The sequence below is a fragment of the Brachionichthys hirsutus genome, chromosome 3 (genome assembly GCF_040956055.1).
Source record: "Brachionichthys hirsutus isolate HB-005 chromosome 3, CSIRO-AGI_Bhir_v1, whole genome shotgun sequence".
NCBI lineage: Eukaryota > Metazoa > Chordata > Actinopteri > Lophiiformes > Brachionichthyidae > Brachionichthys > Brachionichthys hirsutus.
The window spans coordinates 5,682,253-5,799,672 of record NC_090899.1 but is presented as its reverse complement, the minus strand read 5'-3'; the positions used below and the strand labels follow the sequence as shown (position 1 = coordinate 5,799,672).

At 43.0% G+C, this 117,420-nt stretch overlaps 12 protein-coding genes across 14 annotated transcripts; 3 read left to right on the top strand and 9 right to left on the bottom strand.

The window, feature by feature from the left end:
* Window positions 1-8,391: 8,391 nt before the first annotated feature.
* Window positions 8,392-11,309, bottom strand: rps27.2 (ribosomal protein S27, isoform 2). Its single transcript, XM_068755457.1, has 4 exons — window positions 11,269-11,309; window positions 10,721-10,829; window positions 10,060-10,170; window positions 8,392-9,351 (listed from the first exon to the last, which is right to left on the bottom strand). The coding sequence occupies exons 1-4, from the start codon at window positions 11,272-11,274 to the stop codon at window positions 9,323-9,325; spliced, it is 255 nt and encodes an 84-aa protein (XP_068611558.1). The 5' UTR covers window positions 11,275-11,309; the 3' UTR covers window positions 8,392-9,322.
* Window positions 11,310-29,264: 17,955 nt separating this feature from the next.
* Window positions 29,265-33,381, top strand: prpf31 (PRP31 pre-mRNA processing factor 31 homolog (yeast)). Its single transcript, XM_068759837.1, has 14 exons — window positions 29,265-29,403; window positions 29,975-30,190; window positions 30,269-30,329; window positions 30,470-30,553; window positions 30,651-30,748; window positions 30,908-31,014; window positions 31,152-31,321; window positions 31,431-31,588; window positions 31,684-31,773; window positions 31,995-32,122; window positions 32,283-32,355; window positions 32,729-32,857; window positions 32,968-33,066; window positions 33,150-33,381. The coding sequence occupies exons 2-14, from the start codon at window positions 29,975-29,977 to the stop codon at window positions 33,261-33,263; spliced, it is 1,527 nt and encodes a 508-aa protein (XP_068615938.1). The 5' UTR covers window positions 29,265-29,403; the 3' UTR covers window positions 33,264-33,381.
* Window positions 33,382-34,453: 1,072 nt separating this feature from the next.
* On the bottom strand, window positions 34,454-40,617 carry cnot3a (CCR4-NOT transcription complex, subunit 3a). Its single transcript, XM_068758998.1, has 17 exons — window positions 40,593-40,617; window positions 40,409-40,476; window positions 40,249-40,323; window positions 40,041-40,130; window positions 39,803-39,931; window positions 39,450-39,545; window positions 39,124-39,343; window positions 38,907-39,040; window positions 38,665-38,721; window positions 37,504-38,419; window positions 37,321-37,444; window positions 37,101-37,242; window positions 36,713-36,812; window positions 36,377-36,575; window positions 35,660-35,792; window positions 35,435-35,560; window positions 34,454-35,347 (listed from the first exon to the last, which is right to left on the bottom strand). Exons 1-17 carry the CDS (start codon window positions 40,615-40,617, stop codon window positions 35,249-35,251), a joined length of 2,733 nt encoding a protein of 910 aa, XP_068615099.1. The 3' UTR covers window positions 34,454-35,248.
* Window positions 40,618-41,782: 1,165 nt separating this feature from the next.
* tfpt (TCF3 (E2A) fusion partner) lies at window positions 41,783-44,444 on the bottom strand. Of its 2 annotated transcripts, none has more exons than XM_068760026.1 (7): window positions 44,416-44,444; window positions 43,930-44,031; window positions 43,641-43,763; window positions 43,232-43,302; window positions 43,081-43,150; window positions 42,516-42,674; window positions 41,783-42,350 (listed from the first exon to the last, which is right to left on the bottom strand). In XM_068760026.1, the coding sequence occupies exons 2-7, from the start codon at window positions 44,029-44,031 to the stop codon at window positions 42,276-42,278; spliced, it is 600 nt and encodes a 199-aa protein (XP_068616127.1). In that variant the 5' UTR covers window positions 44,416-44,444; the 3' UTR covers window positions 41,783-42,275. The 2 variants fall into 2 exon arrangements, with proteins under 2 accessions (XP_068616127.1, XP_068616120.1); XM_068760019.1 differs by having other exon boundaries at window positions 41,783-42,346.
* Window positions 44,445-44,568: 124 nt separating this feature from the next.
* On the top strand, window positions 44,569-45,663 carry ndufa3 (NADH:ubiquinone oxidoreductase subunit A3). The gene is made up of 4 exons (XM_068760036.1): window positions 44,569-44,602; window positions 44,851-44,925; window positions 45,271-45,348; window positions 45,475-45,663. Exons 1-4 carry the CDS (start codon window positions 44,596-44,598, stop codon window positions 45,564-45,566), a joined length of 252 nt encoding a protein of 83 aa, XP_068616137.1. The 5' UTR covers window positions 44,569-44,595; the 3' UTR covers window positions 45,567-45,663.
* A 1,883-nt stretch (window positions 45,664-47,546) lies between these two features.
* On the bottom strand, window positions 47,547-53,571 carry zgc:158689 (uncharacterized protein LOC791177 homolog). Its single transcript, XM_068756595.1, has 14 exons — window positions 53,524-53,571; window positions 53,303-53,378; window positions 53,110-53,196; window positions 52,512-52,573; window positions 52,024-52,095; window positions 51,691-51,828; window positions 50,819-50,971; window positions 50,428-50,604; window positions 49,687-50,324; window positions 49,354-49,563; window positions 48,957-49,019; window positions 48,068-48,236; window positions 47,895-47,938; window positions 47,547-47,619 (listed from the first exon to the last, which is right to left on the bottom strand). Exons 1-14 carry the CDS (start codon window positions 53,569-53,571, stop codon window positions 47,547-47,549), a joined length of 2,010 nt encoding a protein of 669 aa, XP_068612696.1.
* Window positions 53,572-61,059: 7,488 nt separating this feature from the next.
* si:dkey-283b15.2 (neuronal pentraxin-1) lies at window positions 61,060-63,866 on the top strand. Its single transcript, XM_068758079.1, is given in 6 exon segments — window positions 61,060-61,722; window positions 62,252-62,447; window positions 62,450-62,677; window positions 62,955-63,208; window positions 63,352-63,531; window positions 63,657-63,866. Coding segments are annotated over 6 exon segments (1,731 nt in total).
* Window positions 63,867-68,812: 4,946 nt separating this feature from the next.
* Window positions 68,813-82,605, bottom strand: cyth2 (cytohesin 2). Of its 2 annotated transcripts, none has more exons than XM_068760488.1 (12): window positions 82,123-82,605; window positions 72,046-72,196; window positions 71,648-71,714; window positions 71,450-71,568; window positions 71,284-71,364; window positions 71,092-71,204; window positions 70,809-70,957; window positions 70,605-70,716; window positions 69,864-69,940; window positions 69,532-69,603; window positions 69,106-69,260; window positions 68,813-68,900 (listed from the first exon to the last, which is right to left on the bottom strand). In XM_068760488.1, the coding sequence occupies exons 1-12, from the start codon at window positions 82,142-82,144 to the stop codon at window positions 68,813-68,815; spliced, it is 1,206 nt and encodes a 401-aa protein (XP_068616589.1). In that variant the 5' UTR covers window positions 82,145-82,605. The 2 variants fall into 2 exon arrangements, with proteins under 2 accessions (XP_068616589.1, XP_068616588.1); XM_068760487.1 differs by lacking the exon at window positions 82,123-82,605 and adding an exon at window positions 73,436-73,601.
* On the bottom strand, window positions 74,698-80,975 carry sphk2 (sphingosine kinase 2). Its single transcript, XM_068760485.1, has 7 exons — window positions 80,371-80,975; window positions 79,182-79,331; window positions 79,009-79,103; window positions 78,778-78,893; window positions 78,486-78,689; window positions 76,853-78,410; window positions 74,698-76,381 (listed from the first exon to the last, which is right to left on the bottom strand). Exons 1-7 carry the CDS (start codon window positions 80,825-80,827, stop codon window positions 76,319-76,321), a joined length of 2,643 nt encoding a protein of 880 aa, XP_068616586.1. The 5' UTR covers window positions 80,828-80,975; the 3' UTR covers window positions 74,698-76,318.
* A 1,252-nt stretch (window positions 82,606-83,857) lies between the features above and the next one.
* Window positions 83,858-87,103, bottom strand: rpl18 (ribosomal protein L18). The gene is made up of 7 exons (XM_068758872.1): window positions 87,066-87,103; window positions 86,365-86,451; window positions 86,022-86,129; window positions 85,777-85,875; window positions 85,510-85,633; window positions 84,839-84,908; window positions 83,858-83,990 (listed from the first exon to the last, which is right to left on the bottom strand). Exons 1-7 carry the CDS (start codon window positions 87,066-87,068, stop codon window positions 83,915-83,917), a joined length of 567 nt encoding a protein of 188 aa, XP_068614973.1. The 5' UTR covers window positions 87,069-87,103; the 3' UTR covers window positions 83,858-83,914.
* Window positions 87,104-87,828: 725 nt separating this feature from the next.
* Window positions 87,829-89,201, bottom strand: si:ch211-120k19.1 (uncharacterized protein LOC563199 homolog). The gene is made up of 4 exons (XM_068760569.1): window positions 88,880-89,201; window positions 88,212-88,282; window positions 88,073-88,102; window positions 87,829-87,948 (listed from the first exon to the last, which is right to left on the bottom strand). The coding sequence occupies exons 1-4, from the start codon at window positions 89,199-89,201 to the stop codon at window positions 87,829-87,831; spliced, it is 543 nt and encodes a 180-aa protein (XP_068616670.1).
* Window positions 89,202-97,109: 7,908 nt separating this feature from the next.
* myh14 (myosin, heavy chain 14, non-muscle) lies at window positions 97,110-115,350 on the bottom strand. The gene is made up of 44 exons (XM_068760562.1): window positions 115,186-115,350; window positions 113,559-113,765; window positions 112,918-113,074; window positions 111,907-111,934; window positions 111,115-111,229; window positions 110,596-110,643; window positions 109,476-109,568; window positions 109,297-109,360; window positions 108,927-109,025; window positions 108,623-108,766; window positions 108,306-108,520; window positions 108,061-108,213; window positions 107,660-107,833; window positions 107,227-107,400; window positions 107,015-107,129; window positions 106,719-106,787; window positions 106,019-106,221; window positions 105,779-105,900; window positions 105,538-105,607; window positions 105,297-105,457; window positions 104,918-105,026; window positions 104,270-104,401; window positions 103,971-104,177; window positions 103,719-103,856; window positions 103,439-103,562; window positions 103,011-103,182; window positions 102,703-102,915; window positions 102,384-102,528; window positions 102,090-102,296; window positions 101,874-101,978; window positions 101,571-101,723; window positions 101,229-101,477; window positions 101,013-101,126; window positions 100,821-100,919; window positions 100,529-100,741; window positions 100,266-100,427; window positions 100,046-100,174; window positions 99,864-99,952; window positions 99,653-99,776; window positions 99,358-99,566; window positions 98,811-98,919; window positions 98,155-98,327; window positions 97,941-97,964; window positions 97,110-97,308 (listed from the first exon to the last, which is right to left on the bottom strand). The coding sequence occupies exons 1-44, from the start codon at window positions 115,348-115,350 to the stop codon at window positions 97,110-97,112; spliced, it is 6,174 nt and encodes a 2,057-aa protein (XP_068616663.1).
* Window positions 115,351-117,420: the final 2,070 nt, after the last annotated feature.

Sequence of the window (117,420 nt, the reverse complement as noted above, 5' to 3'; positions counted from 1 at the left end):
CTGCTAACAGTTCAAATAGCAAACCAAACGTGATCCATCAATAACTAGAAAAGCACTCAGAGAGCGCAGACCTCCGACAGCCACCTCTGCCCCCCCCCCCCCCCCCCATATTGTGATTTACACCAAAAATAATATCTACTTTTAGATTCGTTAACCATGAAAACACATTCAGTAATTGGATTCACATTGATATCATTGTTAGTTTAGAAGGTATTCACAAAAAGCACACTTTCAGTAATGGTGGACGCTTGTTAGAAATCTCAATATCTAATATTGACTGTACAGAAGGCTGAAACGCAAGTGTACCCCCATTTTTAGAAAAATCTTGATAATATCCTCAATCCGGATCAGATCCGGATGAAATTCGGTGGTACAGAGAACCCCACCCTAAACGATTGTGATAGTTTCCATAAATATTGGTCATTAATCAACCGAGATACTGATGCACAAATTCTGAAGCTCCAATTACGGCAATGTTAATGAAAGATTCTAAGTGATCCGGATTCCAGTATCTCTTCTGATATCATCACCAGAATTGAATCATCTGCTCCTGGCAATATTCCCAACATTTCCTGAAAATGTCCTCAATATCTGTGTGTAACATTTTGAGTTATGTTGCCAAAAGACAAACAAACAGACATACATGACCTCCTTGGCAGAGGTTATAAAGGACCTGCAGAGGTGTGATGAAGTCAGATCGACACAGATGCTGTATTAACCATTGTTTCACATTCACCCTCTGGAAACCTTCTATAAATAGATTTCTGCATCAGTAATCGAGTTATCTTAAAAAATAACACCTGAGTGATCATAAGCTGGTGAATATTTCTCACAGCGCGCGGTTGTGTCTACGGCCCTCTATGAAGACCTTACTGCCAGTCTTTTTCAAACTTCCAAGCGCGCTGTTATCACAAATGTATCCTGCGTGGAGAAATTAGTTAAACTGCCGTTCAGACACCCACACGACACATGCACACCGATATACACACACCTCGACAACCAAAGTGCTCTCTCTTAAATGGACTTCAATAAGAGGCGGGGAACGCTGCTGTCACTGGAGACAAAAAGATAAGCAGGAGGTGTGTTGCAGATTATTTTGACGATAATTGTGAGGGAATAACTGTGAAAATCTGGGCATGGACTTGTTACAGCGCTGTACATGGACTGCTCTTCACTGCTTTAAAACAGAACAAGGTGGACTAGCACAAGGGAACACAAATAAACCTTATAAAGGATAAATGGCCATGACGGTGCGGATGTTACGAAATAAGTAAAACATAGGAAGAGGGACTAAGGAATATCTGAGAGGAATTCTCATGGCGTGACGAGAAAAACACAAAATTATCCTTGCAATGGATATAAACAACTGTCATATAGCGACACGCTGTGGCCGGAATACTGAATTACATACGCTTGGAATATTGTATAGTATGCAGACAACTAAAATTTGCTTTGTATTGCTTAGTCTTTTCTACCATTATGATTAAGCGCAGTTATAGCTGATATCTAATATTACTAAACTATAATATTCTCATTTGTCATGAAAATTACAATATATGTATTAACAATACGTTGATTAATTACAAATAAGGGAAGTGCCGTTTGAGGTTGAAATTATTTTGTAATTTTATTTTATCAGAGAGAATTAATAAAGTATATATCTATAACAACAGAGTGTCCATGTTTCATGTGTTTCTGTTGTCGCTGGGGTTTTTTATTATTATTTATTTTTTATTATTTGGTATGACTGTATTCAGGTTTACCGCTTTTAAGTCTTTGAAGCAATTTCATATTTTAATGCAGATAATGATGAACAACTGTCCAGCCTTTTCATTCAGGACAATATATTTTTTTATTGATAGGAAGTTGTGATTAGTGTAAATGTCAATCCTCCACTGTCAATACATTTGCAGGAAAACCTCCTGCAACCTTTTTCTGACACGCGAGTCGATGCAGGAACGGTGAACATAAATTTCAGACAGCAGCTGAACTTAACCCCAACACGAGTATTTGTGGGCATACAAGAATCTTCTCAGGATTTATCATGCATAAATACATTTATTTGAGCGTCAAATTAGCCACAGCAATCACACAACCCCGTCTTAAAAGAGGACATTGATTTTCATCTTTTTACAATCCAGCTGGCACACTGTGGACTCGGGCTGTTGTGCGTCTAGCCCAGGGTGGAAATACAACTGAGTAACAGAGGTGTGAATGCAAAGCAGTCAGAAACACTGCTCTACCCGGGGAGCAGCTCGTACCCAGAGGCAATGAGCTTGTTATCTGCGTTATTCACTGGTGGCCTCTTTTGCTTCCCGAGCATCCGTCATCTTTATCACGCAGGGAGCGCTGTCATTATTAAGCTTTATAATTGTAGGGCCAAGATAATGTCCATGCCCTAGTTTTTGTTTTTTTACAATCTCCTCTACCTTTCTTATCTGCTCTCAGTCTGGTTCTCAGTCTCTCCATATTTCAGGAGGACAACAAAGGACCGACCCGGTATAGAAATCAGAAAGTGTTTTTGATCATATTCCAGCAAGACTTGCAACAAACAAATGACAAGAATGTGACTGTGAGCATTTTATTAAGAAAAAAACAATACATTATTCTGTGAGTGGAAGGAACATACTTTTAAACATGACTAAATGCGTAAATGCATCGGTAAACAGAATCCATGCTGATATTTATTATAATACTCAGTGCTGTCCAAATTAATGTGTGTGTGCGTTATTTTTAACAAACGGCCTAAAAGAAATGAACTATTTATTTTTCTTTGGTTTATTCTTCTTCATTCCTGCTGACTCTTCACATGTGAGGTCGCCAGCTAAAGTGAAACAAAACCACCCACGCATTGATAATGATCTCATCGGTGGGAACCAGAACATGCCCACAGTGCCGGAGACAAGGGACTACCTAAGAACTGCCCGCGGCAATGCCGTCTGTTCTGTTTCACACAGAGCGCTGTGAAGCATGTTAGATGAAATAAACAATCCTAAAAAAGCCGGTTCAACTCATCCTTAACTGTCGTCATTGCTGTTCGTGTCTAATGTTAAAAGTTGACTTCTTAATTTTAACCAAAACATGTTTTCCCTAATATAACCAAGTAAATTATTCATCTTAAATCAAAAAGGATTTGGTAAGGCCTTTCAACTAAAACTATCCAAACTGTGTGAACAACAATAAATAAGTAATTGTAGTATAAGTCTAAAATATTAGTATTAGCATTAATATTAGTGGCAGCAAGAGTATCAGTGTTAGTATTAGTATCCTCAGTATTAGTATTTGTATTAGGCTCTGTTAAACAAACACACACTATTTGTTACTCTCCCATCCTTCTAATGACAGTAAATCCCTTCTGATGACTCGGCAGGGAGAGTTGAGATCTCTAAACCTCTCATTCCGAAGTCCTGTTGTTTCCCTGGTAACCAGAGCTACAGATCTACAAACACATACAGGTGTGTGTGTGTGTGTAGTACATCACTTATTGTCAACTCCTCCTTTCAACTAAATCTGTGTTTTTATCTAATGATGAACATAACAAGAAACTCAGGTTATGAAATGAAGCTTTCTGTTGTTGTTTTTTCATTGAATTTGTTACTTTTTCAAGTCTTTAATCGACTTGATAGCATCAATAGTCAGGTTTCCATTGGAGCAGCTTGGATAATGTGAAGACTGTGAGTGCGTTGGTAAAGCAGCTCACATTACAGGTTCTTTGCCTGTCTAATTGATCTATTCATGCTTCAGTTTGCCGTGCAGTCGGCATCCTCAGTACTCAAATCTTAATCTCTCTCTTGGCGCTGCAGCTCCTTGATTTTTTTTTCTTCTAATCTATGAGTGTTTGATGTATTTTTCTAAGAAGGTTGGCAAACATTCAACCAGAAATCTATAGAGTAAATGAACTGCACATGTATTTGCCCGGGCAGGCAGCGTAACGGTAGAAAGAATGATCATTCTCTGGATGAGCTGATGCAGTTAGTCGAGGGCCACTCGGGGCCCCCGGGGGCAGCCGGCTGCGGTTCGAGGGTCAATTTATTGTCCCTGAAAGATTGCTGGGAAGATGTTGTTATCCCCTGACCATGAAACAACCAGGGGATATGGTCAGTCCGTCCATCCATCAGTCCATAATCAGTGTTCGTGCAGAGAATGAGTTGATCAGCTGCACACTGTTGTGTGTTTGCAGCCTCTGTTGGTGGCTCAAGTCGCTGTGCGCTAAGAAAAAATGGATCTAATGCAAAATCCCCACAGAACTATTGTAAAATATCAGCTACATGGCAAGACGGGGCTTCCCAGACTCCCTTGAGGCTGAATCCAGGAGACGGCTCTGTGTGTATGGGAGAAAAGAGAAGGACTAATGGAGGACTGGTGGTTAATTGGCCCATTTTTCTGACTGTTCAGTTGAATCTGGCTGAACACGGAGACACAATGAGATTTTTAATGGCACCACAGGGGAGTTGTGCTTTGCTTTCTCCCCTGACAGGACTTAGATGGTTGCCTCTTCATCTGCTACCTGTAGGTCCAGTGCAGGCTACACTCAGCCGCGGTTCCTTTTCTGTCTGACAGGTGTGTGGGGGGGGGGGGGGGGGGCGTGTGGTTCTGGTACCGAGGTGGGGTCCTTTGTCAGAGTGTCGGGGATCATTGTATATGAGGCGTCACGCGTTGTGGCCTATGGTCGGATGTGAACAGACTAAAGGTGGGAGCCGTCAGCCAATTAGAGTCAAGGAACCGTTGTCAGCATGTTCCTCACCTGGCTCTCTTCATTAAAGTGAGACTCTGGTACTTGCATTATTCTAAGGATGGATTTTGTGCCCCCTCCTCTCCTTTTATTGCCTCCTCCATCGAGTCCAAATCCTGCCCTCAGTCTCCGAACCCCACAAGCACAGCAAGTTTCTTTATTCAGTTTGATTTCCTCTGCCCTCTTTTATCTTGCCTCCTTGCCACTAGCGCTTTAGCTTCAGCTCATCCAACATTTGCATATGCAGGTGCTGAAAGTTGGGTGAGCGCACACACGTGCACGCACACACACAGGGAGAAGCTTGCAGAGAATTTCATATTCATCAGAACTCTGCTTTTTTTCTTTTTTTTTTAACCCATCACCTCTCTCTACCGCTTCCACCCTTTGCCGGAAAAGTGGCGCCGGTTTCCACAGCAACGGCCTTGCGTCTGCGCGAAGCAGGAGTTTCCTCACACACCAGACTAGAAAGGATGCTGAGCAAGGGGAGTCGCAAAAACACCGACCCGCTCGCTCACATGCAAGCGTTTGTGGAACTGTTGATTAGCAATCAGCGTGGGTTTCACACGGTTTGTTTTTAATGAGCTCAAAGAAAGCTGTTGATTGGGTGATTCCAACAGGAATAGGCTGCAGTGTGTTACAACTTGAAAGTGCTCTCCGACAAAGACAAAGCGAGAATAGACTTAATGAATAAATTAACGGAGTTAAATGGATCTTGACATTTTTCTACGTGTGTGCGATTTAACCAAAGGCTCCCAGCAGCATCAGATTCAGGATGCATCCTTTATCAATTAGTGCTCATTTATTTGACTGTTTTGTGTACACCACCATTTGAAGCGTGCACGAGGGAGTGCACCAATCAAACTCGCTTCATCTCGGCGAGCTCACAGGTTATGAAAGCAGCCGAGTGGTGTCTGGCTAATGATTGCTCAGTTTACATCAGAGCATCACTCCTGTGGCAACTACTGTAGGGACACTTTACCCGTCACCACCTTTGGGAGGACGTGATGGACATGGTCCAAACAGCCTCGCTTACATCGTGTCTTCCCTGTTTTTTTTCTTCCTCCTTGTCGCTCTATCATTCACACGCAGCTTCGCTTAATGAGTTGATCAAATATTTTAGTTATCCTGTATTTCTCCAGAAAAGACGCCAGCAGAAATGATTGACCAGCAAGTCCATCCTCATCCTCCCCGTGTAGTTTCCTCCTCTATCTTCTCCCCAGTGACGTGTGGAAAGTCTGACAGTGTTTGACTAGAGGAGGGTGCGGATTACCGCCTCGGTTAGCCCTCAGCGGCTATGCAAACTGCTCTTCATCTCCATAAATGTCCTTTCACACACGGCACAGGGTGACACACTCGCAGCGCGGAGGCTATTTCAACTCCACGGCCAGAATAATTAATGCAGGAGATGATCAGGGACAGAGGAATGATTCATTTCACGTTGTGACCAGTTGACATGACTGATTGTTCTCACAGGGTCGCCAGGCTTTTAATACTGGAGGCCATTCAGGGGATGGCATCCATCACAGTGGCCGTCGCCGCTGTAGGTTGTGTGTGCAGAGCAGTGCTTCTTTCTGGTTCCTTGTGTGTGTGTGTGTGTGTGTGTGTGTGTGTGTTTTATGTATTCAAGCATATGTATGCAGACGTGTCCGTTTGCTTGAGCGTAGATCTCTGTGAGATGAGAGAAATGCAGAGAGCAGACCAGCGAGGAGCCTTTAATCCTTTCTGATGTAACCCAAAATATTTCATCATATTTATCTCCGTTCGCCTGGTTGATTTAAATATGTTTATGAATGGTTGATATGTTTTTACACTATTAGGATGATTATCCAACATATATTTGACGGATTAGTCAATTATCCAAAAATATATTGAAGTTGCTTTTACTTATGCCCTAGTTTGTTATTTACTTTCACAATTTAAGAGTTTAACTTTTCTAAACAAGTAATATAATCTTGCTGCTGACTCAGGTAATTTCACAATTACACCCCCCCTCAAATTCCCTTTATTTCTTGCATTCATCTTCTCTTTTTGCCGTCTGTCACTGTGTGACATTTATATTTGGTGAAGTGGTGAGTCAGTATTCGAATTCAAGTACAGCGTAAAACTTTACATCAGTAAGGATCTGCTCAGGTGTCATTGACACTTTTGATGCATTTATATAGACATTGAATGGGAAATTTTTCTCATGTGGGATTCCACCACCCCCATCTGGAAATAGGGGGGGGGGGGGGGCGCTTTGTGCAGTACAGATGCCAATCAGCCTTGTGCAGAGAAACCTGTGGACCTTGTCAGGGGTTTGGTTCTGACAGGGACTCAGACACCGTCTCTGCTCTGCGGGGGGTTCCATAGACATGGGCTCAGTAGTTAGTTAACTGGGCTCTTAATGTGTGATGTTTCTGTCCTTCACCATTACACACAGTTCTGTGACTGAACTAGAAGCCAACTTGTGTAATATTAATAACACATACACATTTCCTCACCCACACATGCGTAATCCTGTACATTCGTGTAATCTCTTCAATCGCTCCCAAACCTCCTTCTTCTTCTTTTTTTGATACCACTTTTCTATCCAACAACTTTCGATTTTCTGGATTTAAAGCTGAGATGAGGCAGCTCAGATCGATACTGTAAAAAACTCTTACGGCGATGTGTCTGAATGATTTTTCTGCCCTTTGCTCGCTCCACTCTCATCCTCCTCTCTGCTTTCCATTAACAGTGGGCCTGAAACAAATGATTCAGATTTTGAAAGCAGTATTTTGATGAGCAGAATTTGTCTGCAGGCCCAAGAGGATCCCTTTCTCATCAACAACCCCTGATGTCCCTGTCCCACATGGATGTCCCTGTCCCACATGCATTCAGACAAGTAACTTTGGCTTAGTACAAATGTGGATTGTTTTTACAGCCTTTGGATTGAGTCCTTTAGCATCTTCATGAGAGTGTCACTATAAAAATGGGTACATGTTGGTCTTTGCCTGCTACATTTGCGAAGAAACCTGTTCCTACTTGAGAATAAATTCCTTGTGTACATTTCTGTTCAAGTGGAGTCAGAAGCAAGACTGCACCCTCAGACGTTGTCCTCTTGCGCCCCCTGCCGACACTATAATATATTACAGTCAGCGATTGCATCACTGTACTCAATCCTTTACTCTACTCTTTCATTCCCTGATGGTGTACAGTTGCTGATCCTGTCTTTTCTCTCCGGGAGTGTTTCCCAGCTGCTCTCAGGTGTTCCAGAGATACCTACAAGCGCTGCTCACACAACGTACAAAGCCACAGGTACCCTAACCCTAAAGTACCCATGAACGAGAGAAAAAATGTATTACTTTCAGTGTGACCATTAATCTCTGCCTCTCATTCTAACATGCTCCACTCCTCGTGACTTCACATATTTTAATCTATTAGTTCATATTTTATATCAATCTGAACTTGTAAAGCAACCGCAGCCGATTACAATTAATACTGACCAGTTTGTATCCAACTTCATCTTCAACCAGTAAGAGACTTGGAGATTTTTAATAAAAAGGTGAAAATCATACAGCAGATATGTCTATTTTAGTAACCATTAATAATTTAAAGCCGAAAAATAACTGAGAAAATGCTGAAAAATATGAGACATTTATCCCGTTTTCTCTATTTAATAACCAGAACACACACAGCTCCCCACTTACCATTCATTTTATTTTGAAAGATGCATCCAACACAAAGCATTGCACAAGTATTCATTAACTTTACTGATTCGGTTTCTTTAATCAGTGCACAAACTCAATGCAGTTACAAGGATCCTTTAAATGGCCTGAGTGCCTTCAGGCTTTAATACAAGCTGTGATAAACAAAACAAATTATTTTCTCAGATTTAGATCATCTACCTTAAAACTTTTCCCCCCCACTCGTTCCACGGTCTTGTGATTTTTCTGCAATATTAGAATTCATCCCACATTTATGTTGACAGGAAGCTGCAAGCAGATGGAAGCGCTCATCGTGTCGTTTTCTGAACACATTTTTCCAAGCATGAAATAGAAGCAGAGTGAACGATTACATTTTTTCTTCAAATCAATCCTCCTTCAGACGGAGAAGCCACCCTCCACCCACACCACAGGAATCGCTGGACGATCAGTATGTATTTAGTTCATACAGCATGTCTAGTGTCCTGATTTAACTCCATCTTCGATGCAGTTCACGCAACATTAAATCCTGCAGAGAGCAGCTTCTGGAGATCTGCGCTTAATCATTGAGGCCGTAATGTAAGCAAATGCAAATCACTCACCTCAGAACTGCTCAGGCCGAACATCTACACATTATATCCTGCCTGCAAAATTTACCAGCTAATTGTCAGGGGTCGTGAACAGATGTGTGGCTTTTACACACATTTAAGACCCTTTGAGAAGAGAATCAGAACATGAGAAGCAGCCTAATTTTATTAAAAAGGAATTAATAATGGTTATGTGGCTCTCTGCTGCTGTTCTGTAGACAGACTTCTTAAATCACATGATTGCCTCTCTCCATCTTCGCCTTGCTGCATCCCACAGACGTGTTACTTGATGTCCATCAAGCGCCGTTCACTCTGAACTGTGTCAAACACATCCAGACAAACTAGTGCTGCTTCCTCCTGAACGAGCATCCTACAGAAAGACGGAGGTGAGAAGGATTAGTTTGTTTTAGCCAACATTTGCTGCTGCTGACCGCACATGTTGGAAGTTCCTTATAGAATAACGCAGTCAAATTTGATCTGGCTTTTGGTTGCAAATACTGGTCTTAATACTTTCTGATATTTAAAAAATATCACAAGTTGTGTAAATAGTGGCGTTTCTGAAAAGCCCAATGTCACTGAAGAATTAGTCCAAACAGCAAACACAACTTCAGTATTCAGGAAGATGTTTAGGAGCGAACACGTCAGAATACAACAGCAAAACGTGTGTGTGCTTGCAGCAAGCAGTGTAGAAATCAAGGAGTTTCTGTCACAGCTACAAGAGTCACTGTGCACCTCGGACGACACCCTGATCATGAAGAATACAATGAAAGGGCAACACAAAGGCAGACATAAAGCAGCACAGCCTGGCTACACGGCCGACAGAAGAGCTTCTCAGCAGAGGTGGACAATCTGATGAACCCATAGAGTAACTTTATTCATATTGATCTGGTCGCCACCAAAATGTTGATCTGTAATCTACATTAACAAAGGTGTTGGAACAAATGCCAAGCTGCAATATTAGAATTAAGGTGCAACTGGTAATTACGCTGGAAACGACAATAGAATATTAGACACACACTATGACTCTAAATACATTTGAAAGGTTTTTACATGGATATGTGAAGCATTGTGTTCCTACCTTCTGTGAGACGAGCTTTCCCTCCAGTAGGCTGACAGAGGACAGTCGAACAGCCGACACACAGCACTACAGTCTGAGCATGACTGAACACTGCGGTGATTTTATAGCAACCTGCAGGCCAAACACACACATCACCCAACCACACGTTTACCGAGGGCAGCGTAATAATCACCGAATATTCTGAAGTATCGTGTGTCCTTGCAGCTGCCTGTATTAATGAGCCACTTAAAGCTCACTGAATAGACAGTCACAAGTGTCAATGTATGCCTCATTAGACACCCTGGTCACAAAGGGAATTATGAAAGGGCAACACATAAAGGCAAATATTTGTCGCATGAGTAAAACGACCAGGATCGCATGTAACAAAAGCAAAATAGCGATGCTAGTTTTACATTTAATAATAAAACTATTGTTAATTCTAATTTGTCTGGAATCCAAAATGGCTTTATTGACAATACCAGCTCTGAGGCACCAATCAGAGGAACCAAATCATGAACGCCATTCTTGGGATAAATAAAATGCAGGGCCCTCAGTGCAATACATATTATACACAGCAGGGGCGTAAAACCGAAGATAAAATATACTTGTACTGCTTATATGTACTTGTTTTGTTATCTAAATAACTTGTGATTTGGTCAAGGTGCTCTGTAAACAAACGTACCTGGACATTTGACATCCATAAAGTAGGAATTAGGACACTGAACAAGTCTTTTTTTCTTGTGTCTCCTCCTTTCCTCCTCTGGGCTCGGGTGTAACAAATCCTTTGCGAGCTGAAATGCGAAATCAGCCGAATTATTCCCACTCCCAACCGCATCCGTTCGAAATTGTGAACATATTTATTTTATAAAAAATGAAAAAAACAATAATCGATACATACGCACACTTCCCAAAGTCAAAGAGCTCCAATGAAACGAATTAATCGTTTTGACAGAAATCATAATGGAAGATTTAAAAGAAAATAAGTTCGTGCCCTCAACAAAAATCAACATGTGACTGGCGACCAGAAAGAGCAGCGTGTAGTGATTTCAAGCGACGCACGTGTTTCGCCATATTGTATTTGAGTTCGTATCTTTAAATGAGCATATACCTAAAAAAAATCTAAAGGTAGATTGCATCAAAGATAAAACACAACTTTTTGTTGTCGTAAACATACGGTTGTAAGCATTTTTAAACAGTTATTTGGGGAAATAGTAACGTCGTGTTACTTACAGGCATCTCTGCTTGTCCGCACGCTCACCGGAAGTTCACATCCAAAAACAGATGACGTCCCGGAAGTCTTCAGCATCGGGAAAGGCCCGGAAAAGAGAAACAGCGCCATCTAGTGTCCACGAAGGCTGACTGTTCCTCCCCATGAAACGCCCCCTGAATACGACCCCTTTCATCGAAGTTTTTAAACACGGAGTCACCCGGTACTTTCATAAACGGAGATATATTAACTAGAAGAAATACTACATTCGTATTTTCTGGATATTGTTACGATGGACTGATCAGCAGGAAATAGTTTAGCTAACTTTAGATGTGTAACCGGATGGGATGTAATTAGGCAGGCAGGTGTGGGAGGGAGCACCTGTGGCCCATTTGCCACTGATTGGGGGGGGGGGGCGTATATAGGTGCTTCCCCTCCCTCGCTCCCCGGTTCCTGTCTTTGTGTTTTCCCCGTCGAAGGCAGGTTGGCCGTAGACTGTCACTGCCTTGTCCCTCCTTTTCTTTTGTTAGTTTTGTTTGTAGAGTGTTTTTAAGGAGGTTTTTAGAGTGTTAAGTAAATATTTTGAATTGTTGAATGCCGTGCTGGTTTTCGCTGCGAGCGGACCTGTGGGTGGGAAACCTGCTAAAGCGAGCTGGGAACCAAAGGAGCACAAAATAGATCTTTAGGTTGGAAGTCTTAAAGTGGCGTTGTTGGCAACATTTTGTTTAGCCCCATATGCCCAACGCCACAGATGGAAGCTACTTTATATACAACCCAATCCGAGGCACGGAGGCGCTGAGGGAGGTCAGAATTTACCGGGGACGAGGCAAAACAAGAAAAGAGCTCTAAATATTTTGAGACTGAAACCGATAAAAAAATTTTTAAAAAAAGTTATTCTGGATAAGGGACAACCCGACTTTAATGCTTTCTTTAATGAGGCGCAGCCGGAAGCAGAACTACAGGGTACGTCGGCGCACACAACAACGAACATGCCTACGTCATCACGTAACTGTAAACAGGCACGGACCAAAGACATTACGTATTCCACATGGTTTAATAGCCTTTATAAAAACACCAAAGTCACACGAACGAAACAAATGAGATACTCAGTTTATGTTTGACATTTACATTTTATTGAAAAGGGCATGTTCATGCCTATAAATACTAAATAGATACTTAAAAAGATAAAAATAAAAAAAATCGATATTTGATCGATAAAGCCAGAATCACACGCTCAGCCTCGTCTCCCGGTGGGAATATTACCACGGGATTATTATTTTCTACACTGGAACGTTATGATGATCAAGCCGGACCATGACAATACGCGCCTCGTGTGTGTGTGTGTGCGTGTGTGTGTGTGCGTGTGTGTGTGTGTGTGACGTAGGCAGGCAGAGGAGAATACAGATAACCCTCCAACGCAGAGACAGGAGGTGAACCACATAAATTAGTCTTCGTAGCGGGAGGAGGAGCGGGGCTGATGCTCCACGCAGATGCGTGTGCGTGTGCACGGCTGGTGGACGCGGGATGCACAATGGAACATCACGCACCGCGTTTAATTACGGATTAGAGCGCAGGGGGGGGGGGGAGGAGGAGGAGGAGATCCGAGGGGAGCACAACAAGGAAGGCAAGGAGACGCTCTTTATTATTGGGACAAGGGGGGAGACGGAGACAGCGCGCCGCGGCGGGGGGGCGGGAGCGAGGAGGACACCGACAGTCCGCAGCGGCGCTCGGATGCTGTTGACGCTCTGGACGCGGCGACGATGCGGCCACACGGCTGGGCGATGGTAGTGCTGGCGGCGATCGTGTCGTACTCCAGCCCGGAGAGAGCCCTCGGAGTCCCGCAGAGGGAAGGTGAGCGGAGGAGGAGGAGGTGTTGATGGAGGAGGAGGAGGAAGAGGGGTGTTCGATAACCTGACCGTGATGCTGGAGAAAGGAGGGGGGGGCGCAGTCATGAAAAGGCCTACATTGAAAGGAGGGGGGGTTTCAGACATATTATCAGTGCAGTACGAGGCAGATTCTGGGGTGGGGAGGGAACCAGAGGAACATATTGGTGCTCGATCTGAGGCCTCGTATCGATGACATTTAAAAACAGCATATGCTGCATCCTCCAGGGCGATGTCCTCAGTCTAGAAAGAGACACCCGGGATGATGCAGCCGACCCGCCAGTGCTGGCATCTTTGTTTTCTCAATCTGAGCATGGCTGCTTCCAGGCTCTGGCAGCGTGTTGATGTTTGTCATTGCATTGTGTTTGTGATCAGAGCTGCTGGAGGAGGCCCTCTGTGTTCCGTGCCTATTTATATGCAGTGTCTGTCTGGACATCTGTCTTATGGGAAAGATGAAAGAATAGCCCCCCCGCACACACAACTGGAGGCATCAGTTCAGTGTTTGTGCTTGCATGTTTTGGTTAAGCGCCACATCTAAAAGGTTTTTGTCCATTTTAAATTAATATTCATCTTTGTTTTTGCAGGTTTGATTAATTAAAAAATGACGTCCAGCGATTATCCGTATCTCTGTGTGTTAAATAGGATCAGATTCAATGGATTGTGTATAATATAATCCATCGGAGTCTGGTATAAGAGTTTCCCTTTATTAGCAACAGACTCCACCAGCCGGTCTGCACCCGGACACGAAGATGGTCACAGATGCTGAACAGATGCTGATTTGCTGGGGGGGGGGGGGTTAAACCGTGTTCTTCTGTCTTACAACATTTAGTAAATTTCTAAGTAAGAAAACAAGACAGAAGCAAAACAAAAACAGAAGTTATTAAAAGATGACGCTTACAGACCTCGAATATAGCAGAGGTCAGTATTAGTACTGAATGCAGTACTGTGCTTATTATTGAATATACCTTTAAATGTATGCGTGCAGTGTTTACAACTTTGATGACTTTATGAATGTGTATTAGGTGTATATATAAATATATGTATGTATTTCTGTAAGAGGCACACAGGGTCACTGGATCGAAATGACAATATAATTTATAATCTACTGGTTTAAAATAATGTATTATTCACATTGAAGTATTTTGTGTTAACAACAATTCAAACTGTTTATCGTGTTGAAAATATACTGTTGAAGGTTTGGAGAGTTTCGTTGGGGAGTAAATGAGTTTACATCGTGCGTTCTCACCGCCTAAGAGGCTGTTTTGCTTCCATAGCTGTAAAAGGGATACTAAACGGAATATCATATATTGCCAGTATTAATGTATTTAGTAATTCAGTGCATAAGTTGGACACCTGACTATTTCCCAGTTCTCATCGAATGATGTGATGTTTGAGGTAAACTGGCTGCGGTACTTTAATGAAACCGATCGATATACCTGACGGGTATTTAACCAGCCTGCCCTGCCCCTTTTCTTTTCTACAGATGGTTCACTTCCCACAATCAACAACGTTGAGGTACAAATATCAAATGTCCCTCCCTCTCTCACCTGAGTAGCAAACCTCCTTGATTTGAAGAGTTCTTTTCCAGTTTCCATCCCTTCCCGAGTACAGCGTCCTATTTACCTAAACGATAAGTCCAAGCTCCCCCCCCCCCTCCTGCTTCTTAACTGTGTTTCCTGAGTGGAATGCCATTTCTGATATCTCCCCTCTCCCATGTGCTCCCCCTTTGCCCCCCCCCCCGCCCCACTGGAATGGTATACTATGCTATCCCACTTTCAAACTTCCAGTCTCTTTTTTCTGTTACTGATTCAAGCAACTTTTTTTTTTTTTTTGGTCTTTGACTGAGTTTCTTTTCCTGCTCTTTCACTCCCAAATCCCTGATGCAATCTGTCCATTGGGGTCCTCCACTGTGCCCCAAACCCGCCACTAGAGAAAACGCTCCTGCGGTGCCCCCCCAGGACACCCATGTAACGCGATTTTACACTTTCCTGATTCAGTGAAGTCCCTCTTTTCCTTTGCACTGGGTCAAACCCAGCAGTGTCTCCCCCTGCTCTGCATTAATGCATTCACTTCTCCCCCCCCCCCAGCTTCCTCAGCTTCCCAATCCAGGGCTGCATTGCTCTCTCCTCCGCCCTACGTCGTCATCATCATCTCTTGCTTGGGACTCGTCTCTTTTGTTCTGCTGCTCCTGACCTGCCTGTGCTGTAAGAGAGGAGGCGTGGGGTTCAATGTAAGTGTTCAACATGTAAGAGATTTATCCACCTCTCTCTGGTTGCTCTGATTTTTTCTCACCCTTTGTTCGTGGACGTGTGGTTTTGAATGCAAATTTCACTTAATCAGCTGCACGGAAATGCAAGCAGGCATCAATAATTCCTATTTGACGAAGAGGAATAGAGTCAATCATTATCTCTCTGTCTGATCTTTGCAAAGCCTTCATTGACTGACCCAACAAAGTGTTTGTCCAGCTGAGAGGATTATTAGTTTAGAGTAGCTGATTTCTTTGTCCCTGATATATACTATAAACTATTATTACACAAGCAACTCAATGTTAGATTGTTATTCATACCCTATTCTGTGCCATTGTGGCTCAACCAGGAGTTTGACAATGCAGATGGGGAGGAGTGCTCTGGAGGCACCAGTCCCATCCAGGAGGACAGCCTGTCTTCGTGTCCCTCCCTCCCTGAGGTCTACACCTTGCCAGTCAGAGACAGGCCCAACTGCCCTTCCCTGCAGAATGGAGCAGGTAATACACCAGCATTAGTCTCCTGTTCCCCGGCTCTCATTTGGGGCTTTAACCCCCCCCCCCCCCCCCCCCCCCCAACGTGTCTGAAGTGCTGTCCTGCACTGAGCTCCCAGTCTGACGTGGTTCAGTTAAAGGTCTCAAACGGAGTGTTCAGCCAGCCTGAGTGGAAGCTATAACGGGAGAACATGGTTGCTCAGTCCTCCATACAAGGGGGAGCATCAGCACTGCTGTTCGGTTGTGAGATGTGTTGTCATTGTAATGTCTTCATTTTCACAGAGCCCAAGTCCCAGTGCTTCAAAAGGCACACATTAAACTACATTCAGGAGATAGGGAATGGCTGGTTTGGGAAGGTAACGCAAGCTTCTCCTTCCTTCAGATATCCTGATATTTCAATGTAAAACACGATACTCATTATCGTCCTGCCTGCTCAGCTCTATTCTATTTATTGCTGTTCGGTCTTGACTTAAAATAGTCCTTTTACTAGGTCTCCTTGTCCATCGCTCTCCCCCAGGTGATCCTGGCTGAAGTGCTGTGCGACTGCAGCTCCTCTCAGGCCGTGGTGAAGGAGCTGCGTGTCAGCGCCAGCCCTCTGGAGCAGAGGAAGTTCTTGGCTGAGTCTGAGCCTTACAGGTGGGGAAAACTGCTGCAACTCGGCTGCTCATTATGGGAACTTAATGTTCGATCCCGTTGCAGTTAATGCAAAAGCTAACCTGCACGCTTTCAGGGCTCTTTCAGCTCGTAACCTCCTCCATCGCGTATTGACACTAAAATTGTAATCGCATCATACAGAAATACAAAATCTGTCTAGACTTGCCGACTGTCCAAAAGGACTTCTTGTTTTGTGTGATTAATGTTTCCGGAGATAAATGATAATAAATCTTGCTCTTGATGATGAGATGATGATGATGATGAGTCTGCCTGTCTCTGTTTTCTCTCTCTCTCCCTTCAGGAGCCTTAAACATCCCAACATCCTTCAGTGTTTGGGAAAGTGCAGTGAGAGCATCCCCTGCCTCCTTGTTATGGAGTTCTGTCAACTAGTAAGTGAAAAACAACATCCATTTGAATCCAAAGTGGCCACATCATCATCATCATCATCATCACTGACTCTGACCAGTGAAGAGATCATTCTGCATCTTTTGAACTGTGTTGGGTGCTTGCTTTATTCTGAGAACAGCCATTATATTTCTCATTTGGAGTGTTTTTTCAATTTAGTTTTTTCCAAATTCCATTTCATTTTCATGCGGTTTTATCTTAATTTGAGCCTTGATTTAAATGTACTTTATGCGAGTAGCTCTGCATGAAATTATAAATGTTGCAATGACACTGAACTCTGTTTAGAATCTCTACTAAGCTGCAGTCCTTGTAGGCTTTTTTATCTGCTGTGATAAAGTAATTTTTCGTCTACTTTATTTTTTTAATTGACCTTCCTGAAAACAAAGCTCATTACCAATTCCCCTGCTGCTTTTGAGGCTCTGTGAAAGAACACACTGAGAATGGGATGCAGTCACTGTGGGAGGCCAATATATAATCTATGCATATGTGGCATTGAAGACGGTACGGTGGTGTAGTGGTTAGCGCTGTCGTCTCTGTGCGGAGCTTGCATGTTTGTTCTGATTTTAGGAGAAGGATGCAAACACTCGGCTCCCTCGCTTGTGGCCAGACTGCTATAAATGCCTGCGTTATTGTTGTGATGTAAAATAGGGAGACCTGAAGCGGTATCTGAGAGCACAGCGGAAGTCAGACGGGATGACTCCCGACCTGCCGACTCGGGACCTCTTGACGCTTCAGAGAATGGCTTTTGAGATCGCCTCCGGTCTGCTGCACCTTCATGAAAACAACTACATCCACAGGTCAGTCTGGACTCTCTCTATATGATCTGAGTCTTCCGAGGATTGTCGCATCGAGTGTGCCTTTCTGTTCAGACGGACTGATTTGATGTGAGTGTGTTCTACTCTCCAGCGATCTGGCTTTAAGAAACTGCCTGCTGACCTCTGACCTCACGGTTAGGATAGGCGACTACGGCCTTTCACACAACCATTACAAGGTACATGGTCTGTGCTTATTATTTCACATATGTGATTTGTTTTTATTGTTGTGTACTCCTATTCTTTAATTTTAGCAGCCGCTGTTTTCTCACTCTTGATATTCCTGAAAATGATTTATGGTTGTGCAGGAGGACTATTACCTGACTCCAGACAAGCTGTGGATCCCACTCCGATGGATCGCCCCTGAGCTCCTGGAAGAGTACAGAGGAGCTCTCATTGTTACCGACCAAACCAAAACCAGCAATGTGTGGTACGTTTTAATGTTTCCAGAGTTGCTTCTATTCATTGCTGTTGAAATATCAGCATTTCAGCAGGCAGTTCTTCTGGGCAATGCTATGATAATGCCCATTTATCCGGAATATGTCTCCCTTTATTATGAACCTTTCTGCATTTTTATGTTGAAGCTGCCACAGCAACAACATAGAAGTTATGTCTGAGAAATATCAGGAGGTGAATAAGGAGTGAAAGGGTCATTTAAAATGACCATTTTTATCATAATTTAGACCTATCTGTGATGGCTCGTCTCTCACCATCTATTCTTTTTACAGGTCCCTGGGGGTGATTATATGGGAGCTGTTTGAGTTCGGCTCTCAGCCCCACAGACACCTGAGTGACGAAGAAGTACTCACCTTTGTCATTAGGGAGAGGCAGATCACACTGGCCCAGCCACGACTCAAACTCTCCCATGCAGACTACTGGTCAGCTCTCATCCACTAAGTGCATTGTGCACAAATTAGGTTTATGTTAATGGGGGTAATAATGTCTCAATTGCGTCTCTCCAAACTTAGATCCTCCTCTGTTTGTGTCTTTTGCCACAGGTATGAGATCATGCAGTCTTGCTGGCTACCGCCGTCAAAACGCCCTTCTGTAGCAGAGGTATTCCTCCTCCTCTCCTCCCTCTTGGCAGCTGAGCGAGGAATGGGGAGGCGAAGTGTCGGGGAAGAAGATGAAGAGGATGAGGAATATCAGGAGGGGAGAGAAAGGAGAGGAGAAATTGAGGAGTCATTTGAAAGACGTTGGGATTTACTCCGTCCTCCTGCCTTCCAGACTGCAGGAAAGGAGCTGCAAAGGGAGAGAGACTACAGCAGGAAAGACAGAGAATACTCCTACCCCCTGCTGGACCCTGTGGGGAACTGTATCACCCCATCCTCCTCTGAACTTGATGACATTCTGACTGTCACTGAAACCAGCAAAGGTTTAAATTTTGAATATTTCTGGGAAAAGGCTCATGCCAGACGAGGCTACAAACCTCTTCCTCCTCCCCAGCCAATCCCAACTCTAAACAATAACCACAGACAATCCTTGGACACTCCAACAGTGGTCCCAGTGATAAGCGCACGGAGCCCGTCCCTCGCCAGTGAGTACTACATCAGATTAGAGGAACATACTCCCCAAGACAAGTCACCAACTCTTAAAGGGAAGGCCCATTCCTCTTTCTGTTCGGAGTTAATTTGCCCTGGAGACATGGAGCTGGTGGAAATTCGCAGTGGAATGCTGGGAAAAGAGCGAGTCCCTTTTTGTTCTTCTGACAAGTGTGGAAAAGGTGTCCAGACTGTCAAATCAAGTGAAGTCCAACTTCAGGTGCCAAACATAGGCGTGGCTGAGTTCAGAGACACTTCCAGCAGAGTGACTGACTTCTCAGTAGTGGATTTAGGGGATGATGATGATGAGGAAGAGGAGAAGAAAACGAGCAGTGAAGGAGATAAACAAACATCCACATCTTCTCAAGTCCCGACCCTTCCCCCTAAGCCTCGCTCTATCTCCTTGTCATCGGCCAACTACCCTCATTTGCGCCCACTCCCTGCCCCCCCACTCGGATATAGGGGATTGCCTCACTACAGCGTTACTGGAAAAATAGAGACAGATCCCCATCATATGAGCAGTTGCCCGCCTTCTACCTTTGAACACCTGGGGCTCCATCGGGCCCGGCAAACTCTACCGCCATCCCCATCCCTTTCCCCCTCACTGCCACCATCAAGCCATCCAATTTACCCCCAGCCTCCTCAAATGTGTCCTCCAACTCGCCCTCCTCACTCTAAATCCAATAGAAGCTGCCCTCCCTACAATACAACAGATATTTCAATGTACAGTAAGATACAGAGATCAAACAGAGACCCGCTGTCCTGTGACTCGTTTGAGAGAGAGAATGGCATCAGACGCCCGGAGTCCTTGCACAACTCCAAGGAGCCTTTTCATTCTCGTGCAAAAGACTTTGACTCCCCTGTTCGTCGGGAAAACCCACTGCGCCCTATTTATCGCAATTTACCCCGCCCTCAGCCCACAAGCATCCACGTTGACAGACAGTCTTCATCAAGTCCAACCTACTCAGATGAAGATGATTCTCCCTTCACGTCACCCGAGAGAACCAGTGGCTTGACGGCTATCGCTCATTCCAGCCTGTCTGAAGACGCAGACCCGGGGTGTGCAGAGCTCTTCTCCAGGGGAATGAAGAGGACTCAGTCACGTCTTGACACCATCCTCCCAAACATTTGGAGGGAAGATGCGGAACTTCAAGCAGAATGTGTGGCTGCTGCCAGGAAATCCCCCATGCATCTATTTCTCACTGAGATAGCAAGTGTGACAGAGTCTAGTGAGTCCAGGGCAGAGGCCTCATGGGAGGTAGAGAGGGAGGACTCAAAAGATGAGGAGACTTGGGGGGACTTTGTGCTGCCCAATAGAGGCATGCGACGTTCCCAGTCTCTGGTCACAGAGCTGGGGTCAGCCCAGTCATGGGGAGCAGAGAAATGCAACAAGACAGGACCTGAGGAAAACAATCCAGTCGCTAAAGAGTCATTCCAGAGGGATCTTTTTCTAACAGAAATCAACACCGGAAGGATGGACTCAGATATAGAAGGAGGATCAGAAAATGATCCAGTAAAATATCTCTATCCTGCAGGGTCCAGTTTGCAGCCTTCTGTCTGTACTACCGACCTTCCCTCTTACAACGAGGCAGACGAAGCCTTCTCAAAAGGTATACGGAGATCCCGTTCTCTTCTCTGTGAGCTCACCACCGGGAAGCAAGGCCCCGACCTGCAGCAGACTGGGAAAGAGCCCCGGAGAGCAGAAATGACCAGAGAGGAGTTCCTAAAGGAGATCCAATCAGCAGAGACCTTTCTGACTGAAATCATATCAAGACAAAGCACTTCTGCAAGCAAAAAGGAAGCAGATTCATCTTACTCGTCTACTCCATTGTCTCCTGAATATGAGTCCATATGCATTGACCCAAACTCTGCCCAGACCATCAGCTTTCAGTCAGATAACTCCATGCGAGCAAAAGGAAAAGATGACACCCAAACTGAGGCTATATATGCCCAAGTGACCAAGCGTGCTAAAAAGAGTGAGATAAAGATTTCCCTCAGACCTGAAATTCCAATTCTTCATATAGGGTCAAATAAACAATTTATTAAAGGGGATGACCATGGAAGTAATGCTGACCAGTGCAAATCTGATGACTTTGTGTTTTCAGAAATAATGCCCAAAAATGGTCTTCTGCACATCCAGAAAGAAACCGAGGAGTGTTCGGATGGTCCTGCCTTACCTGCCAGAGGGGATCTCCTGGAGTATCCTCCTCCTGAGCGCACAGAAGGTTTTACAGAATCCAAAAATGTGCTACTGTGTGACGGCAAATCACAATTTACACAAGACATGGATAATCAACAGAATGCTGTTATAGGAAATGGTGATTTAATGGAAGATGATTTACAGCCCAATGAGTCAGACGGAGGAGATCAAGCGTGTGGAGCGGCCGCTACGGTGTCTTGTCTTCCTGAGAAACCAACGCGCCACCGTGATGACGTTTCTGCAGGTGACGTGGAACGTGCCACGGAGGGGGATGATTTGGAGAATTCAAAAAATCTGGCCTTTGAAAAAGTCTTTGCTGAGAAGATAGGAGAGAATTTATTTCAACACGATAAAGCTGGTGAAGAAAACTGCTGTGCCGTTAGCCAAACCGTACCCACGCCCGGTGACATGCCAGCCACTCCAGACTGGGATCCATCCTTTAGCACCCCTACTGACTCAGTCCTGTCACCTATGACTTCCAACTCAGCTGACAGCATCACGCCAAGTGACTCGTGGATAGGTGGTGGAGGAGCGGGAGGCGGGGGGTGGCGAGCCCTGGGAAATGAAACGCCACATCGAGACTCTGCTTATTTCTCCGACAGTGACTGGGAAGGGGATGGCAACAACAGGAGGAATGGTGATGGACCTACCGCCTCCAGGCCAAGCAGTGGTCGAGGAGGGGATCGGGGGTTACTGACTGGGATAGAGGAAAAGACTGAAGAGGAGGGAGACGTGGTCGAAAAGAGCCCCTTGAAAAATTGTATTCAGATGTCATGTAACAATGTTGAAAGTGGAAAGAAGCCAGAGAAAGATACGTCAGAGGAAAGTGCTCGACATCAGGATGTCCCAGAAAACGCCAGCTCTCATTTAGACAAAGATATCATAAATAAAGGACTGGGGTCAGCGCAGAGAGAGGATTCTGGCATTTTCCCAAACGAGAGCAATAATTCAACTCCACTGTGTGATGATACTCGGGCCAAGGACTGTGTTGACTTCATTGATAAGTTGTTCCTGGAATTGAACGATGAGCTGCTGAAGGTGCACCCACATGGCAAAGAGCACCCGACAGACAGCTGCTTAACAGATGGCTTCATATCTCAGATGGCAGATCGCAGATACCAGAAGCCCGCAGCAAATGTTTCTGGCACCCCGTCAAAGGATAGCACAATATGGTTCAGCAAAAATGATTGCACAAGGGCTACAGAGCTGGACGTTGATGTTTCTTCCCTGAACTTCCTCAAATATGGACATGACACTGGGGGTGTTGTGTCACAATCACAGGTTGACAATAGAGAGTCAAGATTGGCTAAACTGTACAGTGTTCAATCCACCGATGCCACCATGAGCAACGAAGCCCTGCCAGCAGGCAAGCCGAGCGATGGAGGCGTGTCCGCCTCTGGTGCAGTAAGCGATCTGAAGTGTCCTCCGTGGGCTGAGACGGGCAATGAAAAGCACGAGAGATGTGAAGAGGGGTCAGTCCTCGATCACAATGAGCTCGGCCTGAGAAACCTACGCTGCTCAGATGACAGCGAGTCCAAGGTCAGTGCAGACACAGAGAACCAGCTGGCTGCTGCAGAGCTGAGTAACGCTGTGAAAGAAAAGTCACCTTCGAGAGGAGCGGCAACTTGGAAGGACTCTGTTAACAAAGTGGATGAAGACTCTCCTGAGGACCTGGAGGTGAAAGCAGAAGAATTACGTTCCGCACTGGAGGAGGTTGTAGAATGCGAAGGTTCTGGTGAGGTTGGGGGGGCGCTCGACTTCCACTGTTTTTCAAAGTCAAGAGACTTATGCCTGTGGCCTGATGAGAATGACCAGTGGGCCACTCCAGAAAAGAGGTACCGAAACACTGATCTAGGGTCTGAATTCTTCTCTGGGTTTGGTAACAAGGCCTGGGAAGTTGGGGAAAGGCTTATTGTGGGTCAGGCGTTTTGGAAGACTGAAGAAAATGATGAACTTGCCGGAAGCGAACTTCACCCCGCTGTCTTGGAGGGTTGTGAGGAACCCTGGAGCAATGAGTTACAAGGGTTGCCTGGCAACCTTGCCATTAAGGAAAAATGGGAGTCCCAAGATAGTGACTTCCAGAAGAATATCCAAGTAGTGGATATACAACAGGAGGAGAATATTGAAAACCTTGGAGACATGGGCAGCTTTGAAAAAGACATGAAAAGAGAAATCCAATGCACGGAAGTAGAAAACGTAGAAACTCCGGAGAAAGAAGCCCTGTTGCAAGGTGAGGTTTCATCATGCTCAGACACACTCAGAAAAGAGGTCAATATTATGCACCCCACAAAGACAGAGGAAAATCATAATTCCAATAGATGGCCTCAGAATCACCTCGACAATATTCAAAAAGAGGAATGGACATCAGCTGAGCATGTTGTCAAAGATAACGTAGAGACTGATTTCAGTCGCACTTTAGAATATACAGGGTCAAATATATCTATTTGCATTACGGAAGCTCATAATGTGGACTTCTCAGACCAGCAACATGTTGAATCGGGTGTAAATTCAGAAGCGGAAATGAGACCGTGGCTTTCTAGAGAAGACGAGAGAGTAAGCAGTTCGAACTCAGAGGAGGAATATCGGGATATTCCCCTTCCACCCAATCCCAGTATTTGTCCCGGTGAAGTTCAAATACAGGAAGAGAGAGACCCGTCATGTCCGAAGGTAGACAGTTTCAGCTCAATAGATTTCCCAAGTCCTCCACCAAGCATAGACCTTGATGTGCAAGATGATAAACTGGAGAGCTTAGATGACTCATTTCCGAGTCCACCGCCATCGGTTATAGAGGCAGAGGAATTTATTAGTCACATTAATCTAGAAGACTTTATTACTGGCACCGAGACAGAGACGTGTATTTCCCCAAGTCACATAGAAGCCTCAGAGCCAGCTCCTACTCAGAGTATAGGTATCTCAGCCAATCTGAATCTGCCCTCTGTGCATATCACACTGGCTGATGAGGACAACCTTACAGCCAGCACTGAAACGCAGGAAGAACATAATAACCTATCTCAGAATACATCTTCTAACCCACCTTCTGTGCATGGCCCCCTCAACAAGCTCCCAGAATTACTGATTTCTGAGTGGAAAGATTTGGATGAGGAGCCCCTGGAGGATTTTGAAAAACTGGAACAACTGTGCTGCATATCTGGGGATGAGGGAGATAATCTGGGTGCCCTTTTTTTGGGGAACCTTGACCTATTGGAGTCTTTGAAGAAAACGCCAAACCAGAAAGATGGCAATGCAGGCGACTGTGATACAAGTGAAGGGACGCATGACTCTTCCAGTCCTGAGAGGAGCAGGGGGGATTTGAAGGAGGATAGCGGGTCTGATCATTCTGATAAGACGGCAGAGACTGTACCACATGTGATTCTGGATACTCGTGATAAACAGTCACCTCAAGAAGAGCGGGATGATGAGCCGAGATCTACCGGCCAAACATCTGAAGGGAAAGACCAAGGATCTCTCTTGAAGATGACAACAAAGAATGGCCTGAAGATGCAGGTGGGATTCATCGCCGTCTGCTAAGAGTGTAAAGAGTTGCCCTTAGTGCGTTTATCCACGTCTCTTTGTTGGTTTGTGTTGTTGCTTCAGGTGTGTGAGGAGAGGCTGCAGTTCTCCCTCAGTGAAAACGTGCAAACAAACGTGCTTTGGGGGTCGACTGTTAAAGACACAGCGATGCTGCGGCCCTGGGGGGGGCAAGCTGCAGAGGACAGCGCCGAGCTGGCCACTGTGAAGGAACAAAACGAGGATGAAAGGTATCACGTCTGACTCAGAGTCACATCTCAGACTTAATTAAAGGGTCAATTCACTCATAAATTAAATTCCATACGTCCTACCATTTGGGGCAATGCAGCAGGAATGGCAGAAATGGATATCACATATCTTGAATCAAATTATGTGCGTGGTTAGTTATCACAAGGAACAAGTTAAAAGGGTTTTTGGTGGTTTTATACTTTATATTCATATTTAACGAACTGCTTTATTTTGTGTTTCCATGCAGCCACGAGGAGCAAGAAAGTTGCCCCAGCTTTGAGCCCCACGCGGCGACGGATGAAACTAAAGCCGAGCCACTCACTGTGATTGAGCAACCTGAGACCACAACCCACCAACCTGCTGCAAGCCAGGGAATGAAAGGTAACTCCATCTTAGACGTATTGCAAAATGTTAATTATGATAATAGATCAATTCAAATTCATATTGTGACATAATTTTTCTTTGACATAGCCCAGAAACCATTTTCCCATCATTGAGGTTCTTTGTAGGGATGGGGAATAAATACATAAATAGAGTTTGAGTTAATGTTGATTTTGGTTTGAATCAAGGAGTAGCTATAGAATGTTTAAAGAAAAAAAAAAAACATATTGATTAAATCTTATTGGAATATCCCATCTGGGATACTTGTAAGGTATTCCCTATACCTAACATCTCTACTTCCATTTTCACAGCAAAGCTTGCTCGTCTGTCTCTTGCCCTCCCTCCTCTTGCTCTGACTCTCCCACTCACCCCCACGAGTAAAGGAGGATTCGGGAATGGGGCAATTGGAAATCGGATTGGAAGACGGAGAGGGCTGTCCTTGGGAAGTGATCCTGACGACGACGAGGAGGATGAGCAGGAGGATGAAAGCTCTCGGAGGGTGATTGTTGTTACAGAAACAGATGTGGACAAGCGCATTGGGCTGAGGAGTCTGCTGAAATCACCCAAGGAGCCACTGGACAGAGAGAGGGACAGAGGAAGAAATGTCTCCTTTTTTGATGATGTCACGATCTATCTTTTTGATCAGGTCTCCCCTCCTCACATTCAAGGATTGAATAACAAACGAATAAATCCTGTGTTAGATATAAAAACTGACTGACTCTTTGTTTGATTGTGGCAGGAAACTCCAACCAATGAACTGAGTGATTCAGCACCCACTAGTCCGGCGCCAGCGTCTGTCAAGAGCAGCAAGTTGGATTTACGCGGTAAGATTATGAACACGTCACCCGCTAGCAAGCCACGTAAAAACAAGTAGATTCCCATTCAACTTTGTGCAGACATTTTTGGCCCCCAGCAGATGACAAATACTAAATCTGATTCCTCAAGCGCCACGGTGACATATTCCGATGCAGTGTTTTAGAGGGAAGTGTTTTCTTGCTGTATGACACATTGGAAACTGGGAATATACAAATTCCAACTGAGACAAAATCATCTGGGCGCGCAGTCTGTTTTTATTTTTTCCTTAGTAATTTGAGAATATAATCATGCTGTCCTCTTTTGTGATGCAACAGTAATATTACAAAGGGTATTTAAATTGATTTTAACAAAGTATTCTGTTGCATGAGACATGTTTGCATTCTTAATATAGTATTGAAAGATCTCCTTTAATTGATATTAACCCACTTTTCTGCTTGAGATTTACTGATATGAACATGGGTGCCTATCAATGTGGCAAATCTTGAACTAAAACTGTGTCTGCCCTTACTTTTTCAGTTTTGATGAATTTTACATTTCATTTAGCACCACAAATAAGTCGAACTTTAACATTCTACATGATGACTACTTAGCTGGAGCCTTTGCGGTGTATGGGCTCATGTTAGCATGCTAACATGCTAATTAAGATATGTCTCAGGCAAGTTTTACACCAGCAATGTTAGCGTTCTTAGTGTTGGTGTTTCATATCATGCCCTCTGTGGCATTTAGCTCACAGCACTGCTTTGTGAAAGTGCAGCTTAACAGACAATGTTTACAACCTGACAGGCACAAACTCATCCTCACGCAATGAGATATGAAACACATTCAGATCAAGCATCTTTTCTACACATAGACAGAGTTAATCTCCTACGATTGCCTGCCTCGATGCTGCGATTTGAGACTGAAAATGAGCCTGAGCTGTGTTTCCCAATGGTTTTTCATTTACTTGACTTTCTCTCTCCATCTTGTCAACTCATTTCACAGAGATCAGCATTTCCTTTGGGCTTTGCATGTAGAAATGCAGAAATTCCCAAATTAGATGCTTTCTTGGTGGTTCATAGCCTTTAGAGTTGTAATTTCAAAGCATTGAAAGAAGACTGTCCTCCCTTTGAGTTATTTTTAACTCAGGACTATCTTATATTGCTCCAGATTATATTTGTAGATATAGAATATTAGTTTATTTTCTGACTTGTCTGGTGTTATTTATTTTTTTAAACAGGGCAAAACATCAAGAGCAAAGACTCCAAAAGGAAAGAGGATTTATCAATCAAACCAAGGTCGACTGTGGGAGCCAATCCAGTGACATCATCACGTTTCACTGTGAGCCCTGCCAACGACCCCCACTTGGCGTGATGTTACACGTCATCGTGGGAACCTTTAAAGCTGAGCCTTCTTGGACTGGCCAGTGAATTAATCCCAACAAGCAGCCATTCACCCAGAGGCTATTTTTCTATTGAATAGGCAACTGAAAGAATGAAACTCCCGTTCTGAAAGCTGGACACATTCCAGGTTTTACCAGCAACAGGATTTTGTATTGACAGTGATCATTGTGCTCTCCGCCACTATTTGCAGAGTTTATTCATAGCCTTCGATGACAAAAGTCTTTAGAAAAGGCATCGTGTGCGAGGAGAAGAGGAGCCTGGAGCTTTGTAAAATCTGAAACGGATTTGACAGCTATGCAGTAGGAGTCTTGCTGTGAACCAGCTTACCTTCTCTTTTTCTGCTTCATTTTGTTGTATTATTCCCCAGATATGCTGGGAACGCACTTTTTGTCATCATTAATCTAAAGGATAGGATTCCCGCCTCTCTTTATTCAAGAAGTTTTTAATTGCAGTCAGTCGATTGTTCGTGTAGCCAGCAGTTTGGAAAATAACTCATTTGACTCATGTATTTTAGAAAGCTCATTCGCATTTGTACAAATATCATAAACCAGGTGTATACAGTACCATTTTAGAGATGTTTACTTTTAGATGTATTCTTAGACTGCACGAAAAATGATACAGGCTATGCTTCTTTACATTTTGAGTTCAAAATATATTTTTATTACATTATTACAATTAATTTATATATTTATTATGTTGTTTTATTTTTCAATGTAATACCAAATGTCATGCCGTATTTTATTTATTGACTTATTTATTTCTAATTTATAAATCAATGTATCTGGTTGCTTTCCTTCAGTTAACAAACAATGTTAACTTAGATTTAATTTGCTTAGACAGAATGCATTTAGGTTGAACTCCCTCTAATACATTCATAACAAAGAAATCAAAAATATTTTCCCATATTTATTGCTGAAAAAAAGTATTTTGTATAATTTCACTTATATATTCCAATCTGTATGGAATTATGTCCTGTAATGTGTCATTATTTTCCAATGTCTTTTGAATTTATAGCTGTCTCATTCTTCCACCTTGTTTGATGACAGTCAATGTAGCTTAGCATGAACTATCAAAGCTTTTCATCAGTAAATAACTCCATTTGTTTGTGTATCCATTAATTTATGCCATTTTCTACTACTAGCATTCCATCATGCAGTTGACATCCAACTAGTTCATTGGTTTAGTCTATTTAAATGTTGGTTTAAAACCTGTATCGTTTAAGAATGGTTTTCAGGGGATAATGTATAAACATGGGGAAATAAAAACTTCAAAATGTGAACCTCTTTACTGAACTGCTTCATGACGATGCGTGTTGTTGTTTTGTTTTATAATCACATCTTGTGGGTGTGTCATGTAAACTGTACACCAGTAGGCGGAGCCACAGCTCCGCTCGAGTCCTCCCATTTGCTGATGCCAGTTCCCAGAAGGCAGTGCGAACGTTGTTACGTCTTTAAACTGCGACAAACTGCGCGGAAGTCGAAGAAAGGCTGAGGAGGAAACATTGTACAAAGAATCTTTTACAAAGGAATTTGAAGCTTCTATTAAAATATATTTGTTTTTCTCTTGGTAAGGCGGCTGGAGTTTGAAGTTAGAGGTAAGTTGATGTCACGTATTGAGCGTTTAGTTACGTGACTGGCTGCGTCTATCCAACCTTTGCTAATGCTACCTAGATTAGCTAATGCACACTACGCTCCAAATTAAACCATTCTCAAATAAATGCGAATTCCGCTTTCAGTTGCCACATACTTTTTATCAAGTGTTGCGTTTATTAATATTGTTTGAGGTTGTGATCCGAGCAGTGATACTCGAGAATGTGTAGTGTTCATATGGATTTTAGTAAATTGTTTGGGTTAACATGTTTTGAGTAATCGTTTTGTAAAGTACCTTATTTAAATTATAATAAGAGTGGATGCTCATGACTCACACAGCGGATCAGCAAAGTTAAAAGATAATTATGTGTTTTAAAGCTGCAAAGAAAAATTTCCTTATGAACAGACAAAAAAGGAATTTGCCAGGTAAGTTCTAAAGTTATATGAGAAACATTAAGGCCATAACACAAGTATTTGTTACAATCTGTAATGGGTGAGATCTTCTTTGGATTCACGTTGGAATCCAATCAATCCAGTTACTTTGAATGTTCTCAAGCTGTCTGCTGCTGATTACAGATGTCTCTGGCGGATGAGCTCCTGGCAGACCTGGAGGAGGCTGGAGATGAGGGGGAGGATGGGCTGTATCTGGAGGGAGAGGATGAAGAGTGTGAAGGTGACGTGTTGCCAGGAAGGGTCGAGAGGGGGCTGGAAGACATCCCAGAGGAGATGGAGGTGGACTACAGTAAAGCTGAGAGTGTTGCATCCATTGCCAAGCTGCGCAACAGCAAACAGGTAAGTTATATCACGTCAGAGTTATGAAAGTTCATATTTATGGTAATGTTTCTGCATAATTTTAACCTTTGCCTATAGTTTTCTGAGATTATGGACAAAGTTTCGATGTATGTTGGACAGCAGCGCAAGATTACGGAGGGTGAGTACCATTTGCATGTTAAACATTGTATGTATTGCAATATCTTTTTAAATTTAAGATGTATTTCATAGGCTTTTATTTTAGTCTGATATTTATCAAGAATCTCCGATTTGGTAAAAATATTTTCTGTTTTCTTTCAGTCTCAGGTCCTGTTGAGGCTGACCCAGAATACAGACTGATCGTAGCAGCCAATAACCTCACAGTAGAGATCGACAATGAGCTCAGTGAGTTGGACGTCTTGACTTCAATTAGCAAGAAGAAAATAAACTGTTTAATGTGGTTCCCCTCTTTTATGGTCGATGTTGTTCTGCCTGGATTTAGATATCATTCACAAGTTTACTCGGGACAAGTACTCCAAGCGGTTCCCAGAGCTCGAGTCTCTGGTCCCGGACTCTCTCGATTACATCAGCACAGTCAAGGTGAGAGGAGGAGATTGTTCTGTGACTCCGAAGGACATCGCCATCTTTGTAGTTTAGCAGCTTGGCTTTGTGCTGTCGCTCGTGACGAAGGACTTCTTGTCTCCATGTTTTACAACTTGCTCCCTGTCTATTGACCACGTTCCATTGTTTCCTTTTCAGGAACTGGGAAATAATTTGGAGAAATGCAAGACCAATGAAACTCTGCAGCAGATTCTCACCAATGCCACGATAATGGTTGTCAGTGTCACGGCCTCGACCACACAGGGGTGAGTCGACGGCACCGGGGGGTTAATGATTCTGCTTTTTTGGTTTTATCGCTGGCGCTCGCACTCTCTGCTGAGGGGGACGATAACCTTTTAAACGTTTACCAGAATGTTGACTCGGTGTATGTTCATGTTTTTAGGTCACTGCTCAGTGAGGACGAACTGAGGCAACTGGAGGAGGCGTGTGACATGGCTCTAGAGCTGAACCAGTCCAAACACAGAATATATGAATATGTCGAGTCCAGAATGTCGTTCATTGCCCCAAATCTGTCCGTCATTGTTGGAGCATCAACAGCTGCCAAGATTATGGGTAAGAGATGACGGTGTTCAGTTGAAGCATGTTAAATGCAGAGAGACTCCCACTGGGGAATGTCCTTGCTGCTGCTCTTATCTCTTTCTGCGTTGTCTCTGGTTTTCAGGTATCGCAGGCGGCCTCACCAATCTGTCCAAGATGCCAGCCTGCAACCTCATGTTGCTCGGAGCTCAGAGAAGAACTCTGTCTGGTTTCAGCAGCACCTCCCTGCTGCCCCACACTGGCTTCATTTACCACTGCGATGTTGTGCAGTCACTACCACCGGTCAGTAAACGCATTCCCACAAACACACGTTTTTGCGTTCTAAACTCGGCACAGAGATCTTGTAAGCTATGCCTGCAATCCATTCTCGTCTTCAGGACCTCCGGAGGAAGGCGGCTCGTTTGGTGTCTGCGAAATGTACTTTGGCGAGCCGAGTGGACAGTTTCCACGAGAGTTCAGATGGCAAGGTGACCGTTCAAACGAAGCACATGAATAAATGTTGACTTTATGATTAAATGTGCAAAAGTACAAAGTCTCTAATATTTTCCTCTTCTCACTCGGAGGACAGATATTTTACATAAATGTTACAATAAGAATGCAACAATCTATACAGAATTTAATGTTTTAAATGTTAAACATTTAATTCATACTGAATTCTGAAGTCTTTTTTTTTTTTTTTTTACCCCAGGTTGGCTATGATCTGAAAGAAGAAATTGAGAGGAAGTTTGATAAATGGCAGGAGCCTCCGCCAGTGAAGCAAGTGAAACCACTGCCGGCTCCACTAGATGGGCAGAGGAAGAAGCGTGGAGGAAGAAGGTGCAGAGTGTTGGCTTCTCTACAGAGTTTTACTGGACATGCTACATGGAGATGCACCGTGTCGCAGAGCAAGCAGCTTGCGTAGCTGAATTTAGAATGCCAGCAGCTCCGTATGTGGAGCTTAACCAACACTGCTCTGTTTTTGTATTTTAATCTGAAGGTATCGAAAGATGAAGGAGCGTCTTGGGTTGACTGAGATCAGGAAACATGCCAACAGGATGACGTTTGCAGAGGCCAGTGGATATTTCTATCCTTCATATATCTGCATCAAAGCTTCTTTGATTCTCTCCGAGGCCATGAGACGTTCTTCTACCAAATGATCGCGTTCATAGTCCCTTCTGAAGCATCTAAATATAAACCTGCACAGGTTATATACTCTGAGTTCTGTGTTACTCACCTCAGTTCCTCTGGTTGGGCTGCTCTATCTACTCTGGGGACAATGGATAAAAATTGATGTTTTAAAACATTGCAGAGGGCTTATTGGGTTTAATCTAAAAATATTTAGCATTTTGGATTTTCTTGTCACACTGAGTAGTTTGAAATTGACGCATTGTTGAGGGGAAAATAATGAGACTGAAACGCTGACGTTGTGATGTCCTGCTGCAGATCGAAGACGATGCGTATCAGGAAGATCTGGGCTTCAGTCTGGGTCAACTGGGGAAGAGTGGAAGCGGGCGCGTCCGGCAGGCTCAGGTCAACGAAGCCTCGAAGGCCAGAATCTCCAAATCCCTCCAGGTGAGTTCTCTAATGGCTCATTTGTTTCTCCAGCATTAACTAAGAAATTCTTCTTTCCAGCCTTCTGAGTCTTTATGTATTTTTTTTTTTTTAATTCCTCTACACAACAGAGAACGCTGCAGAAGCAAAGCATGACATACGGCGGAAAGTCAACCGTCAGAGACCGCTCGTCAGGAACCAGCTCCAGTGTCGCGTTCACTCCTCTACAGGTAAATCAAAGTAAACGTCCTCTATGGAAGACATCGGAACATGAGTGTTTATTTTCCTTTACAATCGTTCTGCTCCTCTGCAGGGGCTGGAGATCGTGAACCCGCAGGCTGCAGAGAAGAAGGTGGCTGAAGCAAACCAGAAATACTTCTCTAACATGGCGGAGTTCCTCAAAGTCAAGAAGGAGGCGAAGATGTGACCTCTGACACCGTCCCACACATGGACAGTTGCATTTGACAATGCGGTGCCGGTACCTTTCCAAATTTATCTCAAACCTGTATTTTACCTTTTTTTATTTCGGTTGACACTTCAATAAAATGAGAACATTTCAAGAAGTCTTATCGTCCATTTTTCCGGATCAAAATGTTGACTTGGGTTGAAACCAGTTTGCTTCAGGCGTCTCGGTGACGTCCTGGTGAACACACAACCCGAACTGAGGCCGCCGTCTCGACGTCATGTGGTGGCGGCTTTAACAAAGATTCAATCTAAAATTAGAAAATCCATATTCCCCTGTAGGACTGACAGGACTGTACACCACACACACTGATGTGTAATTTCTTAAAAGTATTTATTGAAACTTTACAATCCTGTTATAACCCCGTTAACTTCTCCCATGCAGAACTGTGATAATAGTAAATACGTCTTGAAATTCACATTTTAGCAACTTAACTGACCTTTCTTAAAAGCCCCCAAAAAATAGAATCTAGAAAAGGCAAATCTGATCACTTTGCAGTTTTCCTCTTCATGCCCTTATTAGACCCCCCCCCCCCCTCCACACGCCCTCTCCCTCCCCAAGAAGCCTGAAAGTTTAGCACACACAAAGTTTAAAGAACAGATCTGAAGTTTTCATGGTTGTTCAAATGGAAAAATCTGATTCAGTGTTTCACTCCCAATTCAAACTACCAGGAAAAGCTGTGACCCGTCACACACCATAGAACCAGCTTGGACCTTATTGTTCTTCAGCAAAACACACACACAACCACAACAGATGAAATATTTTTTTTTACTCGTCCCATGAAGCAAATTTACCACCTGTATTTTAGAATGTATTTTCACTTCACATGTAAACATTTCATCAGTGCACATTCACTGTAAAGTGTTTCTACTCCAAATATCAGGTGGTAAATTAAACACAGTGGAATTTAGGGTGAAGTAACATCAATAGAATAATATAAAAGGTGGGAGTTTGACTCGGACCAAACTCGGGTTCGTCATCTAATACTATCTGTGTATATGAGACACTGGAGTGATCTGGATTCAGGTACATTCACCATGCTTAGTGTGACCTGCACCGAGGACGACAATTCCTCCAACATAAGAATCAAACAAGTAGATTAATATCTCAAACCCTAATTGTACTATTTATTTTACAAGTTTATTAGTTTGTCACAAACATGAATGTGCCATAATAATGCATTTTCATTGACAGGTTAACTTAAAAACATTTTATTTCGTAAAGAGAGGGAGTCAGAGACCAGTTCAATTGCATAGCAATTTAATCCATGTCCAATAAGGACTCTTTCCCCGTCACAAGGAGAGGCCCTGTGGTCACTCTCAATCAGCGTGTTAATTGACTGAGGCAATATCAATAAAACTATTGATAAACGCTCACTACCTCTAATAGTGACCATATTCAACAGGCATCGTTGGGTCTTAAGAGAAGCCAGTCCTACACACCATGACCATATGTCCGCTGTACCTCCCAATTCTGAACCACCAAATTACAGTAAATACAAGAAGGGCAGTTAATGCAAAAAAAAAATCAAATCCAAGTAGTTTTGTGTCAAGTCAAAGGCTTCCAGGCTCATGTTGGGGCAGAAGTTTGTTGAAACGGAAAATGAAAACAAAACATGAGAAACATGCATGGGGCCGGCTTTCCTAATGCCACATACTGAGTGTGCACACAGACAGGCACAAACGCAGATCTCCAATGACAGCCCTCCCGGCTCCTGCAGTGTGATGCCTTTGATCAGGCCCATGGGGCGTTTTTTAATCAAAAGCAAAGCACTGCACGAGTAGCAAAGGCTTCACACCGAGATGCAACCTATACGGACACCGGTCTCCATCTCAGGAGAGAGTTTCTACTACACATCACAATCTCTATCCACAGTTTGAAGTTCAGTCTCGGAATGTCAACAGCAGCACGTTTTGTGTCCCTCTCTGTCCTTTTCACATCCCTGTCCATCACTGCAGATCTCGGTCTTCAAGGTACCTGTACTCGAAGGTGAACCCCTCCTTCTTCCTCTGGCCCCATTTCTCATAGTCAAAATAAATGTAAGTGCCCTGGAGGAACGGCAGAGGAGAAAAGTAGTTTTTCAAAATGTTCAAACCCATGACTGGTTTCTGACTAAAAAAAGACAAAAAGCGTACCTGTTCGAACTCATCGGTGATAGTCTTGGGCTCTTCGTGCCTCTGGAACCACATCATGTACTTGGTGTGGAACCTCCATGACTGTTTCTTCAGAGCCTTGGCTGACAAATACTGAGCCTTGGTGCCCTGAGAGGAACAAACCGCAGGAATTAGTTTTAAGGGAGGCAAAAAGTAAAGTTGACAGTGAGTTAAAACAGTGGAACTAAGTAGTATGCGTTTTTGTACCTCAAGGTAATAAAATATGAAAAAGAGTGTTTCTGTGGACAGCCTCTGGTAGAACTCTATGGAGTCAGAGTGGTGAGGTGGTATCTGATGATGGAAGGTCAAGGTGGGACATGGGTTCCTCATCAGATATTGCCTTAAAGACAGAAGCATAGTTAGAAAAACAAACAAACAAGATATTTACTATGAATTACTTCTTAAAGAACAAGGCTGAATGAAGTTCTGAAACTTTATTATTTCTTTGTGGTCAAAAAAATACTATTATTAAAATAACGTGTCTGGTCAAATACGATTACCATGATTATTACTATCATGCTAATAACAGACTCCCTTTTGTTTTAATATTGCTTTTGTCTTGTCTGATTATTTCATGTTTCGTCTTGTCTTGCGGTTTAAAAGAAATAAAATAATGCGTATACACTCCTGGGTAAAAGTAAATAAAAATTACTCTTTATTTTAACAAATACAAGAGAAATAATTGACAGTTACACAGTCGTGTAAACACTGTACACATTATATTTAACAATGGGAGAACTTGATTTTCTGCAGCCGTCTGAGGGCCTTTTAAAGAGTACTGCATTCATCTGACTTGCTTCCCACCGGGCTCATATGCTGCTCTTGCCATGTATGATGGGGCGTTAGGGGCGTCATAAGTCAACCAGTCTGATAGTTTGTATACTTTGTAACGCATCGCGAGTGGCTGTCACAGGTCGCTCTCACCTGATTCGCTCAGAGTCAGAGGGGTGTGGCATGTGTGTCCACGCAGACTCCTGCATGGCCTGCTGGTAGAGCTGGTCTTTGGGGAGAGGGGTGGGGCCGAGTGGACAGACCCCGAGCGAAGGGGGGATGCTGACTTCAGACACTGACGGCTGAGGGACGGCGGGGGTGCCGGGTGCTGCCGACGAACTGGAGAAGATGTCTAAAGGAGAAACAAAACATGAACGATCAGGTCATGACCCTCGACAAGAATCCTTTAGAACTTTTGACTATTGTACAAAAGCTCTAGTAAAACATGAACCTATGAGCTGCTTATTCTTCCACACATTTCATTCCGACCTCTTTCTGGTAGGTGGAGGTTGGGAATCTCCCCATCCAGACCCGATCCCAGCGCTGCTCTCTCAGCCATCGCCTTCAAAGAGCTGAGAGGCTCCGGAGTCTGGGGAGGAAACGGCACGAGAGACACGACGGCAGGGCGGTCAATTACCTACGAACATGTTTGATATGAAAAACCTGCTCCGTATGAATCTGTCATTGGGGAAGTACGAGCTTCTGTGTCAGGCGGCCTAGCGAGGTTTGTGCCCGAGAAAACCTTTATGATGCTACAGCAATTAAGGACGTCAACGTTTTCCAGATAATTCCCTTCTCTCCGACCTGAAGCTTTATAAGCCTCTAGCCCACACGTAATGGCCTTTATTTTGAAGCATAGCCGGGGGGGGTGCCTCACCTTCAGGTTCTCAGTGGCCTGCGTGTACGAGTGGGGCCCGTTCAGAAGACTTCCCCCTCCGAGTGTGCTGTCTGAGAACGAGGGGGACGGAGAGCTGGGAGGCAGGGTGATGGAGCTGATTAAACTGGGGCCGTTGTCCATCCTGTGCAACAGCGACGAGGGGTGTTAACATAAAGAAGTAAAGACCGGAATAAATTCAGGGCAACGTCAATTAACTCACGGTTGGCTGGTTGAAGAGCTGAGCGACGACGGTTGGCTGCCCTGTGATTGGCTCGATGTGCTGAGAGCCGATTCGGTGGAGCTTTCTGCCACTACAGCACTGTAACCTGTGAGCAGACGGGAACACAAGCGCCGTCAGAAGAACTTCCATCAGTCACCCAGAGCCAAAGACGACACGTCGACATACTTGTGCTTCCATTCTGCTTCAGCCCGCTGGGCGGCCGAGCAGGAGCAGCACTCACTCCTACTCCTCCAACCACGCTGACGCTCCCTCCGTTGCCCCCCATCATGCCAACTACTCCGGGGGTGGAGCTCAAAGAACTCGGGGCCACCTGAGAAGCGCTGGGGGCAACATTTTGCCCAGGAACCAGACCCAGAATGCTTCCACTCAGAGAGTTGTGGGCCGAGCTCGAGCCCAGCAAACCGAGCCCGGTGCCCGCTCCGTTGGTGGTGACTCCACTGGAGCCAGAGGTTGGGATGGAAGCGCTACTCTCCACGGAAATACTGGACTGGATGGCGCCGCTCAGACCCAAGCCGCCCGATGCTGCTGCTTGAGCATAAGGGGCAGGAGTGGAGCCCGAAAGAAGCCCTACCATTGTGTTTAATGGAGAGGGCTGACCACCCAAACCTAATCCAATCATTTGGTTGGCACTGCTGGTCCCGGTCAAGCCAATTTTGCTCAATCCCAGGCCTAGTCCCAGTCCCAAACTGGAGGCCGGGCTGGCAACAGATGCGGGCTGAGACTGAGCGTTTGGAGCCGATGAAATGGGTGTGCTGGGCGTGGGGAGCGACAGTGCACTTGAGGTTGGTAGGAGAGGGTTGCTGGGTGGGCTGGGCGTGTTGTGTGAGGGGACAGAGGGCTTCGTCTGAAGCGGCTGCTGCTGCTGCTGCTGGTTTGGAGACGGTTGCATTGCAGGTTGATGCTGGTGTTGCTGCACTGCGCTGCTGAAGCTCCCTATTAGACTGCTGCTCGTGGGAACCGCAGACATGCCTCCAACTACACTCGCCATGGACACAAGGGAGGACGACGAGGAGGAGCCAGAGGTGGTGGACGAAGAGAAGGAAGACAGCAGAGACGGCGTGCCGTTCTTCACCGGTGACTGGAAATGTAAAAGAAAACAGAAAAATACATTTAAAATAAATTCTCTTACAGGAAACCACTGTTGAACAAAGTATTAGAGGAGCAAAGTTTAGTGTGAGCAAGTGTGCAGGAGATGAGATGCACTAAATCAGAGGTCTCCAACCACGGGCCCACATGGAGAGTGCCTGTGGAGCCGCCTCGATCCTCCAGAGCGCTGCACTAAACTGTTCATCTACTGGCACAGCACAGGTACGAGCCTCTCACCTGACTAACTTCACTGTCTGTCGACCGTCCCCTTTTCTTATCGTCTTCCGAGTTCTCCTATAGGAGGAGATACCTTAATATGACAATCCACTTTTGAAATGCCGATTGAGCAAAAAGAGTCACTGGATTAAAACACGACAGGCGTCGTTGAAGGGTTAACGCAAGGCAAACACAAGTGCAAAACTATGTCAGAACATACGTTAACAGACACGTTTCCTATTGTTAAAAAGAAAAGGACTCACGGCAGTGCAGGTGGCTGGGGATGGAGGAATGGGTGAAGAGGAGGTGGTGGAAGTAGGAGTGCTGCTGGAGTGAAGATACATCTCATCTTCCACGTTACCCTGACCTGATGGAGATGTTGCAACTAAAGCTGCAGCTGAGAGGAAAGACAGGACAGACAGAAAAACATGTTCATCCATTTCCTAACATCAACATTGATTGAAAAGCTCCACAACTCACGGATGTCTTCCAGGTCTAAATCATCATACAGGAACTCATTCTCCTCAAAATCCGGGTCTTGTGAGGAATCGATGTAGTATTCGACATCATCTTTGATTTTCTGTATTGCATCCACTGGTATCGAGTCGTTGTCCAGCATTCGTAAAATAGTTTCCAGCATACGAATGTGGAATCGATGTCTCTCAATCAACCGCTTGAGCTCTTCGATCCGGTCTTGCTTCTACATTAAAACAGGAAAGTTCATCTAAAGGTTGCACTTAAACGCAGGAATGAACATTGTACAAAAACGTATCCTTTCAATGGGAGAACGAGAAAAGAGGACTTACATCTTTATCGCCCTTCTTTTTTCTCGTCTGAACCGAAAGACATTCCACCTCACTTTCAAACTGATCCACCTGCATATTTAGTGTGTCTATTGTGCTCTGCAGGTGAAGATATTAAGACAGAAAGAACATTAATGTACAGAAACATTTCTTTTTAAATCTAATTTTCATCAAACTATTACATTTAACAACCCAAGCTGGAAGGTTCTTGATAATTATTTTACGGTTTCCTTCAAATTGTTAGATGTTATGTTTACATTAGGACATTTTCACTATCTTTGGCACAAGTGGAGAAAAGAGTTTCAAAAAAGTCAATATGATGTGCAAAACGAAATGGATAATGGCGTCTCTAATACCGTTAGCCACTGTCCTGTTTCCTCCTTTTCCTTCTGAGCTGGATCAACTTTCTGAGCAAGTCCCAAGCCTTCTTTTGAGTAGGCTTTTGTTTTTGTTTCTCGTTCTACAACTTTGAACCGCTCCATTTGCTGAGGAAAGAAAAATCATACAAGCTTTGCTAAGATGACAGTTCTATGGCATTAAAAATACTTTAAAGAGCGAATAAGAACCGAGAGCAGCAAATGATGAGAAACATACCGTCTCTATAAGTTTGCGGTTCTCAATAAGCTGCTTTTTGTCTTTGATCTCGTTTGAGGCCACCCATGTTTTTATCTGATCTCTCAATCGCTGGGAAGACAAGACGAGGATATTAAAAACAATATTAACTTCAAATACACACTGCTGTTAATCAAGGGAGCAAAAAAGGGGCTGATTGAATGAAAACCTTTATTTTAACTTATCTGACCTGTAGTTTTTTAATCTCTTTCTTGAGGTCAGCCTCATATTTTTCTTTCTGGTTTGCATTAGCTGCATTGTGAAGCTGAAACACAGACAAACACCATATAAGCTTTACTGCACATTTCACTTAAAGTGTAAGCAGAATGCGGGATGCAAAATCCCCTTACCTTTTGCCAAATGTCTTCAAACTGTTCTACACCTTCAGCTACTTTTTTCAAACATCTGTCGATCTCACCTGACAGGGGGTAGAAGACGTTACTGTGTATAAATCCATGCAACACTCTAAACACCGTGTCTTTGTGCAAGATGCGAGCTTAAATAGTGTAATATGATTCACATTAACAGACTTACCTTGAAGTTTTCTCTTGTCAGCCATGGCTCTGCCTACGACAGTGTCCACATTCCGTCTGTCAGAAAGTTAGCATCGGACAGAGAAAAAGCATAAACTGTGAATTAATTCAAGTAAGACGGAATACCTTCGCACAGAACAATCAGCACACGAGTTTCCTCAGAGTGGCTCCGAACGTCAACTTCAACCAGCTAGCCAGATAATGTTTCCTGTACAATTGTTTTCACCTAAAAAAAAGGGGACATTTCAATGTGTAACGTTGGAATTGTGCTTTGTCAATCGTTTTATGTTCACGGACGTGGTTGATCATAACCATTTTCAATGACTGACATGGATGTCAGCTAAAATTAGCTAGCCTGTTAGCATTAATACTAGCCAGTTTCTTAGCTCGTTTACCTCGGTCGGATAGCAACCGAGCCGTTTCAAAACAAGCATCATATAGCATATTAATTTATATATTACATTCATACATCAATATCTCGGGGCCCCATTTAAGATTTTATATTGATAGATTTGCGTCGAGAAAGGCCAAATACATTAAAAACATCCTTATCGTTAACCTGCAAGCTAACATAGCTAACTGCCTGGCTAGCTATGCATAAATGCTAGCTAGCAGCTTAGCTAGTCAAATTTAGGAAAAAGGGAAACTGGGCCACTCGACCATCAAAATTTGTACTTATTTTAGACATTTACCTAGGATATGGGCTTTCTTTTGTCTTTTTTTCAAATACGGCCAAAACTAATTCCAGAAATTCTTCTTTACTTCCAAATTATATTTTCTTTTCGACAAGCTCGTTCAGTGTAGCTGAAGATGGACGGTAGCTAAAATCCCACCTCCGCGTTTAGGCCCCGCCCTAGAACTAATCTACCAGATCTGATTGGACAGATTTCACGCTTGTCACTGGAAAACATCCGCTGGAGCAGAAACCGAAGCCGCGTCTGAAAAAGGACGTTCACAATATTTCTTCTTAAACATTTCGATAAACTCTGTCTTCAGTAACCCCTAACTTACCGGTAATTGTATTTCGAATATTTTTCATTCATGCCAAAAAGAAAATAGAAACAAGGATCTCAATGAAAGACGGTGAAATTCGTTACTCTGTAAAATTGAACTTTTAAAAATGATTTTTTTTTTTTGTATGAAACATTTCTACATTTTGTATAGAAACACAGCAAAACACACGAGTTTCACATCAGTTGTGATACTTTAAGTTGTTGATGTGGTTGAGCACACAACAAACAGTTTTACAAAGTTACAAGCATTAGTATATAAACTTTTAATTAAATAAAAAAATAGCACTTATACTTTAATACTACTTATGAGTCTGCGTCACAAACTATGAAATCATGAATAGTATCCAGGAATGTATTATTAAAGACATCAATAATATGCATTTTCTGCCCTCTGCACCTGGATTGCCAGATAATTACCAAACAAGTCTGTCTATGACACAGTTTGCAATAATTATGGGTTGTCACAAACCTTTGGTTCAAAATATGTAGAAAGAAAATATTAAATGAAAAAAAATCTATATTAATCCAGTATGTAACAGTTGACGTGATTAATTTCTACATGTTCACAATGTGCAAGCAAAGCTAAGAACCTGACTGAAAAAGAGGCAGCATGTCTACTAAATAGCAACAATGTGCTCCTTCATAATATCATATCCTGGGTAGTGCAACTATCAGTGGGACAGAGAGGTTGGGCTGGGCATTTCTCCAAACTGTGTCTCTGCCAACACTGAAATGTCTGCTTCTGTCTGGGAAAAGAAACAAAAACTCAAATCAACAGAAGATCAATTATTCTACCAAGATAGATGTTTAAATGCTTACATAAAGGAGACATACAGTGCCTGCATCCAAGGCAGTAATGTATTTAATATACTTTAGCAGATAGAAGCAGCTCAGTAGAGACCTTCCCCTACCATTTGGTCTTTATCCTTTTCTTGCCGTAGAATTCGATGCCTTCTTTTTTTTGGTCCAGAAGCGTGATGCAAAGCTGAAGACGAAGTAGAACCAGACAAGCCGTTGAGCTGGTCATCCTCCACTCCACCGGCAGAATCTAAAAGTGCTCCAGGCTCATCCTCAAAACAAGAACCAGTGAAACATTTAAAATATAGAAGGGATGCTAATATATTTATTTATGATCGATCAAACACATTTTGAGAGGAGTAGCATCTTATCTGGGGTCCTCAAAGGACCAAAAGCACCAGACGGTGCATATTTGTTTTTGGTCATTTACACCATGCAGGATGAGCAAATCATCACATTCTACGTCTTAACAAGTGTCCCACATTTTTCAGAATCAGAGATATAAAACATTAAAGGCATTATTATTATTAATTTTGATGCAGCACAGTGGCGGAGTGGTTAGTGCTGTCACCTCACAGCAAGAAGGTACCGGGTTCTAATCCTATCTCTGCGGAGTTTGTATGTTCTCCTTGTGTCCGCGTGGGTTTTCTCATAGTCACCTGTCAATCTTATTCTCACCTCTAGAAGTATAGTTAGCTGGGCATTTCTGTAGTCATCCCCGTGAGCATCTAGAGTCTTCATGAGAAACCTGTAAGATTAGCAAAACCCTCAGATGGGCCATCAAGTAGGAAATGTCTCAGGAAATTGTAAGAAAATTAATTTACCGTACCGTCTTTCTTTCTTTAAGCGCCTTGTTATTCTTCGTACTTGGTGAAGGCGGGCAAGAATCTTCTGATTCACCTAAATACAATATATTTGGAGTGAATTGCTGGGTGGGATGAAGTAAGTGATGACACATACACCATCACACTTGGTAATATTATATGTCAATTACCACAATGAAGGAAAGGAAACATCATAACCTTAATCAAAAAAAATAAATTCAAAAGGTATGTATCAGAAGAAGTCTCTTACAATCCAACATTAATAACAACTGATGTAAACAACAATACATCAGGAATTTGTTTAATTTGACAAAGACCATAGAAATTAGGCAAAAAATGAGATTAAACATACAACACAGTGAAGGTGTGCAAAATAGCACGCATTTACAAATGCATAGACTATCTTGTACATACCTGTTCAATTTCTTTACATCTCCTGTTCAGAGCCAGATATTTGCTTTTATCAAGAGCTCTTTTCTCTTCATCCTCTTGAGCTGGGCTCTCTAGTAACTCGTTGCTTCCAGGCCCCAGCTCCACCTGTGGGGAAGAAAAAAATGGTTTCTGTCTTGTATTGGGCTCTCTGTGTGCGTACTATTAGTGGATTGGTTCAAAGAGTATGCAGACAGATATGCTTATTACTTTTTCAGTGTTCCCACTCACTGACATCAACCCTACCAACTCTAGATCGGATCATTAATGTTACCTCTCCCGGTCCAAGCTCAACCCCACCAGGTTGCAGTTCTGCTTCCAAGATGTGTCCTCCAAAAAGAGGAGGCAAAGCCAAGCCAGAAAAATCCTCCATCATCTGGAAGACAGAAAATATTCTATGGTATTATTTAAACACAAATGTATAAAAACAAATTTATGCACATACAATATGTGTATGCAGGTAGAATATTCGCAGTGCCTCTAGTCATTCAACTGAACCCACTGAACCCTTCTCTCAAATATCAGAATAATACAGAATAGTGCTATAAAACAGAAGGCTAGAATAAATATAAATGTCATCGCGTGATTATATTACAGTAAAGATAGCATGTATTATACCCCGATAACGATATTTTATTGGGCAAATAGTACTGGCGTCTGCGCGAAAATAAAAATGAACATAAACAGGAAACTCCACTGAATAGACTGCGTAGCGTTTAAATGCACACAAATAAACGATTAGCGTTTCACTTTAGCCTACCTACACGTCTCCTTTAGCCGAAGTGAGACCTTAACCGGAGACACTGCGTATCCCCGTTCACGTTTGTCGCAGAGTCGACGTCACGTTGGCATACGACAGGCGCAAAAAACACACGTAATTTCGTAAGAACTTCATTTCCCATGATCACCAGCCTTCAGGCTAAAAACTACACACTTCAACATGGCGAGTATGTGTTTGCTTACTCTTCTCCTTTGCACGTATCTGTTTAAATAATCGTGAATAAGACCTCGAAGTGGGATAACGTGTTCAGATTTACACTGAAATAACGTTACGTTTACTTCAAGGCAGTTCAATCCGTTTGAAATGAAGCTTAAAACATGACCTTGAATAGGAAGCTAACGTTAGCTTGCTGTAGGCTGACTAGGAAACATCCCAGATTTTGGGATATTTTAACCTGCGCTGTTTTTCCTGCAGAGATCGGAGCGTTCTTGAGAAATGCGTGGAATAAGGAGCCTGTAGTCCTGGTCTCCTGTGGAATTGGGCTATTGTGTGAGTGAACCGTATGAACAGCTCATGAGAATGATAATCGTATTAAGTATACTAACATACTAACACTGGACAACCTTTACTTTTAAAACGTATAGTATTTCATATTAGGTGGAAGGTAATACAGAAGAAATATCTGTTGCACCACAAAATCTTGGTATGTGATAGGAAAGCTGGGAAATAATGCAAGTGTATGAGAACAATCAAGTGTATGAGAACAAACAAATTTAAAACTTAAAAGTAAGATGCTTCATAAGGACATCATTTATTTCTCTCATCTCCGTTATGTGGAATCAAGTGTCATTTTTTTTATTGCATCCAAACTTAATTAAGCTTTCCTCTTCTCAGCTTTGGTGTTTCCATTGGTCAGTCCCATGACAAAGTATACAGCAATGATCAATGCAGCCATTCCGTACACCTACCCAGGTAAACGCTGTTGCTGATCGTTTGACAGGAAGTTGTGTTTGAGCATCATTGATGTCTTTCACGTATTTGCATCAACCGTCATTTAATAAAGTTTTGAAGCTTTTTTTATTTTCCTTCCTCATGCAGTCCCTGTGCGAGATGATGGAAACATGCCTGATGTTCCTGCCCATCCTTGTGAACCAAAGGGACAGAACTTGGAATGGCTGAAAAATCTATAGCTTCACACTTACAATCAATGCTTGTGTTGTTCCGCTTGTTCAAAGTGTCTGCATATATGTTCAACCTGTCCTACAATAAAGATTGTCTATTAAATTCTACTTTTGTGCTGTATCTTTTGTAAATACTGTAAAAACTTTCCTCTACTCCTTCAAACATTAAACGCTTCTTGTATTTGTTTTATATATACCACACAATTCTTCAGTATCAGTGTCTACAGTCTAATAACCAACTATTTGTATTTTAACAAGTTTCAACATCAGTTTTCCTTGCCCAAACACATGCCATGTATTATTTTATTTGTGAATCAGTGCATTCAGTTAAAAATACAAACCAAATTCAGCAAAAAAATCACACACTTAAGGGAGAATGGAGAAGACTAGCCATTTCATTTTGCACGGATAGTTTAATAATAAAACTCTTTATAGACTATCAAAGCACAAACTATTACTGTACTTTGAAGAACTATAGTTTACACTTTGCCAGACATTGGCCAACTTCTCATATACTTTCTTCATCACATTCATCGATACATTTCCCCCTTAAACCCCATCCTATCTTCTGCCTCAGCTTTTGCATCTCTTGAATTCAGCAACAATCCACTGCTTGAGATGTCTAGCTTTAGATTTGTGACTAAAAAGCACTCAAGAAGACATCAAATCTAAAATCAATAGATCACAAATCTTTCATTTCATTAAACCTCTTAATGTTCCACAACTTGCTACTTTCTGAAGAAATGTTTCCCTCAATAATAACACCAACCTAACACTTCCACTATTAAACGTCACAATTTCTGTTTGTGAGGCTCATGTGTTTGAGTGTTTCTTCATTTTGAAAATTCTTGCTCTATTTTATAAAGTATTCCATTGAGGAAGTAACAAAGACTCAATAATCATTTGCGTAATCAAATTTAAGTTTTAACAAGTTTTTGCATTTGTGATGAGCTGGCGTCTCATCTGGGATGTAACCCACCGCTGGCCCGCAGCCAACTGGGATAGGCTCTAGCAGACTCGTGACCCGCAAGGCGGATAAGCCTGAATGAATGTTTTTTGCATGCAGTTTGTATCAAACGAAATAGTTATAATAAAGAAAAAATATCTACATTCAAAATATTCTAATATGTAACTTTACAGCAGCAGAATGTGTCTTGTTAACTAGAATTAATGTGATATAATTGACGAGAACTTTAACACTCAAACAGCATTGCTCATGTTCAGTAAGCATATGATAGAAATGACAAAAAAAAAAAACACTCTACCAATTTCATTAAAATATTCAGAGCCTCTCTCAATCACACAAGCATGTTGTAAAATAGATAAGACACTTTGAATAAATTCAAAAGAAAAAATACAATTAAATGTCAGGCAACTTTTCTGGGGAAAAAAAGAAAAGAAATGGCACTTCTAGAGTAGGAAAGTTCAAACCCTGTTGTTAGGAACCAGTCCCTAGATCTGTCAAAGAACATAGCACAAACAAACAAATGAAACAGATGGGTTATTGGCAGAAAAATAAAAAAAAGTGTTGCAAAACAGCAAAAAATAGAATAAAATAATGAAAATAAGAAATAAAATAAAATAGAGGTGTAAAGAGTTCATCTGTATGACCAAGAATCATTGTCAGTCTCAAATGCTAAACTATGTACAGCCTATGGCCTTACATGTGTATTAAAAAAATGAAAAATAATTTTCACATGTTATAGTCTTCTTGTTGTTATTTTTTATTTCTTTCCTATTTAAAACTTAATTATTTAATGAATTGTAATCAAGTTTCAAACAGATCAGTCTTTAAGCATTAACCTTTAATTCTTGGATTTTAAAATGTTCTATTCTTGCATATGAAACACAATTAGTATTTGACCGATACAAAATAAAGTACAAAGACTTAAAATGAATCAGTGGGGTGTTTCAAGGATTAAACCTGAGGTTTGATGGACTAAAAAAACCACAGAAAGCAGGATTTTAGCTGCTGTGGCTGTAAAACGGTCACTCGATGATGGGAGCAGAGCGGTCATTGGTGACAGTTTTTCTGAGTCGGATGTGGGCAAACGGATTGATCCTGAAATGAGACAAATGAAAAATGAAAGGCAGTCAAGTGTGGAGTGTAGCAATTCCCTGCAGCTGCTACCTTGGCTAAAAATAGAGAAGCTAAAACTGAGGGTCAATCTAAAAATTCTTGAAATATCTTTACATACCTTTAAGCTCTGGGTTTATCTGATGCAGCAAGCGTTCACTATTTTGTAATGCAGGAATTGTGCTGAGTGGCTAAGCTGTGATAATTTACAGACACTGGCAGTCTTGATAATGTGAGCTTGACAAATAAAACCTCATTACCTGGCAGGGGAGGGGGGTGGTGGAGAGACCAATTCTGAGGTGATCTGTAAAACAAAGGTCAGCAAATATTTCACCTGAATCTTTTACGCAGACGCTCTGTAATAACGGCGAGGATCAGCTGGGAGAACACATTCAGTCTCTTGACCTCCTCCCAGTGGATTCGTGTCTCTGACCTTGTTGCTGTCGGCCATGCTGTACGGGCGCGGACGGAAGGTGCTGACCCTCGGAGGAGGAAAAGTCCGCTCCTCCTCCGATCCGGGGGTTTTGGCTGGCAACCCTGGAGAGCCCAGTTTGTCAAGCTGGCCTGTACTGGTGCTGTTCGCCTTAGATAGGAAGAGCGAGCTAAAGAGATGTTCACAGACGGAGAGGAAAGACAATATCAGAAAACAGACGAACATGACGAGGGTTGAGAGATGCTGGCTTTGTGTAATTTCATCAACTACTCTGTTAGAGTTGGAGAACAAACGGGATGTTTTGGGGAAACAGCAGTGGAAAGACTGAGGGTGAACTGTGTAAGTTTCATTCTGCAGCTCATGGGATCCTGAAAACTTCCTGTGTATCTCGGATTCATATAGATGGAAGAGGGAAATGTCATATTATCAAGTCACTATTTTTAAAAATAGAACAGAATCATTTTATTTAAAAAATGAAAATTCAGAAAATATTCTTTGAATCTACTATATTTGTGTCCGAGTGGATTCTCATTCATCCAGGTCACGGTAATCCTTGAAGGTTGTGAGAAGTCCAGATAAAGGTACAGCTCCAAGTCCCATTAGTGATTAGTCTATCCAACCACTTGTGTCTTCAATGAGTTTTACCTAATACCTAATACCTAAATACCTAATACCAAAGTAGTACTTTTGACTCAGCACTTAACATGCGAACTTAAACTTAACTTCAAACCCTAAACGGAAGTCCAGCTGCTTCAGATTCAGATTCATATTATTAGTACTACTGATATAGAGAGATGATATATATATTTATTTATTTGCCTACAGAGTTGAAGTTCCTTAATGACCTTAACAACTGCAGATTTCAGTGTCTGTTTTTCCTTTGACTTACTTCTGGAGGTGATCCCCCCTACCGTGGTGGGGCTGGGTGTAGGTGAAAGGAAACCAGCCTTTCCTGCAAAGGAACATGTTTATTTATGACTGAATAATCGATTCATAGCTTCCAGCAACAAGGTGTGTGCGTAGTCAGGACCTGCCATATGACGTCTCCCGACATTAGACTGCAGTAAAAGCCATTCCTCTTACAGTGAGTCAGAAAGCATCACGAGGTTGATGGAGCGTTCTGCTGCTATCTCCTGACTATAATCTTGACATACCAGGCAGTTAGCATTGTCTTCTGACATTGAGACATTTCAGAGACTCATTGGTGTGTGGTGTGTGTATTTTTGTGTTTTTGTGTGTGTGTGTTACATTTCAGCAATGTACGATGTGTGAGACATAAAACGTACCGCCCTGTTCTTTCGTTTTGACCGTAGTGCCACCCGTCTCTGGGCTCGGAGATGAGCAGGGTGATGTTGTCGCCAGGTAAAAAGTTCAGTAAGCAAGCTCCGCCCCCTGTGCCGCCGCCGCCGCCCTCGGGTGCTCCAGGAGCGTGAGTGAACATGGCCTCCACACACATGGGTCCAGATAAGGGCAGCATCCTGGGGAGACTGGAACCTACGTAGAGGGGAAAGTAGGAGGGAAAATGTCATCCAACACGATGCCCCTTCGGTGCATTTGTGACCGTGTGTTTGATGCAATGCAGAATAGATTTACTGGTTAATGGCTGCATTATTTTATACTGGAAACCACCCAGCTGCATTTCACTTGCAGGTCTCCTGGGCAGCGGAAGAGTTGCCGTCGCATTTATCTCAGTGGCCTTCTGCAGCCAGGGATTATGTGACATTGTTGAAGTGTTGCTCCCTCCTGGTCCCACCTGCTGGTGCAGCAACTGCACAGGGGTCATGGCCCTGGACAGAGGAGCGCTGTGGGGAAGTGGGGGGCTGTGAGGAGCACTATGGGGGATTTGGAGGGTCACGCCTTGCAACGAGCTCCCGGGTGGAGAGATCTGATTGATTGACATCACCGTTGAGGGGATGAGGCACGGGGAGAGGTTGGATGTGTTGGTGGCCAGAAGGAGAGCGCTTCGTTGGGCAGAGTTTGTGTAAGCAGTGGGAGTGGATGCAGCAGGGCTGGGGCTACTGCTGCCGTCTGGGACGGGGCTTGCCGAAGCACCAGGAGGTGTGCTGGTGTGCTGCGGCGATGCTCCTCGCGATGAGCCTCCAGAAGCTCCTCCAGCTGCAAGAGAGCGGAACGTCTGGGGGGAGTCATGAGAAGGGCCGGTTTCACTCTGGGAGGAGGAAGAGGCGAGCGAGCGCTGCTGCTGAGAGCGGCTGGAGTCTCCGTTCAGCAAGGGAGGCACTTCTTGCACCGAAGGTCTCTGGGAAAAAAAAAACAAGGACAGATTATTTCAAGATAACAATTAAATGAATCCCTCTGGAAAATAGACAGAAAACAAACTGAGTATATAAAAAGGGAGTGACCTGTTCTGGTGGAGCAGAGCCAAGCTTGGTGTGGCGGAGGACCTCGGCTATCCCAGCAGCACCTGAGGTTTGAGGCGCGGTGTGGCGCAGCAGATTCAGGGCGCGCTCTGGGAGTTTCGTGGGCTGAGAACACGACTGCTGCCAGGATGACAGTTTCTGAGACAGCAGCTCTCTTACCTGGGATTTGACCAAAAACACAAATAGAAAAAAAACAAGAGAGATATTATTGAAAGGGTCCAAAAACAAAATAGTTTTGTTGTGAAAATGTATCCTGATTTCTACTGGATCTGCTTCCTCAGGTATTAAAGATAGAACAAATCCGTTGACCTGCTATAAGACGACGCTCGTTGTCTAAATGCTGAGTCGTATCCCGAGCACAAACATAAGTCACCTTGGAGTGGTAGTTGATGAGCAGTTTGGTGACACAACACTGTCGGTCTACCAAAAAGCAATACCGTCTTCTTTCTTCAGTGAGGGCCGACTTGTAACCCGTGGCAACCAAAGCATCTAGTTCCCCTTGGCGGCGACTCATCAACTCCACAAACTGAAGAGAAAGCGAGCAGACTTTCAATGCAAAACTGAACACACACAGCCCTACATTCACTCCCACAGACATGGCAGGGACCTTCAATGAAGGTTGAAAGGAAAGCAGAACAAGAAGAGAGGCAGGGGGTGCGTCACATGAAGGAAAGCTGTCGCTCATTCTGGTTAGTCTGACTCATTCATTTGATCGGTGTTCAGTCTTTCTGCTGGAGAAGAGCGTGCAACGCACTTGTTTGACTACCTGAACCTGTTTTGGAATAATTAATTGCATGGTTGACACAGTTCAGGCTCATTCAAATCAGATGATGAAATTTAACAGCCGCTTCTCTGGCTCACTTTCACATCCAGATATGACATAATATCCCGTCTGATGGACGTAGATAACAAAATCCAAATCATGATGTATTAATGCATTTTCCTTTTATTCATCTCACTCATTTCATGTGGCTTAATTCTTTCACCCTCTTATTCATTTGTCTTCACTGCAGGCTAATGCAACTTAGGTGTTTGTTTTGCGAAATACCAACCAAGACAAACTGTTCTTTAATCTTAATAACACTGGCCTATTTCTCACACAAACATAACTGCTTTGAATTCTGCAGTAATGCTGAGTGGAACGTTTCTTGATTTGATGATTTTTCACTGCATGAATGAAAGAAACTGGGTGTCGTACAGACTCATAAAATCATGTTTGTGCATTTTCTTTTGGTGGTCACCAACCTGCATCTCTCTGTCTCCATATTTGTTGGGATGACGACTGCCCTGGCTCTTCCTGCGGAGTTTCTTCAGCTGGGACTGGCAGCGCTCGATAGACTCAGATTTAGACCTCCGTTCACCCTGATACTTCTTTAAGGTGGCCTGAGAGGAAAACAGGGCGATGAGAGAGTAGTCCGTGGTCAGGATCACACAGGATCTACATCTTTGTCAATTTTATAATTGCAATAAGTTAAATAAACTGCACCGCATCAGCTCAAAATAAGCAATTACAATTAGGCAAACTGCTTTTGCAAGAAATGAGCTAAAGGAGATGTTTTAGTCAAATTGCTCACTTACTGTGAGGTATTTAATATCCAGTTCCAGCTTCTGCTCCAACTGGGTGAGCAGCTCAGAGTGAAACAGCTTTAGCTGTTGATGAAAGCATCCAGGAGTGACATTTTGGACACAAATAGAAAGTGAAAAACTGATTCAGAATCTGCTGCACTTCCCTCATCCACCTCAAAATCGAACCTACTCTTCTTTAGCTCATGATCTACGCCTACACAAAGTGTCATGACAATCATTTGACAACTTTCCAAGACATTTTATGTACAATAAAACACATGTTTACGCAACTTCTTCCAACTGTCACAGGTGGAGGCGATGACAATGTGGAGAAACACTTCTTAGACAATAAGCACACACTGGTCACTTCATATTTCACATTTTCTGATGTATTTATGATGGTTTGCGAAAATAATGATATTCCAAACATGCATGTGCTGCAAAATGAGCACAAATCCACTCACAACATCATCATTTTTACGCTCTGGTCACAGCCTTACCACGTCTTCCAGCTGCACCTGAATCTGTCTGTGCACCTCAGCCATCTGAAACAGTGTGTCTCCTGTGAGGACCGGTGAGGCACAGTGAAGGTGATCACCATGTTAGATATATTTCAATTATAAAATAATACATTATTATTTACTAGCCACACAATGCACAGAAATATTCAGAGCCCATCTAAAAATCTGGACTTTAATAACGGCTGTTCACATTAGCATTGTCATCAGCAGACGTACGCGGACGGCAGCCATTAAAAATGTTCTAAACCTGCTGGTTGAACAGAGTTGTTCGTTTTTTTCAAAGCACCGGTCAGCTGTGAGTTTGGTTCCTCCCCTCCGTCACACAGCGCTGCAGTATGAGGCCACTGGCATCTCTCTCCTGCCTGCCTCCCCCGCCGTTTGCAGCATTACAATGAGATCATGTGGTGTTGTTAATCTCCCAACAATGAACCTTCTCTCTCCCCTCCCCTCTGTTCCCTCTACATTTCCTCATTCCTTCTTGTCTTCATCTCCTCCCTCACCAACACATGCAGCAGATGCCACTATCCCCCCCCCCCCCCATTCAAAGTGTGTACCTCTCCACCAGCCGCCCACTCACCCAGCTCTTTGGATCCTTGGCTGTCACTCGCCAGTTCTCCGAGCTTCACCAGAGTGTCGAAGTAGCCCTTGGCAGCCACAGTCACTCCTGAGAGGAGTGGGTTGTAAGGGACAGAAAAATAACCCGCTCAGTGATTGAGTAATTGCACTTCTTCCAGATAAGGGGACGAATCAAAGGGCTGTGTTTGACTAACCTGTCAGAGCTTTCTCATAGTGTTTTCCCATGGTCACAAAGTTCTTCAAACTGGGATTGAACTGGTCCAGAATCCCCTGTTGACAGCAAACACAAATAACACGATTCTTTTAAAACAAATTTGCTACATATTGTTCTATAAATTATCTTTTATTTAAATATATATATAAATATAAAATATTTTTTATTTGGCAAACACAGGAAGCGCTTGAACAGACGCACCTTGTAGACATTTTCGGTCATCTTGTTGACTTCTTCCGTACGAGACATTTTCCTTCACACAGGTACGTCCTGCCACTATGAATCTTTTATTAACTTTCCCCCCTCTTGTTCAGACCCTACAATTTACAGCAAAATGCAACCCCCTGAAGAGAAGAGAGGAGCAAATACATAATGCAAGTGAGAGATTATCTACTTCAATGATAAGCATCATTTAATGAAAAACTTAAGGGAAAACAATGAATCCAGTTTTTGACGAAAGAGCTTTAATATATTTATCTGCGCAAAAGCTTCAATAAATGGACAGGAAATCAAAATGTGATGCTTTTCCGTAAATCATGTTAGGTTGAATAATCTCGAGTTTTGGACAAATAAAAGAAGGAATTCAAGCTAACTGGCTCTGGGATGCTGTTTGCAGCATATCAATGTATTAGTAGTGAAACTACACAACACTTAGTGTCGGATATTTAAATGTTATTTCTTCTGCACCAATGTGTGACCTATTTTGCCATTGTGCAACTGCAAGATTTTTTGCTTCACAAATTCTTTCAAATCTTCCTATAAATCTGTATTTTACTATTTAATTAGTAAAATTGTGTTATAGTTTTAACTGAGATAGAGAAATTTAAAGGCTATTACATCATCGGAACCTTTATGAGGAAGTCAAACTTGTGTTTTTGAACAGAAAGATTATTTGCACACGGCTCTGGTTTTCACATTATTGCCTTAACATTACCCAAATATTTATCCTTGATTCCAGGGCCAGATGCGTTCTACCATTTCAGATACTGACAATAGACTTCTCCAGTCAGAGTCCCAGGTGTCAGAGAGCTGAATAAACACGCGACGAGGTTTCCTCCGCAGAGGATAGGATCAATGGGGGGACTGGTCTGGGGTTGTACAGATTTCCAGTCTGGATTTAATGGTAAATGTGCCCACAGTTTTCCCTGTGCAGCCCCTCTTTGTTATCACAGTGAGATTACAGACAAAACATTGACCCAGATCAGCTAATGGTATATGGCAGAAAGGAAACATTTCCAGACTCTTGCTCATTAACGCCTCCCTGGTCCAGTCTGTGATTTATCAAAGGAGCTGCAGTAGTCTACTGGTCGGCAGCAACTTTGTCTTTCATATTGATTTGAGGTTTTTTTTAGACTGCTAAATGTTTTCAAAGCCATGTCAAACGTTTCCTTTATTGTCAATTTGGCAGCAAGTACGAGACACACTGAGGACTGAAATTCCGTTTCTCTCAGACCCTATAGGAGCAACAATGAGCATTCATAACTAATAAACAATAGAAAAACTAGACGATGCAAAATAAATTGACTAAAGTATTTGTAAAAGTGAAGTGAAACACTGCAGCTGCATCTATATGTGTGAGTACGTTCTCATTTTAGTGTGAGTTAATTCTGAGAAATAAAGTGCTGTTTGTGTCAGGGTGCAACAGGAACAGTCTGCAGGTGGTTGGGAGACTCATACAGAAAGTGCATTCATGTGGTTTGGCCTCTTTAAATGTCTGGTCGGGAAGCAAACATTTAAATCACCACAAATGTCACCTAAAACTGCAACCATTACTGGAAGAAAGCAGCAGAAAATATAATCTGCAATTATTTTCATTATTAGTTTTTAATTGTAAGAAATAAAAAAGAGCAATTTTAAAAATGTAACTTCTCAATGGCGAATATTTGCTATTAAATTTGGATTCCCAATCAGAGAAACGTATTAATCGCAAACATATTTAATTGCTGTGTATTTCTGGTGGCGGTGAAGGTCTTTGAACACAAACGCACCCAAATGTCTTCATGTTTCAATACATAAATGAATGCAGTTAAAATAGCGACTTGATTGCGAGCTTTGTGATGCAGATCGTCTCGTTTCAGCTGCATACAAACGCGCAACAAACACAAAAGCCACGCAACACGATCCAGATGAGAGGGACGCTTTTAATTACACGGGGGATTTAGCCCTGAATACAGATTCGCAGGTTGCGCGCACTGCTCCGCTCAAGGAGAGCCACCTGTTGATTCCAGGCTCGCAGCTCCGCTTCATTTCATTTTATAAAACAGAAATAAATAAATCAGCAACTTAATAAATAAAAGAAACAGTTACATACCTTCTCATTATGGGATAATAACCATTACGGCTCCCTGCGCGTCTTTGGCCGTTCAGAGAAGGGGCAGCGCCTCCTCCTTTCTTCCTGTGAGCTCCTTTCCCTCTCCGTTAGTTGGTGGGGGGTTGTTTCATGCAGCAGAGCAGAGAGCACTAAATCTCTACTCCCCCCACCAGATTTTCACATGCCCCCCCCCCCCCCCCACTACCACCACCACCACTCTCTCCCTCTGTTTCTCGTGCACTTTTCCTCTGTCTCTCTCTACTCCCAGGAATCGAGGTCAGATGTTCGGTACCGTCCAGTACCTCTCCTCATTACTGAGCCGATTACCGACATGCCCCCCCCCCAGAACAGCCATGCAGCTCCCTGCCGTTAGAAAACCCACAGTCAGCCTCCCATTTTGTGTCTCTGTCACTCGGGCAGAATAACAATGAGCCCACGGGAGCCCTGAATAGGAGAAGGAGAATAATGACTTGAACTTTTTAAGCCACAGCACAGGCAGGCCTATCACTGGCCTATATGGACCAGGACCATCACCACAGAGGGGGGATGCCCCTGCATGTAGAGCCCCCCCCCCCCCTATCTAGCTATCCTCTAGTCTAGTATTTACATGAAATGTGTAGACAGCTGAGCAGGTAGACTCAATGAGCGATAGGTCAGCGGTTCGAATCTCAAATCTCAACATGTCGAAGACACTGAACCCAAATCTGCTCCCAGTGCATGGCAGCAGTCACCCACTGAAGTGTGAATGGGTGAATGTGAGGCCTAATATGAAGCGCTTTGGGCACTGCAGTCCATTTACTATAATTTGTATATATATAATTTGTGAATAATAAATGTAAATATTGTTATGTATAAGAAGAAAGAAAGACCTCTGAATGAATTGGAAGTTGCTGAAAATAACCAGATGGACAGACTGATCACAAACAAGTCACAAGACTTGAGAGAGACACTTATGAACCTTGTAGACCACAATCTAGTGTGACGCCTGACAGCATCACAAAAGGAAAAGGAAAGTGCACAAATAGAGCACCACAATGGACACACACAAGCACCCCCCCCCCCCCCCCCCCCCAGCAGTTGTATATTTGTATAACATTATTGTCAAGTCAATATATAAATATGGTCTGTAGTAAAGTGAACACAAGCTAATGTCATCTTTCTATATGTAAATTTAAGAAGTGTTTATTTTTCACTGTTAAAATCCACCTAAAATGACGTCACGTTAATTTCAAGTCTGGCTTGTTTTGCAGTTGCAGGTTTTTCCCACATGGTGGCGTAGCGTGACCTTCCTGCAATGAACCGAGTGTCCACAGCAAACCTCCATATTAAAGGGTCACACACTGTCAAAGAGAATCACCTTTATAAACATGTCATTTCTAAGTTTGTTTATTTTGACGCTATAGCGTGTAAGATGTCTTCTCTTCAGATGTAACATTCTGATTCTTCATTGTTCAGACTCACTTCATCACTCCAGCAATGAAACAATAAAATAAAATAATAAAAACACTCCATATACTAACTTTCTATTTTGGATTACTGGAAACTCCGAGAACAATTCAAATCTGCCACAGCACAACTGATTCAGGTGTGTTTTCTCTGCTGCAAGTTGTAAGAGATAGATAAGATAAGATAAGATAAGATAAGATAGAACTTTATTAATCCCGAAGGAAATTTTGGTTCCAGGTTGCTCCAACAAATTAAGAAAATAAAAAATACAAATATTAAAAATAAAAATGTATCCACTGAACAGAATAACGATATGAAATGGCTCATTCTGATGAGATTACTCTTCACAGAGCGACCTCCAGTTTTCCAGCTGTAGTCGGACTCCTCTCTGGGGTTCCAGCTCACGTGGTTCAGTGTTGAGGAGGAACATTGGAACGTCTTTGGTCTAGCTTCCTGGGACGTGAGCCTAAAAGCTATTTGTATGACTTCACTTCCTCGAGGCCTAATTCACACGGACTAAATAGCACAGACAGGCAGACAGAAGGACTCTGCCTGCACCAAGCTCTCAGACAGTAAAGTCTATGTGTCTTCCTGTCATGCCTTTATCTCCTGTCCAGTCATCAGTGGGCGCCAGGTAGACGTGTGTCTCCGACACAGGTCATGTGATTACCTGAATATAGGTCACCCAGATGATTATCCAGGATCTCTGTGTTAGTTTATCCATTTGCAGGATTACACACAAAAAAAAAAACCTACTTGATGAATTTAAGCAGTAGTGGAAAAGCAGCACCGTATACACCAAAGAAGGAACCGTTAGAGTTTGGAGTGGATCTGGGTAAGGTCTCTTTAGAAGAATATCTCTAAATATCCACAGTGGTGATTAGATTCTGATTCAGATCCAGAAGAGGGGACATGTTTGAAAAATTGTTAAGGAGTTTTTTAAAGGCCTTTATTTTTTCCTCCTGTTAGGTCAGTATAAGTATATTAAATATCATTGAGGTTTTCTATAAGTGTGTCTGATCTTGTGATTAACATGCTGGCTCCATTATTTGTGTGGTTTTCTTTAACCTGTCCCGTTGTGGCCTTTGTGTGTCAGACTGGGGGAGACGAAGAATTAATCAGGCCAATTAGTCCCTCGCTCAGATCCATCATCCATCCGATCTGTGTGACGCTGCTCTGGAGGAGTCAGGCCAATGATTGAAACTGTTAGAGTGGTAAATAATAAATATCTGCTCAATATTATTTCAAGTGTTTGTGCTGGTTATCAGAGCAGATTAATATTATTAAGGTCAGAAGAAGAGAAAATAAAGATGGTGCGAGCAGCGAGTCGGTTTGCCAGAAACCCAAAAGGGTCTGACAGGAAAGGAGGTGTGGTCTTCCAAGAAAAAACCAACAACGCTGAAAGAAGGGAGGAGAACAGGAGACAAAAGAGGTAGAGATAATGACAGAGGGATAGAAGGCATTGAGCTCTCCTCTGCAGTAAATCTCTCAATCTGATCAGTGTGTGAGGAACAGCTTCGCCGAGTGGGTTCACAGACGCACCAAGGTAAGGATGTTTGAACCGGAACACAGAGGTAGCTGAAACTTTAAACAGTTCAGGATCAACAGTGTCGAATATATCAGTCACGTCTGACTGAATTGCATTGGTGGGATAATGGAATTATTTTGAGTCTGTTCAAACCAGCACTGATGGAAAATACAGATTAATACATTGATTTGTGTGATTTTCTAGGAAAACTGTGATGCTTAAAATCCATCTGAGGGCCGACTTTAACTGTTTGTTGATTTATCCGTAAAAAGAATTCATCCCCTCAAAGAATGCTTCGATATTAGCTAGTGCCTTTTGCTAATCTTTTTATTTTCCTATTGTGAGTGTTGGAGCATTTTTCAAGAGCTTTACTTTAAAACTACTTCAGCAGGTAGTTCCTACACATCAACCATATGGAGCGGTGCTTTTGTTGTTGTTTTTGTTGTTGCTATGTTGCATCTCATAGTTATTCTTAAGAAGTATGAGGTAATTGTAAATTGTCCTTTGTCTCCTTGACAAATTATACATGTACATTAGAAATGATTGCAAATCTGATCTTTTTAGGGTTTGTCTTCACTTCTTTTATTGTTCATTCAAAGGAATATGAATCAATCCGGTGTGGGTTTATAAAATTGAAAGAATGGATTTAATTTTTTTGCAAATGTACTACGGTGGAAATAGATAGAATCACAAATAAATGAATACAAAAAGTGTAAACATTAAATAAGCCAAAATGTTACTCAAGATAAACAGTATGACAACAAATGCAAAGTTAGATAAAAATAAATAAACGAGATTGAAATGTTATTTTCCCAATAATGAATGCTTAATCTTCTGTATAAGTATTGTTGGTGTATAGACGCAAAAAAAATAAAGAAATAGATAAAATACACTTAATGTTAATAAAGCAGTGATGAAAAGAGAATATAAATGGCCTGTTTGTTGTTCTTGGCTGTGAGAATTGCCGCTTGACAGAAAACAGGACGTTGGCATTGTAATGCAGAATGATTCTTTGAGACAGAATTGTGTTTGTGTTAAACTGCATGCTTTATTCTGCTAGCATCGGCTGTTTTTAAAATCAGGGGTCTAAAGTGCACTTAATTTGTTACTAATCACGCGACTTAAATGTCCACTTCCGCCAGATGGTTCAGGGACGGAGCACGACCACAGCATCACCGTGGATTACCACAAACACAGAGAGGCATACAGGCCGGCTGAGGTAGCACGACAAGCGCTTGTAATTAGGATAATTGAGTGATCTGGGCTGGTAATGGGCTTAAGGATGAGTTGTGGAGATTGTGTGTGTGTGTGTGTGTGTCATGCTTCTGTACCTCCACCATCTGTCCCCACACTAAGCCTCGTAAGCCACAGCAGGAGCTGGAGACACGGGAACATACGACCACTAGTCCAGTGGTCGCTTGCTTTACCGGGGAAGATAAAGTAACTACAGATGAATTTCATTTTAAGTGAATCGTTAAATCCAAATCATTATTCTTGTTTGCAACTCAACAAAAAAAATGTTGTGTCAGATTTTGAAGAGATTGAAGAGTAGAATTTAGTGGATATAGTTGTTTGACTTTATTTCATTATTGATCAAAATATAGTGAATCATGTATGAACTGAACGCAAACACACACGTTGCGGAGGCCGGCCGCTGAGAGCAACAGGTGGCAATAGGCTAGAGGTTTAGCTGTGTTTGCCATTTCAAAATGCCGACCCTGCATAATGAAGGTCACGTTGAGCTCCGAGAGGTCAGCAAGCCTTTATGTTATAGACACAGGGAATATAATATGATGCCATGTTTCGGGATCGTACCGGAATTCTGGATATGCAGCATATTTCAGTACATGTTAAGAAATGTCTGTTAGGCTCCTTTGGGTAAAATCAGGTCAGCGTAACCAAGGTAACTCACACTGCAGGTAACAATTAAAGTCTGGTTGGCTGGCCCGGGTCAGTGGATCCGGGCCAGCTGACCCGGGCCTCTGATCCCTGTCCGGTTTCTTTGACGTCTGCGCCATCTAAGGTTGCTGGTCAGGCAGCTTGCAGCTAATTGAGGCCATAAGACGTCACGCTGAGGCGTTGACCTACAGTCGCCTCCCGCTGAGAACTGAGGACCTTTATCGACCGAGACTAGAGCTCTCGCTTCTCTGTGTCCTTATCACTCGAATAGAGCTGAATCAACACTGAATATCCATCCACCCTGTAATATCTGGTGTTTCTGTGTTGCAGGTTTATTCCATCCTTCACGGAGGACAAGAGAAAGAAAACAAGGCTGCATCCAGAAAAAAAAAAAAATCTTGCCTGCCACAGATCCTGAAGACAAACCTGTGATTTCTGTTTATTACTAACCGATGTGCTGATTCTTTGTGGATGGAGATCTTTGTTTTCATCACTTCGTTTTGAAGTGAAGCTGAGCTGCTTCAACGTGAAAGCTGAACTGTGGACGGGGGTCATGACAAACTCTCCGCATCGACACTTTCTTCTCGCTCCTTTTGTATATTCTCTACTTTCAACCCTCTTGTACCCTGCATCAGCCATCTCAGGGTCTGGCTATGACTACGGAGCCAAATCACGCTTTGTTTGCACCCCCATTCCTGTGGATGCAGATCCTGCCTGCTCCTCCGCACCTGCAGCAGGGCCCAGCGGACCTCCTGCACCTCCTGCTGGTTGGTGGGGGGCGAGCGAAGAAGCCAAAGCCACCATCCTCCACCTGAGGGAGAGCCTTGTTCAGCAGAAGGAGACCATCCTGGACCAGAGGGAGACCATTAGAGAGCTGACCGCCAAGCTCACCCTGTGCGAGGGCCTCGGCCGTGGGGCAGCACACCACGACCGGCACCATGGCACGGCCTCGCACCCCCATCACACAGGGAGGACTAGTCACCGCCCTCACACCGACGGCTGGCACCATAGCAACCATCAGGGTCACCGTGAAAACAACAAGCTCATACCGGACTCACCTCACTACCTTTCTGCTGTGGGACAGCATTCTGATGGAGATCATGGCGGCAACAACCAGGGGAAGGATAAACATGTGACACCGGCAGAAATCACATCGACTCCGGAGCAGATGGAGAGGTTGCTGCATGCACTGAAGGAGAGGCTGGACAACCTACAGGTGGGTAGTACTTTGACAAAGATGACTCCATCTTAATCTATGGCCACCATAGAGCAGCGGCCAGGTTAGAAAATGACATCGCTGATGTAAGATCCTCTGTTGGCGTGTTCTTCAGAGCTTCCCTGCTGTCACACATCCCTGGATCTTGAGCAGAGACCCAGTGGATGCTGTTGTGTGTCCGTGTGTAAGAGGGTCGGGGAGGTCTGACATCAGCTGTAATTATTGTGATCTCCCCTGACATGTCGGTAAGCAAGGCATTGGGACAAACCCCGGATTACCGGAGAGGAATAAGAGCAGTGGCAGATACAGGAAGACAAATAGACTAGCAAACACACCTGATGATTGATTTGGATTATTTACGAATATCAGAAGTCTACGGTTTTACCTGTGGGTTGCAGGTGACAGATGAATCTCACGGCTCCTTGAGATCGTGTCTGTGGCAAAGTAGCACCTCCGACCTCTATCTGGATTTAGAGAAAACGATTGTTAAAAACTTTACACCTGTTTGTTTTTCCACTTCCATCACCAGAAGAGGAATACATCCATCACCTACTCCACCTCTCTGAGGGAGTTGCTTCAAAGGAAGATCAGCGCTCTGGAGCAACAGCTGCACCATCGCACCACAGCCATCAGCAGGCCGGACCATCACGACGATGACAGCGGCCACAGGGATGACGGAGAACATCACCATGCTGACAACGGTCACCTAGACGACCACAAGGATGCCACGGCGACAGCCACGAAGATGGCCACCACGACACAGACGGAAGCCACGATAACCACGATGACCATCATGACAACCACCACGATAGTGACGATGATGAAGATGATCACCATAGTAATGAAGCAGATCATCACAGTTACCTTCAACACACAGGATACAGACTGCCTGGGCCACATGCTGATTTCCAATCCCATAAACTGGACTCAATCCTAAACCAGCTGAGCCTCGCAGGTAAAATTAAATAATAAAAAATCAGTGCAGGGCAGGCATATAATGACATGCATTTAAATTTAGCCAAATTTATTTTCAGTAATTTCAGTGGGTTATGCTGCAACTGCATGAAATAAACACGCAGTATGAGACATTATTGTTGCACACGTGCGCAACAATAAACCAGAAACAAATAATTATGAGATGCACTTAAACATTCAAATGCAACCATCCACAATACAATCACATGATGACTGGACATCACAAAAAAAACGAATCACAACTTCTCCCAAAACAGGTTCCAGCAGGAAGAAATCCATGAGCGGGGATGCCTTCCAAATCAGTTTCCCCATCAGGTCCAACTACATGTACGGGCGGGTGAAGAGGACCCTGATGCATGAGATCTTTGCTCTGACTTTGTGTCTTTGGATCAAGGCGGGAATGGGGCCCGGCCTCGGAACACCTTTTTCTTACTCAGCACCTGGACAGGCCAATGAACTGGTGCTCATCGAGTGGGGGGACAGCCCCATGGAGCTGCTGATCAATGATAAGGTGAGGGATAGATAGATAGATAGATAGAACTTTATAAATTATTTAGGAAGACTCCCTCGGGTACATTTTGAACTAATCAGAGGCGGATCTCCAGTAAAATATGCCAGGATGTATTGACATTATTGTCTATACTCCACCCCCAGGCTGCGCCTCTCCCTCTGTCTCTGAGTGATGGGAAGTGGCATCATGTTTGTGTGACTTGGACGACACGGGATGGACACTGGGAGGCCTACCAGGATGGCGTGCAGAGGGGTTCTGGGATCAATCTTTCACCCTGGCACCCAATCAAACCTGGAGGAGTCTTTATCCTGGGGCAAGAGCAGGTAAAGACAAAGACCTTTGCTCTCTGTTGGTGGATGTTGCTGATGGAAGCAAACATAACAGTCGGCACGTTGATGGAAAGGAGATACCTGTCATCATGGACGGCTTGTCGCTCTGTCTTCCTCAGGACACTCTGGGAGGTCGTTTTGATGCCACGCAGTCATTCGTGGGTGAGATGTCCGACCTGCATATGTGGTCGCATGTCCTGACGGCCAGTGACATCTACAGCCTGGCGTCCTGCGGCAGCCACCTCAGAGGAGACGTCATCGCTTGGTCCAACATGGCGGTGGAGCTTCGTGGTGGCGTCTCCAAATACCCCTTTGACCCCTGTCACTGATGATCACTCAGTGACCTCCGAATTCAATCAATGCCTTTCTTTAAACTTAATCTGACTATTTTTTCAAAGACGAAAAATAACAGTAAGTCTTAGCGGTGTTGGGATTTGACTCTAGTGTTTTATTTTAAACAGAAAAATATTGTATGTGACATATTGTCACATTGTTTATAAGGTGTTATCCTGTGTAATGGGCTTTGTTGTGAAGTCAGCAGCAGAATGCTGTTAGTTTCATCGTCACTTAGAAGTTGTTTTTAATCTAGATAGTATTTTCTGTCCACTGAAGATACAGCTAATTTACCAAAGAAAAAGTAGAACTGATTTGTGCTCTGCTCAGTTTCAATAATTTGTGTGTCACTGATAGATTAATGTTTCGTTCTCAAGTATTTGTCAGCCTCTGCTGGTTTTCTAAGCACAGTTCCAATTATAGTGTGTGTGAAACATAAATAAAATGGATCGCCTCTTTTTGACCCATACACAACTGAAAAAGCCATACAAAGAGAAAATATATTCCTATACAAATATTATCATTGAATGTACAAAACATTTTATGTTACTGGATTGACTCAAAAACTCTCTAAAAACAGCAAAATCTATGTTTTCACCAATTTGTTGTGATGAGTAACTGGTGAACAAACGAGTACACCTCTAGCACAGCGTCGTGCCTTTGTTAAACTGAGGCTGTACAATCACAGCATCTTGACCCGATAACCCAGCAGTGACGCTGTAAGCGAAACATTTACTCAACGTGTTTTTAAGGGCGGTTTTCTCCACAATGAACTTACAGTATATCTGACTTATCACTTCCTCTTCAGTATGCTAGACCTATCTTTGTGAAATTGTGTGTTTTGTGCAATCAGCTTTTTTTAGTTTCTGAAATGATCTGGCCTTTCATTGTACAATTTGTACTGTACATAAAATCCTGAATTTAGTGCGAGATAGAACCTCGTCCTTCCTGAATGCGAGTTGTGTTTCTCTTTCCTTAAATGTTATGACCGTATAAATAAAGGTTTTCAAGATAATATACTTGGATTCACTTTTACTTTTCACGGTTGGTGTTTGAATATACCAAGAACAATTTAGAACCTTTTGATGACTGGATTACCACCTGGATCCAGGAATTTTTGAAATGATTCATTATCATTGGGAGATAGGGGTATTTTCAGCATATGTAACTTCATATTAAATGGTCAGGGTGCTTGGGGGAAAATAATTATAAGGCAAATTTCCAACAGAATCAACAAGATATCAAAGGTTTATCCAGATCCTGGCTAAATTTCAGATTATTTAATCCATAACAAGAAAAAGTAGGGAACCTTTTAAATTGTCATCACTGCAAGGGAATACATTCATGTATAAACATACAACAGATGCCAAAATATACTCAAGACACTATGGAATCAGTAATATGCCAATGGATTTGTTGTATATTCAAAAACTATGGAACTAGATCCAGAAGAAAACAACCTTTTCCCAAAAAAAGGGATGTTTGTGAATAACTACTGAACTAATAATGTTAATGTCAATCCAATTGCTAATCATTTCATGATCAAGGAATGTAACAATGTAGATAAAATAAATACGGGATCATTATTTTTGGTGTGAATCAATGTATGGGGGAACTGAGCTGCTTGGCAGGGGTCTGCACTCCGAGTGCTTTTCTAGTTGTGGTTATGTAACTCGAAGCATGAAAATGTATGGATTGTAAAGCCCCTTGAGGCAAACTAATATTGGACTAAATAAATTGTTTACTTGATAGCTAAAATACAAGAAAGACACAAAATCACACACAACTCATCTCCGCTCACCTTTTATTGTTACACAGTAGTTGCTGGCACCAGTGTCTTGTGATTTTCATTTTGCTACATTTACAGATGATCAATTCATCTTCACCTCACAGTAAATAAAAATAAATAAATACAAAATGAATCAGAAAGGAGCGAAGGCCCAGATTCAGTGTGATCCTTTCACTTTACTCATTCATTGTTTTATTGTAATGGAAACACTTCCAAATGGATTTTGGCAACTTTGCACTTTAAGAATAACTAGAAAGTGAAGGCCTTGGTCAGCCCATGTATCGCCTGCAAGGCCTTTGTTGTGTTGACAGATTGAGAAAGTAAAAGGTGATCCTAAATGTGTATTTGATGGGTAAATGCATTAACACATTCAGATCTCACAGGTAAAAGACCCCATCCAGGTGTATAAGGTGAAGAAAAAGGCTTAATACAGTTCACACTAGTCAGAAACATTGCTGCTATAGCTGCACTGACCAGTGGAGTGTTATACAGTAATTATACACAGTTCATAGTTCATCCTTCAGCATATTGCAGTGTACTGCATGTAGATCAAGAGTACAGAGCTACACAGTATTGAAGTATTGTCAGTCAAAGTAACAGCATTTTGTTCAAAATGCTAAAATTGATAAAGTGCAGTAGACAGCTATTTATTTTTTACTACCATCTCAAAAGTCCAATTCAATCAACTATTGACAAGTTTATGAATTGGATGTCAAGGAAGTCAATCGCTGGAGACAACTCTGAATATATGACTATACATAATGAATAAAAGCTTTATTAGTGTTCCTTGTTTTGACACTGTGCTATGAAAAGGTTCAATTCAGCTAGAGAATGTTTCTCACACTTCAAGCGGAAAATGAGCAGCCAATGAATCAATAAATGGATGAAAGTTTAACAGAGTCAGAATAATTACCGTACTTCTTGTGCTTTCACAGAGTCTGTTCTCCTCCAAAAACCAGGCGGGTGCTCCAGAGAAAAAAAACAGATTACTAAACGTCTCTTCAGAAATGTCTAACTCAAGAAACTAGAACTAAGACTTCTATGTTCAATGCAATGTTTTTTCCAACAGGGAACACTAACTTCTCACATCAGTGCACTAGCATTACCAGCGATGCCTCAGTTCATCAACATGCAGTCCTACAGGAGCCCGTACAAAAATCTGATTTCAACAAAAAAAATAAAGAATAAATTAAATATTTTCTATGCGTATTGTAATCAAATATGCTAACATCTATTTACAAAAGTATACATTGGAATGAGCTGCCTTTGTGATTTCTTCCAACTACAGCGGACAGATGAGGATCTTAGTTACATTTCTGACAGTAAAAACTTGCGAGAGAGATGTCGTCGTCCATCTCGTAGCGTTCAGCGAGAGCGAAATGATTTTGCGGCATGCGAGCACATGACACGAAACATGGCGGCTGCTCATTGGAGTGTTCCAAAGGTTTCACCAAGCATCTAGCCTGGAACTAGACCTCTCTGCTGTTGCTCGAACATGCTGCAGAACATAGATTGACTCAATCAGCTATCTGGAAGGAGAGCGCTGCTTGTATTTGTCTCTAAACGGCTTTTACTTGCAGAGTGGAGCAGCCATTTAGCCACGACACACAACCACATTTGAACATCAACTTGGTGATATAAAATTAGCATAAATGTGAACACCGACATCCCCCCCCCCCCCACACACACACACATGACAGTTAGCGCATCTAGGTGTGAACAGTCGCGTGCATCAAAGCCATTACAAGCACCATACTGAGCAATGGGCACATCTCACGGAGTTGAAATCACTTGCTGAAATGCTTTCTAGACAAAAACTGATCCCTCCCATCTACTCTCACGAATGCTGCCTGAAAACATGTGTTTTAATAGTGAGTTCATATTTTGTGTGGGATAAATGAATTTCATATTTAAGCAGGATTACTAAATATTTAAGACTTCACAAAAAACGAAACTGCTTGCTACCCTGAAGACCAGGTTCATCCAACGCACAATGTCAAAAGACATAATTCATTTCCAGATATTCTTTTTAAATTTGGTTATAGATAAAAATCCAAATTAACGTTCAGCCAGCTTTAAACATGATCTGACCATTTTAAAGTGTTTTTGTTTGTTTACAAGCATGAAGAAGGAAGTTGGAAGAATAATGGAAGATTCAGGAAAATTAAGATGCAAACGCATGTGACCACAACAATCACAGCGTTTTCAAATCCTCCATTTTCCCAGCATTTTAGGATGACAGGCCAAAACAAAAGGTGTTTTTTTGAAAAACTATTTAACGCCGCTGGTATATTAGGTTTATTGGGGTCATTTATCAGCTGTTTGCAAGAACCAAATCAAACAAGAACAGTTTAAATAGTAATTAAATGTTACTGACTACTGCAGTCACCAGATGTTTAACCCCATAATAACAAGCACGTTTCTGAGGAATCTTAACTCATTCCTCGCTGGCAAAAAAAGAATGATGGTCCCCCCCCCCCCCCCCCCCATCACTTCACAGATGCAGAAATCTTATGGCTAATTTACATGGTTGAATTTTGTTGTAGTTTTCTGTCACCAGTGGCTTGTATGTTGGAGTTTGGACATGCAACCTTAACAGAAGGGTCTCCACTACTAAATCAGCCGAACTGTGTTTTAACAATTGAATTTATACATTTTAGCTCTTATAAGGGATACCATACAGGAGGTTGAATAAATAGAAGACTGCAATAATCAATAAAACAAGCATTTAACTATAAAAAAAGTTGTTAGTTATTGCAAACAGCTGATGTACAGTATGTTTTACCAATAAACCTCGTATACAATGGGGCTTGATTGCTTCCAAATGTATCAAAATTAGAGTGCATATGGTTTAAGACACATTTCAGGGGAATGTGGTGAGAAGATGGGACACACACGTTGCTGTAGCGTTGTCAGGCTGTATATTACAGCAGCAGTGTAAAAACCAAAAGAAGAGGCGGCCACAGCGTGTGTGAATGTGGCTTTTAAGAGTCTGGAAAACGGGATAGCAAGAAATCAGATGAGGGTGCAGTTGAAGAAAAGGAGATGGGTAACAAAACCTATGAAAAGGTAGTAAGAAGCAGGGATGAAAATAAGATCCGGTGTTAGGAAACACGGGAAGGACAAAGACAGGGAGGGAATGGAGGGAATAATTTATGGTTGTTCCTCCTTCTTCTTTAGAGATATACGTTTCTTCCTGGCAGCAAGCATTTCGTAGAAGGGGTCAACACTGACAGCAGATCTGTACAAGTGACAAATAGACACTATTGAGTCTAGACATGCAATAATAATAAAAAAAAAAGAACATGAAACATGCAGACAGCAGTTAGAAGTTAAATCAGGACCTCAAACATGACGCTACCCAGTGCTGGGCCACAATATCTCCACTGGTTTACCACTACCTTCATTTTTCTGTGACATTACCGTCCTTTTTTCCATGTACATACTTGATGCTGTGGATCCATTCATCCTTCTCCTCAGGTGTGGGGGCAGAGATACGGTACACCATGTGGTTCCCCTCCACTACTCTCCCATCAGCCTCTGTTTTACATGCCTTAATTAGCTGACCACGGTTGTTTGGGATATATAACTCAAAGCAGTTCTGAGGAGAAAGGCAGAGAACATTAGAGGAACAATCATGTTACTGCAGCTGTGGAGGGGAAATGGACCACCACTTATCAGAAGTACAGCGCTTCGGAACTCGACAGTTCTACAAACAAGATGTGCTCAAAGGAGGCCTTATTAAGGGCTGCCTGCTGCTGCTCTTCTCCCGAGTCTCATATGAGGAATAAAGTATCCCTCATGTGGACTAAACGGTACATATTGTAAATAACAAACCATGCTGATACATGCCAGCAACAATTTAAACTTACAGGTTTTCGTGGGTCTTCAACTTCACGGATACTAAGGTTTTCCAATGGAATGATTCCTCGTGGCTCCTTATCCTGTTAGAATAAATATTATTAAAGACAATTAAGGCAGAAAGGTTTCTATATTTATGTGCTTTATAAACCCAAGTAGGATTTTTTGTTTTCAGTAAGGAATAGAACTTCATTCCACCTCCGATCTATTTCTGCTAATTGTTGAAATGGAGATACCGGATGCTTTTATCTCAGAGAAGCCATTAGAAATACAGCAACAACTCCCTTTTAGGAAATTCTACTTTAGCTAAATATAGAATTGACACTGTCAAATTAGCACTTACTGTAGTATATTCAAAGTAATAAAGGCAGTTATCTGTGAGAATAAACCATCGGCGCTTCCAGGTTTTAACTCGTCCTCCTGAAACAAAACAGCAAAATCTTAAAGAGTGAGAGGAAAGGGGAAAAAAAATCTTTCTTTGGGTTCAAAGGTGAAGATGATACTACTATACAATCGCCATATTCTTACAGCCAACTGAATAGTAATTATTCTAAATAGAACTTTATAACTTCAAGACTCTGTGAGTACATACCTCCTGAGAAAACAAGCAGCAGCAGCAGCAGAGGGTAGAAACCACAGGGAAGAAGCATAGACAAAAGCAACCCAAAGATTTAGAGGAAGAAAGGGGACAAATAAAGAACAAGAGATGGTTGGGGAGGAGAAGGAGAGAGATGTTATTAGTGTCACAGGAATCACAGCCCCCGCCATGCAAAAGAACACAATGGGATTCCTGCTGCCACGACGCGAGGAAGTGAATCTCGTCTATGGCAACGTCTGCAATGCCACAACAATGCGAGCCAACAAGTCAAGTGAAAACAGAGCCAGCGAACCTCAGCGACAGGACGGCAGGCTCATCACAGCGCAAAGCTTAAAGAGTAGAGCAGCACACTGCACCCATCACTGGGAAACGTTTGACTCCTGACTAATATAGAGGAAATATCTGGATGTAGCTGTGTAAGATCAGGATTAAAGTCTACAGGCAGGGTAAAAATAAAGCAAGAAGGCACCAGTGGTAACATCTCACCAAGTTTAAGAAGCCAGCCCTCTCTGTCAGGGTTGAAGAACGTGTGCGTCAGGTCGTTACCGTCGTCCTCGGGGATCTTGAACGGCTCATTTTTAATACTTTCATACAGATTCTGGAAAAGCACATCAGACAAATTCTCTATTTGCAATGTGCATCTCAAAAGTCACTTAAGCTGCATCCACAGAAAAGCAGAAGGCATCATACTCTGAGCAGCTCCTCAGGGAGGTCTCCCCCCTCGTTGATGCCTCGGTTCATAGAGATGAAACGGTCCACACCAGGCTTATCCCTCACGTTTGGGTTATGGAGGCTTGTGTTCAGCATAATTATAGCAAATGACAGCACGTAACACGTGTCTGCAAACAGAAGACATGAAGGTTAATGTAGAAGCACTGATTCTCGTTCTTTATATATTTTTTCCTCTTAGAATCAGAAATAAACGATACATTTTAGATCCAATAACACAGATAACAGATGAGCATTTGTTCACCAGTGCTCTGGAAGACGCCAGGGTTGCAGTGGCAATATCTTTGCGCAAAAGCCTCCATCATCCTGTCAATCTTCTGGGCTTCACCAGGTAAACGGAAACTCCAAAGGAATTGTCTGTAATGAAAACAAGTCAATATTCAAGTCAGCTCAGGGAGGTTAAATTCTGCAAATAAAGGCGAAAAAGATAGTTTACCTGAGGGCTTGGACGAGGTTGAGATCTGTAAACTCATGGAGGTCAACGAAGGCCTGAAGAACTTTGATGTTAAAGTCATCCCTGGAGCAAAGGAACAGAGAGGACACGATTACACAAGGCTGATACAGAAGGAGTAAATGATCAGACACATTCTATGATCGGGCACCTTTCTCCGAGATAATCTCCTATAGCAGTCTTGTTGAGGCCCTCTCCTTTGTAGAGGAACTGAGCAATGTCCTCTGAAGTGTGTCTGAGCAGCTCATTCTCCACTAGAAACACGATGCCCTTCAAAGAGCAAAGGCGTTACCACACAAATGAGAAATAAGGAAGATAATGTTGACACACAAACATTCATTCATTTTACCTTTTTAGGGTCCATGTTGAATTTTTTCCTTCCCACTGCAACATGCCTACTTTTCTGTAGTGTTTTGCTTGAGGGACCACAAAATATAAGAACATTACTTTTTCATATTATTGTTAACATGCTATGAATTTTACTGACAAACCCTAAACAAAAAAAAGATCAAATATAAAATAAAACTAGATGCTTAAAAGTATAGCAACTCTATTAGAACTCGAATTCTAAAACAGACACTTCATCAAAGAATCCAAATCTATCAATGAAAACACTTTTGTCAACTCTACTGAAACCAAACACAGCAAACAACGATAAAGTTGGCAAAAAAGTAATAATGTAATCCAATTACATTCACATTCTCTGTGAAAGATTTAAGAATATCTTGTTTACAGATTATACTTTACCTGCCCTCTGTGCTCGTCTCCAGTCCCTCCACCTCGAAAATTGCCTCTCTTAACTCCTCTCGAAGCCTCTGGATCTCCTGCATCAGAATGCCCTTCCTCCTGCGGATGTCCTCCAACTCTGAGCGCTCCTCCGGGCTCAGGTCTACTGGGACTGGAAGGCAAAAAGGGTAGAACAACTTTTCTGCTGTTGCTGGATATATAATAAGTAACTGTGCCTAATTTACCTACCGGTAAGTCCAAATTTCCAATAATGCAAATCCCATTGATATACAACTACTTGTTATTTGGTTAAGATCAATCATATTTATATATATATACTTAAGAACAGGAGAAGGAAGAGAGTTAGCAATAGAAGTAATTGATGTTGAAAATGAATATTAAATATATAATGTAAAGGCAATACCATAGTGGAACAATTTCGATCTTTAACCGTTCCTGTTTTTGATGTACGCAATTGTGATGGCACGTCGAAAGTAGAGCATTCATTTTATACTACAATGTGATCAACAAGAATCACAAAAACATATTTTATAAGAAAAGGTGTAATAAGATGAGCAATAAAAGTGAATAATTTTTGTTCCGACGTGTCTGTCTAGGACTAGATCAACTGGACTAGTTAAAGTTTGATTGAAAACGTTTCACCTCTCATCCAAGACGCTTCTTCAGTTCTGAAAGACTGATCGAAGATCCAGATGCTTATAGTGATTTTTCTTTTGCATCGCAACTAAGAATGACTGAAAACAAGTTTACTGTCATATTTAGATGAATGGTACCTTCGCAACAAAACCTTAATTAACTTGATATGCAGTAATTTCAATGCAAGAATACAACATAGTGATATTAGATGACATTTATTCTGACCTTGGAATAAGAAAGACGTTAAACACCTTATTTCTGTGGCATAAAATCAGTCACAGAAAATGAAACCATTACAGTTTGAGGGATGGAGGAATGGAATTAAACGAGCAGCACCTTACGACGCCAATGTTTTTACTCTGCAAAGCAAACACGCCCCGTCCGGGTTACGTTTTTATCCCTAACACGGAAGCCAGGGATAGCTACTAAAACAATTTAATTTGTATAAGCCCTTGTGGAGGCTGGTTGGGGTACTTAATATGTATGCGCGTAGACTAGCATAAACGTTAGCTCAAAGAAATAAATAATGTTTTTAGTTTGCTCCAGGTTAAGCGAAAATATATTTGAAGCGTGTTTAAACAGTGTTCACGCACAATTTTCGTAAAAGACGCTAAATGGTGAATGATGATTTTAAATTGGCTATTCACTGTATATCAGTGTGCCACACCTGACCAAATAAACCGAGCCCCTAGCTAGAACTAGCCAGCTAGCTAGCGATAGCCCATGTAAACAGCTAATTAGTGAGTCCACTTACTGTAGTCCAAGTCCTCCATTTTAGGCGCTTTACTTTTAGGCATAAATATTTCAGAGTCGACTGTCATTCAATATAAAAAAAAATGGACAAATGCATGAATACAACCTTAAAACGAAAGGTAAAAATAAACAGTCCCTGGTGTGAAAATATTGGGCCAGAGACAAAGAAGGTGGCGACACCGGAAACAGCGTCGGCCATTTATTCCGGACAATCGTTTTTCAAAATAAGGTCTATTAATAAATTACTAAATACATTAGAAAAATCTGAAAAAAGAAATACATTAAAGGGATGACAACAATGGTTTAAGAATATCTATTAAAGCAAAATAGTTACTTCGTAAAACCTTGTTCAGAAGTGCAAAATAAGAAAGAAAAATAATAAACTAGTTCAGTTTTGAGATTTACTCTCAGATCTTCATTTTGCAAATTACCTCAGCGTTACACCTTCTTAAAATCTGTGATACCTGGCATTCTGGAAGCAGATACGTTTAAAAAAATAAATAATAATATTTGGGGGAAAAAATCCTCAAGTGGTGTATTATTATTGTGTAGCTACTATGCCATGACAATAAAGGCTTTCTATTATTAGACAATTAAATGCTCTCTGAATCACTCTGGTGGTCACAGTGGCTCTTAGCAGCTGCTTAATTCTGACGTCTGTTTAGTATTTTAAAATCTATTGATTAAATATTCACAAGCAATTGCACAAACGTTTCTCAATCTATTTGGAAACAGACCAATATACTCAAGAGATATAAAAGCGCATAACTAATTTATGAGCTATTTTTTCCTGTTATGAAACTGGATGTACATCTACAGTACAGTATGTCAGTCAAATATCAGAGCAACACTTTTGTTTTTGCTGAATATTTTTGTGCCACGAGCAACGCATTAATAACTATCAACCATACATGAAAAATATACATTTTCACAACTTTATTAATGCTTATAATTTATTTGCAGGCAATCTACAGACATAGATCACATTGGTCTATTTCACCACGGAGTAAGCTCTGGTCATAGGTGACAAAATGTTAAGTAAGGTGACCTGTCATAACTATTCTCTTAAACATTAAGAATAAACATAGCAGCAAAAAAAAAAAAAAATCAAAGTGTGTAGACTCTTCTATTTGGTGATGTTACAAGCATAGTCTCAAAATATTGTATTCACATTCCATAGCTGTGTAAGCACAGTGTAATTGTGGTAGATTATCTGCACTGTATGCTCAAATGGTGAACAGAAATAAAAGAAAAATAACAGCCTGGTGAGCAAAGAGTTTTACTCTATTTTCTGCAATCAGGTCTGAACAGTTTATGATCAACAACCAGAATTTAATTTGTGATCCAAGACATGTTAACAATGGCCAAGGCAGTTAGCACAAGATCTCGATCATTTAATGATTTATCGTCTGTCCAGTCTGAGTTTATTGGTAGGATTTGTCATACATTTTGTATTTGGAAAAACACATCCAAGTGTGTGTAGGAGTCCAAAGTTACAGAGGAGCATGCCATCGGTTCGAAGAATCAGAGTGATCATGCTTTACATTTTAAATACAACCCATGACATTCTTCAAGATTGTCTCCCGCAAACGCACAATTTGTCTACAAATCTCATTCCATCGTCATATCTGGCTTTTGAGCTGCATGATTTCAGTGTTCAATCCTTTTTTGTCTCTGCAGCAGATTCTTAAAGTGCCTTGATGATTTTGGGATCACTGTCAGCCCTACCTTTCAGAAAGTTATGCTTAAACTAAGACATTTATTTCATATCAGCTCGGGAATATAATCAATTAATTAATGTCTACAATTCTATGTTAGTTCTACTTGCAGTTATTATGAAATCTAGTGTTATCATTTGACGTACTGCTCCCACTCCTTCGTTGCGTAGAAGCGGTGCACTACTTACTGAGAAAGAAATATGACCTCTCAGTTCCAGAGATGATTACTCAGACATGTCTAAAACCATTGAAAAAGAAACTTGCTTTTTTCAGTCATTTTTATGTTCATTATGATGAAACTTATGACATCATTTGACATTGTGCATCCACTGACCAAGGAAAAAAAGGAAATCACGTTCTGGGCACCGTTCAACGGTTCCATATCCCGTATCTGTTGAACTACACTCACTTGCATTAACAAAACGACCACCGAAGGTACCGTCTATCCACCTTCTCCTCAGTGATACTTTAAATAATGGGTAGTAGTGTGCACTAGGTAGGTCGATTGACCACAAATGTTGTGTTGTAGTACGTGTGTGTGCAGTGGACGGTTTGTTGATATGTGGATGGAGGTTACAAATGTTGGTAAGAAAGGGCAACAGCTGTACTGACCAATGTCCGGTAAGGCAGTCCTATCAGGGACGGAAAGTATTGCGCTAAAATTTGGACGGTGAAGATATTGTAGGAACAATTCTTTTGGAGTCTTGGCCCCAAGAATCCCAATGTTGTATGTTTTTATGGCATTTCATGTTTAAAATCATTTTTTTCTGATTTATATCATTCTTTTCATCTCACTGAAAGGCAACAATCAGCTTTTCTGCATGCATACTACCATGTATACATCCAACACATGCACTATCTGCATCCATGAACATTGATCTTCCCTCTTGTTATCCCAGGCAGTGCATCTTGAATGCTTCACTTGGTATGCATGCCGTAATCCAACAGCTGTGCAATAAGGTGCATTTTTCATCCAATTCTCTATTAATCCCTGCAGCCATGTTCCAATGATGCGTGGCTTGGCGCGCATATCCCTTTCTTTAAACCCCAGAAAGGAGTTTCTGCAAACCAGGCTATTTTAAGTCCCTTGTAAGAGTATAACTGCAAACAGATTATATCATTCAGTCGAGTGCTGTATCAAGTCAGTCGGATCAACCAATCCCTGATTAGAATCTGGTAATCCTGACGCCAGAATCTCCAACGATGAGACGAGCCATGGAAGGATGAACCTGCCACATAGAGAAGGAAAAAATATAACCAATGGCAAGTCATGCAGGAATAATACTTAAAGCTGCAGATGCTTAACGTACGTGTGCTAAAAATACAATTCACCTAGTTGGGGAAGAATCTCATTTTCAATAATGTGAATGTCAAGCAATCAATCGCACCTACATTATATAACGTCTTCCCTCTCGGGCACAAATTAGATCAGACCTGATTGCATAATATTAAAATGACGATCATTATTATTGGTAATACGGTAAGATGACCTGGCAATTCACCAGGCTTCAATTAAAGTAGGCAACACAGATTGATTATGGTGGAACAAAGTTCATACATTAACATCTTACATTGCATATTACAGTTACATACAGGTGTGCTTTATTTATGGGCAGATCTATCTCTGACACCTGAAACAATCCTACTGCAGCACTTTGTGTTGAGTATAGTCAGAATCAAATACATTTCCTCTTTCTGACCTGTGCTTGAAGGGGCCCGTAAGGCACCAGCTCTCCATCCACAGTGAGAGTTCCCCGTGTAGACAGAGGCTGCAGCCGGAAAGCCCTGCAGCTTACATGGCTCACGTACGGCGAGCTGACAGCGTGGTGGGTTCCTCTTTCCATGGCAAAGAACAGTCTCAGCAGAGTAGCTCTTGAAATCCCAGCCCGTACGAAGGTCAGGTGGATCAGTCCGTCGTCAAACTTGGCCTGGGGTGCGGCATGAAGGTCAGCCCCGAGGTGGGTCTGATAAAGGGCCAGGACCAGGACAAAGTCCCCTTCGATAGTGACCCAGTCTCTGGTGGGAAGGGGTTGGTCGAGGGGGGGCAGCAAATCATCCTTCGGGATATTTAAAGGCAGTGGGTAAAGGCGGCCCTTCTGGGGTCCTGCTGGCTCAGCAATGTCAAAGTTAAAAGACGAGGACTGCGTGCGAAGAGAGGGTGAAGGCGAGGTGGAATTTGGAGTGTTGGGACGGGGGACGAGGAAAGACGAGGAGTGTGGGGAAGCACACGATGGAGACGACGGGGGTGTGGGAGAGAGAGACAGGGAGAGGGAGGGGAGTTTAGGAGGGAGGGAGTTTGAGTGAGAGTGCTGAAGGAGAGAGAGCGGCCTTGGCCGGGAAGCGTTCTGGTTTTGGTCCAAGGTCTTGGCTTTGTAAGAAAAAGGAGAGTGGCGAAAAGGAGAGGAGATGGTGAGTGACCGTTCACGGGCGACGTCTAGCTGGTAGGGTTCTTTCTGGAAGTAGGCTCCATTCAGATCCATGTCCTCTACGCCATACGAGCTGCCAGAGTCCGGGTCAGCCTCCTGACTGAGGGGCTGGTTGAAGAGAGTCTTAATTATCTGGCTTGAAGGGGCAGAGTTTTTCCTTTGCGCTCGCCTGCCTTCTTGAAGCCCGTCTTGGCGAGTGAAATCACCCTCGGGCTCTTCATCGCCATCTCCCGGCACTCTTGCATGGGGCGCTCTCTCCACCTCAATGGAACCCCCACTGGCATCACCCTTCACCCTTTCCTCATCCTCTTCCTCCGTCTCACTTGAGTCGTGTTCCACTCTTCCTTCATCTTCCCTTTCGTCCTTGATTCCTGCCAGTCTTTCTCCCCGCCCCGTACTGCACCCGTCCCTTTCATTTGATTCTGAACTTGTCCCAGACCTCTCCTCTTCCGCTTCCATCTCCCTCTCTCTGTCCTCTGCCAGGCTGCTTGCCCTCACCACGCCAGCTCCTCCTCCCCTGGCCCTCTCCCTTCTTCTCTCCCTTTCTCTTTGCCTTTCTTCCTTTTCTCTCTCTCCTTCGCCTTTACGCAAGCTCCTCTGTTCACTTATGCCCATGTCGGAGCAGGTGCGATGGATGGGCGTTCGGCAGAACCCCTCCAGGCCTTCCGTGATACTGCGGGAGAGGGGTCTTCTTGGAGGAGGAGGGGTGGCATCTGGTGATGAAGTGAAAATCGATGGAGGCAGGTAGGACAGGCGACCCTTGTAGGATCGAAGAGAAGCGATGCGCACCAAGGTTCCTAGAGTGAAGCGAGCTGATCCCAGGCCACGATACCTGGAATGAGGACGTGTTTCAAGCAAAGCTGTCTTTTTTGCGAAATGACAGCTTATATATATTTCTTACACCCACCTCTCACTCTCAATGTCGACATCAGACACAAAGCCCCACGCAACAGAGAGGAAAGAAAACAGTCTTCTGGGAGCTGCAGCGTGGTTGTTGTTGGTTGGAGGAGGGCTTGTTGTCACAGAAACCACATCCATGGGTCGGACGCCGCCTCGGCAGAGCAAGAAGCAGCAGTTCAACAGCAGGGGCTCCCGAAGGCACATGTCATACCTAATGGGAGAAAATCCAAACATCCTGTCAGTGAAAATAGTAAACGGACACAAATCTCACTCGTACAGCTATAAAGGAGATGCGTTACCCAGCGCTGTGGTTGACGGATCCAGCCAGAGCATTCCCAGATCCACAGGGCAGAATGCCGACAGGTGTTTTTATTGCTTGTTCCCAATCGGCACGCTCCATCAGCCCATTAATTACCTGCAGAACATTCAAAAAGCATACTGTTAGACACAGATTAAGTTGTTTATGTACCATAAAAACACAAATATTCAGACAACTCTCCCCCCAAATTCAATTGTTCCTAGCTTCCAACCTCATGCAGCAGGCCGTCTCCAGAGACAATTATAATGCCGTCCCACTCTGTGAGTGATATCTCTCTGATCAGCTCTCGAGCGTGGTTCTGCCGTTCTGAGATGGATGGAAGAAAATTCATATTTGACTCAAATTTAGCACCTATTTCATATGCGTTTACACTGAGTGTGTTACCTGTTTGTATGAGGTTGTAGCTGATATTGGCCTCTCTGATCATTGGCAGGATGTGTGTTTGACACCATTGCATTGCCTGGCCTCTCCCGCTGAAGGGATTAACCAATAACAGTAGTCGCCTGGGACGAGGTAGCAGACTTCTTGAAAATTCTGTACAGAAAAGATAGGAAGAAGATGATAAAACAAATGCATAAGTAAGATAAAGGTCGCAGGTTGTGTTCTGAGGGGGGGGGGGGGTAGCAATCATGAACGAGCTGTCATTACAGTCTTGCACAATCCTGGACTTTGAGCACATTCAATGATTTCAGCTTCTTCTTTCATTTCACCTCAAAAGGATCTGCTTCACACTGCAGAGCCATATCGGCTGTTAGTTAAATTTAGAAGCCAGCCAATGGACACATTTAGCATTCAGTGTGTACGACTAAAACAAATCAAGATGGCAAAAACAAAACAGCTCGATAGGAATGCTGATTCATTCATTTCTTGAGGTGTGGTGCAGACCCAAGATTTATAAGACATTTTTCTTCTCTATCTTTGCTTCAACACAGGTGGAAAGCTTTTTAAGAAACTAAAAGCGCCTAAAAATGCAGGGAAGGAGATCAAATGAAGACACTCTTAGATCATCCTGGATTATGCATAAAAGAAAAAAGCCACAACAAAGCAAGATCTGGAAATCCAGAGATAGCAGCAAAACTGCAACAAACGAACTGCAAATGAGGTGGAAACAAGATAAATGAATCGCCTTGGAATAAACGTGATAAGCTAACAAAGCATGTGACGTGAACTAACACACACACACACACACACACAGTGGAGACATGGTCTCTGCATGATTATTGAGGCTTGATGCACACCATGTGTGCGGGATAGATAAAAGGAAAAAACAAAGACACAAATAATTGGATAAATATAGACAACCTATATATTAGTAATGAAAAATAAATACAACCTACTCCCGAAATAAAAACATCATCCTGTGCAGTCCATTTCACTGCGCTGAATATGACTACCGGTAGCATTTATAAAGGTTGCATCAATCAAGGCAACGTGAAGCAACAATGTGCGGTCTCATTTAGTGAACAATAGGAATCCAGGTCATTCAAACAGAACAAACAGGAAGACAGAATGTAAACCACAGCTAACCGCACGGCACTTCCAACAAAGCCTTCCACTAAAAGCCACAGCTCACCTGTGTCAGCAGTGACAGCCACATCTCTGAGTAGACACTGCACAGCTGCAGACCATCTCTCAGCTTGAGGCCTGCTTTCTGCCAAGTAGGCCCTCACCTGCCTTCGCCGGGACACCCCTTTCCGTCGTTTTCCTGGCGGGTACCAGTAGAGCACGAGCAGAGGAGGAGCAGGGGCACGAGGGCAGCTGCACCCAACGAGCTCTGATAGAGGCAAGAGGAGACGGGCTTCCTTCCCCGGCCGTGGGGAAAGACGCTGGATGTGTACATGGGTGTGGGTGAGGGTCAAGGCATAGTTGGAGGCTGGAGACAGGGTGGGGGAGGCAGCCGGGGAGAGTCCGCCTGGACCACCAGGGCTGTTTGGGCAGCTGTTATTGTTGCTGTTGGATCCCCAGCTGCCGAACTGGCCATGAAGGAGGGCTTCTGATGTGGACGGCGAAGACGGCTCCGGGGATCGCATCTTTTCTGCTGAAGAGGACACGGTTCTTCAGCCTCAAAAATGTTTCTTTTAAAAGCAAAAAGCTTGGAGAGTGTGGTAGCAGATTCCACTCCAGCAAGATCTTCAGTTAAAACTACGGTGTGTATTGATGCAAGTGTGAAAACTCCTCAAAATCATCGTCTTCAGTGCTTGAATTCAAGAAATAAATCACAAAAAAACACACCAACAAAACAGCCAGAGTCTTTTAGTTTCCATTTGTTCTCACTTCAAGTGAAAAGAATAGTTCCGTTTTTAGTATTTCTACAGGGGAGATAAGAACTATTAAAGAACAGTCTCTGTGCCGCAGATAGAGAGCTCCAATCAGTTTGATCTCTACAGCCGTCAGTTTCTACAGTTTACTGCCAGTGGATAAGAAATACGTCAACGTGATCAAAGATAGCAGGACACAAACATGTTTCAGTGTCTGCAATATTGGTCAATTTGTTCTTCACATATATTGTATAAGTAAAAATAAATATTTAGCCAAGCAGCTAATCCATATTAATGATAAATCATTAAATAATTAGACAAAATACCTTTGTTGCTTTGAAATTAAACTTCGTATGAATTAGGCTTTAAAAAAAACCCATCTTATTTAGACTTCAATGCTACAAAATGTAAATTAATGCACAATAATTCGGTAGAGCATACTGTAAGTTTAAGCCAAAATGTAATGAATGCCACAAATGTAAAAGTGCATGCTTTTACAAGATCATTGATACTTGTATTGCTATATTTAATCTCATTAACATATGAGAGGCAGACATAGTGACAAGGCCAAACAGTAGTGTGATACATTAACCTTTCAGCATTCATTACTGGATTTCTAAAGAGAGCAAAATAAAAATATAAAACATTTAAAACAAAAAACAAAAGACAAACAAGGAGACAGTTCCAGGAGGGTCCTTTGTTTATGTCATAATGTTCATGAGTCAAGCCTCACGTTCCTTCCCAAAAATCCCTGTTCCTGTGACAAAGAAAGACAAATGTCAAGTAAAAAAATAGAGAGGGGGGGGAGAAAAATAAAGTCACAGGAGTTTGGGAAGATCGACCCAATCTAATTATCCCCATTGTAAGAAGAGGACATTAAATAAAGACGTAAACACACTAAATCCATCTGAAAAATTGTGTCTCTAGTCCACAAATAAACAGACGTTGCAAAGGTAAACTTTTCTGTGTCATATTCTTACAAGTCCAATGAAATGAGAACATAGAAGAACAATTGTGATAAGAGGAAGAGATTGTGAAGCAATAGAAGATCTATCACTTCAATAGACGATATGACTCACAGTCACTCATTCTCAACCGCGCTGCTGAGACACCACATTATTTTAGATGAAAGGTTGCACGAGAATGACCCAAATCCAGTTGGTACATTCATGATTAAGGCTTTTTTTTTGTGCGTCTCAGACTTCTGGAAGTCTACATGACTTTCCCCAATTGAATGTAAGAGGATTTTGCCAATTACAGACTAAAACTTGAGCTTTTTTAGGTTTTGCAATATGTAGAACCAATAACCTAAACATCAAGAAGTTTTGGGTGTTTATCAAATCCATTTTTAGCACTCCTTTCAAATGGATTCTTACTTTAGATTGCGGTCTAAAACATCTCTCCCCGTGGAAGTAGATCATTAACACATCATATGACACCGGGTACCAGTCAGGGAAGGCACGTAATCAGACTGCCGTGGTAATTCAGCATAATAAGAGACTACAGCTATAGTGCAGAACGTGTCACGTTTTATTACTGGCAGGGAGACTTTGTGCGAGCTGCGGCGCAGACAGAGAATCTGTCTGATGTCCCGTCTTGATAAAACATGCAAAAGACTGATGCCCATTGTTGCACCTCACGTCCTTGAAATCCTGGGCGGTAGGGAGGAGGAGGGGGAAGGCACCCAAAAATAATGTCAAAGGGCTAATTTGGTCTCCCACACACAAAGAGGCTGCTGTTGAGCGGGGTTTGGGGGGGGGGGGGATTTCAGACACTTTTCAGTTGGTGGAATGTCGTAATCTGAGTTTAAGTAGCGAACACTTTTAATAAGAAAAACCACCGAAGAAGAACACCTGATGCGTAAACTCAACCTGCTAGCTGACTCAACCGTTAGCTAGCAGGTTGACAGGCTGTTAGCACAGGCGGCTACTCCGATGCAGTTAAAAACAGTCGCGCGCCGAAGAACTAGTTATTTAATAACTTAATACGGCTTTCAAATTCACAAGAACCCCCCCCCCCCGTTGAGAATTTGTCAAACGTATTCTGACGTCCAATGACAAGATATTAGCAAATTAAATATAATATTAAATGCAGTAGCCACCGTACATTCCTGCCAAACTAGCGCAACACAGCGTCGTCGGTTAGCAGTGGCTAACAGCTCGCTTAGAAACATGCAGCCCCAAGTTAGAGCGAACTTTCTACAGAATAACGCATCTTGAAATCTATCAGGCATCATCGGTTTGTACGTCCACGTGTGATCTTACATTCCATAAACAGCGGTTAACGAAGTTAGCATTAATAGAAGGCAGCGTTAGCCAACGATTTTTGATTCCCCATCAAGCATCACGAAATCGGATAAATTTTAAAAATGTCCCATCCGGCGCAGATCAAAAAGGAATAATTTAGAATCAAAGACCGACATTACCTCATCTTGAGTCACCTCTCAGTGACTTGTCTTGAAAACTGACTCGATGTCGGTTAGTGCGTGGAGACGCAGCAGCAGCAGCTTTGAGCGGCGGAGAGGAAGCCCAATGGCGATAAGGAAAAATATTACAACACCCCCCGACATTCTCCAATCATCGACAGACAAACACTTCCCGATCAAACGACCGGTGTCATCGGCAACATTCCTGAGAGCAGGACGTAAACGGAAAAGGTTGCCCAAGTTGTAAACTTGTTTTCGCTGTAACTACCAGATTACGTCAACATGTGCTCGGATCTACCCCCGAAATCCCTGATATGACCACAACAGATATGCGTGTTTGAGAAAGTGTGTAATACTAATAATACACAAAAGCCAACTCATTTAAACGCAGTCGATCTTTTATTTGTATCGGTTCGCATTGGAAAACAGAAAGACTAGTTCTTGTAGCCACGGCTGGCTCTGCGACCGCGAGCCCTCTCGAACTTCCTGCCCTTGGAACGGATGTAGGGCCTGAAAGAGAAATAATCAGTCAATGATGCCATTACAAACATTCATTTTATCTAACAGAACTCTGGATAGCTACTCGGGGCATTGTTTCGCCTCAGTGTTGCTTAACTATTGATCACCTAGGAGTGATAAGCCGACATCACGGCATTGTAACTTACTCATGTGATGGAAACGTAATGGGCGCCATGTATTTTTCCCTCGCTTTGGTTAAAACTATTAGTAGAATTAATTTCGGATGGTCTTCTACAATGCTCTCTGTTGCACATGTAAAATTGTGCTTAAGAGCATTGCAGCTCATAAATACAGATACACGTGTATCACAAGCCTTTTACACAAAGCATATTCACATCCCATCATAAGAACAGGAGTTACTGAAAATAGGTGAGTTGTTTTTTAACCCAATTATTATAATATAAAACTGATAGAATAAGAGCCCGAATTCAACGGTTTAACAAAGCAGCAAGATATTTTACAATAGTGGTAAGATCACAGTGATGTAATGGACAATCATGCTTAATGAAAAACTCACTACATACACGCTGTAAGTTTTTAACCAGAATAAGTACGACAACCCCGGTAAGAACACTTCTCACAACCAGACAAAGAGAAAGGCACAAGAGAAGCAAAGAGGAAAAAGCAAGATGAGATTAAAGTTGGAGACAGCACACTATTGGGGATGCAAAACAAAGTCTGTCAATGCTGGAAGAGAAATGATCTCCTACTTCTAAGACAAGTGTTATTGTAGAGTATCAAGCATAATTTCTTTTGAAGAAAACCATGCACTAATATTCAGGAAGGGATTGGATTGATTGAATACTAGTAAAAGAAAATAATTTTAACTGCACACGTACTTGGTGTGGCTGTGAGGAGTTCCTGGAGCTTTTCCAAAGTGCCTGTACACCTCTCTGGCTTTACGGGGTCCTGGAAAAATAAAGAAAAGTGATTCTAAACACGATTTTTAGTATCTCAAACCATCACAAGAAGAAAGCATTCCTACTTCTGTTCATATATTTAATAATTCAAGGATTTTTACATTTGAAATCGTAAATTCAAAGTGAGTTGCTCACGTAAAAACAAACAAAAAAAAAAGACCAATTTTCCTTTCAATTAAAAAAATATATTAACCGAGTGCCGTTGACGTCTAAAGAAATGTTCTAATAAAAGAAGAGACTTTAATCTTTCATTTGGTCGGTCTGGTGTTTGTATAGGCATAGTAAAGAATATTCCGTGGGGCTGGGAAAATCAGGACAAATACGCAAAAACCGGGGCAAATCATTTAAGAGAATTTGGAGTGTCTGGTGAAAGTTTGCCAAAAATACTGTTCAGTCTTTTCTTACTCAAGTCGTACTTTTCATCTACTGTTGCACAAAATATTAAAATTAATCACCGAGCTTGTGGTGTCAGTTTTATTTCCTATGCGCTTTGACAGCAACGGTGCATTGGCACTAGTAGAACAGCTACTTGCATAAAGTCCTTCCAACACCTGCATCGTGAAATTCTATGAATAGAAATCTACAGTTACCTGACAGCAGCACGGTGCCTTGTCCTTTGGGAGCGGCCAAAGCAAGCTGGTCAAATGTCATCACCTGACCTCCTGCCTTCAGGACCCTGCGGCGGGCGCCATCAGTTACCCGCAGGGCGCAAATCTGCGGGTAAACAAACAGAACCTCAGAACTATGTCAGAGACAACATTATGGTATTGGAGCACACTTTGGAATCTTTTCTGTGTGTGTGTAAAAACAAACAAACAAAACATGTTAATTATGCTATTCTTATTTGTGAGCATCACCTTGAGCTTGGGTATGTCTTGAATCCTGACATCATCAGTGACCGTTCCCACAACAACGGCTGTTCTGTTCTCACGACCAGGCAGCCTCATCTTACGGATCTGTTCGCCATGGGAGCAAAGGCAAAACAAAAATCTGCATTCATTATCGCATTACTGAACAACTGACAGCAACGGGCATGCACCTTCAACATCACGAAGGCCATGGGAATCATATTGCTGGATACAGTGAGACAACCGAGACTTACGAGACGGGAGATGGAGATGGGAGGCTTGTTGGTTCTGCTCATGAACAGCCTCCTCAAGATGACCTTGTTGAAGGGAGCGTCACAGCGGCGGGCCAGAAACCTGTACAACTGCAAGATCCCAGCAAGGTGGTAAGAAAAATAGAACCAGCTACTTTTTATGCATATATATATTTACTTTCAGTTGAATGAATGTGTGTTGTGTGCCTCGAGCTGGGACCTGAGTGCTGTTTTTCGTTCGTGCATGAGAGTGTATGAATGACATTAAAGATTTCTTGATTCTTGATTCTTGAACATACATGTGCCAGTGTTATTTCAACAAATAAAATGTGTTAATATAATTTACCTTGACCAGGAGCCTCAGGTAGATATCCTGGCTCTTTGGTTCTTTCCGGTGCACCTTACGGTCCTTGTTGTGCCTAATGTCAACTCCCTTGAGAAGGAAACAAAATGTTAACAAAAATCACCGTAAGAAGGGCCTTTAAAATGTATTTAAGCACTTTGTGTTAACAGTGACAGCCATTTACACATGAAGGATCCGGGGCTCAGGTTGTGTTCCAGGGTAGCAACGCAATAACTCGATCAATAGAATATGAGTTCGGTGTCATCTATAATGCACTGAGTGGCTAAACACGTAACTTCAGCATAGGCCACCTCACACACGTTGACACTCCGGAGCTAAATGCTATGAAGAGCAACATTGCTAACCTTACAGTCCAAGCCTTTTCTACTTTAACATTTGGCAACACAATAATTCTGTGAAATATAAATTATGTTTTAACCATATTATTCATTGTACTGAACGACTTTCCAAGCCCATTGGGGCCGCATTACAAAGCTTAAAGCGGCTACCGGGAGGGCACCAGCTCACTAACGGAGGCTCAGCTTGTGCGTTTCACGTAGTTAATTTGTACGAAATAACAATAGGAACGGACAGAAAATGACACTTAAAACAATCAATAGTGGCCATTAAACTATTGAATGCTTTAACAAAGAGGATGATCGTGGATAGTCAGTTTATCGTATTTTCTAGCTAGCGACACCTACCATCTTGGACTCAGAGCGGAAAGGGAAAAGAAAGAGTCGAGGTCTCGCGATAAACAGTGCTCTGAAATCTCGGGGCTCTGATTGGTCATACGGAGCAGTCTCTTCTTCGTCTTGCGTTTAAAGGCGGCTGGCCACTTTTGCGAAGGGGCATTACCGCCTCCTACTGATAAATAAGGGGGGAGGAAAGACGTTTCCCTTAATATTCTCTTATATACTCCGATAGTCTTTAAAAAGTCCGCCACCGCCCTTGATTTTGCTGCACCACCATCACTACGTATTTATTTCAACTCTAATGCTTGTATCCCCCAGACGTCTTCGCTTGTCCCTCATCACTCTTATCTTATGCATCACTCGGCTGCATACTCCCTCTAGTGGAAGTAACGAGACAAACAAGTCATGCGTGTCTATACTGTACAAGCATACAGTTTATTATTTCCTATGTTAAATAAATACTCAGCTGTTAGAAGTGGTCTTGTTCATAGGTGTGTATAAAAATAATTTGTTTTATGTTTTCATTAAATCTTATTGATATGTTTTTTTAATCTTCTGTCTACTTTTGTGGTACTTAAAAATTTGAATCCAAAACAAAAAACGATGTCACTGTTAAAATATTGCATCATAAACACAAATGCCCTGTGATGAACATGGCGGCTTGTCCAGGGTGTACCCCGTCTCTCGCCCGTTGACTGCTGCAGTCGGCTATGGCACGACCCGCGACCCGGTAATGCTGAATAAAATGAAGATAAACACAAATATTTTAGATTTATTCAAGCTTGTGACGACACTGGTGTTTGAGGTGACATAGGTAGATCGTGAAAGCCAATGCGATGCCTCCCACGAACGCTGTCCGTGCCACAGGTGGGACCAGAGCAAAGTTCACTGCCTGAAATGGCGATAAAAATGGAAATATTGGTTGAATCATTTTACCTTTGTAATCAGGTCTGTATACTGTAGTACTAATAAAAGTATTGTTATCAGTTGATGAAATCAGTACAATAATATCTCACCTGCATTGTTGACCAAAACACAACTCCAGTCTACGATAGGAACAGAATTACAAATGAATAGGCAGAATAAGAATTATAAAAATATAGCGCAAATATTACACCATAATCTAATAATGGCAAAATATGACACCAGATGTACCTTGTATGATGTCCAGAATTTTTGTCTCCAGTCTTCCAGTGGGTCATCTTTATTTTCAAGTAAACCTAAACCTATAATGTAGAGGTGATGATGATGAATATATTTATTAGATATAATGTTAGAGCAGTACAAGTACAGTCAAACAGTAGTATGTATTACAGTACAAGTACAGTACAGGTGGGTGTTGAATGTCGTGTTGACTTTTTTGAAATCCATCATTAGAAACACACTTGCATGGACAAACAGTGTTAAAACCCAAAAGTATTAAAAGTATCTAACATACACCCAAAAAGGTTACATGTGAATACTGGCAAGCCGAGGAGGAGGATGCAGGTAAAACAAGACTGCTGTGGTTCAGAGTTTTGAATCAATTGAAGTCTTTCAGTTTTTTTATGTTTTAAGGAGAACAAACAAAGCAACAAAATAAGAGTCATGCCATCATGAAATAGAAAACTTTGCTTTGAGAGGTTTTTTTTGGATATATAATCTGCAGTGTGTCAACTAAATCTGTGATGGGATACTCCATGATGTAGCAAATACAAAAAAGTACAAAAATAAGATATCAGGTCTTTTCCGTCAAAATGTGAGGCACAGATAGATCATCAATAATTATAATAATAATAATAATAAGCACAATAAACAATGAAAATAATCTGTAGCCTACCTACCAATATAAAAGGCACTGATGGTGAGTGGACCTGCAATCATCTGATCCACCACAACTTTCCCTGCCACCGCCTTTACTCCGCCTCCCGGCAGCATCTTCTCCAGCCCTCTGAGCCAGTGGTAGTTAAAGTTTGCGTGAAAACAGAAGCCAACAGTCGCCACTCGGACTGTTTGTCTCCAGTCGATGCCACGACTGGATCCTGCAGTGTGTTTTCCACCCAGGACACTTTGCTGTATGAGGTCAGCAGAGGCAAACAGTGTTGTGTATCCCAGGATGTTACTGAGGTATGGATGGGCCTTAAAAACAGCCCAGGCTCGGTTCATGGTGAAAAAAAAACCTGATCAGAGAGAGGATTAAAGATCAAGTCATTCACAATAAAGAATGATTTTGGGTGAAGATTTTTTTTTAAATGTAACAGATATTAAATTAAATTATTTAAAAATGACATAATGAGTGATGACCAAAATTATCAGCATAACTTTGTAAACCATTCTACTGCCAGCTATGGCTATTATCCAAGAAGTATACCTAAAGACATCTACCTTAAAGGGTCACGCTTCTCCTTCAGGTTCCAAAGCCAAAGAGACTCAAACTCGTTACCAGCTGGTTCTGTTGAACAAGGAGGAGCTGCGATGAATCGGTGGGGGAATTCTCACCAGGTCAAAGTTCTGCTACTGCTGCACAGAATGTGTGATAAGACGTTTTATCCACTTGCTGAAGAAGAATCTGTTCAAATACCAAATATGAGGAATGATAATGAAGTGACCCACAAGGCAATGATCTGCATCAGAGAGTTTAATAAATCAACAATACGCTGAATTCCTGCATGTGTAGGATCGACTGATTTGATTGGCTGAGGCTTCATTATCAGTTTAGAAGAGATTGTTTTTATGACACACAATGATTTATTACGCCGGCCATGTTTCCTTCTTCTAGAACTGCAAAGAACAATGCATCACTTACCACAGATTTTTCTCATGTGGTTAAGGGCAGAGACCAAAGCAGGACGTTAGCTGTGCAGTTGTCTGGTCAGAAGCACATGTGCTGCCTGCTGTCACTATAAATAGAGCCGACTCCTGCAGCAACGCTCGCTTGCTTTGAGTATTGCAAACAGAGTGGCTTTTCATTTTATTAGAGTAAAGATAAGAGACATATTGTTATATTAAGAAAGTATTATGGGATTGGTGAACTTTATATTTAATCTTTCTGACAATTTGCATGCAGTCCAAAGTGCTTTAAAAAAAGAGATCAGGATTATAATAACAATCCAGAAGATCACAGCCTAACTCTAATGGGTTGGTCTTTTGGCCAACCACTTACCGGTAAGTCAAGTGACATGAGTGCTCAATGCAGATGTGCAAATACTCATTTTTCATTCATTTGTTCCTTAATTTGTTTCAGTATGAATGATATGAATGCTGCCCTCTGTGAAAAGCTTTCATTGAAATTTGCTCATAATTCTGAGTACCGGTAATCCCGCTAAGCAACAGGCACCGCATAACCTCAAAAAATCTAAAGGGGAAAACATGCTAAGAATAAAAATGAGAAAGGTGCTAGATATATACAAAATATTTGTGTCCAAATGTGGCATCAGCTCCAGAGTTGGAATTCACCTGGAAGAAGGTAACAAAAAAAATAATCAAGTAATTGAACAGAAAGTGACAGAAGACACAACTTTTGGAAGCCCCGTGGTGGGAAAACTACAAAATCACACCAAGTGTTACATACTGCTGTGCTCAGATTTGTAAAGCCATATTAATGACATCATTTAAATGCAAAGAATGAGTATAGAAAACAGAACAAATAAGATAAGATTTGATTAATCCCAGTGCGGGATGCATTTATTACAGCAGCAGCAGTTACAGATGCAGAAACAAATTGGTGGTAGCAAGCATAGTCCAAAGAAGGAATCTAAATATATGAATATGTTGGTGTGGATTCAAGTCAAGAATAAAGTAGTAGAAACCACAATTAAAGAACCTTCATTTTATTTTTATTCCTGTATATCCTTTCACTTTCTCGCATGTTAGATAAAAGCCAGGCTTCATTCACCCTCCTGCTGCAATAGGTGCTTAAAACTCTGTGCTAAGCGGGTGCACATTTGAATTGCAAAGCTCAATTAAAGCCAGTAGCAACCGCCTTCGCTCTTTCCTCTGAGAATTTGATAATGAGGGCCAGAGTTTAAACCGATCAATTAAGGGCTTTTTAAATGCCTCGTGTCTCCCAGGATTCAGCATGCTGCCTTTAGCGAGGCACACAATGAGGAGCGTGCCCACACCTCCACAAGCAGCCGACTTCTCTGATAATTGCCCTTCTTTTCAGAACCTCCCATTGTGTCCCATTTCCTCTCCTGTTATCAATTTATCAAGTTGCCTTTCATTTATACTGCTGAAAAAAAGAGTATTTGCACATTTGTATTGAGCAGTCACGTCACTTGACTTAATTTGCTGCACACACACACACACACACACACACACACACACACATAGACTTAGTTACCACACCTCCCTCTGAAGCAGCCCAGTCCACCAACGTGAGACTTCAGAGCAGATTGTAGGAAGAAACAAGAAGAGGAGAGAGGAGGACTAAGGTAAACCCATTTTATAGATGCATTTTCTACAGAAACAGAACAAGAGTAGATGTAAACAGTTAAAGTGTGTAATGCAATTCCTTACTGTAAATGCAACTACAGGTAATATCTTTAATGCATGCAGATCATTTACTTCTCCAGCTTCTCTGCATTTGACATGTTTGCAATATTTGCACGACACACCTTTTAGTTGCTTGTTTTTTTTAGTAATTTAATAGTAAATATTTTAATTAATTTAAATTAATTTCCTTTCTGTGGTATAGACAAAACAACAATCTCCACTTAATTTAACATCAGCTTGAAAGCAAATACACAAATAATGTTTTTTTTTCATATAATTGTATACATAAATTCATGCACCTTTTATTTTCTTTACATGTTCAGTTACTCAGCACAGATTTCAGCACAGTATTAACCATCAACACATCGGCTCCCGAGGACTGTCCCTCTTTGTTTCACTCTTTAGTCCCCCCGTGTCTCCTACCGTCTCTCTGTAGGACATGCATCCTGCGTTGGACCCAGGGCTCCCATGGGCCTGTGACCTCTACACCTTTGTAACCTCAGCCGCAGGTCACATGATGAGAACCCTCCAGAGGCCTCGGAAGAACCGACGGTCCAAACGGCAGGTCAACCATCGTCGCTTCCTGCACAACATGATTCAGAGGTGCGGTACAGACACCTAAAGATTTATTTAACACAAAATTGTCTATGCTTATTTTTTCCAAAAATTATTTGACTCTGAAAATCCTTCAAAATGTACTTTTAGATAATGCAGTTTCTTTTCCAAAGTTTAATACATATCAGCAAAATAATTCTGGTATTTATACTATGAATATGAATTTACAGTCACCATTTTTATCTTAGCATAAATTATCCAAACAGGGGGGAAACATTGGATTAAAGGTCCTAAAGTTGATGGCTAAGAACCGGTCCTGTAAAACGCTTGTCATTTTCTTCTGTAATTTCCTGTAGCTTGTAGTTTTATACTTAATGCATCGATAAGATAGTGGTATAAGTTTTGTTTTACATCACGGTGAAGAAATAGACGAGCAACTTTCCTTGCTCATTGGATTTATTGTTTTCTTCATCTGTCCGTCTCTCTCAACAGGAAGTTAGCAGACATAGAAGCAGCAAACCACCAGCTAGCATCTGCTCTGCACATTAAGGAGGATGGGAAAAACACTTCCTCCATGTCATCACAAGAGCCAGAGACTCCTGACCGGTCAGATGTCCCCTCCGGAGGCGGTTATCTCAAGGATCCAGATAAAGGCGGTGTTCACCCCGGTGCTGACGGCGTCCCAAAGTCCAGCCGAGATAGCTGTGCTGGTTCGATGGAAAAGAAGCAGTCAGACTCAGAACGCCTTTTGAACCAACGCCCCGAACCCCAGCTTACCGATGCCTACGACACAGGACAGAAAAATGAGAATCCAAATCACAGATTGGTTGAATCTTCATCAGCTAGATCTCCGAAGGACCATCAGCGGACGGATCATCGTGTTCATCACGCTGAGCGTAACGACGAGATCCAGCTGAAGTCTGCCGACATCCTCTCGGGTAACTCTCAAACAACTCCACAAGATCCCAGTGTCCGCCAGGTCATCCAAACGATGGACGTCTCCCCTGTCTTCTCTCCAGGGTGTTGTCCATTGTTTTTTGACTCTTGCGATTTCTCACAAGAGTCAGATATGATTGATCTTTTTAGTGCTGGTAGTAAAGACATAGGAGCCTTCATGGACGTAGAGGCCTATTTTGAAAGTATCTGCGCACGCCAAAGCGATGCTGGTGCTGATAACGTTGCATTTGCTGATCAGTCAGAAAGTCTGACAGAAAAGATCCGCTGCATGAATTCTGAGATGGAGGATCTATATTCTGAGGAGAGTGCGAACAGATACGAATATGGACGAAGATGTCCAGATGGAGTTCAGGAATCGGCCATAAACCCCTTCCGACATGGAAGGGAAGACAATGAAGAGACAGATTTTAAGATGTCTCAAGGTACCCAAAACCAGCCCCCGACATTGATCAGCTGGGACTATGATATGTCTGAGCTGCAGTCACAGCAGCAGGATCAGGGACAGAGTCCCTGCATGCTGAGCAACCAAAACATCACGCTGTTTGAGGGCGTTGCTCAATCATTCTCGGTCCCGCTTCTTAATCCTGAGCATCGCTCCATAGCAACGCCGCTGTGTGAGGCCGACTGGCTGTTCACTGATATCTTAAAGGACAGGACACCAGATTGCTAGGAAAATACCTCCCATCATGCTTTGAGGTCAGCCCCGGGAGGAAGGTCATGTTTTCACTGGTGTCTGTTGAGTTGTGTGTAAAACTGGATTACAAAAACACAACCTGACACATTTAGAAGGAAGGCTGGGCATTTATAGGAAAGAGTCTATTAAGCTTGTTCTGACATCTTGTTCTTCAAAATGTTTGAACCTCATGATTTGATGGGGTAATAATTTTGTTTTGACAGTCTGGCCTTTCTGCAGCAGCTTTTTGTGATGTGCACCTTCATTCATTCACTTGTTTGACCACGGATGAATCACAGTGATATTATTGCGTAACATGAAATGTACAATTATTAAATGTCAATAAACAGGTGTATGTGGTTTAAACGATGTTCTAATGTGTTAGTAATATAAATATTGAATTATTCAGGTAATATCATTGGATATCACAATATACTGCAATAAAAACTACTACATTAACAGTAGTCCTGCGCTGAAAATGTCAGTATTTTTGTACTCGAGTACAGAACTATACAGTACTAGTGTGTGAGCATGCGGTGTGTATGGCCAAAACTCAAAGAAACACACAGACGCGCAAAGATCAAAACCAACGGCATATTTTAAAGTTAACCCCAGACAGATGTTTTATAATTACAAGCATCATTAACAAAACAAAATTAAAAAAAAGGCTAAAACAATAAAACACATTTTTCCTAAAATGTTTCAAGTCAAAATGTACACCTTGAGGAGCATCAGGCTCGTCTCTTTCTACAGAGGAGCAGAGAAGGCCTGTTCTCATTGCAGCAGTTCAACCCGCGTGTCCTCAGAGTTTGGTCCATCGAGGACAAAGTAGCCGTTTAGACGTTAACATGACATTCTGGGATCGTAACATTTACGGTAACGGCTCAGCTGTGACGACACGCTCTGCTAGCTCATTTGGCTTTTAATGTAACATCGACCTCTTCCAGATAATTACGGCCAGACGCTGCACTGGCAAATCGTCCGGCTGTGTTTATTTCCACTGGTCACCATAAAGTGCAGCATTTAAACAGAATCTTACAAAACAAAGTGTCAAACAATACCCCTCCTGCCTATTGCTGAAATAAAAACATTATACACAAGGAAAGAAAGAAAATCCATTAATGGGGGTGCCAAATATATACGTCGTCAGAAGTCAGACCCCTCTATGGGACCCGGCTGGCGTGAACTTTGTTCACCTGCTACAAAGTGACTCATGGTGAACCCGGTGTAGTGGAAAAGAATCGATATCGATCCATTATCTTTGTTCATCTGACCGGGAGGAAGAGCAATCGGTAAACACGGGCAGGATTACTGATCACGGTAACGGTCACTGGTGGTATGATTTTAAACATGAAAGTTATGTTGGTTACGTTGGAACTGAAAGTGCCGGTGACATTCTTTATAATATGAAGGAATAGTTTTACATTTCTCTCTATATATATATATATATAGTGATTTTGTGAGTTTAATCTCTAAAATGCGGTGGCAAAGACATGGGGAGAACAATGAAAGGAAAGGGTTAAGTGTGACAAATGGCGGTTTGCTTTGTCAGAGAGCTCCTCGGGCAGCTTCAGCCTTCCTGTGGCTTCATTTTTTTAACAGAGATATGTGGTACTGAGCTTCTCATCTAAATCTCAGCAAGATAGTGAAGAAGCTTACTAAACTTAAAATGATTCAGATTTGACCAGGTTCTCGCAGCGTAGCCACCAGGCTCCCGTCTGACATGTTGAGTTGATAGCCAGAATAAAGGTGAAATCAACTTTTTGTTTGTCTTACCACTTGCATAATAAAAATGTTTTCCTCAATCATTCATTGCCGCCATTGTCATTTCTTAATCTAATACTACTAGTTTCTGAAAATGCTCTGAATCTAAGTGTTCATTAATTCTACTTTCTACTGCACAGGAACTGTGAGCGTAACTGTGAAGTAGAATAGTAGTACTCTAGTAGAGTAGCTGGAGGACAATAGAATACTCTCAACAGCTTCAGATCCCGTCTACTAATCTATTCTACGGCTACTCTACATTTATTACACTCATAAATCCCTTTTTCTCATCCATATGCCAACCGTTTGGTCAATAATGTGCAGTTACTCGGTAAAAAGCAAAAATTAGAATGTACTAGAGATCAAATAAAAAACACGATGGATTCATCAGCCTAACAAGACAAAAGAGATTGTTCTGCTCTGAACAAAAAGATCAATTCATGCAGTTCTTCACAGGGAGTTTTTATTTATGTTGCTGTGTCAGAACCTGAAACCAGTTAACCATTAGTCCTTATCTGAGGCCTGATGCTGGGACACTGACTGGAACGGCAAACTCTGAACCAGAACGACCGGGAGGGGCAGAAATATCCCGACTGATCTCCCTCACCAGCTGGAGTGCAGAAAGTAACCAGTGGTCAATAACTTAGGTTCACATTAGACATAAATAAGTCAAATCTGAGTTGATACGTTCAAACCGGAGTTAATCTAACGTCCTACTACTTTGTTCAACAACATACCGTTTCTAGTCTACAGAAGCAAGATTTAGCATTTAACGCCGCTTCATTGCAGCTTTGCTTCACGCAGGCTGCTTTTTTTGTCATCAGTGGTTTGTGTCACAATTTTGACAAATTAAATGAGAATGAGATCAACATGCCACCCGACTAAGGATCTACCATTTCTGTTAAGGGTTTTATTAAATGGGGATTACTAATTGCCATTTCTTTTTTCGTCCGTTTGCTGGATAATCCCAAGTATCTCATTTGTCCTTTTTTTTTAAATTGACATGAAAATGTCACAAATCACTTTTGCTCTGAACACATGCTTGTAAAAAAAGATGAACTGCTGGTTCCACGCATGTGTTTGACTTGTCTTCTTACAGTAACTACTTTATGTAACTTGTATGCAGATTGTCTTCACACCTTTAGAAGTACTTCCACCCTGCAGCAGCCCTTTGTGAAATCTGATTGTACATCCTCATCAAAGGGCGAAAACATGGCTTAGTACTAAAATACTTCCCAAATGTAAAAGACATTACCGACATAGTGTTTCTGCGCTAGAATCATTGTACAGCATCATGAAATTAATTGATAATAATTCACTTAACCCTAAAAATTCCGAGCTTAGATTCTCAGAAGTGCATTACAGAGATTTAAAAATCTACAGTCTACGTTGGTTTCACGTCACAAGTCGTTATAAAATCAATTCCAGTCACCTTTTTGTAAAATCTCATTTTTACACTTTCTATTTTTCAATCAGGTTCAGTTAGTTCGAGGTCCAGTGTATGCATCCTAAAGTTTGTTATTCTATACTTATGCTTATGAAGTAGGCAGATGTGACTGTGCGTTTGTCTGTGTGTGAGCGTGTGTGTGTGTGTGTGTGTGTGTGTGCGCGCGCGACACACGTAACTGAATCTATGTGTGTGCCATGGTGTTGTTGACACTGTAGGGCGGCGGAGGGTCCAGGCTGTGTTCAGAGGAGGGGGTCGGGGTCCCTGGGAGCCCGGAGGAGGGTGTCGGTGATGCAGGGGGGTCCTCCGAGTCAGAGTTCTCTAGAGAGAGGTCGTCAACCAGCGCTCTGCGTCCACGCATCATCAGGGGTAACGGCGCCCGCCTGGACGAGAGCAGAGACAGAGTTACAGCAAGATCAACTTCAAGTTTAAAGAGGCTCAGGTTTGAGTAACACTTGATTTTGAAAAATAAAATTATTGTAGACATAGAGCACTTTTTTTAGACTTATTAGTACCCAGATGCTATTAATTCATGAAGAAGCGTCTTCAGTATTTTAAAAATTAGATACATGGTCAAATTTATTTTCTCTAACTGCAATGTTTTTAATTTTAATTACCGATAACTCATTTCTTTTAGTAGAAAACGTGTCATAAAACAGAGGCAACATGTTTTCGGAGTTTCTCAGTCATCAAGGTCATGGTGACCCTTGAAGGTTGAATCTGGGCAACGTCTACTTAGAGTTTGAAGAACAGAGCAGAAGTCCGGTTGCTTCAGATTTAACCTTCAAGGATTAATTGTGAAGACAGAAAAAAGAGAAGAAAAACAGAGCAACAAATATTTGTTTGCATTTTTCAGTTGATAAATACCTGATAATTAATAGATTCCAATCCATTTTCTGTAAATTGACTTAAGTAACGAGAGAGCCATAAACATAAAAACGAACATTCGGCTTCCATCATTCCACACACACAGACAGATACAAGTAATAAAAACAGGACACACACAGTGACCTACTTATCTGTTTTCCAATCAGGGATGCTGAGTGTCGGTTTTACGGAGACGGATGGACAGTTTGTCAGTGTTAGATGGACACAATTGGATGCAACAAAAAACAAACAAAACCAAAACAAATAACATAAAGTTAATGAGGGAAATAAAGACAAAGAAAACAACAAATGGTGAATCGTACACAGAACACGCTCGCACACGCCTACTCCTCTGTGTTTACCTGAGCTGGTTGCGGAGAGAGGTGATCTCTCGCGTCATGGTCTGACCGCCGTCACTGAGCTCCTCCAGCTCCCGCTGCAGCTTCCTCCTCTGGGCGTTGGAGCGAGAGTTCTCCTCCTCGACCTCCTCCAGCTGCCTCTTCAGCTGCTTCAGGCGGATCATCGACTTATCCAACTGGAGGAGTAGGGGAGGGAGGAGAGAACAGGGGAGTGATGGAGGGGGGGGGGGGGGGGGACAGCAGCAGAGGTTGTGAGCGGGGCGGCAAAGGTTGAAAGGAAGAGGTGAGCATGATGAGAGAGCAGATGTAAAGAAGAAGAGATTAGTCATGGAGAGAAGGAGTGATATGGATCAGGAGTCAGACTAAACCCGGCAGATTGGCACAGATGGTATTCTAGGAGGAGTTAGTCTGTCCACTGTGGCTGAGGGATTTATTTTTTAGAGTGGAATGCGCTGCACCTTCCCAACAGAGAGAGAAAGATTATAACTGAACTGGTAAACCGTTCATTTTAGGATGATCTTTTAACGCCGTCTTTGTGCCCCGGGAGCAGAACTAGAACAACAAATGAACTGACTCCCGTTAGATTATTATTTAATGCTCTTGCTATGGTTATACTATTCTGCACATGCTCTTCTTTTTTAAGGGGTTAATTTTCATACCTGTTCTCTGTACTGGTCTGCATGTCGTCTCTCATCCTCGGACTGCAACATCACCTCCTTCAGTTTCTTCTCTGTCTTCCGCACCAGCTTGTTGGCAAGAGCTCGTTCCCTGACAGATATAAAGTTCAGCGTAAAAAACCAAAGACATCCCTCAAAGTGAAACAACGCATGTGAACCGTGTTCATGGGCGTTATGCTAGATGGTAGTGAAGGTCTTACAAGGCTGTGGTCCAGCATTTTTGAGTGAGGCAGAAAAGCTATGCTTATTCACATTCGCTCACTTCCTTCCTTGTATTCCGACTCTCTCCCAGGAGTTATTCCGACAGGCAATGAAATGGAAACAGGTTTTTCTGGCTTTGTTGATTAGAAAACTCAACAAGCGTTCTGGCCGTTTAAGACATTTAAATGTCAAAACGCAGGACGTTGTGATGGACTTGAGGTAGCCTAAATCCACCCCAGCCCATCATCATGCCATTTTATTGTAATCATTTATTCTTGAATCACACATTTGAAGCACATATTTCTACCATTGTGCGTTTATCTCTCACTGTCTCTCCTGCTCCAGCTGCTCCTCCATTGACTCTATCTTGGCCTCAAGGGCGGCGACGCTGAGCCTGTGCTTGCCCCGCACTGCTCCCTCCATCTCCCCCAGCCGGGTCTTCAGCTCCTTGCTCTGCCTCTCCAGCTGCTCCCGAGCCACTTCTGCCTTCTGGGCCAGAGTCCTCTCTCCCTGCAGCTGCACCGTCAGGGTCTCCACCTGGACCGTGAGCAGAGCAGCAAGAACGACGTGAGCCCACAAGCATCCCCTGGAGTCTTTAAATGTGCGGGCATATCCCTCCGTACCTGCAGCGCCATCTTCCTATGCCTCTCCGCCAGGAGTTCGGAGTTAGTCTGCTCCTCCTCCAGCTCCTCTTCCAGCTGATTGATTCGTGAATCTAGCCTCCTCTTCTCTTCACCCAGGGCCATCCTGGACATGCATATCGTTTTAGTGGCAGCCACCTTACCTACAGTCTTCTGGTTAGCAGCGTAGGACTGAGGTGAAGTCATAACTAACTTTCCAGAGTTGTTGTTGACCATCTCATCGGCCAGCTCGTCTCTCTCCTGCTGAGCTTGTCTCTTCTGCCTGTCTGATACAGAAAGTTCCTACAAATGGATGCAGGCCGGGGTTAAAGGGTAATTCATGCCATGTTGAAAGCATTTCACCTCCTCTGGTTTATTTCAATGAATTTCACAAACCTCCGTCAGCTGCAGGACGTCTGCTTCCAGAGTTTGGATCTTCTTTTCACTTTCTTTCGAGTGTGCGATGACTTCCTCTCGTGACAGCTTTGACTCATCTAACTCACGCAGAACTTCCTTCATTTGACCCTGTGATTCATTATTATTATTTTTTTTAATACAGGCAGTTCAAAGGTCCATAAAATATATTTTTATGCATAAAAAAGGTTTCGTGTTCTACCTGCAGTCTCCGCAGCTGCTTCACCATCTCCTCTTTTCCGCGGCTGGTTGTCTCCACTTGGGTCTCGGCCTCCTGCAGTTCGGCTTCTAGCTGCTTCTTGGATGACACAGCCTGAGACCGCTGACTCCTCTCCTCCTCCAGGTGTATTTCTAACTCCCTTGTCTGGCGTAGGGAGGAGGATACAAGAAACATCGTAAGTGATGAAGAAAGACAGGTGCAGCAAAATAAAATAAAATAAAAAACCCTCTGTAATTTCCTCTAACCTGCTTGCTGAGTGCTCTCCTCTTCTCCTCTCCCTTTTCCTCACTGGCGCTTATTTCTCTTTCAAACTGAGCCTTGAGTGCCTGCAGGGTGACCTCCAGCCTGAGCCTGGCGTTCTCTGCTTCCGACAGCTCCTCCTCGAGCTCCTGCGTGTGAACGCGCAGGCTCTGGGCTTCCGTTTCTAAGGACCTGCGGGTCCGCTCCAGCTCGTGGACCTGACACAACAGCAGATATGAGGCGCTGACTCGTGGGGAACTGAGACGGAGAAAGTAGTCCCAGGTGGAAGACTCTTACGTTTTTGCCGACGTCATCCTGCTGGTTGACGAGTTGTTCCATTTCCAGACGGAGCTGCTTGTTGGCCCTCTCCAGCTCTTCCCTCTGGTCCTGGGCCTCCTGCACACACACGCGCACACACACACACAGATTACACAGCGTGACAGCAGATTGACATACGACAACATTCTTGACGGCGCTCTGTTAGGTTACGTGAAGGGCTCGGGACAGCGCTAGGTATTTGGTCTCCTTCTCTCGGCTGTCTGCTTCTGCTCTGTCCCTGTCCTCTGCCAGCCGAGTGCTCACTGCCTTCTCCTCTGCCAGACACTGAGGGCGTGAAGGAGATCAAAATTTCACAGTCACGGAAAGACGTTTCAAGAAGCCTTCCTCCAATTATTTTGCACGCAATCAAACTGATGAGGTTTGGACCTGGTCAAACTTCTTCTGCCTCTTCTCCAGCGCCATGCAGTTCTGCCTCTCTCTCTGCAGAGCAAGCGTCATGTCCTCTATCTCCTCCCTGAGCCGCTCCCTCTGTCTCTCCACTCTCTCCTTCTCCTCCTCCCGCTGTCGCTCCCTCTGGACGGTACCGTCCAGATCTCTCTGGAGTTTCCTGCGCGTCTCCTCTCCGGCTTCCACAGCAGTGTTCACCTCGTCCGACTGCTTTCGGAGTTCTGACAGCTGCAGGGGCGGAGCAGGGAGAAACATTTGACACAAATTAAGTTATTAAAATTTATTTTAGAGAGATGAGACCTGCAGAGGTCTCTGTTCTACCTGCTGGGTGAGAGTCTGGATCTGCCGGGTCAACTCTTTAGCTCTCTCTTCCTCCTCCTCAAGTCTTTCCATCAGTCCATTCATCTCCTCTTCCAGAGATCGCAACCTTGAGCCAAGAGCCATCTTTTGCCGGTTTTCCTCCTGCAGCGATTCCTGAGAGAATGAAAGAGAAATGAGGGCCAACAAAGCCTGATATCTGCAAAGAGACAGAAGCCTCTTCTTCATAACATCTTTTTTAATGAACTGAATTCAAGTGGCGGAAGCTTTATCTGACCGAACCCTGGTGTGTGAGGAATGCGTTACCTTTGCATCATTCAGCTGACTCTCCAGACTGCTGACCTCTTTCGAGAGACGGAGCGATTTTGTGTCACTGGAGGACAAATTGCCGGAAAGGCTTTCAATCTCACACTGAAAAAAAGACAGAAGAAACACAAGACGGAACCAATCAAAACCTGAGAGAACAGCTGACTAATAACCTCCACGTGAATTTGTTATCAGTGTGTTCGTTTTCCTTTGCACCTGTAGCTTGTGCGCTCGCTCTTCCCTGTCCTCCCTCTCTCTATCAGCCTGAGCCAGGCGAGCGCCGAGCTCCTGCAGCTGACTCTCGGCCCTCTTGCGACCTCTGTCACTTTCTGTGCGTCCCGCTTGGAGGCTCCTCAGCTCAGACATCAGATTCTGCCTCTCTTCCTCCAGCACCGTCTTGGCTTTCTCCAGGGACTGACGTGCCTGAAAGCAAATGGGCCATTGTGATGAGCGATGGTGGCAGGACGTTAAAAGGATACGTATTTTTGAAAGCATGTCTGCTCCTCTTACTCTCTTGCTATTGTCAAGCTGTTCCTGGAGGCCATCTATGGCAGTGCTGTGTTTAACTCTGAGCTCTGACAGCTGAGTCTCATGGTGGCGAGTCTCCTCCTCAACGCACCTGTGGAGGTCATGCAGCTCTGCTTCGCGACGAGACCTGAACAGATGGAGGAAGTCAAAGGTCAGAGGGGTTGCAAAAATATTCAAATACGATTTTCCCTTATTCTTCTATCTTTAATTGCAACATCCTTTCAGTCTTGATCACAAAATGTGATTTTATCAATTTCCACATCGAAATTTCCCGGTCATTTATGCTTGCATCATTCTTTACCGTAGCTCCTGCTGTGCAGCCGTGGTGTCCAGAGTGTCCTCCAGTTCAGTTCTCAAAGCTTCCAACTCCTCGCTCAGGTCTCTCCTCTGTTTCTCCGCCCTTTCCCTCATCCCGCGTTCATTATCCACTTCCTCCTTCAACTCAGACACCTGGGACATGGCCTCCCTCAGTGCCCTCTGAGCTTCGGAACGTCGTGCTCCTTCTTCCTCCAACCTGACAGAAAACAGAGGAAAAAAAAAACAATCATTTTGAAGGAGGAGGGCTGTAAATATCTATGACAACATTTTACACGTGTCACTGCGTCTCACCTGCCGTGCAAGGTGGCGATTTCCTTCTCCTTCTGATCCAGACTGCCTCTCAAGTCAGAAGTCAACATGCCTAGATCCGACAGCTGCTCCTGGGTCTCCACCGACTCGTTCTCCATTCTCCTTTTCATCTTCTCCTGCTCAAGGCGACCCTGCTCCTCACGCTTCAGTCGCTCTGCACACAATCGTTTTCAGAGGTCATAAATATTGAGACAAGGTTGAGTGAGTCACTCATTTGTGAGAAACATTTTTTTTTCCGTGGAATGCATTGGAATGAAGAATAAAATGAATGCATCTTCTTCAATCAAAATTCAAATAAAAGTTGATTCACCAATTTTCACAGCATAAAATCAAATCCCAAAGGACTGATCACAAAATAGAAAGTGTGGAATATGGCTAGGATAACTGTGTAATGGCATTTGGACAGCTACCCTCGAGGTCGGCGATGACGGCTTCCTGTTTGTTCTTGAGTTTGTGCAGACTTTTGCTTTTCTCCTCTTCCTCAGTGAGCTGATCAGTGACTTCACTCAGACGCTCCTCAAACTGTTTCTTCTCCTGTTCATAGAGGAACATAAACTTGTATTTAAAAAAAAACAAACACATTCTTTTAATATCAACATACATAAGTACATGCTGAATGTGTGGGCTGCTCTTAGATCAGTGACAGAATACACAGGAGATAATTAAGTGTTATGTGTATGGGACGCTCACCTTGCTCAGTCGGTCTCTCTGCTCCACTGCATTCAGCAGGTCAGTTTCCAGACTCTTCACTTTGGTCTCCAGGGTAACCTTCTCCAATAGGAGGCGCTGTCGGGCACTCTCCTCCTCTTCTAATTGCTCCTCCAAGTCCTGACGAGGAGAGAAGATTTAATAACACAGGGCACAAATGCTTTTATAAAACAAATGACATATTTTCTTCTGTTTTTATAATATATCCAGCCGAATCTACACACTTGTACGTACCTGTATATTCTGATGCATCTTCTTCTTCTCATTAGTCAGCTGCACACCTCTGTCCTCCTCTTCCTCCAGTCGAGCCTCCATCTCAGCCAGCACTTCTTCCAGCTCCTGTTTGCGGCTCGCCAGCCTGGACCTCAACTCTTCTGCCTCCGCAAACAGCTCCGCCTCCGCCTGCAGCTGGTCAGCCAGCACTGCCTTCTCCTCCAACAGCTACCATGTGGAGCAGCAGAGGGACCGATGCAAAGCACTGGCTCAGAGCAGAACGGTGGATGAGGAGCAGAACCAGGGGGAGGTCTGTTTACCTGAGCATGTTTCCTGTCCAGCTCTGAGTAGTTCTGCTCCACATAAGTCAGACTATCCTTGGCCTTCTGGAGCTGGGCTTCCCTCATCTGGATCTCCTCGTCCTGCCTGCTCACCTGTAGCAGGGGCTTCACCTTGTTGCCAAAGAACACAGGAAAACGTGAAACATGTCTGTACAGTGTAGCTCCTTCATTCAGCCCACTATATTAACAATTTCACAAGAGAATTTACCTGTGTGTACAGAGACAGATGCTCAGGTTTTTATCTTCTATTTTTTTGTTTATTATTTGCCTTAAACAATACTTGTTATTATATATGTCAAGATCAAAAAAGGATTCTTGCATTCCATTTGATATAATTCCCTGTATTTATGTAATACACTTTCCTTCACCAAGGATTTAAAGATATTGCTAGGTTCTAATACTCAATCGAGTGTCTTTCTTATAATTAACGCCTTTGCTCATTATAAGCTCTTATATGGAGCGTTATCTTTTCTGCATCAACAAGTACCCCTCGCTTTCTTTTTTTTTGTCACAGCCTTTTGCTTTGCAAGTGGAACTGAAAAACACAACATCACAGCCCCGTCAGCGGGGGCTTGCAGAACGGATGACGGTACATTCATCATGCCTATGTTGGTGTAGATGTAGTACCTTGGTGAACAGCCGCCACCACTGCCAGTTCCTGAGTTTGAGATAAGCAGCACAGTTTCGCTGCATCACTCTCAGAGCACTCAGCTGCTGCTGCTTCTTCGTAAAGGCTCTGAGATGTGAAGACAATGAAACAATCAATCAGGCATCAGTTTTAAACTAAAACAGATGTTTGCTCTTTATTTTCTCTGCTGGACTCCATTTAGTAATCAATTGACCTTTTGGTAAAACACGCCCACATAACTTAGTAGACCAATGAAGACGCTACACGTCATATCTGGTCAACGCTTTCGTCTTAAATCACGTCAATCATTCAATCATGTACAAAAAAACATGAAAATACTTTGTTGTACTTCTGTCCAGCTGATCATTTTTGTCTTACTTGCGTGCGAGGTAGCCTCTGGAGACGCTCTGGAAGCGTATGATGGTGTCGGTAATCTTCAGGTCTCTCTCCTCCTCCAGGTGAGCTAGGACTCCAGCCCTGAAGAAGACTTTACTCTGACCCACCCTGAACAGGTTGTGATCCAGTTCCAATGCTCTGATCTGAAACGTGCGCAGTAAACAGCTGAAAGGCTTGAGTTATTGTACAGCTATGATGTTTCCAGCTGTTTATGATGACTCACCATAAGTTCTGATGCCTGTTTGCCGTCCATGAAGGCACGAGGTATCGCATTAGGAGTGAGGATCTCATATCTGAAAGATACATTTGACTTTGTTAGCGTGTATTTGAGCACTGAAGCAGTGTAAATGGGTCACTAGCAGGTGTGAAGCGTTTAGTACTAGTGTGTGGGTGTTGGACGAGTGAGAGAAAGAGGAGGTAAGATGGACAGATGGTTAAAGCAATGTCTTCTCGCTCGAGCCTACCTCTGCCTGAACTCCTGGAACGGGATGCGGTTGGGGAAGCCTTGTCTGCAGATGCGGATCCCCTCCAGAACTCCATTACACCTCAGTTGATCCAAAACCAGGTGGGGGGAAAGCTTACCAGCCTGAGAGCAAGAGAGAGGAAGAATGACAGGAAGACATGCAGACAATGGAAACGAATGGAAAATTCACTTTAATGCCAGATTTCAACTCAACTATGTTCCCTTGATCCTCCGGCCTTACCTTCTTCTCATGATTGGGAATAATGCAGCGCAGAAAGTTGGGGTTGGTGTTTCTCAGCGTGGCCATCAGCTTAGTGAGAGACTCCTTGTAAAGCTGACCGACAGTCCTGAACATTCCCTTCTTCGTCTTCAGTCCTGCTGCTCCGAAAGGGACCGTCCCACTGTTGTCTCCCGACACCTGGTCCAAGCCCACGATCCTGTCCACTGGACGAAAACACATAGTCGGGTTAATGACCGTCTATTGACTGGAGTGGTGCGAGCGCTTGCCAGACACTTTTTGGTGTAAACCTTTCAGTCTAAAGCCACATCACTATCTCTACACAACTAGCACTATCATAATTCTAGCAAAACGATCCCACACGGAAAATGGATTTGTGGGTCACGGGAGATACACCCTTACTGGCCAGTAAAATGCACACACACAATCGGGGTCCAGTCAGTTCCTGATTGAATTGTGTGGCTTACAATCACAAAACTTCTACAAAAATAATGGAATTACAAACAAATTACAAATTAAACATGTAAAAAGCAACATCGCAATGCCACTATAACTTTCACTCTTTCACCAAGCAATAACGTTTAAAAAAAACATACACAAAAAGGCACAAAGCAATCAAAAACTGAGCCGGCAGGTAAAAATACGTGGCAGAGTTGGGAATGGGGGGCGTGACTGTGATAAACATAGGAGGAGAGAAACCTACTGTCGGAGCCATTGGCCTGCAGCGTGGCATAGGAGTCAAAGAAGTAGACACGAGGAAGAGTTTGAATGTCTGATGACAAGAAAGGAGGAAAGGAGGAAAGGAGAATAAACAGAAGGAAAGCAAACACAGGTGAGAACAAAATGGGAGAAGAATGAGAGAGAGAGAGCAGATAGAGAGAATAGTTTCGTGACAGAAGGAAGAGAAGGAAGAGAAAAACGGTCAATTTTACACATTTTTAATGAAGTACGCGAATTAAAGGTTTACTGGACATGAATGAAAGAGTGACTCCGTCTCACCTTCCTTCCACAGCTCTGACACAAAGTGATCAGATGACTGGTGGAGGAGAGACGCCACGTTGTCGTTCAGGGGATCCATATTTTTAACCAGCCAATCGTCCGCTTTATAGTCCACCTGAGAGACATGACATGTGGCGGGGGGGGACATTTTTGACTTGGCTATTTTACACGGTGAAGATGGCAGACTTCACACGTGCGAGAAGGTGGGATACCTTGCCAGCATAATGAATGATGGCGAAGTCGGCTTCCCTCCGTGGCTGCTTTGACCGAAAGAATTTCGAATGGTTGCCTTGTTCCACAGACAGCTTTTCTACAAATGAGCGGTCTGTTGCCCGGGGAAACCAGCACTCTTCATCCAGCAGGGCCAGGACACCAGGTGGGTGAGTCTAACAGAGATAGGGACAAAAACAACCTTCAATGAGGAACTGAAGTGTGATGAGGAGTCAAGGTCTGTGCTCTGGCATGCTTCATTTTCATTCCTGTGTGGGTGTGCCGGAGTGAACAGGTTCAGCAGGCTGTCACATGATGTCACACAAATTGTTCTATTAACCCACAATTGTTAAACAAAGCTCATTATTTGACCGTAAAATAAATATAAAGTAAAAAAATAAAATAAAATGAATAATCACAAAAATGTGCAAGTACTGGTTTTTCGATGAGGTCAATGCAGGGCTGTAAATCTAGGCCAAAGTCGATGAAGCTCCATTCGATGCCCTCCCGCTGGTACTCTTCCTGCTCCAGGATGAACATGGTGTGGTTGAAGAGCTGCTGCAGCTTCTCATTGGTGTAGTTGATGCACAGCTGCTCAAAGGAGTTCAGCTGCAGAGGAAAGGAAAGCAAACAGTCATTAAATTAATCACTCGTGTATTTTAAATCGTGGAGAACCCCCCCCCCCCCACATAGCTTGCAGGCTCAAAATGCTTTATCATAATCAGCAGTTCAACACAGTTACTTCAGAACAAACTCCGAGTAAAGTCAAAAACCTTACGTTAAAAATCAACAAATCGCCTGCTGCACATTAACAAACCATTATAACATGAACAAACCTGGAAGATCTCAAATCCAGCGATGTCAAGGATGCCAATGAAAGAGGCTCCCTGCCTCTGCCTGCGGTCTAGAGCTCGGTTGACTCTGTGAACCAGCCATCGGAACAGGCGCTCATATGTGGCCTTCGCTAAGGCCTCAACAGCAAAGTCAGCCTGGAGGGGGAAGGATATGCCGTTAGGCACAGGCTGCAGGGGAACATGAGTATCTGCATCAGTTAGAAATGTCCACCTTGCTAAATGTGTACCTGCTCTTTCGTCTGGGCCTTCTGTACATACTCTCGACCCACTTTGATCCTGGGGGTGAGGATGGCCCGAGAGAATTCAAGCACATTGATGCCCAGCAGATGGCACAGTTTCTGAGCAGCTGTGTTATCAGGCATTGAGGCCTGGTCCTGGCTCTTCTCCTTCATGAAGGAGATGTTCCCAAACTGGAGCACAGCAGAAACCACCTTAAGCATGGCTGAGGAGCAAGTCCGACAGGGAGAGGGAAGTTTATTTATAGCAAGGATTAAATCACCCCAAAAAACACATCACAGACTCGCATCACTGTCGCCTCTCTTACACACTGACTCCTCTTTGGTAAAGCCCATTATCGCCATGGAATCCATGGTCTGGTTGAAGTTCTCTGAGTCACTCTGGCCAGGAAGAGGGATGGAACCTCTGGTGAGGAAGTGGTACTCATCAGCCGTTCCTAAGAGTAGGTCCGCTAATGATGTGAAGAAAAAAGGGACGAGACAGAACAGCAGATTTAGGTTTGAAAAAAATGCAAAACGTCTACAGGAAAGTGATAAACTGCAGTCAAGATCAAATTGAGAATATTATTCATTATGGCAGCATTTCATTATCATGGTCGGTTTTTGTCTTACCTTTCGTCTCCTCTGAGGTACCACACAACATCTGGTAAAAGATGTGGAATGTCCTCTCATCTATGGCCTGACGGGTGGCCCGGGACTTTTCAAGGAGGTCTACGTATATTTTGTCAAGGACAAATAAAATACATGAATATACACAAATAAACAAATGGAGTAGAAAGAAAAAGAGGAAAGTGATTAAAGTTTATGTGTACCAAGAGGAAATAGACCCTTTTTACTTTTTACAACATAATATACTTACGGTAATTTAACACGGGTCGGCTTATGACAAAAACAAGTTCCATCACTTTGCGTTGTCACAATCAAATCAATGTGTTTTTGCTTAATTGTCCTGTAGATGAGGCATCGCTTTGAAAAAGGATACACGTTTCAATGTTGGCACCAACGATGTACCCAGCCACGTCAAAATTGATGCGAATAAATTTGCCCTAAAGAAAGAGAAGCATCTCTTCGTAAACAGCATGTAAATGATCCACTGATGACACTGGCCACAGAGTTTTAATAAGATAATAAATAATAATCTGTTTAAAGTGCTGCTCTTACAAATCTAGAGGAGTTGTCGTTCTTGACTGTCTTTGCATTGCCGAAAGCCTCCAGAATGGGGTTGGCCTGCAGCAGCTGCTTCTCCAGCTCGCCCTAAGACAGACAGGACATGAAGATTAGCATCACATCGCTAAAATAGTGATACAAATATCAGGATCAAAGACACTTTCAGAGTTTGACCCTGCTATAATTGAAGGAGCTATGATCTGGTGTACAAAACAGAGAATGCATGACGCATCCTTGCACCCACAATGAAATCCATTCCCTGACCAGGAACAGATGCTTCTCAACATCATGGGGAGTAATAGACCTCATTATTTAAGCAATCAATAATACGGCTATCGATCGATCACATATCAAATTACATTTGTGGAATTTAACGGACGACATTATTAAAATGATCTGCACCAACTAACAGTCAGTTGAGAATCACTGCTGCAGAAGAACAGCTCTGACATCACACACCGGACACAGTGGCTGATTCTAGCCGCATTACTTTACTGCTGCTGTCGCATTGCGAGTGCAGCAGCTGTTGATGCAACATCAGCAGCTACATTGATCTAGCTACACGAGGTGGTTTTCCTATAAAACAGGTTCAGGAATGCCAGTCAGCCAAAGGTGAGATTCACAAACACAGAGCGAGAGGGAAAACATTTTTTTTACAGCGAAACAACACCCAGCAAAGTATATATACACCACACGCACTAAAACACTCATCTAGCTGTGTGCACTTGCTTATTTGCTGAACACACACAAACACACACACACACACACACACACACACACACACACACACACACAGGACAGTCACACCCACTCCCATTCACATTCATTCAACTTTTACAAAATGTACAGCGAGACAAAATTATAATTTAATACTCACATAGTGTGCATTCTGATCAAAAAGGAAAGGGGTAACAAATTAAACAAAAATGACAAATAAGACATAATAACAACAACAACAACAAATAAGAGCCTGACCAAGCACACTGACTGAGGAACAACTGCAGAACTGAGTTATCAGTTACCCCGTTGGTTAGCCAGCATCATTATAGAGTTAAAATTACAAAGAAAAAAGGGCAGGACGAAAGGACAGAGGAGAAGGCAGGAGCGAACTCACCCTGTTCACCAGAGAGCTGCCCCTCGTTAGAGACTTAGAGCCGTCCGTCTGAGCATGCAGGAAAGAGAGAAGGAGGGAAAACAAGTGCAGGAGGAAAGGAAGTTGCTGAGGAAACGTAGACACAGAAGACCGAATAACAGAGGCGAGGTAAAAGCAAACAAATAGGAAGCTTCCTTATAATCATTAACATTATTCAGTACAAATGAATAAGTGAAATGCTCCGATTGAGGTTTGGTTAATCATGGCACAGACAACAGCCAGAGCAACACTGAGCTAAGTACGGAGCTGACAGCACTGGAGCTGTGGACAGTCAGAGGTGTGTGAACTTCTACTTCTACTCCCAGCAGCCTTCATGTTTCTTATCCTCATATTTTGATAATTCCTGTATCGGCCCTTTTACCGTCTCCAGATCTCCTGTCCTTCCCCACAATTATTAATGTTCCTTCTGGGCTCCTCCTCCTCCTGTTACACGATGCATTTTTCAGCTGCCTCTCTTTTAGTCTTGCGTTTGTGACATACCTGCACAAGTTCCTTGTTCCTACCCGGAGTGGCACTCTTGTGGGAGGAGGCAACGTGCGCCATATACTGGATGACTTTCTTGGTGTTCTCTGTTTTTCCAGCTCCAGACTCGCCTCTGGAACACACACATATGTACCATAATGTTATGTTCTGTACAAAATAGTCCATCTTAAACACATATGTTGTCAATTATGAATGACATATCCGAAGGAAACATTGATCACAGCAGTAAACAGAGCCGAGGGCTAAACAGAAAGCAGGTGTGGGGATTGTTGTTTTAGGACGAGAGAGAACGACAATGGAGCAAAAATAGCAACTGGAAGAGACGTAAAAGCAGCAGACATCCAAACAGTCTGACTCAAGATGGATCCCACTTTGACAATGGCAGGAAAGGTCTGGCAGGAATACGTGATGACAGGGAGATGGGCGGCAGGGAGGGGAAGCAGGCAGGTTGACCAACCATGAGCACAAACAGGAGGATGCTTTTTTAATTTATGGGCCTGACTAGGCTTTTTCTGTCCTGATCCATTAGACCTGCTTTTTCAGCGACAGATGACAGAAATGGCTATTTAAATAATAAATAATATTTATTAAGCCAGAATCAGAATCAGAATGTATCTGCATTTGTGATTGCATACATTGTGTAAGAGTGAAGACGCACAAATTAAGTCACACGAAGGACACACAAAAGCACACCTGACACATAAATGAATAGACACACACACACGCATGCAGTGTCAAACTGAAAATTGGAACGTAATCACATGCACACTGAACGCAGTCAGTACTCACGTGCAAAGGATTGATTGATCTTCTCTGTCTGTGAATAAAAAAGAGAAATAGGCCATCAGACAGACAGACAGGCAGACAGACAGGCACCTTCAAAAATCTTTGTCTGATTAGATGTCATCTACATTGCTGCCATTGTTGAAGATGTGGTTTAGTAAATAGCTGACAGGTGAAACGCCAGTAATTCTGTGCATGTTGACACACGATTTGTCTTTTAAAAAAGCAACACAGCAGGTCATGAAGCGGAGCAAGGAATGTATTTATGCCACTGTTTGTCTCACGTTACACCAAACCTCCACCTTGGTCCACGGAGCACGGCGTGTTCCTGGAGCCTCTGCCTCAGCGCATGATGGTGATACATGTTAAGCGTGCACAGAAGCGCACTAGGCTCTATGACCACTGTTGATTCTTGGTGTTTCATTCAATAATTAGCGCCGAGGAAAGAAACGGGTCTCCGGCTCAACTCGTCACTCCAGGCTACCAAAACACAACAGCTGGTAGGTGGAAAGATGGCTGGGCACTCTTTGTGAGTTTATTTGTATTTGGCTTCCCAGATTCCCACACACTCAGTCTTGAAGAATTCATACAGGTCCTACAGGTTTAAAAACTGTAGTAACACACCTGCAAAGTCTACCCTGAGGGAGGGAGGGGGTGGTAAACACACCGAGAGCCTCGTCTGCCCCGTCCTGCTATCTCAGGAGGACACCCTGAGGCAGAGACATTGCTCAATCTGCTGGGAATTCTCTCGAAGAAAAAAATAACCAATTACATTGATAGGCTGTCCCTGAATCAATACATCACTAGGATTGCCACACCTGTAAATATTGCGAAAAACACCGTCTTCTCTGTTTGATTTCACTTTTAAGGAATTTGATAACAGCCAGCATTTTGACAAAAGAACGGCGCCACGAGCAAAGATCACGGACGCGTTCCAGAGGCGCGTTCCAGAGGCGCGTTCCAGGCCGGCTGAGCTGATAGCAGACGTGTGGGTTAGCTGAGGATAAGACGGAGTACCTTGTAGCATGCTGCGATAGGCCGCCTCTGATATGGCGTAGATGTGAGGGGGCATCTCGTGGCGCTTCTTGCCGCGGTACATTTCCACGATGGACTCTGTGTAGATGGGTATGTGCTTATAAGGGTTCACCGCCACGCAGAAGAGCCCTGAATATGTCTGGAAAACACACAGAGACGTTCACATGTACCACGTGCAAACCAAGTCATTCAGATTTGTTTTGTTTTTTTTACATTTGGGCATATTTAAATGCATCATTATAACATATTCCCAAATTGTCACATTTTGATCCATCCCTCAAAGCTGTTTTAAATGCACACATAATATGCTTCCTGTGTATGGCCAGAATTAGCCCACTTACATCTCTGTGACTTTCATTCCTGCAGTATCTACTCAAATATTTTCTGCAGGTGAAACTTGAGATGCCTCCAGCCGCCACCACACACATGACACACTCTGCAAACTGACTCCTCGCCCCTCTCACCAGCTCATATCAGTTACCCGGGACGTGCCAGAGGAGGTAACCATCGGACACAAGCATGTAGGCAACGTCACAATCTCTTGATCCAGCATTCGGGTGAACGTGTGCGTCGTGGTGGAACCATGTCCCATGTGTGTTTTATTTATTGTTTTATAGACTCACGTAGATCAAGCCTGAGTAGTATCTTTCTCTCAGGTTGTGCAACACCGAGGCTTCGTTGAGGCAGGTCAGGTCGGCCATGTCCTCCACCTTGCTGAAGCGTGGGGGATTCATCCGCTGCACCTCCTCCCTGGACAGCGTGACCCGCCGCCGGCTGTCAGTCAGCTCAACGTCAACCTTATCGTCGAGCTCCTCTCGAATACTGGCAGACTGGGGGCAGAAACAGAGAGAAGGTTAAAAATCACGGCGCTGCCGATGATGGAGGACGGAGTTTCTGTTCATTGCAACATTACACACTTTAAACTTAAGAAACGTGAAGCACCACGGCAAACATAACCTCTGCAGTTACTGTTAGAGTCAAGATTTCACAATTAGATACCTAACAAGCAATTCTTCCTGAGCACATCGATCTCAGACAATCAAAAATACAAATTGATCTTTTGAAAACCTTATTGTGAATTTAATCGCTGTTTGGTAGCATCTCAGAAGTCTTAAATGGATGATGGATCTAATAAAGGTAACATTGACTGAAAATAAAACAGGATAGAGCGGCAGCTACTTGCTAGATAGACAGCAGAAAATAAAATCAGCCTTGCTTTGGAGACTCTCAACAATGATTGTGGCAGGATAATAGATTTGTAGTTTCAAGGCTAAAACACTAATCATTTCCTTCCACGGTGGACCAGATGGTCTGCGTTTAAAATGAAGCAAAGCTTGAAAATATATTAGCTGTATGTGAGATCCAGCTCTGGAGTGTGAGCGGCCATTGTTTTCGACAGCAGACAAGAATAGATGGTGACCGAAGGAGGAAGACAGAAACTCTCCTGTCACCATGTCGGTCTAAGAAGTGGTGACGTCAGCCCCGACCAGGTCAGGGGGGTTCCGCTCGCTCTTATTCTTTCTTCTGCTTGACATTTACAACACACACACACAATATATTCATGCCTAACTTTTCTTGTGTATATTAATCACAGATTGAACTCCATGCTCAGATGATAAAACTGAGTGTGTGCGTTATACTGCATGAATGTGAATATCTGTTTGTCCAGTGGTGTTAGTCTCAGATGTTGAGTATGAAATGAAGTCAGTGTCTCTACAATGGCCTCTTGAGCAGCAGAGGGCTGAGGGAAAGTATTGTTCTGTTCTCTGAACTCTATAACAAGCAGTCCGGCAGCGAGAGGGAGATATTTCCCATCCCACAGTATCTGCCAAAGAAAGCTTGTAATACGCATTATGGGCGGACCAATGAAAAGGGGAACCAATTAGTATTAAGATGAGAGTCTTGTGACAGTCACAAGGTCTACAAGCGTAAGAAAGCATCACAAGCTACATGAATCTGACGTTGTAAAGGACAGCATGGGAAATAGGGCATATTTATGCACGCAAAGAAGCTCCTTGCACTCACCTGGCTGACACACCTTTATTCACGCACACATAGTCGGCGCTATTTATTTGCCGTTGGATTAATGCTAAGATAATGTGGGACAAGAATGTGAACCTAATCCCCATTTAACCGTGAAATTCAACTAGTTTGGTCGCTTCCCATCCGGTGCAAATCGAGTAACATGTTGGTGCTTGATGGAAACCAAAATACATTTTTATCACGGGCGGCCAGACAACACCCGTTTACCTCAAAGCCATGCTTCTCTGACGGCACCCACACCAGCCGTTTAGCTGCCCAGTCGGCCTGGCTGGCAGCAGAGAACACAACGTTGGACGTGGGAGACCCTGGCCCCACCCCCGACGACAGGAAGCGCGTGACATCGTTGACACCGCCTCCCGTTGTCCTAGACATGGTTCTGCTGGTACTGGATGAGTGAGGAAGAGGAGAGAGAGAGAGAGAGCGAGAGAGAAAGAGAGTGGGAGACACAAAAACATTAGACCATTTTTTTTTCCATCACGGGCCTTGCGTCTTGCGGGAGGGTTAAAACTGGCAGGCGATATCCAGCTGAGGTTGGAGCAGGATGTGGCCTAGTTGAAAGACATGACAAATCAAGACAGTCCGATTACTGGCTGGAGGTGTGGAGGGATGGAGGGTGGAGGAAGAGCGGGATACATCAATCGACTGAGTAAACTGACATGACAGTGCAGGGGGGGGGGGGGGATGCTCACTGAGAAACGCTGAAGCTAAAACGCTGAATAGCCTCAGGAGCCAGCATCCTGTGAGAGACGAGGTGACAGTAGCTCGGAATGGCTGCTACTCTGAAACATGAAACCGACTTCCTGTTAATAAGCTATATCTTAATAGTGATCAATGCTTTAAAGAATTGAACTATCTGCACCCAGCTTGTTCAGTAAGTTCCTGGCAGGACCCGCGGTCTGCAGCCCTGCTTTAACCATAGCTAAGACTAAAGCAACCCGCCGTTACCATGTTAACAAAACTACACACGCATATGATGAGGTGGAAACGAGGCCTTTGAAGATGTCACCGTGAACTCTAGGACAGAAATGGGCTGGCGTTGATCAAACAATGAATTGAGACAAAGATCTATATGAGAAAACATGCTGCAATAATATAATAAATAATAAGCATAATGAAGAGTATTCCAAATACACGGAGCCTAGACACAACACAATCTGACATCGCCATAACACAGACAAATTCTTACAAGACTTTAAAGAGAGTTCTTTTACCAAGATTCTTTTCTGACTCAGTGGAAACAAGATGGACTTAAAACTTAGGAATGAAGCCCTTCAAGAAGCCCGACTGGAAGTCGGAATGACGCTGAACAACTCTTGACAGATCGCCATTCAGCCTGATTGAATGGTGAGGCAGATGGATTCAACCGATGTGTCAAAATCACTTACGATCAGACTTAAACTTCAGCCGTGAGCGAGGTGACGCGCGATCGTCGTAAGTAACCGCAGCTGAGACTCTCCCGAGTCGCAGCGTATGTCAGCTCCGGTTCAACAAGTCGACTATTGAGCCGACCTGCGTGTCGTAAAGGGTTAACCGTCTCCATGCCTCAGACAGGTATGTCATCGGGCTTGATTCTTGCGATGCACCCCAGCGTAATGTTTTTTTCTGCTCCGTCTGCTCACGACGTGACCCGGGGTGCGGCCCTGCCCTAACCGTACTTAAGATTCAGGGCGTGGCGTCAACATCTTTACAAAAGGGACTGGCACCACCCAGTCAGTCAGCATAGAAATATGAACTTCCTCTCTGTACCTGTTATTAAAGAATGATTAAAGAAATAAAAAAACAATCCCGTCACCCAGTCCACATCGGTGAGGCTACTCGATATGACTTTCGTGCTTCTGGACAGCAATGAAGGTCGGAATTAAAGGTCAGGAAGAATATCCCTTTGCACGCATAGACTTTAATTTTTCTCTCTCAAGCCATCATGTCAATCTCAGCCTTTGTGCTGTTAATGGTGACATCAGCTGCTCTCGTAACTTGTTCACATCTGCCCAATAGCAAAGTGGCACCCCTTCGCCGTTAGCCTATCATCTCGCAGCTGTATTTTTCCGTGTACTTTTCTGCCTACCTGGAAGTTCATTCACGCCGCTCCACTTCCACTTCACTGCCCTGTCTTTGTATATTCACCATCAGCCTCATCATTCCTCACTAGTGACTGGGCTCTAAATGCTACAGATTCCCAGGCAGACTAATTATCACATCACCCGCTGGATTAAACATTGATCTTCACTTCATCACCTCGTCTCACCGGACCGAACGTTATAGCGAGCTTTAGCGACACATGCAAGTACCTCATCATCAATTCATTGTTTGATTTTGCCTTTTTTTTTAACGTTTTGCCAATTGTAAGGAAGCAACATCATCCTTATTAATAAAATAAGTATTTGCCTAGACTCACAAAGAGGAAAAAAACATCAAGAATATGACTGAAGAACTGAACGAGCC

Excerpts from the sequence above, each read along its gene's own strand:
- rps27.2 (XM_068755457.1), bottom strand. Across the intron at positions 10,171-10,720 it reads TATGGATGTCAAATGTCCAG|GTTGCTATAAAATCACCGCA; the intron begins GTACGTTTGTTT and ends TTTGGCCTGCAG. Across the intron at positions 9,352-10,059 it reads GAAAGCTCGTCTCACAGAAG|GATGCTCGTTCAGGAGGAAG; the intron begins GTAGGAACACAA and ends GTCTTTCTGTAG.
- prpf31 (XM_068759837.1), top strand. The coding sequence starts at position 29,975 with ATGTCTCTGGCGGATGAGCTCCTGGCAGACCTGGAGGAGGCTGGAGAT. Across the intron at positions 30,749-30,907 it reads ATTACATCAGCACAGTCAAG|GAACTGGGAAATAATTTGGA; the intron begins GTGAGAGGAGGA and ends TTTCCTTTTCAG. Across the intron at positions 32,356-32,728 it reads ACAGGATGACGTTTGCAGAG|ATCGAAGACGATGCGTATCA; the intron begins GCCAGTGGATAT and ends GTCCTGCTGCAG.
- cnot3a (XM_068758998.1), bottom strand. The coding sequence starts at position 40,617 with ATGGCTGACAAGAGAAAACTTCAAG. Across the intron at positions 36,576-36,712 it reads CCTCCACCTACCAGAAAGAG|ACATCTTCTCCAGTTCGTCG; the intron begins GTCGGAATGAAA and ends TTTCTCCTTTAG. Across the intron at positions 35,348-35,434 it reads TCACCGATGAGTTCGAACAG|GGCACTTACATTTATTTTGA; the intron begins GTACGCTTTTTG and ends CCGTTCCTCCAG.
- tfpt (XM_068760019.1), bottom strand. The coding sequence starts at position 44,031 with ATGATGGAGGATTTTTCTGGCTTGGCTTTGCCTCCTCTTTTTGGAGGA. Across the intron at positions 43,764-43,929 it reads TTGAGCTTGGACCGGGAGAG|GTGGAGCTGGGGCCTGGAAG; the intron begins GTAACATTAATG and ends TCTTCCCCACAG. Across the intron at positions 42,347-42,515 it reads AAAAGGATAAAGACCAAATG|AAGCAGACATTTCAGTGTTG; the intron begins GTAGGGGAAGGT and ends TTTCCCAGACAG.
- ndufa3 (XM_068760036.1), top strand. Across the intron at positions 44,926-45,270 it reads CTGTGGAATTGGGCTATTGT|CTTTGGTGTTTCCATTGGTC; the intron begins GTGAGTGAACCG and ends TCCTCTTCTCAG. Across the intron at positions 45,349-45,474 it reads CATTCCGTACACCTACCCAG|TCCCTGTGCGAGATGATGGA; the intron begins GTAAACGCTGTT and ends TTCCTCATGCAG.
- zgc:158689 (XM_068756595.1), bottom strand. The coding sequence starts at position 53,571 with ATGTCTCGTACGGAAGAAGTCAACAAGATGACCGAAAATGTCTACAAG. Across the intron at positions 47,939-48,067 it reads GCATGGCCGACAGCAACAAG|ATCACCTCAGAATTGGTCTC; the intron begins GTCAGAGACACG and ends TTTGTTTTACAG. Across the intron at positions 47,620-47,894 it reads CCACCCCCCTCCCCTGCCAG|GATCAATCCGTTTGCCCACA; the intron begins GTAATGAGGTTT and ends GTCTCATTTCAG.
- cyth2 (XM_068760487.1), bottom strand. The coding sequence starts at position 73,502 with ATGACAGTCGACTCTGAAATATTTATGCCTAAAAGTAAAGCGCCTAAA. Across the intron at positions 71,365-71,449 it reads GGAGATTATCTCGGAGAAAG|GGATGACTTTAACATCAAAG; the intron begins GTGCCCGATCAT and ends CCTTTGCTCCAG. Across the intron at positions 71,205-71,283 it reads AACCTCGTCCAAGCCCTCAG|ACAATTCCTTTGGAGTTTCC; the intron begins GTAAACTATCTT and ends TTTTCATTACAG.
- sphk2 (XM_068760485.1), bottom strand. The coding sequence starts at position 80,827 with ATGCGATCCCCGGAGCCGTCTTCGCCGTCCACATCAGAAGCCCTCCTT. Across the intron at positions 78,690-78,777 it reads TCCGTCAACCACAGCGCTGG|GTATGACATGTGCCTTCGGG; the intron begins GTAACGCATCTC and ends TTCTCCCATTAG. Across the intron at positions 76,382-76,852 it reads ACGGGCCCCTTCAAGCACAG|GTTCATCCTTCCATGGCTCG; the intron begins GTCAGAAAGAGG and ends TCTATGTGGCAG.
- rpl18 (XM_068758872.1), bottom strand. Across the intron at positions 86,130-86,364 it reads ACCTGAGGCTCCTGGTCAAG|TTGTACAGGTTTCTGGCCCG; the intron begins GTAAATTATATT and ends GGGATCTTGCAG. Across the intron at positions 85,634-85,776 it reads AAGACATACCCAAGCTCAAG|ATTTGCGCCCTGCGGGTAAC; the intron begins GTGATGCTCACA and ends GTTTACCCGCAG.
- si:ch211-120k19.1 (XM_068760569.1), bottom strand. The coding sequence starts at position 89,201 with ATGAACCGAGCCTGGGCTGTTTTTAAGGCCCATCCATACCTCAGTAAC. Across the intron at positions 88,283-88,879 it reads CATCAGTGCCTTTTATATTG|GTTTAGGTTTACTTGAAAAT; the intron begins GTAGGTAGGCTA and ends TCTACATTATAG. Across the intron at positions 88,103-88,211 it reads AATTCTGGACATCATACAAG|ACTGGAGTTGTGTTTTGGTC; the intron begins GTACATCTGGTG and ends TTCCTATCGTAG.
- myh14 (XM_068760562.1), bottom strand. The coding sequence starts at position 115,350 with ATGTCTAGGACAACGGGAGGCGGTGTCAACGATGTCACGCGCTTCCTG. Across the intron at positions 110,644-111,114 it reads GGAACAAGGAACTTGTGCAG|ACGGACGGCTCTAAGTCTCT; the intron begins GTATGTCACAAA and ends CTGCATGCTCAG. Across the intron at positions 108,521-108,622 it reads TACCAAAGAGGAGTCAGTGT|CCATGCTTAAGGTGGTTTCT; the intron begins GTAAGAGAGGCG and ends CTTGCTCCTCAG.